The 142032-nt window shown below is 42.5% G+C and overlaps 1 protein-coding gene across 5 annotated transcripts; it reads left to right on the forward strand.

Moving 5' to 3' along the window:
* The first annotated feature begins 58344 nt into the window (after positions 1-58344).
* Positions 58345-121665, forward strand: FBXO25 (F-box protein 25). 5 transcript variants are annotated; one of them, XM_073336175.2, is made up of 12 exons: positions 58345-58470; positions 64228-64471; positions 67951-68094; positions 78185-78297; positions 79396-79445; positions 84022-84135; positions 99006-99099; positions 99908-100092; positions 102841-103023; positions 105423-105566; positions 114948-114974; positions 120379-121665. In XM_073336175.2, exons 3-12 carry the CDS (start codon positions 67958-67960, stop codon positions 120466-120468), a joined length of 1137 nt encoding a protein of 378 aa, XP_073192276.2. In that variant the 5' UTR covers positions 58345-58470; positions 64228-64471; positions 67951-67957; the 3' UTR covers positions 120469-121665. The 5 variants fall into 5 exon arrangements, with proteins under 5 accessions (XP_073192276.2, XP_073192275.2, XP_073192278.2 ...); XM_073336174.2 differs by lacking the exon at positions 64228-64471; XM_073336177.2 differs by lacking the exon at positions 64228-64471 and having other exon boundaries at positions 84043-84135.
* The last annotated feature ends 20367 nt before the right edge of the window (positions 121666-142032 follow it).

Below are 142032 nucleotides of genomic sequence, written 5' to 3' on the forward strand. Positions count from 1 at the left end.
GGGCTAAGAGCCATGTCTGTCACAGGGCCTCTGCCTGCTGTGAGCTTAATCGTCGTATCTGTTCCCAGAGGCACATTGTAGCAGCACTCCTGTGCTTTCACAGCTTCAAAGGCTGTGCTGGAATATATGTTAAGTGCCCTGTTCCTGCTTCCTCCTGTGTTTCCAGCAATGCTGGTCTGAGGGGGGGGGAGCGGCTGTCTGGCTACAACCTCCCACCATAAGGATGCTTGTGGAATTAGAAAAGGGTCTAAGAAGAACAATTAGATGTTTAGGTAGAGTAAAACAGATTGGGAGACTGCAAAAACTGGAATTATTTATTATTCCACAGTGGAAGAGTTACAAGGTCTTAACTGAAGCATTCCAAATCAGCAAGGTTGTACTGAAAACTAAGGAGCCCCTCCATTTCTTACCCCGTTCCATAACTTGAGAGTAAAGTGACACTTCATGGAACAAAAAGGTGGTTAGTTTTGGCATGTGCAGTTCTGTGGTTAGTTTCCTGTGGGTCAAGGCTATTTCTGCATTAGATGCATTTTATTGTTGTTGATCAACAAGTTTATTGTCCTGTACCATTCAGGTGTGAGACAATTCCTGAACATAATTCCAAGAATTAGTATATTTTGTCTGTTCATTTATATATTGTATTTTTTTATTCAGTATTATTCAGACATACTAAGCAGACATGATTGCCATTACTCTGAACACTGTGGGGCTGTCCCCGACACAATGGATCACTCCCCAGACCCATAAATAGGATTTCAGCATGATATCATCAGTTTCTGACATTGTGTCACAGCACAATCATGCTGTGATGCCATCCTGCCAAGGATTGCTTTTTGAACATTGTCACATTGCATAGTGATGTTATGACACTTCATCGCAACATCACAGGGAAGTGAATTTATCCTGCAGGACAAACTACCAAAAGGTGGTAACCTTGTCTATGCATAGTCTGTTTGTTACTGGCCTGCAAATTATTTATGGGTCAGACCAAAACCCAGAGACAGGTTTTAAAATACCATTCCATTGCTTATGAATCTTTCCAGGTGATGTCACAGTTAATTAAGCTACAGCCAACCTCCAACAATCTTCCTGTCAGCCTTCACAACTCTCATTAATCATGAGGTTCAGATAACTATGCTATCTACAATGGCTGCCCCACTGGGATGCTCATGAGAATGTGATACTTAACTACTGTTATGACCTTGGATTCAAAGAAGTTTGGACAAAGGCCCAAGAACACGTTAGCAGCATTTACTGTTTCTGCGAGATTTTTTCAAGCAACCCTGTGCTAGAGAGAAGAGCCACATAAACCAATTGCTGATCATTAGTTTAGACATTTATTCAGTCCCAAATTGACCAGATGGGCTCTGTCTTGAGTAGGACAGGGCTGTGAGTTAAAGGAGGGCTAAAGAGCAGAGAAAATCTCTCATATTTCCCAGAAAATCCAAACTCCATCAGAAAATCTTTGCCAGATGAGCTGTGAGCTATGCTTTAAGTCTTCTCCCCAACTGCGCTCACTGTTCACCTTATTTTTTATTACCATGTGAGATCTCTTCTCTTTTTATTCATGTTAGCTATGAGCATGTTAAAATAGTAAATAAAATAAATGCAGTTCTCTTGAATCCTATTTCTGCCCTGAGAAAATTCTATCATTCTGCTTGCAGTTTGGGCTGGTTTCTGTTTTCATCCTAGGTTCTAAAGCATGCCATAATACCTTAGGATGAAGACAAGAGCCTTTTCACACACTAAGCTTTTGTTGCACAGATCTTTTATAGCTTATGGCAAGGAACTGGGTAGAAGAAAAGACATGTCAGAGCTTCAAGCATTGATTGCCAGCTGTGTGATCTTAGACAAGTCACTAAACCATTCCGGGCTCAGTTTGCAAATCTGTACTGGGATATAATAAATTTATACATGGGCAGAACAATATTTCTGCCCTAACTGCTTCAGAGGATTAGCATAAAGCTTATCAATAAGGCCCCAGTCCTGCAAACACGACAATCTTTCACCATAGGCTATTCATATACTTAAAGATAACTACATGTGTTTGTAGGTTTGGGGCCTAACTACTGAGAAGTTCAGATCAATACAAACTCCCAGTGAAGGGCCAGAAACTTGGCCCTAGCTGCTGCCCTGTGTTGGGAGTTTACAGGCACTCAACATGTCTCAGGATCTGGCCCAGTGATGGCAGCAAAGTCCAGTGTCATGTGCATGTCTTCTCATATTTGTGGCTGACTGTTTCACACAATGGAATCGTTGTTCTCTGAAAGAGCAAGCTATCACCAAATGGATTTAGGTTTCACATGGATTTATGTGTCCTTTATTTATTAATTGGGATTTAAATAGACATACCAAAAAGAGAGCTTATCCCGTGCCATAAAAAAATACATGACAAAATCCATTATAGAACCAAAACAGCAACCCATTCCCCACACATCCTGTAGATGCAACAATCAAGCCGCAAAACACATTACAAACCAAAACAAAAAACTTCCCCCTCAAATTCCCAAAAGACTAGGGTGACCAGGTTTTATAGGGACAGCCCTGATATTCAGGGCTTTGTCTTATATAGGCACCTATTACTCCCCACCCCCCATCCCGATTTTTCACACTTGCTAACTATTCACCCTGCAAAAGATACTCCGTCCCCAGGTAGCTACTCAGACAGATGGGGTTGGCAGTGTGCCCCAGAGGCCAGGAAATCCAGACTATTTTGGACTAAGCAGTTTAAATGCTCCAAATGTCCTAAAACTCTTGACAAAACAATGACTCAGATGTTGCTATTAATATTGGCCAAATCCTGAATGGTGTCAAGTGTTGACAACTCCCATCAGGTGTTTGTCCATGTAAATGGACATTTAGAGTATGTCTATACTTCAATTAGAAACCCGCAGCTGGCTCCTGCCAGCTGACTCAGGCTAAGGGGCTTGGGCTAAGGGGCTGTTTAATTGTGATGTAGACATTCGGGCTCGGGTTGGAAACCAGGCTCTAGGACCCTGTGAGGTGGGAGAGTCCCAAAGCCTGGGGTCCAGCCTGAGCCCAAATGTACACCACAATTAAACAGCCCCTTAGCCTGTGAGCTCCTTAGCCAAAGTCAACTGGCACAGGCTAGCTAGAGATGTCTAAGTTTAGTGTAGAAATAACCTTAGAGCCTAACTGATCAGTCACATGTTCACTTCAGAGGTCCTATGTGGGATATCATTACTTTAGGGCCCTGATGTCAATAGAAATTTCATGAATTTCAGAGATGAAATCCAGCATGTGCTCAAGCGTAGGACTTTGTTTTTAATCAGACAGTCCTGCAGTTGTGGAGAATGTTGCAGATAAATACAGACCTGAATACAAGAGTTCTGTTTTGTTTTTAATTCTCAGTGATGGAAATTCCCCCAGTGCAGCAGTCTCACACAAGGCCCTACTCACCATTTGTGCCCCAGGTAAGCCCTAAATCAAGGGCACCACGTGTTAACTTGTGCATAAGAGCTCAAGTGAGCCTTCCACCCTGGGGTGAATTGTACCGCCTCAGTTTGCCAGCTCTGATACTCATACTTGCAAGTCTATTTTCCTCTGCATGTAAAATGGATTTCTATGTGGCACTTCCCATAGTAAAAATGGGAGTTCTCTGTGTTAAATCTTCCATGCATCAAGGAGAAAATAATATACTGCTTGAATGCAAGTGGATTTTTAGAGAAACAGCTACACTCCTCACTGGAGGCCAAAAAACTTCTTGGCAGAAACTTTCCGGTTTGTGGAGCCATTTTTCAGAGAACTAGTTAGGGTCCCATCTTAAAAGGTCATGGGCACCTAATTCAAGGTGCTAATGCCCCAAATATCAACTGAAATCAATAGGAGTTGAACTCTGCAAGTTCAGCCCCTTCATTAGAGCACTGGTGCTAACCAATCCACAAAGAAGCATTGGCCAAAGTGATCCTGGTGGTAACTCAAATCTCGGTAGTTACAGTAAGGAGGAATTTGTCCCACTGTTGTCCAAATAGCTTTGGAATAGACTTCCAGCCAGCCAGAAGTTCCCTGTTCTCAAAACAAAAACAAACGATATAGAGATTTTGCTTAAATATGAGTTCCCGATAATATTGTTCATGAACAAATCAAAGGAGAAGGTGTTAGCATGTTCTCCCCACCAGGTATACATCTATTGCCTTATACATTTGAGAAATACAAAAGCTCCAGACTTTCACGGTGGAAAAAATAGAAAAAGGAATCATGGGACAGATTCTCAGTCAGTGTAACTTGGCACTCCTCCATTACCTTCATTGAGTTATACAGATTTCAATCAGCTGTGGATCTGACCCCTGGTGTACAATTTGCCATTGAAATGCCTTTGAAGTAAAGGTCACATTTGGAATAAGTTATGACTTGTTAGATGCTAATTCTGAGTCAGTTGTAACTGTAATCTGAATGATTCCTGAGTTATTAAACAAAAAGTTTCAGGTAGCAGCAGCAGCAGCAGCCCTTAACATTAATTTAGACATGAGTGAAAAGAAAAATGGTCTACAAAATCCCTTCAGCCTTTAAGAACTGAAAAATTAACATATTAAATATATTCCTTGTCTAAAGACATGCGGGCAGCAGGCTGCAATTATCAAGATACGTTCAGAGAAGAGGAACATTTGGTGAATCTGAAGAGCATTTTCCACAATGCAACACAAGGTGATTTATATGCCTTTCTGAGGGAGGAAAGGAACTATGGTTCCTTTAACTATGGTTCAATTAAACTATGGTTCAATTAAATAAATTTTCTTTTCATTTAATAACCAACCGAACCCTAGCATTAAAGTTTGACAATATGTTTAAATTTCTTAGTGCTGTCCTCCACATGCTATAGTGGGGGTATGCAGCATAGACCTATCCACCGTAACCGCAATAATTGTTTGGCATCCTGACCCTTTTTTTCAGTACAGCTTGTGCATTGTGGTCACACTTCACACTTTCCAAGAGAAACTGAAAATGCTAGAATTACCTCAGTGGAGTTACACAAAGGATGAATTGGGCCAGCTGTCCCAGACTTCTCAACACCAGAGTCTACCCATGACAACAGGGTTATTTTGGGATAACTTCAACAGCATTAAATAGGCTTCCCTGGAAATTGTGAATGACTGCTGCATCAAATTTTCACAGTCAATACCATGAGAGAAATGCTGAGTACAGGGTATCACATTGGTTGGGAGTGTGGTCCTCTCTCCATATCCCCTATACATATGACATGAATGTGCCACACAATGCTAGTGTCAACCCCTAGTAATATGAGATTCTTCCTGCCCTTCCATATTAGGTCTGCATTTTCAATAACGTTGTGGTGCTAATGTTAAGAATTAGAAGATTGCTCTTTTAAGCTGCTCAGGACATTCACCTTCCATTGATTTCCACAAAAGTTGAGGGTGTTGTGCATCTCACAAAATCAGGTTCAGACCCAGATAGGGTAGAGGTGGTGTAGCCAGTTTCCACAATTTGCATTACAGCATTACAGTAACCCCTGGTTTACAGGATGTGTTGGGGGCAGGAGGGAGGGTGGCCAAAATACTACTGTGCTCCAGTGATCCCTGGCCAACAGACACACCTTTGGGAGCTGTTACAGTCTGGCACAATTTAAAAGCAGACCTGATATTGCTCTTAAGTACATGCAAAGCAGGCACAGAATTGTCCCCTGTCAGAGAGCTACAGCTGTCTCCTTTGCAATCCCCTTCCTCTGCTGCGCCTAGCCAATACTAGCCACAGCTCTGAATCCAGTCCCATGGCATTTCCATCATCAGTGTCAATGTCACCCTATTCATGAGATGGCACAATACAATTATCAGAATCACCAGACTTGTACCAGTGTCTGCCTTCTGCTGCTTTGACGGCTTGGCCCTTGTGTAGAATTTTCAGTTCAGTTATTATGTATTTAAGGGCAACAGATCTGTGCTATTTGTAAAAACTGTGTAATGATGGAAACAGTGTTTCCTACCCCAAGTCTAATACAACCCTTGAAACTGCTGCCTCTTTCTGAGAGCAATGCATTGTGGGGGCTTTGCATGAGACCATCTTTGCTACTGCTGCTGCCATTCTTCATTCCTTTTTGCAGGTAGTATAAAAATAATAATGTAAACAGTGTTCCTCCCCTAGGCATACTAAGAAATGAAAATGCCTTAGGCCTCTGATACTGTGTTTATATGTGGCCAAACATTCCAAGAATTCTAGCTATGAAAGTAAAGCAATACTTCCAACTTACATATGAAATTACTGCCAGGGAGTCAAATTCACAGTCACTGAGGAAGGAAAATCCTTAAGGCCTCTCCTGGTGTTTTAGCGTCATAGACATGAGGTAATCTAGTCCATCCCACTGTACTGAGGCAGGACCAAATATACCTAGGCAAGTGTTTTACCAATACTTCCCCTATGAATTTTTTTTAGCAATGCCCAAGAAGTGAACTAAATGTTCTTTATTCCCAGACTTTACTCGGCAAATAGGAAAACTATAAAACTTTCATTTACCACCTAGTTATTGGTCCTTTCTGCTGACTTATTATTATTACCGTTTTTTCTATGTTTCCAAAAGGACAGAAGCAATTGATAAAGTAAAAATCATGACTAATTGACAAACATAGCACCACAACTCATGTAATTCTCCTTGTAGTTATAGTTCCTCACAGTCTGATCCTCACAATATTTTGTATAAGACAATTAAACTGTTTGTGCATCCTTTCACTTTTCTGTAAGGTCTATTGCTTTTTTTTCTCTTCATTTTCACTTAACACAAAAATGTTCTGTGTTACATACTATTGGGCTTGATGGCTTCTCGATACTGCATCTATCTTAATTTACTTTCATAATTTCACTAGGTATTTCTGTCTTTTAATGCCACCACCTTCATCCCTATCATTCTGACTCATAATCTCGGGAGAGAGGGGGAGTTCACGCCTCCTATTTCCTCGTCTCACACATCCGGGCCATATCCAATTCCCAGTGCTTTGTCTTCCTCAACATCTCCAAGATCCATCCTTTTCTTTCCATCTCCCCAGCCCAAACACTCCCTATATTGCCCCCCACCATTCCAAACAAAATGGAGCCACTATAGTTATCTTCTTTGTCTATCGATTCAGCCATGTGATTTTCCTCTTTGAATCTCCCCACTGGCTCTCCATCAGGTATTGCATGATATTTAGGCTTCTACTATCAGCTTTAAAAGCTTTATATAATATTGCCCCTCTCTGCTTAGCCGCCCTTATAGAATTTTGTCTCCTCTCTGCTCCACTAGCGTTCCTAGCTTCATCCCTCTATTTTCCAGCTTCTCATATAACCACCTCTCTACCTTTCACCCACACAGTCCCTATGCATGGTATGACTTCCCTGAGCTCATCTGCAAGGCCCCTACCTAGTTCATATTTAAATCAACTTCTGCTGTGTTGCTTACAGTGACTGATTTGTCAAGTATTTACATTGCCTATTATTGTTCCTTTTCTCCATACCCTTTCTCTACTTGCCTCTTTGTCCTTAGACTGTGAGCTCTTAACAGCAGGGACCACCCCTTCCTGAATGTTTGGAAAGCACATGAATGCTACCAGAACCAAATAAATGTATTTTAATTATTATCTGGACATCTCTAGTTCATCTTAATTAGGTGTATTACATATGTATGTATTCATTTCCATGTGCATGCACATGTTGCAATAGCAATGGCCCAGTTCCCCCGTTGTTATTATTATTAGCAAATGCACAAGTGGTACAATAAAGATGAAAAAAACCTTCAAAATACAAAATCGAGAGTAGGGAAATAAAGCAGGGCTATATAAGTCAAAAAAGAAAAAAATGCGAACAGTGATTGGGTAGGCACGATGTGTGACTTCAGCGGGGCCACCTCTGTCAGAGACTGAGCATTACCAGTCTTCTGCAGAGTTCTTGGAAACTTCCCATATAGCCAATGCCACCGCATTCTTACTTGGATAGGAGTGATGATCCCCAGAATAATCCCTATTCCTAGACTGTGATGGAACCATACAAGAGCAGGCTGGAAAAAATACTCAGCACTCCAGTGGGTTTTCTTTAGTGAGCACTTCTTATCTTCAGTACTTTTTCTGAACACTCTATCATCTGAATGCCAAAAGAAAAACCACAGACTGAAGCCCGGAAAGGTCTACAGTAAAGATGACTTTAAAATAATATTGTCTACTAACATTTTTCTTAATACAATCTACAGAGGTCATTAAAAAACCTGCACTAAGGAACACAGCCAGGTATGATTTACAAAAATACTTCAAAAATGGCTCTGTCATTTAAAAACATTGATAAATATATTCTAAAGGGTATTCTCCTCTGGATACATAGGAAATTTATGCATATGAGACTAATTCTGTGATGTGCTAAACACCTTCAGTTCCCAATAAAATCTAATGGCCCAGCGCCTCACAGGATTGGGCCCTTAATTTCAATTAGTACTAAAGGGAGTTACCTTCATATATCACCCTTGTATTGCTGGGAAAGTAAGCCCTTAAAGTCCTGGTAAACCAAAAGACATGTTTCTAATGGACCTTCATAATCAACTGAGATGACACAAAGTTTGGCAGTAATTGAATGTAATTTGTAAAATTAATGTTACCAGAAGACAAGTTCTCTATTAGTTTTGCCAACTTTTCTAATTAAAAGAAGTGAGTCATGTTTCACATAAATGTGCTTCTTAGAACATAATTTTACTGACAGATGCAATGAAAAGTACCTGGATTTTAACTGAAAAGTTAAAATAATAATTTCCCACTGCAGTCTCAGGCCCAAATTTCGTACCACCTCTGTGGTCCTAAAACAAAGGAGCCAAGTCTGCAGAAAGCAGCCTATTGAGCTGCTAGTCAGGGGTGAAAGTGGACCAATATGGGCCAGTACGGCATACTGGTAAGAAGCCGGTACCGGCCCTTCCCCAGCCAATGTTAAAGCACTGCCACCGAAAAGGACCCTCCTTAATGTCGCTGCCCAGAGCCGGGCCCCCATACCGCTCAGAATTTAATATTACTTTCATCCCTACTGCTAGTCCACAAAGGCCTGAAATTCTTGAATTCCATAGCTAAGGAAGCTGTTCCCAGTTCTGGAAAGCAAACACCTCTCTTTTAGAATGCCTACTTTGGCGATCTCTGGCTATCTGTGGTTAGCCGTACCCAACTGTACTGATTTGCAGACTATGTGCCTGATCTAAAGGCCATTGAAGTCAATATAAAGACTCCCATTGAATTCAATGGAATTTGGTTCAGGCCCTAGGATGGGCACACTTTGTGAGAGCCCTGTATTCCAATATGTGGGAGGGAGGGAATGTTTTTGCACAGAGCACTGAATTAGGGATGAGTTTTTAAAAGACACTACTGCTTGCCCCTGGAAAACTACTCTGTATTGCAGGTCAGCTGGATACTAGAAAACCTGGGGCCGTGCAACCTGAAGATCATTTGAAGATCTTACATCTTCTCTTTCTCTTTCAAACGAATCATCTATAGGATGTAAATATGTGAATACAGCCTACACTTGCTCAGTGGGAGAAGAAAGAAGTTAAATCCTTTGAAATAAAAAAATAACATTGAATATTCTTAGTGACTAAAATTTGGAACTTGAAATTATTATTCCAACTGTAACTGAATTCTTCAGTTCAGCTTTTATTTTTAATAGGGACAGTTCATAATTTCTAAACTGATCAAGATGTGATCAGGAACACATTCTGTATATCTCTGTCTGTCCACAAATTTTATGAAATATCCAGCTTCTGTTGCTACTAAACAGTAGTTCACATCTATACAATGCATCTTCCCTTGGAAATTTCATACCTTTTTTCAGCAACTGTTCAGCTGCAGTGGTATTGCTAATATGTAAGCTCTATATCTGAGCATACATCCCTTGCCTATGTCCCTCTCATCATTTTACACTCCTCGGTAATGGCTGCTAAATGACTAACTTGGCTACACCAGAAATGGATAAGAGTACACGGTTTCCAAGAGTTTACAGCATCCAATTCTACATTGCTCTGCACCTTGTATAGTCATTTAGGTCAATCTGGAGTAACTCCATTGACTTCACTGGAGTCACACTGGTGTATGACATCAGAATCTGGCGTTTACACTTTTCAAAATGAATGCAAAATTCACAGAAATAATCTTGGCGAGTGGAGAATTCTTATTTGTGAGGGTGTTGCACTCACATTGCAGTTGCAAATGGCCACCAAAGGTGCAAAGCAAGGGAAAAGCAGATCATAAGTTATAACTGTTGTGTGAGGATAGTGGGCCACACCAACTGACTCATGTAAGTGAACTAGATGTACTAAGCTTCTTCCCTATTAAGCAGGCAGGTCTTTTATTGGGGGTGTTGAGTAAATAGTTTTTGTTATAGTATAAATATTCTGGGTTACTCACTTAAAAATGCTCAATAGCTGTTCAATTCAACTCTTGCTTAGACTAAAAATTTAGGATTTAGAAAGCATGTTTACTTGTTATTTTCTTAAGATACCTATCTCTGACCTTCATGCCTACCTCTTATAGTCACTTAAAATCTATCTTTCTGTAGTTCATAAATCTGTTTTATATGTTAGGTGTGTTTTGGTTGAAGTGCTTGGGAAATCAGGCTAACAAGGGCTGATGCACAGCCACTACCCTTTTGTCGGAGTGGTGAACTAGGTAATGAACTGACACTGGCCAGGCTTCTGACCAGTGCAAGATGGTACAGTTTTGGGGTGTAAGGCTGGAGAGCTGGGGGAATTGGCTGGAGCTTCTGTATTGATGGTTTATGAGTGGCTGGGAGATCATTCATGTAACACAGTTGGGTGTGTCCCTGCCTGTGGATATCGGTGGTAAGTACAGAGCCTGTCAGAGGTTTGTATCTTGACATCACAGTGTGAGAGGCAACCCAGGTTGGTGGGTTTGGAGGTCTCAGTGGTCCCACAGTCCAGTTTGCACCCTCAGGACTCCATCATAGATGGGATGGTATTCAAGGCAGCTAGCCAGTCCTGCCACTCACGCCGCCACAGCTACACTTCTATTTTTAGCATGCTAGCTAGATCAGAGGTAGTGCTGGTATGTCTACCTACACTTGGAATTACACCTCCTGCTCCAGTGTAGACTTATCCTAATTCAGAGGGAAGAGTTCCACCTTCAGAGCTTGCTTCTCCTCTTACACCTGTGTAAATAAGCCAGTGGAGTCACATCGATTTTTACAGCAGTGTAAGTAAGAGCAGAAACAGGGTCACTGAATCACCAGCATCTCTTTTTATAGCACCTGTGGCTTCTCCTCCAAATATTGACTAGATCCAAACCACTTGGCTGTTTAAATTTAATAAGATCACAGTTTCAGGTGATATGCAGTAGTTACAAAGCCACTGAAGAAGATACAATGATACCTTGTATTAGTCATAAAGTTTTGTTCTATTGTTTTATTCTGTTTTATTCTAAATTAGAAATGTAATCTCTATAGATACTGGCTAAAAGATGTCAAATACTTGGCATTTACAGTGTACTATACCAATACATTCACTTGAGCATCTTATGATGCTTAACAAATCTGAGAATTATACAACTAAGAGCATTTAAGCAACTTGACTAAGGTCAAACAGTGAGTCAGTAGCAGACTTAGGTCTAGAATCCATATCCTTGCACATCTAGTTCCCTGCCCTAATCACTAGGGGATATTGCCTAACACCAATTACTGTGGGCACATGTTTGCATTGGAAATATAATTTATCCTAGCATCTATACAAACAAAAATTGAATATGTAAGGAGCCTCAGGATATCTTTTCAAATGTCAAGAACACATGTTCATTATAAATACATATGTCAGTCATCGACTGGTGTTAGCTTCAACTGGACTAATTATATAGGTTGCTAGATATGTGTGTGCAGATCTCTGTTCAATAATGGTCAAGCGGTCATAGGGTGCACAATATAATTCTGATGAAATATTAAGGGTGCACATTGTGACTTTAAAAATTGGAATGATTATCTAAAGAGTTAAAGCTAATAAGTTCTAGTGTTTGTTTGTATGGAAACAGCCCTGTGCAGATTTTCTAGTTAAATGTTTGCATGAGCTCATGTCTGAAAGTCAAGTTATAACTTACTAACAATACAGAAAACCCTTTCTTGTTTCCAGACGAAAGATGGCAGTGCCGTACTTGTCAGACATAGAGGCCTCCAAAATGTCTAACACTCAAGTTATTGTATTCAATATAGAGCTTCTTGTTTTGCTTGAAGCTTAAATGTGAATGTGGTCATGTACAATGTGTTAAGCTGTTTAACTCTGCAGGTAGTTTGCTTTATATTATGCATGCAAATATTCTAAATAGACTATGATCGCTACAGTAGGACTGATTCTCCAGTGCTTTGCAGCTATGTAGTCATTTACATGTGAGCAAAGTGGTCCATAGACACAAGTTGGGGGTGGGGGGAAGGTGCAAGGGAGTAGATTATGGCTCCCTGATCCTGGAGTCAGTTCTATGCCAGCTCTGACCCCTGTCCTGATATCAAGCCAATCTATGTCATCTGACTATGGCCTCTAAGGGGCCATCTACCAGCTGGGGATTACCAGAGCACAGTATGCTCCAGCCACATCCCTGATAAGCTGCTCCATGACCCTGATATACCTCCGATGCTAGGGCTGGGACAGGAGTGATGTAGAACAGAGGGACATAAAAACTATCTATTTGGGGACTAAGTCAGTGTATCCCCTGAAGATCAGCGAACTAGGACTCTGTCAGTCCAGCTAGGAAAGTGAATTTGAGAGTCAAGGGATCTACCCTGGGAACATTTTGGACCTGACTCCCCTCTCACACAGTGGCTCCTGATTTACACAGGTGTAAGTCAGAAAAGAATCATGCTCTTTGACATCCACTCTCAGATGTTCAAATCCAGGGAAGTTAATCAAGGCAACCCATCTGGCCTCAACTCCAGTGGTGGGACATTGGGGAAAAGGTAATCAGAATTCAAACCATGCAGGGCTTTATGGGTCAGTCAACCCTTGCAAGCAGATAAGGAGCCAGTGCAGTCCTGTGCCAGCCACGTAGGGTGTGGGTCCAACCTGCAGATCGCAAGCCAAAGCTCCCTCAGTACTTTTAAAATCTCAAGAAGCAAAACTGGCTGAACTTCAATCCGAGACATTTGCTGAGATATTGCCAATATGTTCTCCTTTCCTTTCACCATAAACATTAGAGTCTAAATCATCAAAGCCCAGCCACAGCCCAGGTGAGTATGTTGTGCACTGGGGAAGTTTGCAGGGAGATGGAGTCCTCCCACATTGTTACTGTAGCCTAAGGTCCCGATTCAACAAAGCACTTAAGCACGTGCTTAAGTCCCATTGACATCAGTGGGACTTTGACATGCTTGAAGTTAAGCATGTGCATAAGTGCTTTACTGAATCAGGTCCTAAAGGCTGAAGTAGCCTCTGGTGCACCTTCCCCTCCATAGATGCCTGGAGATCCATTCCACCCTGTCCAGACTCCCCAAATTCTCCTTCCCTCTCCAAGCAGGGAAAGGTACCATTTCAGCCTTATCCTGAGCCTTCTGCTCCAATGGGTCAGCCAGCAGAGGGGGGCAAGTGGGCAGGATTCCTCCCATCCCCATCCTTCACCATCCAGAGAGAATCAAATTGTTCACATCTGGAGGAGCACTGAGAAAAGCTGCTATTATCAGTCAAGCAGAACCAAATAGAGACATGGACTGAAAAATGACAACCTGCATTAAGATTGCTTTTATTCTCTGTGCACTGCTGCCACTAAGAAGCTTACTGCATCTTGCAAATAAGTTTTAGGGAGGGGGCGGGGGAAGAGAGGAGGCTTCAGCATGCTGACATGCCTTCAGAGACAGTTATATAGCCTTGGGAAGCTACTTTTTGCAAAGCAACAATAGTAAGATTTTTTGGATAAAAGCAGACCCATGGACTGCTCTGAGGAAAATGGGGTTGTGAACACACATGTTCATTGGCAAGTTGGGGGCTAGTTGGATTTTAAAGAGCTTTGAATATGGGAAAATGCAATGCAAGTGCTAAGAATTGTTATTACTGTATATTCTTCAATAAGTCCCCTCACTGGTACCACTAGCATTTGCAATGGTGAGCCTCATAAAGCACTATTGTTGGCTTTTAAGATGGTTCATAGGCTTGTTACTCCAGACAGAGGTATTAAAGCACAGTACTAAGAGTCAGCAATTACTGCCTTCTAATCTGGGCTTTGTTACAAATGGTCTGTTGCCTTGAGCAGTTCACCTAACCTCTCTGCCTCAGAACCCTCGTCTGTACAATAAGGATAGAAATATTTATTTGCCCATAGCAAAGCCATGTTGTGAAGATTAATTACTTAAAGCCAGGGTCAGACACTCTTGCTCATCCTGACATGTCCTAGTTCAGTTTTAGTAATTATAATCTGCCTACCTAATACTTCCTTTGTTGTTTTAATTGGATACCGTGTCCTTCGCTTCCTGTCCTAATACTGTTGTTGTGTTTCACCCCAGATATGTTTGCATGTCCGTGGTGCTTGCAGTCTTCATGAGATCTCATGGTCTGAGCACAGTAACTGTAGCCAGGTGCTCCTGAGTTGTAATTCTGGCTCTGACACTTACCCTCTGTCAAATTGGGCAAGACACTTAACCTCATTGCCTCGGTTTCTTAGATGCAATTAAGATGACAATACTTTACCTGCTTTACAACAGGGAGGTGAGAATTAGACAAGCATTTTGAAGATGAAAAGTACTATATAAATGCTAAGTATTATTATTAGTACATACACTTTGGAATCCTTAGATACGAAAAACGCTCTCTCTCTCTCTCTCTCTCTATATATATATGTTTGTGTCTAAGCTTTTATAGACTAGACGTTTTTCCTTTTATAGAATTACTAAATAAGTATTGTGGCTATGCAGAATTATATACACAATGCATTCTACTGTATGATTTTTGCATCAAAAGAATTAAATGGTCCATTTAAATATGAAAAATTTGATCTCCCTATCTTGAAAATACAGTCTCTCATAAAAGCACAAGCACAGATGAGCCCCAAATAAGAATGTCTACTTTATGTTGATGTGTTCACTCATGAGTTGGTTTTTCAGCAAACTTGGCCATTTCCCATCACAATAACTTTCAAAATAAATGAGATTTATAGGAAATATTTTCTCTGTGTGTGGACTTGGAAGGTTACTCCCACACATTGGTTATCCTCAAGGGAGCCCAGCCTTGCATTCTTCACAGACCCAAATTTCCCAGTGAGTTAAGAAAACAAGCTTATACCAAAATAATATCATGAAACTACCTAGTGTCAACACTCGAGCAGAATTCAGTGCACTTGGCACAGGGCCAAACCTGAACAGTGCTGCAACCCCACAAGCCAGGTCACAATGCCACTCACTCAAACTTGGCTTGGCTGCCCCCAGTGATGGAGGGGTGACCAAGCCAAATTTGAGTGAGTGGCATTGTGATGTGCAGGATCACAGCACCACTCACGTTTGGCCTGGCCACCACTTCATCATGACGAGGGGCAACCAGGCCAAATTTGAGTCTGTGGTGTTACAATCTGGTAATGCCACTCATTCAGGTTTGGCCTATGCCATGTGAGTGTGGGACAGGCGATGGGAGTGAGCAGAGCCACTTGGTGGCTGAGATTGCGGGGATCAGGATCAGAACCAGATCAGGAGAAAAGTACTGAGCTAGGGGATGGAGACACCAGTGAGCAGCCAGGAAGGTCTCAGAGGTGTGAGGGCCTAGGGGAGAGTTGTTGGTGGACTATGGGATGAGTGGGAAGTGTTGTGGGAGGGGCGAGTGGGGGATGTTGCGGGGAGGTGGGTGAGTTGTGGGGGTTGTGGTGGGAATGGAGGCTTCTTGGGGGAATTGGGGACTGGGATGTTGGTGGTCAGTGGCAGAAGTTGGGGGCTAGTGGGAGCTGAGGTGTTAGGGACTGCTGTGAGTAGGACGTATGTCAGGGCTTCTGGGATGTGTGGGGCAGCTGTCAGGATAAGTGGGGACTGTTGGAGGGTTGTTGGGGTATATGTGGGGTGAGACGGGCATTCAGGGATCTGTATGGGGCAGGGAGTGGCAGCAGCCGGAGCAGAGCTAGAGCAAGGTTGCAGTGCCATTCAGGCTTGGCGCAGCCACCCCTCCATCATGATAGGGGAAGGATGACAGGGCCAAATTGGAGTGGAGGTGGGAGTCCCTCAATTTCCATAATGCACAGGGCCCCAGTCCAGCCCTGCACTTGAGTCTCCCATTGAAGTGGGAGTCATGCACATGCAAATGAGGGTACGCTTATACTCTTAAGGGCCAGATTTTGCCTTACACAGATGAACAGGAGGGAGGAGAAGTATGCAAGGATCCTCCTTCTCCCCACTATGCTCCAGCAACTGGGTAGGGGCCCAGAGATTTCCAGTCCCTCTCCCTGGGATTGCACAGTGCCCCGAATGAGTCAGGGAAGGGAAAGGAGCTGGCAGTGCCCATAGCTTCACTCCTCCTTATCCCTATGAACGGCAAGTGGGGGGGTGACTAGCTGTGAAGGAGGGTGTGAGCTGTACCCCCAAAGGGATGAGGCAATGAGTAAGGCTACGATTTTTTTCACAGAGATTGCGGAAGTCACAGAATCCATGACTTCCAGTGACCTTCGTGACTTCAGCCCACGGCAGCCGGGAACTGCAGGATCCCCTGCCACCTCCCACAGCTCCCAGCTACCGCAGGCAGCGGGGGTCCCTTGTAGCTCCAGGCCACCGCACACGGCGAGGGCACGCTGTAGCTTTGAGCTTCTGCAGGCAGTGGGAACCCCCAGAGCTCCGAGTAGCCCCCGCAGCTGCCTAGCCACAGTGGGGCGGTGTGGGGACCTTGCAGCTGAGCTCCTCATTTTGTCATGGATATTTTTAGTAAAAGTCAGGGGCAGGTCACGGGCTTGCATGAATTTTTCTTTACTAAAAATATCCGTGACAAAATCTTAGTCTTAGCAATGAGTGTACAGCCTCTATCTATCCTCCCTCACCAAAGACTCTTCCTGAATGGCACAATCCGGCCTGTTACCAAACTCTTCACAGATATTTTTAGTCCTGAATATCTTGATAAGTAGTTTTGTAAATGAAACGTACAATAGATATCTGCTATCCCCTGTTGTAGATTATTATCATTTGATTACTAAGCTGTAAAACATTATTTGCCATCATTCTATGCATTAACATGCTTTTAAGAGCCAGACACTGGTTCATCCACTGACTTCTATAGGAATTTTAGGTACACAGGCAACTGAGCATCAGACCCTATATCTGGTTCCATAATATTCCAACATTTAAGGGCTAAATTCTGCCTTTACTTGAACCAACAAAACCCCAATAAAGATTGTTTAATGGGAGTAAATGAGGGCATATTTTGACCTAAAGGAAGTATAAACAGCTCAAATATATGACTGGCAGGTCTCAGAATCTCTTTAGGATCTCTAAGCTGATTGCTGAAACATATGGTACTTAAGCCTTATTTTAATTTGTTCTAATTTCATGCAGAAACGATTTTGCAAAACTGGCTGATTTTCTACTCAGTTCACTTCTTTACAGCATGTTTATTTTTTCTGGTTTAGTAAATGATTATTTCCAGCGTATGCTGTTGCCATCTAGTGTCAAAACCAAGCAATGTACTTAAATAATATTTTCCATTTATTGTAAAACTAAGTACCCCTATGTATTCCTGTTTTTAGTGCCTCTATTTAATCTAGATCTGTTCTCTCTTGGCCTTGACAGAGGCTATGGATACCTCCCATTAATTCTAATGAGATTTTACAGTTCTGTGTGCACTAAAGGTGAAATCCTGGCCTCATTAAAGTTAATGGGAGTTTTGTCATTGAAGTCACCTTTTAGCAACATCAGCGCAAACATTTGTCTAAATCGCCTTCCAAAACATTTGTGCTGATGCCACTAAAAGATGACTTCATGAAAGGAGCAGGAGTCTCCAGACTCTCCAGTAGTGAATTGATGAATGAATGTTGCATTTCCCTAATGCTTTTTCATCCTCTGACTTCAGAGTTTTACAACTCCTGAATTGCTGCCACGTCTGGGATGGATTAGAGATGCAATTCTGCCATCACTCAGGCCTCCAGTTATTGTGACTCATTTCATCTTGCTGATGTTGGATATATTTTCTTAACAACCTTTCTGTGAAGGCTGTTTTAATTTATGCCACCTGCTGAAGTTATGGATGTACCAAATACAACTTTTAAAAAATCAGTTCAAAAGCCAGTAATGCTATAAATTAAACAATTGTCTGCAGGGAAATGTAAAAAATCTCAAATTGTTTTTAATTTAATAACTCTAGATAACATGAAAATAAAAACATTTACACTCATACTGATTAAGTCCTATTTAACAATTCTTGACTTCCCCTCTACGGAACTGTAATATATAGCCATAGATTGGAAAACCAGAATGGACTATTATGACCATCTGGTCTGACCTCCTGCGCACATCACAGCTTGCCCAAAATTACTTCTTGCCTGAACTACAGCAGTGGTTCTCAACCAGGGGTACACATACCCTTCAGAGTACACAGAGGTCTTCCAGGGGGTACATCAACTGATCTAGATAGTTGCCTAGTTTTACAACAGGCTACATAAAAAACACTAGTGAAGTCAGTAAAAACTAAAATGTCATACAGACAATGACTTGTTTATACTGCTCTATATACTATGCACTGAAATGTAAGTACAATATTGATATTCCAGTTGATTTATTTTATAATTATGTGGTAAAAATGAGAAAGTAAGCAATATTTAGTAATATTGTGTTGTGACAGTTTTGTATTTTTATCTGGTTTTGTAATCAAGTAGTTTTTAAGTGCCGTGAAACTTGGGGGTACACAAGATTAATCAGCCTCCTGAAAGGGGTACAGTAGTCCGGAAAGGTTCAGAGCCACTGAACTACAGCGTATCTTTTAGAAAAATATCCAGACTTGATTCTTAAAATGCCAATCATAGAGAATTCACCACAACACTCAATAAATTGTTCTAATGATTAATTATCCTCACTGTTAAAATTTACACTGTATTTACAGTTGGAATTTGTCTGGCTTCAACCATTAGATTGCATTATGCCTTTGACTATCAGACTGAAGAGCTCATTATCAAATTTTTGTTCCCCCTCTGTAGGTACTTAGAAATTGTGATCAAATCACACCTTAACTTTCTCTTTGGTAAACTAATCAGATTGATCTCTTTGAGTCTTTTGCTATAAGGAATGTTTTTTCAAGGCTTTACTCATACTTATGGCTCTTCTCTGGACCTTTTCCAATCTGATTCCAACATCTTTCTTGAATTGCGAACACACAGTATTCCAGTAGCCATTGCACCAGTGCCAAATATAGATATAAAAATAACCTTCTTACTCCTACTTAGATTTGCCTGTTTATACATCAGAGGATTGTATTAGTCCTTTTGGCAACAGCAACACATTAGAAGTTCAATCTCAGGTTCAGCTGATTATCGAATATGACCCCCCTTATCTTTTTCAGAGTCATTGCTTCCTAAACTAGAGTCCCCCCATCCTGTAAGTATGGCCTGCATTCTTTGTTCCTAGATGTACATATTTATATTTGGCTACATTGAAATGCACAGTGTGCTTGCATAGTAGTTTACAAATTTCAGAGTGGTAGCTGTGTTAGTCTGTATCAGCAAAAAGAACTAGGAGTACTTGTGGCACCTTAGAGACAAACAAATTTATCTGAGCATAAGCTTTCATGGACTAAAACACACTTCATTGGATGCATGCAGTGGAAAATACAGTAGAAAGATATATATATATATACACAGAGAACATGAAAAAATGGGTGTTGCTATACCCACTATAACGAGAGTGATCAGTTAAGGTGAGCTATTATCAGCAGGAGGAAAAACAAAAACCTTTTGTAGTGATAATCAGGATGGCCCATTTCCAAATTGTCAACTGTTGGAAATGGGCCATCCTGATTATCGCTACAAAAGGGTTTTTTTTGTCTCCTGCCGATAATTGTTCACCTTAACCGAACATTCTCGTTATAGTGGGTATGGACACATCCATTTTTTCATGTTCTGTGTGTATATATTGTGACAGGGTCGGGCCAGATGGCTACAAGACAGTGATAGAAGGCAGATATATTAGCCCCAGGTTAAGTAGGTCCCTTTTCCCTGGGTAAAGTAACAGGGAAGGTTCCAGAACAATCAGGAACTTTCTGGAAACAATTAAGGCAGACAGGCTGATTAGAACACCTTCACCCAATCAAGAAGCTGCTAGAATCAATTAAGACAGTCAGGCTAATCAGGGCACCTGGGTTTAAAAAGGAGCTCACTTCAGTTTGTGGTGTGTGTGCAAGGAGCTGGGAGCAAGAGGCACAAGAAGCTGAGAGTGAGAAGGCGTACTACTGGAAGACTGAGGCCATGTCTACACTACCCACTGGATCGGCGGGTAGTGATCGATCTATCAGGGATCAATTTATCACATCTAGTGTAGACGTGATAAATTGATCCCCGATTACCCTACCATCGACTCCGGAACTCCACCATGGCAAGAGGCGGAAGCGGAGTTGATGGGGCAGTGGCAGCCATCGATCCCATGCTGCGAGGACACGAAGTAAGTGATTCTAAGTCGATCTAACATACGTCGACTTCAGCTACACTGTTCTCGTAGCTGAAGTTGCGTATCTTAGATCGATCCCCCTGCCTAGTGTAGACCAGGCCTGAGAAGTACAATCATTATCAGACATCAGAAGGAAGGTCCTGTGGTGAGAATAAAGAAGGTGTTGGGAGGAGGCCATGGGGAAGTAGCCCAAGGAGTTGTAGCTGTCACGCAACTGTTACAGGAGTCATTGTAGACAGCTTCAATCCACAGGGCCCTGGGCTGTAAGCCAGAATAGAGGGCAGGCCCGGGTTTCCCCCATCCCTCCATCCTCCCAACTCCCTACCTGTTACCAGAGGAGTTGACCTGAACTACGGGTTCCACCAGAGGGGAAAGTCTCTGGCCACTAGGTGGATCAGCAGAGACTGTGGGGATTGTTCTTCTTCCTTTTCCCCATGCTGGCCAGTGATGAGGCTAACTGAGTGAACAGCAGATTTGAGCCACAAAAGTGGCCAAACTGAGGGCTGCCGTGAACCTCTGAGGCGAGCAAATCCGCCAATAAGCGCAGGACCCACCAAGGCAGAGAAGGAACTTTGTCACAATATATATTTTCCTACTGTATTTTCCACTCCATGCATCCGATGAACTGGGTTTTAGCTCATGTAAGCTTATGCTCAAATAAATTTGTTAGTCTCTAAGGTGCCACAAGTACTCCTCGTTCTTTTTGCAGTTTACAAAGTATCAGGACCTGTCCTCTTCATTATTTATCACACCCCCACTTTTTGTGTTGTCTGCAAACTTTGTCAGTGATGATTGTATGTTTCCTTCTAGATCACTGATAAAAACATTACATAGTATAGAACCAATCTCTAGAAACACACCCATTTCATTGATTATTCCCTATTTACAATTACATTATGAGGCCTATACTTTAGCCAGCTTTTAATCCATTTAATGTGTGCCATCTTAATTTTATATCATTGTAATTTCTTAATCAAAATGTTGTCATACCAAGTCAAATGCCTTACAGAAGTCTAAACATCTTATGTCAACACTATTACCTTTATCAACCAAACTGTTCATCTCATCAAAAAAAGATATCAAGTTTGACAGGATCTGTTTTCCATAAACCCATCTTGACTGGCATTAATTACATTACCCTCTTTTAATCCTTTATTGATCGAATCCCCTATTAGCCATTTCAATATTTTACCCAGGATCAATATCAGAATGACAAGCCTATAATTACCCAGGTCATCCGGTTTACCTTTTTTGAATATTGGCACAACAGTTTTCTTCCAGTTCTCTGAAACGTCCCCTGTTCCAAGAGTTATTAAAACTCAATATTAACAGTCCAGGGAGCTCTTTGGCCAGCTCTTTCAACAGTCTTGAATGCTAGTTATCTGGACATGCTGATTTCAAAATGTTTAACAGCAACTTCTAAGGTTAATGTCCTCCTGAGTTACTGTTGGAGCGATAAGTGTTTCATCATTATATCATATGCTTCCATCATCTGTTTTTCTTCCCAAATACAGAACAGAAATATTTATTGAACACTTCTGCCTTTTCTGCATTATTGACAATTCTACCTAGGGACTAACTAGCCACTCTTGGTTTTCCAATAATACTTATAAAAATCAAGGGTGTTACAGGAGGTGGAGATAAGAACACTTCCCCCCTGCCCCCAATAGATTCAGATTAGAAGAAGCACTGGAAGAACACAGTGTGTGCTCTCCTGCATCATTCTCCCTTTTTCACTGAGCCCAGAGAGCCCCTAGGTGTGTGCTCTGCAGGGATCTGGATTTGAAATAGGGGAGGATGTTGGGCCAGGGCAGGGCCCAGTGGATGGGGCCACGATCCATAGCACCATCATCCTAGCAAACCCACTGAGTTAGCGTTGACTTTCTCAGCGCGTATTTATCAGCTGATTCCCCTGTAATGGTTAATTCCCTGAGAGGGTTCATGGGCAGCAGTCAGTGGAAGTGCAGCTCCTGGAGGAGCCATGCTGTCATGGAGCCTGGAGACAGCAGGGAGGTGGGAACTATTGTGAAGGTACATAGTTTCCATGTGAATATGCCTCACCTCCACAGACTACAGGAGACACTGGTTTTGAGTGCAAAATTCTCAGTTATCTTGACACAAACCCTCCCCACTGCTGCAGAACAATGGGATAGAAATTTTACAGATGCAGACTCATTGTTCCCTGCCCTTTCCACAGCAATAGCCAGTGTAGGGAATGATATGACTTCTCCTCAGTACCCTTAACAAATTATTAAAGTCACTGGGACAATACCACCACTGGTGTAAGCTGGCAAAACAATTGCACCAAGTTACATCAGCAGTGGAATTGGCCCATTGACTGTCATGGGACTTTATGCTTGACTGAGAACTGCTGGATCAGGCCCAATGTTAATAGACGTCAGCACAGTTCTGCGAATAATGTTTGTTAATTAACTGCTGAGACAGCAGAAGCATCACAAACATTGTTTCTGTCTTGTTTTGGTTTGTTTTTTCGGGGAGTCACATAGGCAGTGCTTCCTCCTTTATAATTTCTTAGGAGTTAGTGCTTTCCTTTGCACTTCCGCAATCCATATGGCTGCTGGGGGTTGGTGTGGCTCCTACTATAACCAGGCAGCTGAGAATCCCCCTGCTCTGGGGAAGATCTGGGTGGGACAGAGCTGAACAGACAGAACCACAGTCTTGTTGTATCCTCCCGCATAGGGGACATGTCATACTGGGTGCATGCCAAAGGTTGCCCGGGAAGGGGCATATTCAAAGCTCTGTTGCTCTCCAGTGATCTCCACATGCATGCAACCCATCTGCCACCATAAACTAGAGTAGCTCTGAGGCTGCTCCGACTTATGGGAGGATTCAGACCAACCCCCAGCAGCCATATGGATTGAGAAAGCACAAAGATGGGCTAACCTTGTCTCCCATCCTCCAGGCACTCTGCTATGCACAGCTTGTCCAGATCCAAGGACTGCAATCAGAAGATCCAGTATGTAGGATCCAGATAACTTCCTTCTTCAGATTTTATTTAAGTTGGATCGAATATCTAAATATAAACATATTCCAAAGCATACAAAAATAGTACCTTGTGTATGCTGACATTTTAGAAACTCAGCATTTGTAACAGAAAATTATCTCTTTAATACAAACGAATACAGGAAAGCAACTACAGACTTTTTAAATTTAACATTGAGAAACTTCTCCTTTATTTTGCTTAAATGCATAGTATCTTTCAAGTTTGTAAATCAAGAAGATGTGATGAATCTAATTATCAATATGTAATTGCTGCATCTTTCCAAAGTTGAAGAATTAATATGATCGTTGAGGTTAATGGTGACAAGTTGTAGTGTAAATGTCAATATGTTCTGTTAAACATATTGATTTAAAAATAAGATGGATCACATACAGCAGAATCCAATTAGGGCCTGATCCTATAGCTGTTACTTAGGCAAAACTCCCGTTAACTTTAATATAGGTTTTCCTTGTTCCAGGACTGCAGAATTGGATCCTCAACCTTAAAGATAATAGCCAAATCAAGAGGATCAGATCTTGCCATCTTTTATCAAGTTGAGTGGTACCTTACTCTATGTGTAGTCTCATATTACTCAGCTCAAGTAAGGATGGCACATCCTGACCCAAAATACAACCCCCCCCCAGCCTTTTCAGAGTTGTACAAGAGATGCTATGGTGAGAGAAGGAGTGTGGGGGGAAGTTGGTCTGGGGTAGCTTGCCCTTTCTCTGGGTAGGCTGATGAAGAAGAGAATCCACCACGGAACCTAGAGCATGTCTACACTGCAGCTGGGAGCAAGCCTCCCAGGGTGGGTAGACAGACTCACACTAGCTTAGCTCAAGTTAGCATACTAAAAATAGCAGTGTGGACATTGCACCTCCAGCAGAGGCTCAGGCTCCCCACCCGAGCCCGAACCTGTCTGACCCCCTGGGTCCGAGCTCGGTGGCTTGCTCAACTCACCTTACCAGAGCCACAACATCCACACTGCTATTTTTCAGCACACTAGCTCAAGTGAGTCTGTCTGTCTGCACTGGGAGGCACACTCTCATTTGCAGTGTAGACATACTTCCAGAGGCCAACAGACAGCACAGAGGAGATGGGCCATCAACATGAAGTTCCTGAAGCTTCGGGGTTCAGCTGTCAGAGAGAAGCAGGGCAGGTAGACAAGAAGAGAATGGTAAGCCATTAAATGTGGCTTCTGTCCCTCACCTTAGACCGTAAAGATGTGTTTATGCATCCTTTGGGAGTTAAGAATTTAACCAGCACTTCGACAAATGGTATGCTCACTTAATTGGGATGGATACAAGACAAAAAATGTAATGTAATGTATTTCAGTGGCTCTAGACTGTGGGAGAACTGAATATCCAGCTGTGCTAAGTCAGTTTAAATGGCATGCCTGATGCTATCTGCATGCCTATTCACAGTTGTTTATTGGTGTTTGCTAGCATAAATTTCCTACTCTAAGGCAATTTGTTCACTTCATGCTGCTTCTCTGTTCTAATATGGCTGTGAGTCAGTTTTATCTTAATTTTAAAAAATAATTTAATGTTTTGCACATTGCTGTGTTTTAAAGGAATTAATGAAGTAAGAATGATTATCTCCTAACACTAGGAGCCTCTGACAATGGGATATACTTAACTGGCACATTTTCCTTTCTACCAAGATGTGCCAGGAAAAGGGATTACACTGTATAGGGCCAAGGCAACTGGACTGTCTCCCCTAAAAGTTTCTAAGCTTTCGTTTCCATTTAATAAGATAGTGATTGCATATTTAAAAGCTACATGTAAAAATCAAATTCTAAACGTACCAGTTGAGAGGGAGAGAGAACATATATTCAAGATCAACTGCTATGGACTCCTATTTAGGGCTAGAACGTGAGAATCTCGAGAGGTCATCTAGTCCAGTCCCCTGCACTCATGGGGAATGAGTGTGCCCTGAGCTAGGTGCAGACCAGGGGGCAGACTTGGAGTTACAATTTAGTCCTTGTTTCTGCCTTGCTCCCAGGGTGAAACAAGCTTTTTATCAATGAGTCTTGTCAACCCTACAGCTTCCACCACTGCTGGTCTAGTGTTGAATTACAGATACAAAGTTTACTAGTGTAGATGCAACCCTGGTGTATCTTAGGGCCAGGCACTCAGCAATGAACTGCAAAAATAACCCATCTGTGTGCAATTAAGTTTATTACATCATGAGCCTGATCTTGTTCTACTGAAATCAAGGGCAAGACTTCTACTGACCTCAGTGGGAATGGGGTAGTTCTTATGAGAGTACGAGATGCAAAGTGGTGATCATATTAACACAGTAAGCAGAGAATAAGCAACTAAAACCCAGGGAGTTACAGGTGACTTTTTTATTGGACTCACAATAATAATAAAGCCAGCTTTCTACGCTCTTCAGTAGGCAATGGGAATTTAGAGACTGTAATTAAATGGTGAATGAGTCTGGGAATAAAGACAATAAATGTATTTTGTATTCCAATTTTTAAATGTATATTACTTTAAATGCTTTCTCAATACAGCACTTCCAAAGGGAAACTCTATTACAGCTGCAAGAGTTTATAGGGTTGGTAACCATAAGCTATTACTGTATTTCTGCAGTGAGTTTTGGAGCAGTCTAATTAGCTTCACATACCATAACTCATATCTTATTTGACCTTCAGGTTTTAATTTCATTCTAATTAGAATCATTTATCTTCATGTCTTTCAAAGAGAGACTAAAATTATTCTGAGCTTCTTCACTTTAATACCTTCAAAGCTTATCAGCCACAGGGCTTGTAAGGAACTGCATCTATCAACTTGCTTGTTCTCTCTGTGCTTTCTCATCTCTGGTGAGATTGATATTCCACTAGCGCAACTCTCCTTCTGCAGCACTGCAAGTTACTCCTTAAAAAACAACTTGACAATGTTAATTATAACACATTTTATTTCTTTTAAAGACTAATAGGTGGGTTTATATGAGTGTAAGGCATGGCTTACCTTGCAGATGTAGAGTGCTTTGAGTTACACCAGCCTTCATAGAGCGCAGTAGGGAAAGCGCTGCAGTCTGTCCACAGTGACAGCTTCAAGCGCACTGGCATGGCCACATTTGCGGCACTTGCAGCAGCATTGGGAGCGGTGCATTATGGGCAGCTATCCAGCATGCAAGTGGCTGCAACGTGCTTTTCAAATGGGGGGGGGGGAATGGAGTGTGACAGGGAGTGTGTTGTGTGTATGTGGGGGGAGAGAGAGTGGGTTTTTGGGGTGCTCAGAGCATGTCAGCATGCTGTCTTGTAAGTTCAGACAGCATCAGACCCCCCTCCCCCCGGCCTCTCTCTCTCACACACAGCATTCACAGTAATGGTTGCTTTGTCTCGGAGGAGATAAGCAGCTGGCTGTTAGAAACGGAGCTTTCAATGGGCATTTCCGCATTCCTACAGCCGATTCCAAGCAGTGACAAGAGTGGCCACTTGATTTACGGGGATTATGGGATGTTTTCGGAGGCTGATCAGAGTGCAGTAAAGCAACACCTCATTCACACTGGTGCCATGGCGCTCCATCGGGGGTGAAGCAAACGTTATTCCACTCGCCGAGGTGGAATACCAGCAGTGCTGTAGCCGCGGAGTCAGAGCGTTCTATGTGCCTTGCCAGTGTGGACGGGTAGTGAGCTAGTGCACCTGGGGCTCCTTTATTGCTCTGTAACTCGCAAGTGTAGCCAAGCCCTTAGTCTCCCACAGCTGTCAGAGATTGTGAGGACAGTGCACTTAGCCCCCAGAGGGAATGAAAACCTCCTTATATTTGCAAGTGAATCCTCTGAGCAACGCCCCTAACAGTGTTGAAGGGCTCAGGACTGAGCTAATCTGCGTCTCATTGTTGGAGGGAATGCCGGCATAACTCCGCACCTCCTGAGAAAGGAGAGAGTAAAAATGGGAGGGAAAGAGGCTGTGTCATAAATATAAAGGGAAGGGTAAACCCCTTTGAAATCCCTCCTGGCCAGGGGAAAGCTCCTCTCACCTGTAAAGGGTTAAGAAGCTAAAGGTAACCTTGCTGGCACCTGACCAAAATGACCAATGAGGAGACAAGATACTTTCAAAAGCTGGGAGGAGGGAGAGAAACAAAGGGTCTGGGTCTGTCTGTATGCTGGTTTCTGCAGGGGATAGACCAGGAATGGAGTCTTAGAACTTTTAGTAAGTAATCTAGCTAGGTATGTGTTAGATTATGATTTCTTTAAATGGCTGAGAAAAGAATTGTGCTGAATAGAATAACTATTTCTGTCTGTGTATCTTTTTTGTAACTTAAGGTTTTGCCTAGAGGGGTTCTCTATGTTTTGGAATCTAATTACCCTGTAAGATATCTACCATCCTGATTTTACAGGGGGGATTTCTTTATTTCTATTTACTTCTATTTTTATTAAAAGTCTTCTTGTAAGAAAACTGAATGCTTTTTCATTGTTCTCAGATCCAAAGGTTTGGGTCTGTGGTCACCTATGCAAATTGGTGAGGCTTTTTATCCAACATTTCCCAGGAAAGGGGGGGTGCAAGTGTTGGGAGGATTGTTCATTGTTCTTAAGATCCAAGGGTCTGGGTCTGTAGTCACCTAGGCAAATTGGTGAGGCTTTTTACCAAACCTTGTCCAGGAAGTGGGGTGCAAGGTTTTGGGAAGTATTTTGGGGGGAAAGATGCGTCCAAACAGCTCTTCCCCAGTAACCAGTATTAGTTTGGTGGTGGTAGCGGCCAGTCCAAGGACAACGGGTGGAATATTTTGTACCTTGGGGAAGTTTTGAGCTAAGCTGGTAAAGATAAGCTTAGGAGGTTTTTCATGCAGGTCCCCACATCTGTACCCTAGAGTTCAGAGTGGGGGAGGAACCTTGACAGGCTGCAAAGTGGTTCAATTGACTCCTGAGTGGTGGGGGATGAAGACAAACTGTATCTGCCTGTCATTGCATACAACAGCAATAATGCATCCTGAAGAGCAGCAATGAAAACTAATCTGAAAGATAGTAAGATCCCTACAATGACAGCACCAGCACTCAGTGCTCCTTTTCCAATGAAATGTCAGTGGTATAAGGGGTTGTCACAAAGCCACTCAATCTGATTTTTTTTAAATTTTAAGGTGAGGTAATAAATATAACCAAGGGTATTTGTTACCTTTCCAATAAAATAAAAATGTTCAGCAGCACAAGTCCAATTTGTTGTCATAAACCTTAGGGATAAGCCATAGAACCTGATTCTATTCCCACCCATCTGATGTAAGACAGGAATAACTGAAGTCAATGGAGCTACATCAGTTGAAGTGAAAGCAGTAAAAGGTTCATAATCATGTATCCCTCCTGCTATGTAGCATTGGCAGCAACGGCCAAATTCAATATTTAGGGGTTCCTCTTAACATTACAAAACAAAACTGGCTCAGACCCCCACCCAGAAATCTTGAAAAACTAAACACCACCCCAGGGTGCCTCTAAGAGGTAATACCTCCCCACTTGCAAGCACTGAGTCCATGCATGACAAAAGAAAACTTCCTAAAAACAGAAGGAAACACGATGTTCATTTGGGAAAACACTGAACAATAACTCAAAAGTAAGTACCAATAATAAAGTAACAATAAGTAAAACACCTGCCCCACTTTATCTTGGGCAGTATCCTTTGCCTCAGTTTCCCATCATCTGTGTCAATGTCCCTTAACACACCACTTCCCTTTTCCTTCCGCAGCACCCCGGTCATGGTTTGTTGTCTAAGGTCAGCAAAATCCCAGAAGGTAAGAGTGCATTCACAGGGTGGGGGAGTGTCAAGCAATGCCTCTACTGCTGTTACCACTCACTGCTCATGCTGCCTCTGTTACAATGCCATGTTCTGAGGTTCCACCACTTAGCCTAGCTCTTCAGTGATTTCAGCTCTTAATGATTTCAGCAGGTAGTGGGGAACCGCATGGTCACTGCAGCCTCTGTGATGTCTTTCGCTGCAACACTGTCCCAACACCAAGTCTAAGGTTCAGCACCCTAGACCTGTCCATCAGTGATTTCACCTCTAGTTATACCTGAGCAGAAGCCAGAAGTCTAAATTGACTCTGATCAGCACAGTCTTTAAAGACTGGAAGGGGAGTGTAGGCAAATGGGCCAAGGATGGTACTCAAACCGAGTTTACGCTACCAGGTAGGAACACCCAGTGCTTAATTTATGCCAGAACTTGCCAGGGCTGAGCCCCGGCACCTCAAGGCTTAGCAGTTCATAGGCCCAGCGCCTCTGGGCTTGCTGCATCAGTTATGAATGTAAAAAAAAGTTGCTTGAGTCCCAGCATCTCTTTCATTACAAATTAAGCACTGGAAACACCTATCCCTCTGACTTTTGAGTGGTTTTGCAGAGGGAGGGATAGCTCAATGGTTTGAGCATTGGCCTGCTAAACCCAGGGTTGTGAGTTCAATCCTTGAGGGGGGGCCATTTAGGGATCTAGGGCAAAAATTGGGGATTGGTCCTGCTTTGAGCAGGGGGTTGGACTAGATCCTGAGGTCTCTTCCAACCCTGATATTCTATGACTACCATACACTAGTGAGAGAAGTTACATTTAAAGTGACCTCCTCAAGTAGAGCATACTAAATCTATTGCACTTAGTCATACAATAAGGATAACAACATTTCATTACCCCCACATCCACAACTAAATTGAATTTTAACCCAAAACAGCCAAAATTGATCACTTTAACAAAGCAGGTCTATCTGTTGATCGCCTAGGTAAAGTAGGTGTGTTTATGCAAATGTGGTCTGCTCCTGGGGTCTTTTCCCCCAGTTCACCAACAGATGACAGGGAAGAGCTCATTCAGCCCCTGATTACAGCTACAAATGTTTTTTTTTCATTGTTGTCATTTTGCTTCCTGTCTGATCCTGTTTATCCAAAGAATGATTCTACTGTAACAGATATGGTTACAACCTTTGAGACATTGATAGCAGCACTCGTAACAATACTTATCCAGTTTGGTTTTACGTTATTCTATTAAGCAATGGTTATTTTAGAAGAGAGATTGCTAGATAGGAAATAAACGTGATATGGCTAGATACTTTAATTATGGCTAGATATAGCAAGTAATACAGTATGAATGGAAATAAATTAAAAATAGTACCTCTTGCAGGGGCTGGAGAACAGGAATTAAAAGTGTATGACTGTAGGAAGTTGAAGTGATTCCAGGAAATCTTATTTATAGTGCACTGTCTTTGATACATACTTTTTTGTTTTTAATTGTCTCTTTAAAGACAGAGAGATATCAGATCGGAAAGGAGAGGGAGAGAAAGAAGATAAAAGATTATATTTTAAGCACAACCTGACACAATATAGGAACACTCACCACACCACTAAAATCTATTGTCCAGTGTAGACCCTGCTGCTGCCAAAACTGATATAATTTATTTCAGTAAAGACCCCTCAGGAAATCATAATATTTAAACAGGAAAATTACAGAAAGAAAAAGCTTTTAACCCTGCTTCCTCATTACCGTCATCTCCAAAAAGGAAGAAACAATTTCCTAGCCTCCCAAAGAGAAAATCTGTAGTTTCAGACCCTGCAACTCCCAAAAGTAATGGGGTAAAATTGAACACTGCGCTCATTCTCCCATCACAATCACATTCCCCTCTTCCCACTGCTGATAAATTGGCCTCTTATCATTCCACCCCTTCCATCTTGTAATCTAAAGCAACATTTGACACAATTTTACCAGCTGTTAATGCTTTAGAAACACATTTTAAGTCTTTGACCATAAGATAGATTTATTGGTTCAAAGGATGAATTTTTAGAATCAAATGTGTAAAAATCTGGAGGAAGTAGTCAAATCCAATCAAATACTGTGGCTCTAAGACTCTTTATTGGTATCTTGAGAGAAGATAATATTGTACTTTATGTAGGTCACAGGGGAAGCTCCTGCTATGCTTCATAAGCACCAAACCATGAATCTTAGTAACTTGACTCCCATTGATTTCTCCACTGAATCCAGCCACAGTCCCCCAGCATAGCAATTTTCTAGAAGAATGTATTGCTGCTCTTAAAACACAGTTATTTCAATACAGCATCAATCCAGACATTAATCTGGGAAGTTTAAAATTTCTGCTCTAAATCATTTCTCATGTCCCATTTTTTTTACTTTGAATTAACCAGTGTTACCATGCACCCTGCCTTTTATCAACCAGTGCGATTTCTGTTAATTTCCCAGTACTTACATTTTAATATGTCTTTCCAGATAAATACTCACTGTACTTAACATTTTCTCTCCAATGTTTTACTCTCAATATTCCTCTCAGCAGGGCTTAAATTCTCACAGAGTATTTTCCAGCGGGGTTGAAAATATTACTCCAGGCAGCTCTGGCTGAATTTAAGCCCTGCCTCTCAGGGAGGAACCAGGGTCCCTAATGCATTACTGACTCACTCTGCTTCACCTTTACTACTATTTCCCTTGCAAGTTGTTGACAATTTACTCTCAGAACAATCATAAGTTCTTTGCCCAATACTTACCTCTAATTTTTCCCACCAGTACAAGTCAACATCCAGCCATAGGTTATTTCTAATAAACCTCCTTTTATACTAAATCCTACCTACACTACTTTTGTTTATGCATCCTTACCAAAAATACTTGCATCTTTTGATAACTCTTAATGCCCCTCGGGACACAATGTTTATTAGGATTTAAAAACAAAAACAAACAAAAAAACCTACAAATCTCTAACTTTCTTTGGTATGTTTGCTGTTACTTATCTTCCTCTTAGACAGCAGTTTCTCTTTTCTTTAAGTAATTTTTTTACCCTAGAAATTTTTTTTGCAATATTTTTATATAAAGTTTAGAATTCCCAGGATACCACATTTCCCTTGCAGTTTATAACTCTTAGAATTGCAGCACAGATATTTTCAGAATTAGAAATTTATGGAAAACCCCTTTTTACAGCTTTGAAGGGTCCTATTTTGTTGCTGCTTCTTTCATAGAACTCTAATTGAATTCAATAGAAAATCTATGGGCAGAGTGGCGACAATATTGGACCAATGCATTACGAGTAAACTTGGATTTCTTGGGACATATTAGAAATGGGGACAAAGTTTAGACTAGGCAAAGTTTTATTTACGTGTGTGTGAATCCACAGAAAGTTTCAATTAGCAAAGAAAAACTTGACCATAAAATTTAGAAAGAGGAAAGTTGAAATTGACTAGGATAATCAACACAGTAGTATATTTTTTCTTTGTTCATTATTTAATTTTGAAATGTTAACATATGACTTTTCCACTGAATTATATAGAGAAAAGGTGTGTCAAGGGTCTTACCCAAGAAGGGATAGAGGGCATTGCTAACAATCCTGGCAGAGTATCATGGGGCAGCTCTGCCCTGAGCACCCTTCAGAGACAGAACAGGTGCATGCCTGCCTCAGTTTCCTCAGAAACTACACACAGGCTTTCTTGTCTTAATAATACCCCTCTTTTGAGCCAGTTTATTACCAAAATATAGTTCAAATAATCCATAACAAAAGTTCCAAACATAGTCCATTTCTCACACCCAGAGTATATAGTCCTTAAAACTCCACATCCTCTGGTCCAGTGGTGGGCAACCTGCGGTATGTGGGCTGCCAGACAGTTTGTTTACATTTGCACGGCTGCCCGCAGCTCCCAGTGGCCATGGTTTGCTATTCCCGGCCAATGGGAGCTGCAGGAAGTGGCGCGGGTTGCAGAGACGTGCTGGCCGCTGCTTCCCGCAGCTCCCATTGGCTGGGAACAGCGAACCGCAGCCACTGGGAGCTGCGGGTGGCTGTGCAAATGTAAACAAATTGCCTGGAGGCCCGCCAGTGGTTTACTCTGATGGGTTATAGGTTGCCCACCACTGCTGTAGTCCATGAACATAGCATATATCACACTCCTGCATCTTCCCCCACACCTAGGCTCTTCTTCAGTCCTCTCCTGTCCTTTTTAAAAGGACCCACCCCAGCCTTTCCAGCTGGACTGCAACCCCGCTCCTTCCAGCAGGTACCCCCACAGCCTCTCATCTGTGAGTTCATCCTCATCAGGGGAGCATGCCTCACTCCTGCTGGTCCTCAGACCTCTCTACCTCTCTAGCTCCAGCATGGAGCATCAGCAGGTAAGCCCCTCTGCTGATCCCCTGCCTTCAGCCCTCTCAATCTTAGAAATCAGCAGGGAACTCCCTTTGCTGCTCTCTGGTCTTCAGCCTCTCCCCAGAACCACCTACAGCTTCCTTCAGAGCCCTCCTACAGACTCCTTTTCATTTCAAGTTTGGGATATTAAAGGAATTAGATAAAGAAGCCAGCTGGACTGAAGACCTCAAGGACTTAAATGTGCAGGAAGTTCTGAATTTCTTCAAATCAGCTATACAAAAACTATATGAAATCTGCATCTCAAGCAAGGGAAAAAACTTGTAGGGAAAGGCTCCAGACCTAGCTGGATGAATAACCACCCCCAAAAGGTTATTATGAGTAGGCAGAGAGCCTGTTTGGAATTGAAAAAAGGGGTCAGTCAGCAAAGAAAGCCGCATTGTGGAGATTAGGAAATGTAGGAATAAAGTGAGAATTGCTAAAAGTCAAGGAGAATTAGCTCTTGCCAAGGAAATTAAAATAAATAATAAATTTTTTTTAATGATATAAATAAAAAGAGAAGACAGAAGGATGAGGTTGGGCAGCTATTGCAGTGGAGATAGAAAAGAGATTAAAGATAATCTAAGTATGTCCCCAAAACTAAATGAATACTTTGTCTCAGTTTTCAATAATGACGATGATATGGAATATGTGCATGAAGGCAGTCCAGCTGATGCAAAAGAGTGTCTAGAAGTGGAAATTATCACATCTATGGTGGAAGAAAATCTTAATGAGTTTAAAGACCTTCAACTGGGGAGACTGGATAATTTCCAATTCAGACTACTGAATGAACTGGCACATGGGATTGCTAGTCCAATAGCAAGGATTTTTAATGAATCTATCTTTTGGGGATAGTATGATATGAATGGAGAATGGCTAATGTTGTATCTACATGTAGGAAATGGCGGGGGGGGAAGTGATCCAGGCAGTGACAGACCTGTTAGTCCTGCAAGATTTTGCAGTAGTAATGCAAGGTTTTAGAACAAATTGCATGAGAAAGAATACTTAAATGCATAGGAGTAATTGGTAAAGAGAATGTAATGCAACATGGGTTTTCCAAATGTAGATCACACCAGACTAACCTGATCTCCTTCTTTGAGAAAAAAACTGATTTTTTAGATAAGGCAGGTGCAGCAGATCTAATATATTTGGACTTCAGTAAAGCATTTGACACAGTACCACATGGAGAATTATTAGTTAAATTAGTACAAGCAGTGTAAGATAGGCAAGGATTTGGATAAAGGGGAGAATGCAATGGGTTGTGCTGAAAGGTGAATTATTGGACTGGAGGGAGGTTAGTAGTGGAGTGCCTCAAGAATCCATCTTGAAACCAATCTAATTCAATATTTTTATTAAGACCTTGGTACAAAAAATAGGAGTGTGCTAAATAAATTTGCTGATGATACAAAATTGGGAGGCATCATCAAGACTGAGGAGGATCGGAATATTATACAGAAAGATTTGGATGACCTTGAAGACAGGAATGACCGAAATGGGTGAAATTCAATAGTACTAAGTGGAAGGTCATGCACTTAGGGCCTAATAATAAGAATTTCTGCAACAAGCTCATCAATAGGAAGCAACAGAGGAGGAGAGAGACCTATGTGTGTGGGTTGATCACAGGATGTCTATGAGCCACCAATGTGATATGTCTGTGAAAAAGGCATATGCGATCCTACGATGTATTAGGCGAGGCATTTCCAATAGATTAGTATTAATGCCATTGTACGAGGCACTGGTAAGACTTCATTTGGAATAGTGTGTACAATTCTGGTCACCCATATTCAAGAATGACTAATTTAAACTAGAACAGGTGCAGAAAAGAGCTACTAGAATGACATGGGGAATGGAGAGCCTATCTTATGAGAGGAGACTGTAAGACTTGGCTTGTTTAGTCTAAGAAAAAGAAAGAGAGGGGATATGACTCCTCTCTATAAATGCATTACAAGGCTAAATGCCAGGGAAGGTGAATTTAAGCTATTTAAGATAAAGGACAATGTTGGAGACGAGCAAATGGATATAAGATGGCCATGAACAAATTCAGGTGGGAAATTAGAAGGTTTCTAACCATCAGAGGGATGAGGTTCTGGAATAGCTTCCCAATAGGAATTGTGAGGGAAAACAATCTAATTAATTTTATGATAGAGCTGGACAAATTTATGAGTGCAGTTGTATGACAGGTTTGCTTGTGAAGGTAAGGCGAAGGGCTCAACAGCCCTGGGCTCACTTCCAGTTTGTCTTATGTTCCTAAAGCTCATGCTTCAGGGTTTCAGCCAGCCACCTACTGGGATCAGGAAGGGATTCTCTCCCAGCACCCATATATTCTGGGAGGGTTTTTTATCTCCTTCCTCTGAAGCATCAGGATGGCCACGGCTGGAAATGGGACAATGGGCAGGGTGGGCCAGGGCTCTGAGGTGGCACTGAGCATTTCTTCTCTCAGGTGCTTGGCTGGCTGGTTCTTGCTCACATGCTCAGGTTTTCGCTGATCACTGTAGGTGAGATTGGAAAGGATTTTTCCCCAATGTCAGACTGGCAGTGACCTTGTGAGTTTTTCACCTTCCTCTGAAATGTGTGAGTGCAGATTACTTACCAGGATTATCTGTATACATCTCACTTAATCATTTCCTTGCCATTATCAAGGACGCAAGCACCGCCTATTCTCTGCCTGTGGCACGTAACAGTGTGGTCTCCTGTGGGTTGTAATATTTTGGTCTCATTTTGGTGTCAGGTTTAGTGTGCGGGTGCTGGGTGGTGTTGGTAGCCTGTGAGAGGAGGTCAGACTGGATGATCTAGTGGTCCCTTCTGGCCTTAAACTCTATGACTCCTGATCTCTGGCAGTTCTCACCTGCCAATCTCTCCCCTCTAGGACCTAGGTGTCCTCTTTGAAGCCCAGTTGGCAGTCAGCTGACCAGTCACAAGTGCACTAGCCTCCCTCTATCTTAAAGGGCCATTGTCACCCTTATTGTTTTCTTAATCTGTGTGACCCAGAAATATTATGCTATCATAATTTTGGCAGATCGGTAATATAGCATGTTCTGACACGAAGAAACAGTGGCAAGATGACCCTGAGTAAATGGTGCTGATGGGAAGGGTTTGGAAAAGCTGATGCCAGCAGTGAAGAAAAGTTCTGAGGAGCTGGTGTGCTAAGTTGGAAAAAATACGACAAATAATCTTCGGGACAGTATGGCTTTTGTCCAAGCTTTATTCTTATACTAGTTTGAGATTTTTCCTGAAAAAAATAACTACCCATGCCAGCAAATCTCCAATTCCTTGGAATAGTGAAAATTTCCTGGATTAGCCACCCTTTTCCAGCTTTCCTAGGAAACCTTATGATATCTGTCTTTATTACTTTCAAGGACTTTGCTGCTGTTTCCTGTTTTCTTGCTGCTCTATCACTTCCTTGTTTCTCACCAACTATAAACATCTCACCTCTTTGTATTGTCTTCATCAATCCCCTGGAGACTGGATTTAGTCTAGGTGCTAAGTAACCAAATCAGCTCATGTTATTTTCTGCAATTTCTCCCCATATTTAAATATAAACATAGGTGAATCAACAGAATCCTTATAATATCAGAGGTGACTATGTCAAAAGCAGTGAGGCTCAGTTAGAAATGTCCCAGTAGACCTCATTCTCAGAAGCCTGGTCAGAAAAACAGGGTCACTATCCATCTCCATAAATCAGCAGTCAGCCTGATTTTAATGTAATCCTACAGTCTTATCCAAGTTTCAGTGGCAGTTCTGTTGGAGGAGAAGGTATTTGTATTTGGTTTTGTATTTGTATGTGTAGAGGCTTGTAGGGGCTTTGTGCTGGGAGAGAAGCTGAGCCCTGATTAGGGGGCGGGGTGTCTCTGAGTAGGAGTCCTATAAAGGTAGCCAGCCAGTCAGGCAGTGGCACAGGAGCCAGCAAACAGAGCTGTAAACAGGGGAGTTTCAGTGGGAGTTTGTATTGTGGTACTTGTTTGGGGTTGGTTTTTGCTGTGGGTGGTGGTGTTTTGGTGTGGTTTGCGTTTCCCAGATTAACAGGATTTAGGTGGGAAGGTTATGACAGATATAGAGGCAGCAGTGGGAGTGACCCATGTGGTAGAAGACACAATGAAGATGACTGGATGTGGAAGCTGCGGTATGTATACGTTCCTGGAGGGGCTACCTGGTAAGAGTTTTGTCTGCATGAAATGCCGTCTAATAGAGCTGATGGAGGAAAAGATCCGAGGATTGGAGATGCAGGTGGAAACTCTGGTTGAGTTTAGAAGGGGGATCAAGCGGATTATGGAGCAAAGGCATGAGGCAGCTGAAGGGAAAAGCTCAAACTTGTAGATAGAAGCAGGACTGAAGAATTCTGAGGGGAGACTGCTGGGTGAGGAAAGTGGAAGCATGTGACTAAGAGAACCAGGCAGAGGAAAAGACAGGCTAGTGAAGGACAAATAGAGCTCAAGAATAGGTTTGCAGAGTTGAAAAATGAAGAAGGGGCTCAGCAGGTGGTCACTGAAGGTGGAAGGACAAGGAAAAAGAGAAGAGCAGCTAGTCCTATAGGAAAAGGGGAAGAGTCAATGGAGACTACACCAAATATGAGTCCAGGAAGATACAGGATGGGTTGAAGAGGATTACAAAGGAGAATAGGAATAGAAAGAACTTGCAGCCTGAGGGAATAGGGGATAGATTGGAGAATAGCACCGTCATCAGGAAAAGGCAGGTCTACATGACTGGGACTCTTTACTGAGAAGAATAGACAGGCCTGTACCCACAGCTGATCCAGAGAATAGAAGGGTGTGCTGTCTTCCAGGTGCTAAGATTCGGGATGTAGACCTGAGGTTGAAAAGGATCCTAAAGGGAGTGGGAAAGAATCTCCTAATTATCCTTCATGTGGGAACAAATGATACCGGTAGCTTCTTACTAGAACGTATCAAGGGAGACTAGGCTGGGGAAGACGCTTAAGGAAATCGAGGCTCAGGTGATCTTTAGTGGGATTCTGCCTGTTCCTAGAGAAGGGCAACAAAGGTGTGACAAGATTATGACTATCAACAGATGGCTTAGGCAGTGGTGCTATAAGGAGGACTTTGGGATGTATGGCCACTGAGAGGTGTTCATGGACAGAGGACAGCTCTCTCGGGATGGACTTCATCTGAGTAGGGAAGGAAATACACATCTAAGATGGATGCTGGCACAACTGATTAAGAGAGCTTTAAACTAGGAATTTGGGAGAGATGGTTGAGAGATGTCCAGGTAATCTCCATGCCGGATTTTAGCATTGAGAGGGAAGAAAACAAAGTAAGAAAGGACACAGCTGTGGGTAGGAGAATGGACATAAGGAGGAAGGGCAGAGAATGGACATAAGGAGGAAGGGCAGTCTAAAAGGTCATACTGGCTGTAGAACGACTGTGCCTAATCGGGTACAGAATGTGAGCAAGGCCAAACATCAAAAATTAAGATGTTTGTACACCAATGCGAGGAGCCCAGGTAACAAAATGGAGGAACTAGAGCTACTGGTGCAGGAAGTGAAACCAGATATTACAGGGATAACAGAAACATGGTGGAATAGCAGTCACGACTGGAGTACAGGTATTGAAGGGTATGTGCTGTTTAGGAAAGACAGAAATAAAGGTAAAGGTGGTGGCGTAGCACTGTATATCAACGATGAGGTAGAATGTAAAGAAATAAGAAGCAATGGAATGGGCTGGATGGATGGAAAGTCCGTCTGGGCAAAAATTACATTGGGGAAGAAAACTACTACAGCCTCCCCTGGGATAGTGCTTGGGGTGTGCTATAGACCGCCGAGATCTAATTTGGATATGGATAGAGCCCTCTTTAATGTTTTTAATGAAGTAAATACTAATGGAAACTGCGTGATTATGGGAGACTTTAAGTTCCCAGGTATAGACTGGAGGACGAGTGCTAGTAATAATAATAGGGCTCAGATTTTCCTAGATGCGATAGCTGATGGATTCCTTCAGCAAGTATCAGGTTTCAGAGTAGCAGCCGTGTTAGTCTGTATTCGCAAAAAGAAAAGGAGTACTTGTGGCACCTTAAAGACTAACCAATTTATTTGAGCATGAGCTTTCGTGAGCTACAGCTCACTTCATCGGATGCATACCGTGGAAACTGCAGCAGACTTTATATACACACAGAGAATATGAAACAATACCTCCTCCCACCCCACTGTCCTGCTGGTAATAGCTTATCTAAAGTGATCATCAAGTTGGGCCATTTCCAGCACAAATCCAGGTTTTCTCGCCCTCCACCCCCCCACACACAAATTCACTCTCCTGCTGGTAATAGCCCATCCAAAGTGACAAGTAGTTGCTGAACCGACTAGAGGGGATGCCATTTTAGATTTGGTTTTGGTGAGTAGTGAGGACCTCATAGAAGAAATGGTTGTAGGGGACAACCTTGGTTCAAGTGATCATGAGCTAATTAAGTTCAAACTGAACGGAAGGATAAACAAAAATAAATCTGTGACTAGGGTTTTTGATTTCAAAAGGGCTGACTTTCAAAAATTAAGGAAATTAGTTACGGAAGTCGATTGGACTGAAGAACTTATGGATCTAAAGGCAGAGGAGGCCTGGGATTACTTTAAATCAAAGCTGCAGAAGCCATCGGAAGCCTGCATCCCAAGAAAGCGGAAAAAATTCATAGGCAGGAGTTGTAGACCAAGCTGGATGAGCAAGCATCTCAGAGAGGTGATTAAGAAAAAACAGAAAGCCTACAGGGAGTAGAAGATGGGAGGGATCAGCAAGGAAAGCTACCTTATTGAGGTCAGAACATGTAGGGATAAAGTGAGACAGGCTAAAAGTCAAGTAGAGTTGGACCTTGCAAAGGGAATTAAAACCAATAGTAAAAGGTTCTATAGCCATATAAATAAGAAGAAAACAAAGAAAGAAGAAGTGGGACCGCTAAACACTGAGGATGGAGTGGAGGTTAAGGATAATCTAGGCATGGCCCAATATCTAAACAAATACTTTGCCTCAGTCTTTAATAAGGCTAATGAGGATCTTAGGGATAATGGTAGCATGACAAATGGGAATGAGGATATGGACGTAGACATTACCATATCTGAGGTAGAAGAGAAACTCGAACAACTTAATGGTACTAAATCGGGGGGCCCAGATAATCTTCATCCAAGAATATTAAAGGAATTGGCGCATGAAATTACAACCCCATTAGCAAGAATTTTTAATGAATCTGTAAACTCACGGGTTGTACCGTATGACTGGAGAATTGCTAACATAGTTCCTATTTTTAAGAAAGGGAAAAAAAAGTGATCCGGGTAACTACAGGCCTGTTAGTTTGACATCTGTACTATACAAGGTCTTCGAAAAAATTTTGAAGGGGAAAGTAGTTAAGGACATTGAGGTCAATGGTAAATGGGACAAAATACAACATGGTTTTACAAAAGGTAGATCGTGCCAAACCAACCTAATCTCTTCTTTGAGAAAGCAGCAGATTTTGTAGACAAAGGAAACGCAGTGGATCTAATTTACCTAGATTTCAGTAAGCCGTTTGATACTGTGCCACATGGGGAATTATTAGTTAAATTGGAAAAGATGGGGATCAATATGAAAATTGAAAGGTGGATAAGGAATTGGTTACAGGGGAGACTACAGCGGGTGACACTGAAAGGTGAACTGTCAGGCTGGAGGGAGGTTACCAGTAGAGTTCTTCAGGGATCAGTTTTGGGATCAATCTTATTTAATCTTTTTACTACTGACCTTGGCACAAAAAGTGGGAGTGTGCTAATAAAGTTTGCGGATGATACAAAGCTGGGAGGTATTGCCAATTTAGAGAGAGACCGGGGTATCATACAGGAAGATCTGGATGACCTTGTAAACTGGAATAACAGTAATAGGATGAAATTTAATAGTGAGAACTGTAAGGTCATGCATTTAGGGATTAATAACAAAAATTTTAGTTATAAGCTGGGGACGCATCAATTAGAAGTAACAGAAGAGGAGAAGAACCTTGGAGTATTGGTCGATCACAGGATGACTATGAGCCGCCAATGTGATATGGCCGTGAAAAAAGCTAATGTGGTCTTGGGATGCATTAGGTGAGGTATTTCCAGTAGAGATAAGGAGGTTTAGTACCATTATACAAGGCACTGGTGAGACCTCACCTGGAATACTGTGTGTAGTTCTGGTCTCCCATGTTTAAGAAAGATGAATTCAAACTGGAACAGGTACAGAGAAGGGCTACTAGGATGATTCGAGGAACGGAAAACCTGTCTTATGAAAAAAGAAAAGAAGTACTTGTGGTACCTTAGAGACTAACACATTTGTTAGTCTCTAAGGTGCCACAAGTACTCCTTTTCTTTTTGTGAAATACAGACTAACATGGCTGCTACTCTGAAACCTGTCTTATGAAAGGAGACTCAAGGAGCTTGGCTTGTTTAGCCTAACCAAAAGAAGGTTGAGGGGAGATATGATTGCTCTCTATAAATATATTAGAGGGATAAATACCGGAGAGGGAGAGGAATTATTTAAACTCAGTACCAATGTGGACACAAGAACAAATGGATATAAACTGGTCATCGGGAAGTTTAGACTTGAAATTTGACGAAAGTTTCTAACCATCAGAGGAGTGAAGTTTTGGAATAGCCATCCAAGGGAAGCAGTGGGGACAAAAGACCTATCTGGCTGTAAGATTTAACTCGATAAGTTTATGGAGGAGATGGTATGATAGGATAACATGATTTTGGCAATTAATTGATCTTTAAATATTCATGGTAAATAGGCCCAATGGCCTGTGATGGGATGTTAGATGGGGTGGGATCTGAGTTACTACAGAGAATTCTTTCCTGGGTATCTGGCTGGTGAATCTTGCCCATATGCTCAGGGTTCAGCTGATCACCATATTTGGGGTCAGGAAGGAATTTTCCTCCAAGGCAGATTGGAAGAGGCCCTGGAGGTTTTTGGCCTTCCTCTGTAGCATAGGGCATGGGTCACTTGCTGGAGGATTCTCTGCTCCTTGAAGCCTTTAAACCATGATTTGAGGACTTCAATAGCTCAGCCAGAGATGAGAGGTTTATCGCAGGAATGGGTGGGTGAGATTCTGTGGCCTACATTGTGCAGGGGGTCAGACTAGATGATCATAATGGTCCCTTCTGACCTTAATATCTATGACCAAGCAAAACCAAAGGCTCTTGAACTAACAGATCTATTGATTCAGCGTTCCCCACTATAAGCAATGAGCACTCAGTGAAACTGTGGTCCCAAAATGCTTTAGGATTTGATCAAATGTGATGGGTACCAGGAGAAGCCACGAGAGTGGAGGGGTGAACAGTGGAAGTTGGCAATGTGAAGGCCATTCAGGGACTTGGAGAGTAGTAGCTGAAAGAGGGTCAGAGTCTTTCCATACCTTCTCCAATACTGTCTAATTCCTAAATTCCGTCAGCACACCTTAGGGGCGTCGTGCTGTTGTTAAGTGCTGAGGAATGTTGTTGCTGCTGCAGTACTGTTACTGTTCTTGGAGCACTGATGCCAGCTGCACTAGCGGACAGTGCAGCGTGTTAATTCAGCAGACCTCAATGTTATTCATCAGAAAGGTCACAGGATCAGTTCAATGGCTAAGGCACTTGGCCAGGTTTATTGTCAACAAAGCACAGTGTTCGTGCCCCATAGAAGCTACAGGTACACTAACACATGTATGCCTGCGACAATGGTACCAGCTCAGTCAGCACACCAGGATGCTGTCCCCTAGTACGCTGGCCAATACTGCCCCTTCTATGACGTCTCCTTTTGTACATTGATACAAACAAGTTACACTCCTTATGTGATTAGTTACCAACCCTACACCTTGCATCTGCTAGTTCAAACAGAACATTCTTATCCATTATCCTGTCATCCTATCCTCGTCTTACAAGGGGTCGGTGTGCTCCTGTCAGTACTGGTTTTACAATAGCACCACAGCGCTGGGCCCAGGCTCCAAAGGGGCCCTGGCCCGGCCCACTCTGCTTGGGCTGCAGTCCAAGGCCCTGTCAGCTCTTCCCTGCTCCCCACCTCCTCCCCCCAAGCATGCCATGTTCCCGCCCCTCCCCCTCCCAGAGCTTCCTCCACCACCAAACAGCTGTTTTCCAGTGCTCCTGGAAGGAGGGGGAGGAGGCGGAGAAGAGGCATGGGGGGCCCTTGGGGAAGGGGGTGGAATCAGGGCAGGGCTGAGCAAAGGCAGGGCCCCCTACACATACCTCCTCCAGCCCCCTGTCATGAGCCTCTCAGGGCAGGGGTTGGGGTGGTGCAGGGTGGGATTGGGAGCACGGAGCACCAAGCATCGCAAGACCCCAGCTCCCTGCCCTGACTCCTGCACCCCTCTCACACACACCCACAATCCCAGCCCTGACTCCTGCACTCCCCCCCACATCCCCACCCCCACCCTGAGCACCAAACAGGAGCTCCTACACCCCCCCACATCCCCACCTGCACCCCTTGCACCCAATGGAGCTGCCCCAGGTAAGCGCTCCACACCCCAACCTCCTACCCCAACCCCCTCCCAGACCCTGCACCCCCAGCCCTGAGCCCCCTCCCGCACCCAAAGTCCTGGCCAGACCCTGCACCCCAACGTTTTTTTATATTTTTTTTTTATAAAGCGCTCTTATCCCAAGCGCTTTACAAAAACTAGTTAGCTAATAGTTTAAACAATATTTGGAAAGACCATTAAGTGGCCTGCCGAGACCCTCTGCGATTTTCAAGTGGTCTGTGGAAAAATAAGTTAGAGTACAAAAACAACCAAGGTACCTCACTTTATTTTCATTTACTTGCTATTACTTATAGGAGGAGGATGAAGAAAAAAAGCATGAAAAACAGGGGTGGGGGGGAGATAAGAGAGAATGTTCTTTTTCTTGGCTGGGTCCCAAGGAGGGGCCCCAAAAATGAAGCTGGACACAGGGCCCCACTAACTCTAAATCTGCCACTGGGGCTGACCCATTCCCCACAGCTCCCCATGCTGCAGCCAGGGGCTGACGCCCCCCTCCCCGAGCTCCGCATGCCACTGCCAAGATGGGGCTGACCCCCTCCTTCGCTCCAGCTCCCCGCACCACTGCCAGGGGCTGGGGCTGATATCCCACACCACTGCCAGGGGCTGGGGCTGGCCCCTAACCCCGACAAGCTCCATTCTACCTGGGGCTGGGGCTTCCCCCAAGCCCTGCTGCCTGACACCTCATGTTGCCAGCCCCCACACACATGTTCTTCCACAACCCACTAGGGGGGTGCACCAGACTTTTTTGGTAAACTGGGCATTTGTTCAACGGGATAAATGCCCGTTTTTGTCAAAAAAGTCAGGATGGCCAGGACAGAGCTTAAAAAGGTAACTGTCCCAGCCAAACGGGGATGTATGGTCATCCTATCTCCAGGCAAGTGGGTCCTGAGGGAGTCCAGCAAGGGCTGGGGCAGACCCTGGCCTGGCTAATCGTGCCACTCCTGAGAGGCCAGAGTGATTCCCCCCCCCGGCACTGGACTGGTCCTGGCCGCGCTGCCAGCTCAGCCTGGCAGATGCCGTCACCTTCCAGCAGGGCCGGTGAGTATGGCCAGGGGGCAGGGTGTGAGGGAGTGGGTCTCTGGAGGTGTGTGGGGGGGAGCTGCTGGCCAGTGGGGAGGTTTCTTGAGGGGCGGTGGAGGAGGAGTGTGTGTTGGGATGCTGGGAAGAGGGGGGTCTGAGTGGGGAGCTCTGTAGTTGTGGTGGTGGGCTGTGGGGAAATGCATTGGGCAGTAGTGGTGTGGGTGTGGGAGAGGGTGCTGGGCAGCGGTGGTGGTGTGCAGGCCGCTGTGTGGTGGTGTGCATTTGTGGTGGAGGGTCTGTGTGGGGGGCTGCTGGGCATAGCAGTTCCAGGGGACGCTGGGCACAGGGAGTCGGGGGCTGTGGGACATGGCATGGGCCCACCCCCAAGGGGAAGGGGCATGCTGGCAGCACAGGGCTGCGTGGGCCAGTGGTCATCTGTGTCTACAGACATTATATCTAAGACAGAGTATTAGCAAATATTATAAGGAATCAGGCAAATTTTCTAATGCTGATTGGAGCCCTCTTAATTTCTCAAATACCAATAGACTATTCTTATGCTCCCAAACTGAAAATGAATGAGTTATTACATTTGCTTTTCTACATCTCAGGCATTGTGTTCTACATCTTGCCAACATCTTTCAAATACATTTTATTTGAAGACACTTAGACAAATTGTTTTGTAGCTAGGATTTGGCAAAAAAGTATTAGAATTTCAAACATGAACATGATCATCACTGATTTTTTTTCTATGTCCTATCTCTCAAAAATGACTTTTCTGAAGAATCTCAAATTTAGTCAAAATATTGTCAGATGGTCATAGAACACATATACCAAATTTGAAGCTGAAAGGACTTTTATTGGAATACAAAGATTGCCAAAATTATCTTTAAAATGGAAAGGATGTCTCAACACTAACTATGGTGTTGGCAACAGTCGTTCTATAATAAGAACATTTATTTGGTAAAAGTTTTTGATCCATTTGGATTAAAATCCTGGACACAGAAAAGGTTAAAGTTACTGTCCCAAATAACTAACATTCTTGTGCTAGAACAAATATAATTACCAAAAAAGGCATGTTGTTATAATTCCCACAAATTTATAACAAGGGTTAGAAGGCTGAAGACAAGGGAAAAATACTGTAATAGTTGGCACCAAGTCAAACCTCTTAATTATAGTCTACAATCAAGGAGGAAGGGAGTTGGCACAAATGTGTCACTCCAGCAAGCCAACAATTAGTAGCAGCCACAAACATATTCTTCCAACAACTGTGAAAGGAAAAAAGGAAAGCATAAAGCATATTATCCCATAAACAATACGAATTTGCCTGCTTATATTTAAATTTCAAACATATTATTCACTCGGGTCACTCACAGTTCTGCCAAGATTATAACAAAGATACAATTAAGTAATAGCCTGTTCCAGATAATTAAAAAGATAGCATACTATGTGTGCAAGAATATTATATTACTGCTTTCATCACAGTTATTAGATGAAGCATAAAACTATAAAGGGTGCAAACATCTACCTTTCACCTTACCAGTTATTTGGGGTATTTGTTTATTTGGTTATGACTGGGAAGTTTGACTAGAAAAGGTTTGATGTTAGCAGCTTCTCAAAGTTTTCATTTGCAAAAGATTTTTCTGGACATAAAAATTCTACTACAATCAATGGTAGCTTTCTGTGACACCTTGTACCCCATGTTCACCCCTGTTATATGGTTTTGATATATTTTGTGCAAAATTATGCCTTGTGAGGTATCATTTAAAAATACATAATCTGCTGAACATTGTCCTGTTAAAAAGTGTGTATCAACACTGTATGTGGAGCTATGCGATTTTATTTATGATTGTTACTGAAATATGCTGTAGTTCTGGGTGATGCCCTCAGAGCATTTTCTCAAAGACGAAGGCATATTGGCACATGAGCTAGGTGCTAAAAGGCCATTAACGGTTTAATCAGAGAGTTATAAACAAAGTATTTACAAATCACCTGAAGGACTGCTGGCAATGCACATATGCAATGGAACTGCTGACCCCATGACCCAGCAAAGACTTTTCCAGTACAAAGGGTCAGAAACAAGAAGGGAGGAAAAAAGGCCTCTGGCCACCTCTCCTCCCCCATCTCTACTCATGACAGCAAGATCACTTGAAAGACAATAGGAGCATCTTTGAACGGGAGGGGAGTGGTCTTAGCTGGAAGGCTTTCCAGTTAGTATGGACTGCTGAAGACTTTTTGGGTGAGAGAAACCTTCTTGCTTTCAAATCTTATTTAGCTTGGTAAAGTTTAGAAATTAAATTACAGTTTTATCTTTTTATTTCCTTTGTAACCAACTCTAAGTTTTATGCCTTAACACTTTAATCACTTAAAATCTATCTATCTCTAATTAATAAACTTGTTCTACTGCTTTATCTAAACCAGTGTGTTTGATTGAAGTGTTTGGGAAATCTCTACTCAGGTTAGCAAAGGTTGCATAATCGTTTCCTTTGATGAAATGATGGACTATTAATGAGCTTGCATTGTTCAGTAGTGTGCTGGACAGTACAAGATGTACATTTTTGGGCTGCATGGCTGGGAATAAGAATTTTCAGGGGTCATCTTATAGGTAGTTCATTAGAGGCTGGGACAGCATTCGTGTAACTTAGTAGGGACTGACTTTACATGATGGCTGTGAGTGATCAGAACCTGGAGAGGTCTGCTTTTCACTTGCAAAGCAATGTAAAAGGCACCCTGGGCTGGAGAGTTAAAGGGACACAGCAGTTCAGCAGTCCAGATTGTACCCTGGGGGATGTCACACTTACGTATGAGAGACCATGACTCGGTCACATTTATAATATGCAAGCAGAATAAAATCCAGACCAGTAATAAATATACTTGGTGCTTTAATAGGGCCAGCTGCACAAAGCTGAAAACAATTATGAGCCAAATCAGCTGGAAGGAAGAACTTAATCAGAAAAGTAAGAATGATAATTGGGAAATGTTTAAGAACACTTTACTAGAAGCCCAAAAATCCACAATCCCAGAATCAAGGAAGAAGGTTGTGCTAGTTAAAAAATTGACCTCATTTAGAGGGAAAGAGAAGACAGGTGTAAAAAAACAAAAAACATACATAATAAATGGAAGACAGGAGAAGCTGATAGTATATAAATCAGAAGTTATTAATTGTAGAAAATTGATAAGGGAAGTCAAGGAACACAAGGCGAAATCAATGCATTACGGAAAATAAGGAGGTTTTTAAATATATTAGGATCAAAAAGAATTCTGACAATGGTATTCATCCCTTACTAGATGGAGATAGTAGAATTATCAATAATAATGCAGAAACGGCAGAGGTGTTCAATACATTTCTGGTCTGCATTTGGGGAAAAAACAGATGATACCGTCTCATCATATAGTGATAATATTCTTTCCATTCCACTAATATCTCTGGAGGATCTTAAACAGAAGTAACTAAAGTTAGACCTTTTAAATCACCAGGTCCAGATAACTTTCATCCAAGAGTCTTAAAAGAGATGGCTGAGAAGCTCACTTGACCATTAATATTGCTTTTCAATAGCAACCGGAGCACTGGAAAGTTCCAGAAGACTGGAAGAAAGCTAAAGTTGTATGAATTTTTTAAAAAAGGTAAATGAGCTGACCCAGGTAATTATAGGCCTGTCAGCCTGACATCGATCCTGGGCAAGATAATGTAGTGACTGATATGACACTCAATTAATAAAGAACTAAATGAGGGTAATGTTATTTGATGTTAATTTACATTGTTTATGGAAAATAGATCCTGTCAAACTAACTTGATATATTTTTTATGAGATTACAAGCTTGGTTGTATGACAGGGTAAGGCCAGGTGGCTACAGGAGAGTGATAGAAGGCAGATATATTAGCCCCAGGTTAAGCAGGTCCCTTTTCCCTGGGTAAGGTAAAAGGGGCCGTTCCAGAACAATCAGGAACTTGCTGGAACCAATTAAGGCAAACTGGCTAATTAGGACACCTGGAGCCAATTAAGAAGCTGCTAGAATCAATTAAAACAGGCAGGCTAATCAGGGCACCTGGTTTAAAAAGGACCTCACTTCAGTCAGTGGGGGGTGCGCAAGGAGCTGAGAGTAAGAGGGTGTGCTGCTGGAGGACTGAGGAGTACAAACGCTGTCTGACTCAGGAGGAAGGTCCTGTGGTGAGGACACAGAAGGTGTTGGGAGGAGGCTATAGGGATGTAGCCCACGGAGTTGTAACTATCACACAGGGTTTACATGAAACACTGTGGACAGCTGTGACTGACAGGGACCTCGGCTGGAACCCGGAGTAGAGAGTGGGCCCGGGTTCCCCCCATCCTCCCAACTCCCTATTGGAAACCGGAGGAGTTGACCTGGACTGTGGGTCCCACAAGAGGGGAAGGTCCCTGGCCTGTCCCCCAACCCACTAGGTGGACCAGCAGAAACTGCGGGGATTGTTTTCCTTCCTTTTCCCCATGCTGGGCAGGGATGAGGTTAGCTGAGTGAACGTCAGGTTTGAGCCACTAGCAAAACTGGCCAAACTGAGCGCTGCCGTTAATCTCTGAGGAAAGCAAATCCTGCAATAAGCGCAGGACCCACCAAGGCAGAGGAGGAACTTTGTCACAGTTGATAAAGGTTACAGTACTGACATACTATATTTAGACTTCTCTAAGGCACTTGACTTGGTACCAAACCACATTTTGATTAAAAAACTATAATGATATAAAATTAACATGCCACATTTTACACGGATTAAAAACTGGCTAACTAATAGTTCTCAAACTATAACTGTAAACAAGGAATTGTCATTGAGCGGATCCGTTTCCAGTGGGATACCACAGGGATTGGTTCTTGGTGCTACGCTATTTAACATTTTTGGACAAAAACATAAAAATCATCACTGATAAAGTTTGCAGATGACACAAAAATTGGGGGAGTGGTAAATAATGGAGAGGACAGGTGACTGATTCAGAGCGATTTGGATTGCTTGGTATATGAGGTGCAAGCAAACAACATGCATTTCAATACGGCTAATGTAAATGCACACATCTAGGAACAAAGAATGTAGGCCATATGTACAGGATGGAGGACTCTATTCTGAGATGCAATGACTCTGAAAAAGATTTGGGGGTCGTGGTGCATAATCAGCTGAACATTAACTCCCAGAGCGACAGTGTGGGAATGTGATCCTGGGATGCATAAACAGGGGAATCTCAAGTAGGAGTAGAGAGATTATTTTACCTCTCTATGTGGCACTGGTCCAACCACTGCTGGCATATAATGTCCAGTTCTGGTGTCCACAATTCAAGAAAGATGTTGATAAATTGGAAAGGGTTCAGAAAAGAGTCACAAAAATGACTGAAGGATTGTAATTACTATAGTGATAGACTCAAGGAGCTCACGCTACTTCACTTAACAAAGAGAAGGTTAATGGGTGACTTGATTACAGTCTATAAGTACCTAGATAAGGAACAAATATTTAATAACGGGCTCATCAATCTAGCAGAGAAAGGTATAATAGAATCCAATAGATGGAAGTTGAAGCTGGACCAATTCGAACTGGTAATAAGGAGTAAGTTTTTAATGGTGAGAATAATTAACAATAGTTACCCATTTACAATTTTTAAATCAAAATAGGATGTTTTTTCTAAAAGCTATGCTCTAAGAATAATTTTGGGGAAGTTCTATGGACTGTGATATACAGGAGGTCAGACTAGATAATCATAATTGTACCTTCCGGCCCTAAAAATCTATAATTCTCTGAAATGGGACTGGTGCTAATTTCATTTACACCAGTGTGTAAGTCAGTGGAGTAAATCAGTTCTTTTACTTTCTGTAATAACAATACCCCCTGTAATAATAATATCATCTGGATCCCATCTCTTTCCCTTCACCTCCCATAATATCCAAGGGAATTATGGGTCTGAAGACTAAATATTAGTAATGGCCACTTAATCATTGGCTTCTCTGTTGAGGCATCCACCATTACATCAAATATGAGGGTGATGTTGATGCTAGTCCACCAGGAACTAAGAGTCAGATCATCAAACTATTTCACATCAGCCACCAAAGATCAACAGCTTTCTATCACTTTTGACATGGGTCACCCCTGGACTGGATTTAGAAAATTACTACTCTTAAAAATCACAGGATTTACAATTTTTACAAAATATTTCATTGATTTTATAAACAATTTAATATAATAATTACAACTTACATAACATTTACAAAGCAGGAAAGAATAATTCTTTCCACTGCAGCCATTATTGGCGGAGGTACTGTGGCCCATGTTATGCAGGAGGTCAGACTAGAATCAGTGGTGCTCAACCTGCAGCTCAATCAGCACACATCTGCAGCCCACATGACATCCTCAGGACCATACAGATAGTATTGGATGCGGCCTCCAGTGGTAAATAGGTTGAGAGCCACTGGTCACTAGATGATCATTACAGTTGCTTCTGATCTTAAAATCCATGAATTTATGATCAGACAAAAATGAACAAATACATACAAATTAAAAAGAAAAGGAGGACTTGTGGCATCTGCGAGACTAACCAATTTATTTGAGCATAAGCTTTCATGAGCTACAGCTCACTTCATTGGATGTATGTATTTTCCACGGCATGCATCCAATGAAGTGAGCTGTAGCTCACGAAAGCTTACGCTCAAATAAATTTGCTAGTCTCGCAGATGCCACAAGTCCTCCTTTTCTTTTTGCAGATACAGACTAACACGGCTGCTACTCTGATACAAATTAATGAATTCCTCCATTATGGTATGCGTAATCCACCTTGTGGAAAAATCCACAGCAAAACAGCACTAACATCTATCCTTTAAAAAATATTAGCATGCTATCTTTGTAACTTTTACTACTTTACTCAGTTGAACAGTATTTTCACAGATAGTTAAAGTATTCCATCAGACATTCAAGTACGTAATAAAACTGTCATGATGAGGAACAGATCCTGTAAATCCTGGCTTACAGAGACCTACTTACATGAGAGATTGCAAAACCAGGCCTGTACACAGTGAGGAGGACCTTATACGTTAAGGGTGCATACTCAAGGGGGCATACTCACACTAGCTCTGATTGAAATAGTGAGCTAAAAATATCATGTAGCTGTGGCAGCCTAGCCAGCAGGAGGGCCTAACCACCCTAAGGGAGTGCCTGTCAAAGACACTAAGTACATATTCAGGGTGGCGAGCCCCTTCTGTGGTGCCAGGGCTACATTCTATTTTTAGCATGTTAGCTTGATCAGAATTGACACAAATATGTCTTCTCAAGTTAGGAATAACACCCCATCTTCAAGTATAGATATACACTAAAGTCCTGATTCTGCAATGAGCTCTGTGCAGGCACACTTCTATACCCCTGTGGAGCTCATTGCAAGATTGTGAGCTATAGCTCTGTATTTCAATGGGACTTCATGAAAATTCAGAGATACTTCCTTTGAGAGTTAGTTGCAGGATTGGGGCCTACTATACTGGTAGATGGAGTAAAGCAGTATTGGCATCCCCAAGTATATGAATCAGACCCCACAGAAAATATAAGACTGGCTTAACAATGAAATTTTAAAAATATACATTTTGCATGATTTTTAATTACCTTCTGGTTTTTGAGTCTTTGGGCTTCATCTTTTCAATTTTTTCTCCACACCATAAGGGCTAGAAACTCATTTTTGAAATGAAAACTGAGATTCTCACATAATCACATGACTGCAAGAGCTGGGGCATTCAGAAAATCACCACATTCTGTAAAATTTACAACACAGTTGAGTGACTGGCAACACTGGATATATTTTCATATTTGTGTATTTGATTTATTCAATAAATCCAAACATGGTTAGGCATGGGAATGGTAACACAGAATACCCAAATAGGGCTTGGTAGTAAAATGCTAAATTTTACCTGAAAATATTCCATTTATATATCCCTTTCTTGCTTGCGTGTCTCCACTAGTTTGCTTATATAGCTCCAGTTACACATCCTTTTAGTCCTTGTTTTGGATTACACACATGCTTGTCAAGCATTCACTATACACAGTCAGTGTTCTGGTGTGCTGAACTGGGGATGGGTACCACAGTGAAAGGACAGCACATGTCAAAGTGCCTAAAGCTCTGGGATGAAGACTGTGGTTGACAACTATGCTCCTCTGTTGCAATGGCACTCTCCACAAGATGGGGTAAAGTTCGTTTGTGTGGTAGACAGAACTTTCTCAGAGCAATGGTTCTCAGCGAGGGGGATGCGTACTCTTGGGGGTACGCAAAGATCTTCCAGAGGGTACATCAACTCATCTAGATAAAAAGCACTACAGAAATCAATACAAACTAAAATTTCACACAATGACTTGTTTATATTGCTCTATACGCTATATACTGACATGTAAGTACAATATTTATATTCACATTGATTTATTTTATAATTATATGGTAAAAATGAGAAAGTAAGCAATTTTTTAATAATAATGCGCTGTGACCCTTTTGTATTTTTATGTGTGATTTTGTAAGCAAGTAGTTTTTAAGTGAGGTGAAACTTGGAGGTACACAAGACAAATCAGACACCTGAAAGGGGTAGTCTGGAAAGGGGTACAGTAGTCTGTCTTAGGGTATGTCTATACTGCAGCTAAGAACGTGTGGCTAGCCCATGCCAGCTGACTCAGGCTCACAGGGCTTGGGCTAAGATGCAAGCTAATTGCAGTGTAGACATTCAGCCTCAGGCTCCAGCCTGAGCTCTCAGACCCTCACAAGGTCCTACAGCCTGGTCTCCAGCCCAAGCTTGAATGTCTACACCGCAGTTAAACAGCCCCACAGCTAGAATTACCACCTTTGAAATGCAAAAAATCCGGCATGCCCCCACATAAGGCAAACCCACCACAACCCCAACCACAAGCCAACTCCACAAACCCCTCCTTCACAAGCCACTGATAGTGTCTAGAGAAACAAAATGTATAGATGAAGATTGATAACATCACACATCTCCTCACTCCCCCGTGACTCAAACCCTCTCACACACACACATGATCTACAACCCATCCTGGACAACGATCCCTCACTTTCACAGGCCTTGGGAGGCAGGCCAGTCCTCGCCCACAGACAACCTGCCAACCTGAAGCATATTCTCACCAGTAACTACACACCACACCATAGTAACTCTAACTCAGGAACCAATCCATGCAACAAACCTCGATGCCAACTCTGTGCACGTATCTACACCAGCGACACCATCACAGGACCTAACCAGATCAGCCACACCATCACCGGTTCATTCACCTGCAAGTCCACGAATGTAACCTATGCCATCATGTGCCAGCAATGCCCCTCTGCTATGTACATTGGCCAAACTGGACAGTCCCTACGTAAAAGGATAAATGGACACAAATCAGATATTGGGAAAGGCAATATACAAAAACCTGTAGGAGAACACTTCAACCTCCCTGGACACACACTAGCAGATTTAAAGGTAGCCATCCTGCAGCAAAAAAACTTCAGGACCAGGCTTCAAAGAGAAACTGTTGAGCTTCACTTCATTTGCAAATTTGACACCATCAGCTCAGGATTAAACAAAGACTGTGAATGGCTCACCAACTGCAAAAGCAGTTTCTCCTCCCTTGGTGTTCACACCACAACTGCTAGAAGAGGGCCTCATCCTCCCTGATTGAACAAACCTCATTATCCCTAGCCTGATTCTTGCTTGCATATTTGTACCTGTCTCTGGAAATTTCCACTACATACATCCGACGAAGTGGGTATTCACCCACAAAAGCTTATGCTCCAATACGTCTGTTAGTCTATAAGGTGCCACAGGACTCTTTGCCACTTTTACAGATCCAGACTAACACAGCTACCCCTCTGATACTAAACTTTTAACATTAGCTAAAACCCAGTGTATTGTAATGATAATGCAAATCTTTAGATCCATGGGAAAAGAAAAGGAAGCTTAAATTATTTTTCTGGCAACTCCATAAAAAACCAGCCAGCCCATTCAAATACCGACCAGGTGGTAACCCTACTCACAGCCCAAGCACCGGCAAGGGTGCCATTTAGATAGGGCAGAGGGGGACTACTGACCCACCTCCCCCGGAGTTTCATACAGGGGGTGTGCTTCCAGGCAGAGCTCTTAACTGCTCAAAAATAGTGCGGAATATGAGTTCTGCAGAGAGGTGCTTCTCCCAGCTTGTGTCCCTGGGGCAGGGAGTCAGTGTTTTGTTTACAAACAGAGGCAGGGTGATTAAGATAAGTCAAGGCTGATAATTAAATTAAGGATCTGGCAGTCCTTAAATGAACCTGTAAAACAGGAATCCCTTGGGGGGAAATGGAGTTGAAGAGAGATACAGCCAAGCCTTCTGAGCCAACGGGGTTACATTCAAAAAAGAGGAATACATGAGGGTCATAAGTGAAAAGAAGGGGCCAAAACCTAGGGAAGGGATAGCAGTGGTATAAAGAAGTTCCCACTCTACCTCTGGTACTTATATGGCCCTATCACTGTAGTATCTGAGCACCTCACATCACATCCCCTTGGTGAGGCAGAGCAGTATCCCCAGTGTACAGATGGGGCACTGAGGCACAGAGAGACTAACAGCCAGATTTTCAAAAGTCTTTAGGCACCTAATGGGATTTTCAAAAGTGCCTAAAAGGCTACATGCTTTGTAAACCCCACTAGATACCCTAGCTACATCTTTGAGTGCCTAAAAACATTTTAAACTCTGTCCCTAAGGCACTGACCTGAGGTCATGCAAGAAGTCCATGCGGGGTGGAGGGGAGAGTAGAACCCAGGTCTCTGAGGGCTAGCTCCCTATCCACTGGACTAGCCTTTCTCTTGGCTGCATGCTGCGTAAAAGAGGCCTCTGATGGATGGGAGAAAAAACAAGAAGGCCAGTTCTCTGGGACTCCAGCACATGGTTCCAGGTGATTGGGAACAATGTCATGGTTGCAGTATCAAAAGCAACAAAGAGGTCAGGAAAGATGAAGAAAGTAAGAGAATGAGAGTCAGATGAGAGAAGAGCACTTAACTGCCAATGGGTGGCAGGTTCTGCCCCAGGCTGAGTTGTACAGCAATGCCTGCTTTGCAATTTTAGATTTTAACTGAAAACCCTTTTGTTTTGTCCTTTTTTGTTCTGAGTTTGAGAAAAGGAAGGAATGAGAAAGTGTCGTCTGAGTATCAGATGTAATTATACATCAAATTCTTAGGGTTTCAGCTATATTCAGGCCAAAGAACAGAAATTTTATCCACAAAGTCCATAAAATTGACCATTATTGTCATGATTTGTGTTATTCACTGGGCACAATCTGTGCGCTCAGCACTGTTCAGAATATGCAAGAAAATGTAGTCCCTGAGCCAATGCATACAAGACGTGTAACTCTGGATAAGATGGCTCAGATATTTAAGTATGAAGTGTATAGTTATTGACCACACGTGGTCACTGTGATGTTTATATCTATGAATGCAGGCACTGAGGGCAACAGAAGTTTTACTTGATTAAGGACTAGAAGATTTGACCCTCCAACTTTCTTTCACAGAGGAGCTGCCTAGAGCTCCTGTGCCTGTTTATTTTCCTTTCCTGCCTGCAGTGGCCCTGATATACCTCAGAAGTCTCAATTTTTTTCCCCAACTTCAAAACATTGAATTTTCTTGGTGTTTGATTTAAAATATTCTCCTGTGAAAACTGCAACTCAATCACTGCAGTGTTGTGTTTAAGAGCCTTCTGAAAAGTAACTAGCCTTTAAACAGAAAGCAGTGTTGCTAACTCATGATTTTGTCATGAGTCTCATGATAACTGTTTTCCTTAAAGTCCCACCTGCTGGAGTCCAGTGATATGTAATGATTTCAGCCTTCATTCTTTAAAAAAAAATAATGAAGTTTCTAGCCCTTGTGGCTGTGGAGAAGCTTCAAAATGTGACACCAGTGCACCTTAAAGGCTCAAAAAGCAGAATGTAAATAAAAAGAACACCAAATCTATTATTTTTACATACTCTCATTATTTTAAAGCCAATCTCATGATTTTTGGTGAGCCTGATTCTTGATTTTTGAACATTTGGGGTTGGCAATACTATGAAAATGACTTGAGAGTGTCAGTTTCACTCCTGCTAAAGTCATTTTCTAGTCTATTATTTGTAGTGGGGTAACACCCCTAGAGCCCCAAGCTGGAGCAGTATAAACTCACAGGGCCTTGCCCCAATAGGATGTTTCCAAAAGTTAAATGATCTATTCCAAGCCTGATGAACTGCAAAAATGTGATAGAAAGTAATCTAGTCTTTTCTACAATTGTTTCAATTGTTCTATTCAAGAGTTAGTAACAAAGTAAAAATATACATTAATTTTTTTAAACTGAACCAGCATCCCTTAAGTGAATTGACACAAGATGTCAGAACATCTTCCTATTAGAGCTGAGTGGGTCTAATATTTATTTAATTTTCTTTCTTTATATAGGAATTGGAAATTATTATCTGACAGGAGCACTGTATCTAAGTTATTATCTTAAAAAAAAAAAAAGAAAGTTTTCAGGTGCCCAACTAGTGTTTGGAATCACAGTTAAAGTTGCCCCGCAATCTGAAATGGTGCCCCAGAGCGCTGGGAGGTCTGGTCAGCTGGCATGGGCCAGCCCTGGGTTTTTAATTGCAGTGCAGACACACCTTTCAGGGCAGGCTTGAGAGCGTGGATCTAGCCACCCCAGGAACTAAGGCCATTCACAAACCTCACCACCTCTTGCTCCAAGCGCATTGCTTTGTCCTGACTTTCTCTAACACAAGTACACAGACAGCAACCTGGATAGTTCAAACCCAACAAACCGCCCCTACCAAGAGCAACCCCTCCTCTGCGCGCCCAGCTCTCCCGAGCAGGAGCCCAGGCACCAAGCCACGTGCGGGCTGGAAACGAGCCCGAGCAGAAAGGCTCTGGCAACCGGGGTGGCCCGTTACCGCCCCAGCCTTACCGCTAGGGGGCTCAGGGGGAGCCGCTGCCCCACACCAGTCACCCTGGGGCGAGGCCGAGCCTCCAGCTCGCGACCCTAGGGAAGGGGGGTTGGTCTGGTGACGCCACAATGGACCCTTAGAGAACGGACTCCCGCGGTGCCGCGGCTCCGGCTGCCTCAGAACCCGGGACACGCCCCCTGTCCCGCCCAGCCCGCTCACAGAGCGGAGCCGGGCCTCTCCGCCGCCAACCAAAACATTGACATGTGCGTCTCGCGCTCCACAGTCACGTGACGCGGCCGGTTTGGCAAGCCCGTGACGTCACAAACGTCGTAACCAATCGAAAATCATACTTCCGGGTAGCAACAAGCGCCGCGGCAAGCGGCCAATCCGCGGGAGCGGGCGGCTGGGGACTTTAGCCTCGCTGTTAGTTCCATCATCAGCCCTGGAGCTGCTTGGGGTCCGTCAGGTGAGCGCTGCGCGCCGCGCTTCCCCGGGCCTGCCGCGGGGCCAGGGCAGCGGGAGCCAGGCCGGGGTTTGCGGGGTAGGGCTGCTGGGGGCGGGGCTGGCGCTGAATGGGGCGGGGGCCTGGGCGGGTTGGAACCAGAGCAGGAGGGGGCTGGGGCAAGAGGGGGGCTGGGCTGAGGTGGTGGGGGGGGGGGCTGGAGTAGGAGAGGGAAGGGATCGGGGGCTGGGGCAGGGATTGAGGGGCTGGGACAGGAGGGGCAGGGATTGGGGGGCTGGGCTGGGGCAGGGGTCGGGAGGGCTGGGACGGGCAGGAGGGGGCAACGGTGTTGTTTGGATGGGGCTGAACATGGAGAGAGGGTTGCTGGGATCAAGAGGCTGGGGCTGCGCTAGGCTGGGGATGTCTAGAGGAGCAAGGAATAGGATAGCAGTGGGCTGTGTGGTTGGGCAATGTGGGAAGTGAAGGCAGTTGGGGGAACAGATTTTTACCCTAGGTTGCTGGGGGCAGGAGTTGCTGGAGTTAGAAACCGGGTACATTTAGGAGCCTGCAGATTAGGGAAGAGGTGAATTTAGAGGCATAGGCCTAGTGGTCCAGGGTAGGGAGTGGCAGATGGGTTTCTGGGTTTGAGCGAGGCAGCTGTCTGTCATGGGGAGGCATGGGAGACTTGCGATGGGAGGCCATGAAAACTCTGGGGATTCAAGGGAGGATGCTGTATTCCTTGGTTGCTGAGAAGGAGCCAGGGAGTGAGCAGGGCTGGTGATAGAAAATGAGGAGATGGCTTTTCAGCAGGGAAGTCCTCATGGTGCAGAGTCCAGAGTGCTGAACGGGGAGGGATGGAGTAGTGTAGGATCACATCTTTCTAACTTTGTCTGATGAGGGATTTTCTGTTCTGAATGGGACTTTAAGTGCTGTCAGTTTCATGTGTGATGCTTTATCCACCCCACCACAAGCAAAACAATCTCAAAAATGCCTTGCAATTCTTTACTCTGTCAAGATTTCCCATTTCTTTTGAGGAAAGGGTGGAGACCCAAAAAAACCAAGAAACCAGCTCTTATTTGTGCTTTCAGTGCTTGGAAACCCAGAAGCTAAACAATATCTGTTTTTTTCTGTAGTGCCAATCACTGCAAATCAAATAACCAAGTTTATTGTAAATTATCTGTTGTGTGAAGTTGGAGGGTAAGTTTTTCAGGGAAAGAGATGTGAGGAAAACAAAAATATAATGGGTCCAACATTCAGAAGTCTAGAGAACTCTATTCTTGCTGTGGTGGTGCAAAGGAGTTTTCTCCGCATGAGGTAATGAGATCATGAAAATCTCATTCTATGTAAGAGGTATGTATAATTGTATAAAGTTCATATGGGCTGGCAGCTCTTAAAACTGGTGAGTTCAGGAATAGCGAAACTTTGTTCAGCTGAGGGCTATGTTAGTAGTTTTCCAGGAGATGAGGAGGATCAAAGCGAAGGCTCAATTCTGCAGCTGGACCATTTTCTAATGTAGGGCCCTGTTGGCTCTAATTTCCTTAAATGCAGCTTCTCTTGTTTTCTGGCATATCTGTAAGAGTTTTGAGCCTGAGATGCTCCAGGAGAGAACCCAAGTTCATAAAAGCAGATCACTGCATAGCGGGTTATAATCTCCATGGTCTATGTACAGTAATGCCCCACTTAACATCCTCTCACTTAACATTGTTTCAATCTTACATCCGTGGTCAATTACAGAACATGCTCCATTTAAAGTTGTGCAATGCTTCGCTATAACATTGTTTGGCTGCCTGCTTTGTCCACAGCTGGCAGTTCCCCTATCAGATCCCCTCCACGTCTCCTCCACCCCACAATGCCTCCCGCCCGCAGGCAGACCCTGTGGATCAGTGCCTTTCCCCTCCTCCTCCTCCTCCTGCCCGCAGCAATCAGCTGGCTTGCGGCATTCTGTAGGGAGGGGGGAGGAGCAAGGACTCAGCGTGCAGGCTCCCCCTCCCTCCCCTGCTGCCCAAACACCGCAAACCAGCTGATTGCTGCGGGGAGGGGGAGGAGTGAGGACGTGGTGCACCTCCCCTGCCTCCTGCCCTCGGCAATCAGCTGGCTTGCGGCATTTGAGAGGCAGGGGAGGGAGGGAGAGCCCGCATGCCAAGTCGTTGCTCCTGATCCCTCCCTACAGAATGCCGCAAACCAGCTGATTGCCGTGGGCAGAAGGCAGGGGAGGGAGCGGGGAGGAGCAAGGACGTGGCATGCAGAGTAAAAATGGGGGGAAAGAAGAGGCGGGTTAAGGGTGGGGGCTTGGGGGAAGGGGTGAAGTGCGTGGGCCGAGGGTTGAGCCCCCCCTCCCCCACCCTGGTGCTTGCAGAGGAGGGGAAGCTGCTGGCTGCGCAACGTGCTTCTCCTAGCCTACAGCACCTTCAGCCTCCTTGCCTGCCTCATTGTCTCCAGTGCCAGTGGGCTGTGCCTGTGTGGGGTAAGGCGGGGGTACCTCCCAACTTATAGTACTGTACTGTATGGCAAAAAAAAGTTTTCCTGGAACTAACCCTCCCCCCCCCCCCCCCCCCCCCGTTTACATTCATTCTTATGGGGAAACTGGATTCACTTAGCATCGTTTCACTTAGAATCATAGAATATCAGGGTTGGAAGGGACCTCAGGAGGTCATCTAGTTCAACCCCCTGCTCAAAGCAGGACCAATCCCCAACCAAATCATCCCAGTCAGGGTTTTGTCAAGCCTGACCTTAAAAACATCTAAGGAAGGAGGTTCCACCACCTCCCTAGGTAACGCATTCCAGTGTTTCACCACACTCCTAGTGAAAAAGTTTTTCCTAATATCCAACTTAAACCTCCCCCACTGCAACCTGAGACGATTACTCCTTGTTCTGTCATCAGCTGCCACTGAGAACAGTCTAGAGCCATCCTCTTTGGAACCCCCTTTCAGGTAGTTGAAAGCAGCTATAAATCCCCCCTCATTCTTCTCTTCTGCAGACTAAACAGTCCCAGTTCCCTCAGCCTCTCCTCATAAGTCATGTGTTCCAGTCCCCTAATCATTTTTGTTGCCCTCCGCTGGACTCTTTCCAATTTTTCCACATCCTTCTTGTAGTGTGGGGCCCAAAACTGGACACAGTACTCCAGATGAGACCTCACCAATGTCGAATAGAGGGGAATGATCACGTCCCTCGATCTGCTGGCAATGCCCCTACATATACATCCCAAAAAGCCATTGGCCTTCTTGGCAACAAGGGCACACTGTTGACTCATATCCAGCTTCTCGTCCACTGTAACCCCTAGATCCTTTTCTGCAGAACTGCTGCCTAGCCATTCGGTCCCTAGTCTGTAGCGGTACATGGGATTCTTCCGTCCTAAGTGCAGGACTTTGCACTTGTCCTTGTTGAACCTCATCAGATTTCTTTTGGCCCAATCCTCTAATTTATCTAGGGCCCTCTGTATCCTATCCCTACCCTCCAGCGTATCTACCTCTCCTCCCAGTTTAGTGTCATCTGCAAATTTGCTGAGGGTGCAATCCACACCATCCTCCAGATCATTTATGAAGATATTGAACAAAACCGGCCCGAGGACTGACCCTTGGGGCACTCCACTTGATACCGGCTGCCAACTAGACATGGAGCTATTGATCACTACCCGTTGAGCCTGACAATCTAGCCAACTTTCTATCCACCTTATAGTCCACTTAAAGTCACATTTTTCAAGAACATAACTACAACGTTAAGTGAGGAGTTACTGTTTCTCAAATAAAGATTGGTGAGAAGCATGTTGCAGCATTTTTAGCTAGAGCTAGACCAGAGGTGGACAAACTACAGCCCATGAGCCACATCTGCCCCGCAGGACCCTCCTGCCCGGCTCCTGGCCCGGGTGGCTAGTCCCTAGCCCCTCCCCGCTGTTCCCCCTCCCCCACAGCCTCAGCACGCCACGCCGCTGGCACAACGCTCTGGGCAGCCGGGCAGCGCAGTTGCAGAGCTGCGACCTGACCCGGTGCTCTGGGCGGCGTGGTAAGGGGGCAGGGAGCGGGGGGGTTGGATAGAGGGCAGGGGAATTGGGGGGTGGTGGTCAGGGATTGGGGGTGTGGATGGGATTGGGGCGGTCAGAGGGCGGAGAACGGGGGGTTGGATGGGGCAGGGTTTCCAGGGGGCAGTCAGGAAGCGGGGGGGTTGGATGGGGTGGCGGGGGGCAGTCAGGGGCAGAGGTTCTGGGGGCAGTCAGGGGACAGGGAACAGTGGGTTGTGGATGGGATAGGAGTCCCGAGGGAGCTGTCAGTGGGCGAGAAGCAGGGGGGTCGGATAGGAGGCACAGGCCAGGCCACGCCTGGCTGTCTGGGGAGACACAGCCTCCCCTAACCGGCCCTCCATAGAATTTTGGAAACCCGATGTGGCCTTCAGGCCAAAAAGTTTGCACGCCCCTGAGATAGACAGATATTTTCATCTTGTGCAATATTAAATGTTCTCTTTTTTTAATAGAAAAACAATATTTTTGTTCTTTTTTTTTTTTTAATAGAAAATTCAGGTCATCATGTGCTAATCTCACATGGAGTTATTGACTTTCTGTGGCTGTGTCTCACCATGGCTTTCTCCACAAGAGTTTTATTGCTAATTAAATTAGTTGTTTCCTAGTGATTTTTTGTTTTGTTTTGTTCCACCCGGGAAGTATAAATATGCTTACTTGCCCTAAACATGGGAGGTCATAAAAGTGTAAGAAAGAAAGACCTAAGTGATCCAGATTCTAGATACAAGTTTCTAAAGTTTATGTAGGAGCAGCAAAAGTATTGTCTGATGTGTGCATTTGGCTGCCACTTCCATTAGTATTTTTAAAACCTTCAATCCAGCTATCAGTTTTGTAGGGGTAGAGAAAACATTTACTGAATTTTTATTTCCTAATGAAGACTTTCATTTCAGTCCCATTGGTTTGCAGGTCATCTTTAAGGCTATAAAGTAATCAAGAGTTTATTGACCATGTATACAAAGGCATGTTGTTTTGAAGCAGACACAACTTTTATAGGAGTGTTTATGCATAATTGTACTGACTCACTCTGACTGACTCAGTCTCTCAAAGTTCAAGAGCTTAAAAAAAGAAAAATTAACTTTTTTTTAAAAGAATTGAATTTATTCGCTATTTTACTAGGGTTTCACTGATGATCAGTTGTTCCATTTTATATCCTTCCTGTTTGATGTAAAATTTGAATGACACAGTTTTAAGTTCGAGTCCTACCCATATACTTGCACACCTGCTTACCTTTATGGATGTGAGGAAGCCCATTGCTTGATATGGGAGGGAGGAGGGAACAAACCTTTACATTTATTTGTGGAGAAAACTATGGTAATCCCAGAAGCCAGTGCAGCCCTTTGTCATCTTTAGAGTCTTTAATATCAATACTTCTGCTGCCAATAAAGGAAATAAGTTAAACATTAAAAAGAGAGTTCAATTTCTTCTTTTTTAAAACAATGTGATGCTAGTAGTAACTAATCAAGCCCTATACAAGATCACAAAGCAATACTTGAATCTCTCTGTATTGAATTTCTTTGCTGCCTTAACATTCCCATTCATGTTCTTAAATGTCTTCATAACTTTAGTGGGACTATTCACATGCATTCCATCCAGTCTGTAATGACTTTTGATGCTCTGAACTCCTCCCATGTTGTCAGTATCTTTCTGGTAATGAGATGCCCAAAAACAAACATTAACTGGTGATTATTTTGTCTATGTTCCAGTTCTTTCTGTAGCACTTAACACATTGACTTAATGTAGCCGGATCTATTTTTTTTCCTTTGACACTCTAGTGGCATAGCTCAGATGGTGACTGTCACAAACACCTGAACGCCAGATATTTGATAAGAAGGATAAAACAGCCTTTTATAGGAACAACATTGCCTTCAGTGCAGCACAATGTATGCAGTTTAAAGAAATGACTGAAACACTCTGCCTTGGAGAGAGATGTACTCCTGCGGACAGATTTAAAAATTGAAGTTCACCTACTAGAAGCTGCAAGTGAAGAAACAGGAGAAATTAAAGGCAGAACTAAAAGTAGGAACATTAACATTAATACAAGATGGTTTGAACATGAGAAGCATCCTGATTAAGGCTTCTGATTGTCCTATTTAATGCTATTGATTTTAGGGTTTCCAGCCCTCCAGGATTGTCGTGGAGTCTCCAAGAATTAAAGAGTAATCTTTAATTGAAGATTATGTCATGTGATGAAATCTCCAGGAACCTCCAACCAAAATTGGCAGCCCTAATTGACTTTCTCTCTCTCCCTCTCTCCTAAAAAACAAAAAACAAACAAAAAAACCCTACAGAATATTGTGTCCAGATTGCCATTAAGGAATCTAGGAAAATATAATTGCAGCTTATGCCATTTGCACAACCTATACTATGAAGTTGTTCAGCACACTATTTAACACTCATGGAGGAAAATATGGGTAACGCCTCCCGCATAGAACAGTTTAATATTTTCAGCCAAAACATTTTCCCATTAGAAAAATGAAGGGTGTTTTATTAAACAAATTTGAGGTGTATGATCCCCTGCAAAAATTAGGAAACATCAAAATGGAAATTTTTCACTTGGAATTGAAATTTTTTGTTTGGTTTTCAGGTTTTGAAAATCAAATTTATTTTTTTTAGCATTTTGGACTTTGTCTTTTCCATTTCTCACCTTTCTTTTTGTTTTCTTTCCTACTGAAAACAATAAAATGAAATCTAGACTTTTTCTTTTTGCCATTCTATAAATTTTCAAACCTTTTCCAAAGTTGGAGAAATTAGTGGCAAAAGGAAAAATGAAACAGAGTAAATTTGCCACTCTGTCAAAGAAAGAGAGAAAAACAAATCCAATATTTAGAAAATTCATTTTTTTTTTCAAAAGTATTTTGTTTAAAATTTTGGAATAAAGAAATTGTTCCATGTCTCAAAACTCTTTTTCATTTTTTTACCAGATCTCTATAACAGATTGTAGAATTTCAAAAATATAAAATAAATATAACCCATCATCAGCCTCATGTTTAATTGACCGAATAAAGATATTAATGGCTCAATTTCCTTATGACACATTAGAACTCTCAGGATGATTGTGTCTCTGTACTAGTATCCGGCTATCATAAGTGTATTGCAATTTATATGAAGGGGCTTTGATCACAGCTCACATTAAACAGCAACGAGCTCTACAGAGAACTACTGCATTTAAAAACATAGCCAAAGGATGTTTTGGAGCACCTTACAATTTGCTAATGCTACTGTGGGACTCTCAATTGAAATCTGGCTTGATCTGGTTAACAATGAAGAACTGGAAGTATATATGACAACACTGAAAATATATTAGGAAAAGGCGTTGAACTTTTCTATTACTTAGCCAACATGACTGATCTCATAATAAGAGACTAAAATGTGGTGTCTGGAGCATAATCCTGAGTAGAACTGGCCAAAATTATTTGGTCAAAAGAAAAAAAAAAAAAAAAAAGAGAACTTTGGAAATGTGAAACCAAACATCAAAATGAAACATTTCAAATTTGGGGGCTAGATGTTTAAGAGCATATAGGCATCATTCATAAAACCCAACAAGGAGGAGATGGTGCTACCCTCTTAATACCCAGTAGCCCAGTGGTTAGGGAACTGATGTGGGAGACCCAGATTCAGGTCCACACTCTGGAGCAGGGACTTGAACCCAAACCCCCCACTTAGGGTGCATAGTTCCTTCAACCAATTTGGTGCAAAATTGTATAAGAAAATTCATGGAAGACAGGAGAGATGAATTATAATTGTCAGTTTTACAAAATCTGCACTTCTGTCCAGCCATTTAGGGCATGTTTACGCTCCCCCGCAGTGTGGACTAAGACAGGGATGGCCAACCTGAACCTGAGAAGGAGCCAGAATTTACCAATGTACATTGCCAAGGAGCCACAGTAATATGTCAACAGCTCCCCATCAGCTCCCCCACCCACCTTCCCCCAGTGCCTCCCACCTACCGGCAGCCCCCCCAATCAGCACCTACCCCTCCCTCCCCACACCTCCCAATCAGCTGTATCGGCGTGCAGGGGGCTCTGGGGGAAAGGAAGGAGAAGCGAGGGCACTGCAGGCTGAGGGGAGGGGGCGGGGCCTGTGGCAGAACCAGGGATTGAGCAGTGAGCACCTCGCGGCACATTGAAAAGTTGGCACCTGTAGTTCCAGCCCCAGTGCCTATTCAAGGAGCCACATATTAACTTCTGAAGGGCCGCATGTGGTTCCGGAGCCACAGGTTGGCCACCCCTGGACTAAGGGGATGTGAATAGCTGTGCACGCAAAAGTGCTGCACTCCCCTCTGGCACTGGAAGTGCAAACTTAAATGTCCCAAGGGGACCACACAGAGGAATTACAGTGCAGCTCTTTGGTGCGCACTGCTGTTCACACCTTCTTAGTCCAAACTGTGGGATAGTGTAGACATGATATTAGTATTTAATTAACTGGGAACTCCTGTGTTTCACTTAAAGTTCACAAACGTTTTATTTTGAATAGTATACCTTTCTTTGTATGTCTCAGGAATAAACATCCACTGAATCACATAGTGTCTTTTGTTCATAAATCTTTCATAGATTTTTCACTTTTTTTTTTAATATGGGGAGGTGGAAAATTCCCAAGATTTATTAGCATGTAGTTTTTCATTTTTTGTTTTTGTTTCTAATTTCTTTTTATTGTATTGTATCCTCACATGTAGTAACTCCAATTTACTATCTTTCATGAAGTTCTCTTACTTCCAGAACAATAATGATCTCTGACCTAACAATCTCCTGTTCATGCATTTTACACATGAAGGAAACACTTCATTTCTTACTGCAGGTATTTTGAAGGGAACCTGGGGTTGAGAGAGGTGGGATTTGGGTGTGTGCCCTCTTGCTGATTTATTAAATAACTGAGTTTAAAAAGTCCCCCACAATTTTCAAACATATGTGCTGCATTTGTGCCTTAGAAATACCATGAATGTCATGTTTAATCTTGCCTGTTTTCTGGAGAGAGAACTTGGAAAATCAAGAATTGTAGATTGGAAACTCACTAACTCCTTAACAGAAGGAGCTTTTGTATCTTTAACAAGTTTTTCTTTCATCTTTTTGACTTGTTTGCATTAAATACATGTTAACAAAACAGCTCTTAAATTATCTGAATAAAAATCATTTCCTTTCTCAATTTAATCAGCTTTCAGTTCTCTTGTATCTTTGTCAAACTTACTAGTTCTCCCTCTCTTTCAGAATTCTAGGGGGGGGAAGGTACATGACTCCTGAATTTCTAATGCAGTAAAAAGTTTATTTTATAAAATTGCAGGTCATCCTTTTATGCATCACAAAGGAGAAAAAGGAACAGCTTTTTCTTTGCCAGACACTGTTAACTGTAGAAACCTAATTTTTCCAAAACTTGATTGCCCTGTTTAAAATGGGGGAAGGTGGAGTAATGAATTAGGAAGTGTGAGGGAGTTTCTGAAACATTTCCAGGAATATTTAAATTTAAAATATACCTGTCATGAATAAACTACTTATTGCTTATAGGGAAACCATGCCATTTTTGGGCCAAGACTGGAGATCTCCAGGATGGAGATGGATTAAAACAGAAGATGGTTGGAAAAGATGTGACTCCTTCAGTCCAGAACTTGAGGATGAGAGCAGCCAGCTCAACAACATCAGTCACACTGTGTAAGTTTCAGAACAAAGATTAATAAAATTCAACCAGGAAGTAGGAGGGATTGTGTTCATCGTTTAAAGTTTGCTGTAACAGGGTGTGTCTTATTCAAACTGAAACTTTTTTTGTGTTCCGCACGTTCTTCTCATCTGCACTTATTAGCAATGCAGAGCTGTAATCACAAGCACCTTGGACAGGGAATGTCAATCAGCATTTTGATGAGAGGAAATTATTTGAAACTCCAACTTTGGTGGGGGGGGGCAGGGAAGAGGCTCACTTGATATGTGATTAATTCTTATATTCAAAATTTATAGTCTCCTAGAATAATGGGAAAACATTACCATAACTTTTAATCAATATTTTAAGGAAGATGATATGATTATCTAGAGTGTAGCAATAATACAAGGTAGTTGGTAAAATTTACTTTTTTTTTTTTTTAAGTAACATCTGTCCACCTTGCGGTGATGTTCACTTGCCAAATGGCTGCTCTAGATATCTTAGTAAACTTGGATAATTTATGTACTTAATAGTATATTACAACTAAAAGGTATACAACTTTTGCAAGACTTCTAGTATTTTCATGTGTCGGGACAAGGTGGAATAGGGTGTTAGTTTAGCATCTCTGGAAAACTGGGGTCAAATTTAGCCACTGTTACAAGTGAAAGTTGATGGCCTCATAATAGTCCTTATTGGAAAGTTGCCCAGATCAGAACTGCCAGGCAATATGTCATGAATGGCAATTTTCTCTTAGAGCAGTGGTTCTCAACTCTGGTCCACCGCTTGTTCAGGGAAAGCCCCTGGCACGCCGGGCTGGTTTGTTTACCTGCTGCGTCCACAGGTTCGGCCGATCGTGGCTCCCACTGGCCGCGTTTCGCCGCTCCAGGCCAATGGGGGCTGCAGAAAGCGGCGCAGGCCGAGGGATGTGCTGGCCACCCTTCCCGCAGCCCCCATTGGCCTAGAGCGGTTAACCGCGGCTAGTGGGAGCCGCGATCGGCCAAACCTGCAGATGCGGCAGGTGAACAAACTGGCCCGGCGCGCCAGGGGCTTTCCCTGAACAAGCGGTGGACCAGAGTTGAGAACCACTGTCTTAGAGAGACAATGTGGTTGAGATAATATCTTTTATTGGACCAACTTCTGTTGGTGAGAGAGACAAGCCTTTGAGCTACACAGAGTTCTTCCTCTGACCTGAAGCTTGTCTCTCTCACCAACAGAAGTTGATCCAATGAAAGATATTACCTCACCCAGCTTGTCTCTCTCTAATATCCTGGGACTGACATGGCTACAACTACAGTCTTCTCTTAGGACAGTAATTGAAATGTATTCTACGTAGGAGCACTACAGATTAAGATGCTTTAATAGTGCAGTGTGAAGCTTTCAGAACTCTTGCCCACATTCAGTCTGATTCTAGGTACCATTGTTTGTATCTGACTTACTTACCAAAGTCATCCTCAGACATCATTGATAGGGTTTTCAGGATTCAAATGTTAGGCATTAAAACCCTGGTCCACCAACTTCAGTGGTAGCCGGAAGACTTTCTGTTAACTTTAACTGGCATTTGATCAGACCCTAATTTAAAGCTGCCACCTTGTGCCTTTAACCCATACGCAAACATCATTGATATTACTGGAAATTCTCTGCAATGAGTCAAGCATGCATTTGGCTCTTGAGATCCATTGAGAAATAAACCTGTTTAATGTGTTAGTTAATTTGAGAGTGGAATAGTATATATTGCAAATTTTAGTAAACTTTTATGGAATAAATGATCTGTCTTTCTGTAGTTCTGTTCCTGCTGAATTTATATTCGTTCCTTTCCCCCAAAATTAGTCGGAGGACAGTGCTCTTGGTTAGGACCTGCAGTGTAACCAGTTTACCATCCTGAGGAAAGGGAGCATACAGTGTTCAAGTCGTTAGTTCATTGAAAACGGCAATTAATGTACGAATGAGCACAGTATGTTAATTGATTTGGGTGTGGAAAAAATAACTGAAAAGGTAATTTATTAGCAAATATGGAAAACCTTGTGTCGATGTGCACCCTGTGCTCTAAAAATGCTTCAACTGGTCATGTTTCAGACTAGCAGCCGTGTTAGTCTGTTTTCGCAAAAAGAAAAGGAGTACTTGTGGCACCTTAGAGACTAACCAATTTATTTGAGCATAAGCTTTCGTGAGCTACAGCTCACTTCATCGATGAAGTAGTGAGCTGTAGCTCATGAAAGCTTATGCTCTGATAAATTTGTTAGTCTCTAAGGTGCCACAAGTACTCCTTTTCTTTTTTCAATTGGTCATGTGCAAAATGCAATCCTAAATTGTTGAGTGACCAAAGAGTGAGTTCTGTGCCCATCTCTTTTAAACCCATCTTGAGACTTGCCTACATCTCAGACGTTGCTGCTTTCTACATACCATCCTTCTCTCTGTGCTTATCTATCACAGACCTTTCTGGTTTTTCAGACAATTTCCCTAGCATGAGTGTGAAAGGCTCCTTTTCTGTAACTGCTCTTGTTGTCTGGAACCGTATTCGGTTATCCTTTCATCTTATCAACTCTTGCCTTCAGATATCTTCTGAAACAGATCCTTGCTCCTTTGCCTGTATCCCTTAAATAATAGTTGCAGTTGAAAAATAAAAACAGGAGACTTAACTCTGTGGCATTTTGTGAAAGAGTATATGTAAAGTTATGTAATTGTTAAGACCTACTTGTAGAGATTTCTTTGTGTTAACTTAATGGAAGTTTCTTAGTACTATACATATGAATTATATGTTTCTGTTCTTGTAAGCAAACATTTAAATTGTCAAGGACTTTGTTCTGTTTGTATCTTCATATTTTATTTGATTCCAGTGTTGACTGGAAAAAAAAACCTTAATTTCTCTTTTTGTACTTAGTTTCCTCTTCACAGTTAGGAAATGGTCCAGCTTGAGCTCTTAGAAGTCTATTGATCTTGAAATTCTATAGCTTTCTTTTCAAAGGAACTAATCTGCTGCTATTTGAAACATTTTTTCTTAAGTATCTGTTAAACTTAACATGAAACTAGATATAGAAGAATAATTTTAAGTTTTTCAATTTCTAAACAGACGCTGTGGTGAATTAGGACACTTCCAAGTGATTGCATATGAAATACTTAGAGTTACTGTGGACTTTGCATCTGTTCTGTAATAATTTGTTGAATTCCCTTTAAACTTGAATGTCCATCTATAGAATTCCATTCTCACTGTTAAACACCGTATATGTAATTATTTGTGCAACATGAAACCATACATCCATTTTTGCTTACTGGTTCTACTATAGCACTCTAAGCTCCTTTGAAACAAAAAAAAAAATACAGAAATTGAATGACAACTAATCCCATCAACCCCTTTTTACTTTAGAAAATGGAATGTAGCACTGAATGAGGAAGAATAAAGCTTGATAAAATGTGGGACAATTAATTTCAGCTAATGGAAGTAGCATGTTGTAAGTGGTCCTTGAGTAGTATTATATTATACTGCATCCATGAATGTGCTGTGTGCTTTCTTTATAAAGGGACAACTGTGCTTAGCAGTCTAACTGTTCCTTTGCAGTCTGTGTAAGTGGGTAGGCAAGAGCTATACTTCTCATTTTAGACAGGTTTCTAACAAGTCTATTAAAAAAAAAAAGTCTATTCTCCAAAAGTGGATTTACCAAAAATTTTTTTAAAAAGTCTACAATAACACTAATTATAGTACTTGGAAGTTTGCTGGCTTTGGGGAACAGCAATTTCAAATAAGAACTTTTGTTGGTTTTTATCTATAAAATTCAAACATAGTCTTTCAAGGACAGTTACTATGTAATGGTAATGGACTATTTCCTTAGGCTTAAACTGCAGTAAAAGGTAATTGTGATGCTATTTCCCTCTCTCTAAAATCCATCACTGGGAGAGGAATGGAAGTGTGTGCGGGTGAGTGAAGTTGTTTAACTTGCTTTGTGAGTCTGTTTCTGTGACTTGAATTTCTGCAGGGCAAAAGCTAAACATAGTTTTTGCTGTGTAGGACAATATTTCTGGTGTTAAAAAGATCTTCATCTAAAAGCTTCCAGTGTCCTGTGTTAGGTCACTTTGATAAAAGACAGTTTAACACTCAATGCTGGATTTAACTAGTATCAACAAATAGCTATGGATTGATGTAATTTAATGTTTGCCTTTTAATGCCTAGGCATGGGTTGTTTTCAAATGCACTTTTACTTGCCCTGGTGACTTGCAACATCTAGGCTATTGCTGATGCTTCTTACATCTAAACTTACAATGAAAAATAGATTCATATGGCAAACTCAGCTGTTTTAATATAAATGAATACTCATGAGTGGTATAAGGCTTGTATACACTTTTTCTGTCAAAGAGTGATGCTGGGGAAATAAAAGCAATTTTACTCATTGTTGAGCTTCAGTGCCCTATAGCAGTGGTTCTCAAACTAGGGCCGCCGCTTGTTCAGGGAAAGCCCCTGGTGGGCCGGGCCAGTTTGTTTACCTGCCGCATCCGCAGGTTCGGCCGATCGCGGCTCCCGCTGGCTGCGGTTTGCTGCTCCAGGCCAGTGGGGGCTGTGGGAAGCGACGTGGGCCAAGGGATGTGCTGGTTGCCCTTCCCGCAGCCCCCATTAGCCTGTAGCGGCGAACCGCAGCCAGTGGGAGCCGCGATCAGCCGAACCTGTGGATGCAGCAGGTAAACAAACTGGCCCGGCCCATCAGGGGCTTTCCCTGAACAAGCGGCAGGCCTAATTTGAGAACCACTGACCTATAGCTTTAGCGATTCTGTTTATCTACACAAGGTTGGCTGCCTTCACAGTGAAAACAATCTTAGTTATCAGTGTTTTGTAAAAGTAAGCACTCTTGCTTATCTTTATGTCTTTGTATGGTTAGCGTTGCTGTTTCCTCTAGTTATCTGCTGACCTGGAAAGAAAAGCCTTACTTTAAGAAACTGCTTTGACTTTATGCTGGGCTCTGGAGTTTTTTTCTTAGCTTAAAAAAAAAAGATTTTTTAATGTACAGGTGAGTAGTTTTTTTCTTTGGTTCATTGGCTTTTTTAAAAAAAAAATATATAAATGTGATAAAAAGAGGAACGGGAGCTGGAGGGACTCTTAATTTTTTGCTTCTTGAGAGTATATTAAGTATGTAAAACCATTGCAAAACAGCATGATCAGAGCTTCTAATATAGTTCTTCAGATAATCTTCTTGGGTCACCCTCTTATCACTGGACTATATATGCATCATTTAAGGTTGTGACAATTTGGGGAATCTGTTTATGTAGGACTTACGAATTGTGGTGGTAATTGTACTATTAAATGCCTCGATGCAGATGTGAAATCCACCATTTGGTGACACCTGTAGCATGTCTCTCCCAGACTACGTACAGTGGTGGATTGTTAGTCTGTAATGGTCACCTATTTAGGTGGAAGCACTTTGGTACAATGGGTTGGCTGAAGCCTAGGAGAACCAGTTCAGCCATTTTTCTCTGCAGGAGGGTGGAGAAGTGGAGAGAAGAAAATTCCCAGCAGTTACAACAAAGGAACCAGGCGCTAGTGGTGAGACGTATAACACTAAACTCAAGAGATTCACTGAGACGGGAAGCGTTGTGCAGGAGATGGGAAGAAATTGGTATGCTTTTGTGGGAGGGTTGTGCGCGTTTGCGGAACCAGTCAAGGTAGATAAAGCTAGCTGACCTAGGAACGCTCCATGATTTTGGAGAGACCCATGAGCTGCAGGAAAAGGATCCCAAACACTGCAGAAAGCTCTGGCCAGGCCCAAAGAACTCTCTAGAGTGGTAAGGAACCTGAAGCAGGGAAAAACACACGGGTGTGTTCATTTTTTTTTTTTATAGATCTGTATATTTGTTATGCCACATAAGTGAAGAGTAATGATATTTGATGATCTTGTACAATGTCTGTCTGTTTGCTTTCACTATTTTGTACCGCTGAAGAGGTAAACTGCAAACCAGAAGAGGAGATTCTGAGAAACACTCAAAAACTGCTGGGGAAGGCAATGGGAAGACAACACTAGTTGCAGGGCCTTAGGCAATTGGACTGCAGGATTTCCACTATAAAGAGTGGTGTCAGACATGAGGTCTGCACCTGGAGTGCAGGCCTAGAGGCTCAAAGCCTGGGACAGTGCCTAAGACAGGGGTTCTCAAACTGGGCGTTGTGACCCCTTAGGGGGTTGCAAGGTTATTACATGGCGGGGGGTAGCGAGCTGTCAACATCCACCTGCAAACCCCGGTTCACCTCTAGCATTTATAATAGTGTTAAATATAAAAAATATGTTTTAATTTATAAGGGGGTATATAATATATAATCAGAGGCTTACTGTGTGAAAGGGATCACCAATACAAAAATTTGAGAACAACTGGTCAAAGCTCTGCCTAACAGCATCAAGCTAGGGGCAGGTGGGATTCAGGGTTGGATCTCCTCACAGCAGTCTGGCAAGTGTCCAGGTGGGGGAGCTCAACGAAATCGGTGGCAGGTATTCAAATGTCTATCAATAAGGTAGATATTTTATTGGATCTATTTATTTGTAAATGCCTTTACTCTCTTGTGTAACTTAAACAAAGAGATTTTTTATTTGTGTTTTGACATTAATGTATAATATTACATTTCCAGTTTCTTGACTGGCTGAAGCAGTCTGATATGATTTACTATTCAACATTATTGGCTGTAAAATAAGTGAGTAATTAAATAAATCAGGCAATAAATTCTGCACTTGATCAGAATTCCTCCTTTTAAAGTTGAAAGTTATCTGATATGTATTGTGTCTCTCATTTGATCACGCTCCAAGAAGGATTTACTACCTTAAAAGTAAATACAACTACTGGTTTTTCTTAAGCCGTAGTTATATAAAAACTAGCCTTCAGTCAGAAATTTCCCTTCTGCAAAATAACTCTCTAAGTCTTTGTTTTGGGGGAATTGTATCACCGTCTTGCTAAGTTTTCTGTGCCTTAGACATAATTGTAACACCTTTGCTTTAAAATAAATCACAATTTAGCACAATACATATGTGCTGTAATTCGTGTTAACATGTATTCAAATAGTGGATGAAACACTTAGATCAAGGCATAAAAATGTGCATTGTGTTACAAAGTAAAGAGGTTTGTATTAGCATTTTGTTCTTTGCATTTAGCAGAGCAGATAAAACTTTTTTTGTAAAAATTTATTTGAAAAATCAAAATTTGGAAAAATTCAGCTCTAGGGTCTACAGTGTTTTTTCTCCGAACACCCTATTGACAGTTCTTTCATTAATTGTAGAGAAGATAAAAATAATCCAGGATTTGGGGGGATATAAAACTTGCTTTAGTTGTTAACCAAACACTTCAACTGTTTTTTTGGCAGGGAAGCTTAACTGTGTAGTGAATTACTGTTCAAGAATAGACTTTAAGGTCCATTATGGTACATGTTTCTATATTACTGTTATACTCTCGCTACCTGGTGTGTGTGTGTGTGTGTGTATATATATATATACACACACGTGCGCACGCGCACACACACAAAGTTAGTATGTGAAAGTCAAAATACATCACTAAAATTAATTTCCCACCTCAACAAAAGCATGGTGATTTTTAAAAAAATGATTTTCCTGTTTTGGTTACTTCATAGGGACGTATTGGTGCAGACATACATTGTTGAGGATAATGATAGCATTTTGCAATTAGATTGCTATCCCTTCAAACCCACCCCACCCCCGAAAATCTCTAGTACAATAGCACTTTCCTCAATATTGTAGAGAGAGCCTAAAATAACTAATGTTGTGATCCTAGTCAGATAATCTCTGCTACAACGATCACTTCACTGAAAGCTTTGCTAAATTGTAGCAGTGGCGTTTCAGTTGTATACTGTGTTTCTGTGACATTTAGTAAATGGAAAAAACGTATTCTCATCAGTTTTTGCTGCAAGAGATCATGTTCCCTTAGAGTGCCAAAGCTTGTTACTGGCCTTCCTCAAAATAATATATGTGAATGGAAGAAAAGGGAAGTTGATAGTAATGAGAAACTAAGAATTCTAAAAAATGTATAAAGGAAGCAAATGGACACAAAGATATCTATGGTTGGTAGAATTAAAAACAAATAAGGAAGTCAAGTATATTAGAAATAAAAAGAATCCTAACAATGGTATTGGTCTATTACTATATGGAAATCATAGAATTATCAATAATAATGCAGAAAAGTCTGAAAGGGTCAATAAATATTTCTCTTTATTTGGTGGGGGGTGGGGGGGTATGTAGTCATATCTGATATATATCTGATATCACTCTTTCCATTCCACTAGTATCTCAGCAGGATGTTAAACAGCAGCTACCAAAGTTAGACATTTTTAAAATCAGCAGGTCTGGTAACTTGTGTCCAAGAGTTTTAAAAGAGCAGGCTGAGGAGCTTACTGGACCTTAATGTTGCTTTCACTAAGTCTTGGAACACCAGGGAAGTTCCAGAAGATTGGAAGAAATCTAATGTTGTGCTAATGTTTAAAAAAGGTAAACAGGATGACCCAGGTAATTATAGGCCTGTCAGTATGACATTGATCCCAATCAAGATAATGGAGCAGCTGATATGAGATTTGATTAAGAAATAAAGGAGAATATATAATTAATGCCAGTCTGCATGGGTTTATGAAAAAACAGATCCTGTCAAACTAACTTGTTACCTTTTTTTTATGATAAAGGAAACAGTGTGTTAATTTTAATATACTTAGATTTCTGTAAGGCATTTGATTCGGTACTGCATGACATTATGGTTAAAAAAGCTAGAATGATATAAAATTAACTTGGCACACATTAAATGGATTAAAAACTGGCTAATTCATAGATCTCAAAATGTAGTTGTAAAAGGGGAATCATCTTTAAATGGTGTGGTATTAAGGATGTTGAGATTGGTTCTTGGCCATACACTGCTTAACATTTTTACTAATGACCTGGGAGGAAACATAAAATCATCATTGATAAAGTTTGCAAATGACTCAAAAATTGGGGGAGTGGCAAATAATGAAGATGACAGGTATCTTACACAGAGCAATCTGGATCACTAGGTAAGCTGGGTGCAATAAAACAATGTGTTTTAGTATGACTAAAAATAAATGCCTACATCTAGGGACAAAGAATGTAGGCCGTGCTTTCAGGACAAGATACTCTGTCCTGGGAAGCAGTGACTCTGAAAAAGATTTGGAGGTCATGGTGGATAATCAGCTGAACATGAACTTCCAATGCAGTGCTGTGGATAATGCAATCCTTGGATCCATAAATGGGTATCTCAAGTTGGAGTAGAGAAGTTATTTTACCTCAGTATTTAGCACCGGTGCAACCACCGCTCGAATACTGTGTCCCGTTCAGGTATCCACAATTTAAGAAAGATGTTGATAAATTGGAGAGGTTTCAGAGAAAAGTCACAAAAAAGTTTAAAGGATTAGAAAACATGCTTTATAGCGATAGATTGAGCTTCTTCCATCTATGTAGCTTAACAAGGAGAACAAGAAGAAGTGACTTGATTACAGTTTATAAGTACCTACATGGGGAACAAATATTTAATAATGGGCTCTTCAGTCTAACAGAGAAAGATATAACCTCATTCCAATGGCTGGAAGTTGAAACTAGACAAATTCAGACTGGATATAAGCTATGCATTTTTAACAGTGAGGGTAATTAATCATTGAAACAATTTTCCCAAGAGTCATATGCTCCAGGAACACAGCGGTTCTTTCTGGTCTTGGAATCTGAGAACCTTGATATACTGCAGTGGTTTCCAGACTGTAGTCCATCAGCCAGTGGTGATCTATGCGCACACAATAGCGGTTTGAAGAAAGGTGCTTGATCATATGATGCTGGCTCCTCATTAGTTTCTCCTCCTAAATTACACTTTTAAAAGTTTTAAATATGTTCTTAATATTAATTTCCTATGGAAGTTATTACTGTATTTGAAACAAGAATACTACACAATCATGAAAATGAGAGAGGAGGTGCTGAACATGACAATTTCTCTGCTAAGATCCCTGCTGTGGTAATATTTGGGGACCACCTGACGTTATGTTCTCTTTAAATTGTGAATTTCCAATTGACAGAGTGAGGTGCAAGCCCTCTATAGTTAAATATTTATCATTAGATGGTTCTTTAATTAAATGTATGTTTATTTCAGCATCTTAGCTGATGATGATGATGATGATGAAGAAATATACAGAACTGAAGATTGTGAATTTGCAGCCAAGAAAAGGAAAAAAGACCATTTTCGGAATAAATCAAAATCACAATGTAAGACTAGATTGCTTTTAGTTCTAGTTTGGAGGATGTTTCATAACTTTAAAGTATTTAAATATTTCTATAAAGCTTACTCATAAGGGCATAATTCACTAATCCTTATTAGTACTGCTTCTACAAACACTCAGTATTAATAATGCATACATAAACGATACAGCTTTTCAAAACTACTCTATCATTAATCAGCGAGCATGAGATCTTGATGATCCTAATGAAAATACATTTGTGAATTGTGATACCATTCTAATAATCAGAGTCTACTGATGCTGCTTTTACTTTCTTTTTCTGTTTTTTTTCTTTAAACTGAGGTTCTTCTGAATATGTAAACTTACTTTTTAGTTACTGTCTTTATAAGTTTAAGCTAATCTTATATGTAATTTTAATTCAACTTGTCGGTAGTGAAACAGCTCTTGGAAAAATGAATTTTTATTGAATTTTTTTTTCTTTACTTTTAATCACAGCATCTAGAGTACTTAGTGATTTAAAAAAAAACTGTGGGGGGGATACAGTTATTCACAATCCTTGAAGACACAGATCATGGAGAGACAGAAAGGGGCATACAGAACACTGAGGGTGGAGGTAGGAGGCACAAATTGCTCAGGGTTGAGGGGACAACACGGGGGAACCCCAGGGCACAGAATATTCAGGGGAGACAGCAGAATATGTGCACAGATTGAGGGTGGGGTCCTGTAAAACATGCAATCATGTAATTAAAACTGTATCCTAATGTATACTCACAAGAGGACAGAACATAGGTTGCTGGTGCAGCCTAAAATCTGGAGTTTCCTTACTTTGAATGCTTGGCTTTGCAACCTAAATAGTTTTCTTTTTGCTTAGTTTTTTGTATGTGTAATTTACGACATAGGATAAAATTTTATCCAAGTGCCTAAGTCACTTAGGTACTTTTGGAACAGTTTATCCATCAGCTGTTTCAAACTTTTGTAAGTAGCCTTCATTAAAACTATCTTAAAAACCCCCTCTCATTTGCAAAGAGTTTTATTAAGAATGATACATTTGTGTAACTTTTTATTTAATAAATATTACCCAATGTGCTGAAAGTTAAAATTGTTACATTAATTTATTTGTTTTTAGGTTTTTATCGTGAAAAATGGATCTATGTTCACAAAGAAAGCACCAGAGAAGTAAGTGTCCTGTGCTGTCTTGCAGTCCTTATTTGCTGCCTGATTACATGTGGTGTTTAAGTACACATCTTAAACCGTATCTTCACTGCATGCTAACCTCATACTCAGCTCTGGGTGCCCCCCCCACCCCCAAACACATTCAGACAATCTTACAGTGGGGCAGCCATCACACTCTGAACAATAGGGCAGACCACAAGGTAGTGTTTAGCACATGTTTCTACCACAAGGTCAATGTAGTTAAAACGAGGGTCTCTGTAGCTGCTCAACAATTGAGATATCCTAGTCCTTCAATTAATTCCCATAAGCCCATTGGGTACCTGATCATGTGTTCTACCTTTCCATCTCTCTGTGCCCTGAGCCCTGACCAGAGATGGTCTCCCTTCACTTCCCTCTGCTCAGGAAAGTGCATAGTCCCACCCTGCTTGCAGTTTCCCCAGCTATTCTATCCCCAGTGTTTGAAACAGCAGAACAATGGCCCCTAAGAAGCATGCGTATTGGCATGCAGCCTCCTGGCCTTATGAACACACCAGAATCTTGCTGCAGCTTTGGGCTGAAGTAAACCAAACCCCCATCTTTAACTGTACAAAGAGGAATGTCAAACAGTACAAAAGGTATGTCTGAGGAGCTGCTGGCTGATCACGGGATTGAGCAGACCAAACAGCAGTGCAGAGAGAGAATACAGGGGCTCGAGGTGAACTCCTGGAAGACCAGGAAAAAGAATAAGAAGTGTGGTAATGTCCCAGCAACATATTCATTTTACAGTGAAATGGGCTGTGTTCTGAGCAGCCCTGTGAGCGCGGAGACCTGTTTCAGCACAGACTCATATGTGGAGCTAGGAGGGGTGAGGGTTCAGAATTTGGATGTCCATGGAGATATGACCTAGCCCAGCCAGCAAGGAGAGGGAGAGGCAGAGATGTGGATGGCTATAGTCTCATCCACAAGCTTGTGTCCGATTCACAAGAGATGTTCCCTTAAACATCCCTAGAAGAGCACAGTGTGGTAGAGAGTATCCACACTGAAGAAGTAGGGGAGAACTCAGCATCTTATCTGATTACCAACAGATCTGCAACAGTCTGAAGTTGGCAGTTTATAAAGGGCAATAGAAACGCTCTTCTAAACCACTATTCGTTCTCACATCTGGGTGCTCTGTCTCTTAAACGCCAGGGAAGCACCTTACTCAGTTCCATGAATGTGTGGTTCTTCATGTGAAAGTTCTGGGCTCATGGCTAGTCATCCCATGTTTCCGTCATAATGTGCTTGTGTTCCTACTGTGACAGACTCAGACCAGAAAGATATAAGAGAATAGTGGAAGGCCAGTATATCAGCCTCAGAATGAGCAGGTCCCTGTTCCTAGGATAGCCAAACAAAGGCTACTCCAGGCCAATCAAGACACCTGACGCCAATTTAAACTAGTTAAGGTCATTAGGCTAATGCCGGCACCTGACCTCAATTAACTGGCAAAGAGGCAGTTAGGCTAATGGAGACAGCTGGAACCAATTAAGGTCCCACTCATACTGCTTAAAAGCTCTCCTTTCCAGTTTTCTCGGGAGAAGCCCAGGTGAAAGGGGCTGGAGGAGAGGAAGCATTGTTGAGTCCTGAGGTAAGGGTGAAACTTGGAAAAGGGGACCATGGGGAAGTGGTCCAGGGAATCAAAGCAGCATCAGTGGTGAAGGGAAAGCCGCCAACAGCTGCTACCATTAGGGTACCTGCACTGGAACCCGAAGTAGAGGGCGGGCCCGGGTTCTCCCCTCCCCATGATCTACAGAGATCCCCTTGAGAGGGGAAGCAGACTTTGGTCCAGGAGGGAGGACAAACTGCACCTACTGACCTCTAAGGAGCAACAGAGACTGTGGGTATTCCACCTTCCCACCTCCCATACTGGCCTGTGATGAAAGTAGCTCAATAAGCTGTGACCTTTGCTGCTATACAGGGAAAGGGAGATCATATTGAGGGCCTTAGCGCACTTCTGAGGCCACTGAATCCGCCTGGAGGCATGGGACCCACCAATACAGGCTCGGAGCTTTGTCATACTACCCAGAAGTAGTGGTCTGTGTAAAGTTCTGGCCTCATGGCTAAGGCTACATTTTCATCACGGGTATTTTTAGTAAAAGTCATGGACAGGTCATGGGCAGTAAACAGAAATTCATGGTCCATGTCCTGTTCATGACTTTTACTATATACCCCTAACTAAAACTTCGGTGGGACGGAGGGGGCCTGCGGGTGCTCTGGGGGGAGGGTGTGTTCCTGGGGTCCCACGAGTCCTCTGGGGAGATGGTCAGGGGGGCTGTGTGTGCTCTGGGGGGGAAGGATCCAGGCCGTGTGATGCTGGGAGGGGAGGGTTGGCAGGGCTAGCAGGCTCCCTACCTGTCTCCACATGTCCCTGCAGCTCCTAGGCAGCGGAGGGGCCAGGGGGATCAACACACTGCTCCCAACACAAGCGCCATCTGCGCAACTCCCATTGGCTGGGAACTGCAGCCAATGGGAGCTGTGGGGGTGGGGCTTGTTGGCAAGGGCAGCACGTGGGGCCCCCTGGTCTCTCCACTTAGGAGCTGCAGGGCCATGACTATGGGAGCTGGGGAGCCCTGCACCCCCCCCACCCATAGCCCCCTCCCACACACCCAAACTGTTACTGCTGCAGAAGTCATGGAGGTCACAGAAAGTCATGGAATCCGTGACCTCTGTGACAGCCTCGCAGCCTTACTCATGGCTAGTCATCCCATGTTTCCATCATCATGTGCTCCCACCAGTGTGTGGGTGTGTTCCTACACAGAAGTTGGGATTATCTGCCATTTAAAAACAACATCGTCTCAGTCCATGTCCACTTGGCCATGTCCAATTGCTTGTATGCTACTTCTGACTGCATGTTGCTACCTCAATTTCCTCTAGCCCCAAAACAGCCTCTGAAATCCCTGCCCACATCTCCTAGCAGCTAGTGCAGAGGCACAAAAACAAAACATTGCATCCATAAAAAACAGTAGTTCTTGGCCGTGGTGATTAGGGAGCCAAACGGCACACCACTACATCAGCTTGATTACTGCTTGGTTACTGCCAGTAAATGAATTTTGTGGGCCTAGACCATTTCCTCCCACAGTCCCAAGAGTGAACAGACAAGTTGTCCTACAGCACCCTGCACAGAGTGACACAATCTCAAGATACGGGCCAAGATAATTGTATTGCTTGTTACTGCTACATACAATGACAGTACAGACACGGGACATGACAGCAATGTACTGATGTCCACAATGATTGTGTAGTAGTGAGGTAGGCTACCAGGCACTTACAAGCACATGTTTACTTATCCCATGGCTTGCACATATTCCTGCTGAAATTATGCGCCACTGCAAAATGCAGATTTTGTGCAGAATTAATGTTCCTCATAGAATTTTATTTTTCATGCAGAATTTGTGAGTTCCACCAAATTGTTTCCATTTTCCAGTTTTGCATGTTTCAGATGTATTAGTTATGTATACACGTAACGTCTGTGCGCACATGAGCCTGAACCATGTATACGGCCAGGTCCATACAAACACACTTATGTGCACACTTGCCCCAACACATACACACTACCCGAGTTCTCCATTTCCCCATGCTAACTACCACTATCCTACAACTAAACTACTGCTAACTCACCAACCCCCCTTCCTGCCTCAGTAGCTTGGCCCTAAAACCTTACAATACACACAGAAGTTTGAACTTGAACAGGACATGACAGACAGACACAAAACAGTCCGTAAGGATGCTAGCACCCCCTTAGGCCAGGACGTTACAGTACATTTGTGTAATGACTTTGTTTAAATGAAATATTTAATTTCACTGAAATAGATAACAGTCAACAAAGATACATCAATTTCTGTAATAATATGCCTTGTAAGGAATCTATTTGTCAAAAAAACATTTCCTGAATCTCTTTTGTTGTCTCTGTTGTTACAGACATACTTGCTAACAGGTATTTTGAAATAATTTACCAAAATTGAAACTGGTGTGATTAAATTGTGTTATTTTGACAAATAAAATATGCAGAATTTTAAAGTATTGTGCACAGAATTTTTTATTTTTGCCTCAGAATTCTCCCCGGAGTATTCACATGGAATGAAGATAAGGCCTTACTAATGTGTGGCATTTTAGTTTTTAGTTCAAAACGGAGCGGTTGTAATTTCCTCATCTTTTCTCTCGAAGACAGGGATCGGCAACCTTTGGCACGTGGCCCGCCAGGGTAAGGCAGGCTGGGCCAGTTTGTTTACCTGCCATGTTCGCAGGTTCAGTTGATCGCAGCTCCCAGTGGCCGCAGTTCGCTGTTCTAGGCCAATGGGGGCTGCGGGAAGCGGCACAGACCAATGAATGTGCAGGCCACCGCTTTCTGCAGCCCTCATTGGCCCTGTCAGGCCGCGGGCCAAAGGTTGCCGATTCCTGCTCTAAGAAATCAAATGAATGCTTGGCCTAGATTCAGGAAAGTATCCCTGTTCCATAAGGGTGCTTAGGCATAAGTTTAACTCTAAGTACATGCTTAAGAGCTTTCTTGATTCAGAACATTAGTGATGATTAACTGAACCATTTTTTTCTTTGTTTGCTCTTAAAGTATGTTTTCTTCTTTTTCAAGAGACATGGCTATTGCACATTGGGAGAAGCTTTTAATCGCTTAGATTTTTCAAGTGCAATTCAGGACATCAGAAGGTTCAATTATGTGGTCAAAGTAAGCTGTTTATATTATATATTTCATAAATGTTTTGCTGGTTTGTCTAGTATAATTATACATTGGCAATATGCAACTACATAAATAAGCTGTTTGCATAAAAATATGCATTTAAAAATATATATAAAAATACCCAAGTTCTGAAGTAAACTTTTATTTTTGTGTGTTGAAAACTGATTTATTATACTGTGAAACGCCTCAGACTGCAGAAAGAAGAAAATAGGCCAATAACTCTTTTCTGATGGCTTTTCAGAGAAACATTGATGGTAACTTCAGTAGTTACTTTTTTGCATTATAAAAAATTCATAAAACAGCAAATTAAGACCCCACTATTAATATTCTGCAAAATAAACTATAATACATGTTTGTTTAACTTATTTTCACAACTGCAATTTTAATAATTTTTGATAATGCATTATGAATTAGAAAATTTTCTGTAGCGTATTGTTTTTTTAAAACAACGAAGTGTGAGTGCTATGAGTAGGGTTGCCAGGTGTCTGGTTTTCGACGGGAACGTCTGTCCGAAAAGGGAACCTAGCAGCGTCTGGTCAGCACAGCTGACCGGGCACTAAAAGTCCACTTGGCCGCAGTAACTGGTCTCTGCTGCTAGGGGGTGGGAAGAGGAGCTGTCGTGGCTGGAGCCACATAGAAGAGCTTGCTCTCTGCTCAGTTGCTGATGCCTGACAGAGTGGTGGCTTGTTTCCAGACTAGGTTCCAAGAGGTAGGTCCCGCCACCCAGGGGGAGGAGGGATCCTGTCCACCCCCATTCTGTCCCAGCATGCCCAGATTGCCCGAGCCCTAACCCCTTGCTACAGGAACCGACCCCCCCCCAGCTCCTTGCTCTAAGGATCGCCCACCACTATGCCCCGATTTTGCAGGTGGGCAGGTTCCATGTCAGCTCCTCCCAGCCTGACTCTGCAGGCAGCAGGTGCATCCCATGAGAGTGGGGGAGTGAGCAAAACGTGGGGGTGGAGAGTGAGCAACTGAGGGAGGGGGGTGAGGGTGAGCAGAGGGCAGGGCCTTGGGGGAAGAAACAGGGTAGGGGTGGAGCAAAGGGGTTCAGTTTTCTGTACTTAGAAAGTTGACAACCCTAGCTATGAGGTGTCATTACACCACTCTGTCAATCTTTGCTGCAGCACATGCTTTATAAGTGGCAGGCATTTAGTGAGATAAGTGGTATTCCCTTTCTACTATTATTATTTCCTCTAAAACTTTGGGAACAGCACCCAGATTTTTAAAAATCTTCTAGCCTGTCCATCTTCCAAAAATGATTTTAATGAGATGCTGTTCTTGCCATGTTTATCTTTGTCTATTTCACAAATGACAGAACAGGGCAAAGTTTTAGAGAAGCAAACCTTTTAGTGATTGCTTCTTGGAACAATTTGTTCTAGAGCATCTAACAAGAGAGGCTAGCCTTAACTTAGTTTTAAGTAATACACTGTTATCTAGATTCAAAAGCCAAGGGGCAGATAGTGTACTATAAAGTGACAGTGACATTAAACTTGAAAAAGTGAGGTTTCAGTCAAATGAGAAGGTTAGTCAAAAAGGCCCTGAAGTAAAAATAAAGAAATTTAAATCCTTGGTGAATGCAGGGATGGTACTCAAAAACAGTAACAATCTCAGAAAATGTTTACTGCGAGAAAGCGAAGAGTATTTAAACGAATATGGCTAAATGACAGTGCTCAAGAGGCTACTTGAGCAAACAGAAATACTTCAAAACTTGGAAATCTGACCGTAGTAAAGCTAATAAACAGGCGCATAAATTACAGCAGCCAATAAGAGATGGAACTAGAAGGCCCAAAATGGATTTCAAAGAACAAACAGCTAAAGATAAAAACGAAGAGACACTTTAAAAAAAAATATCAAAAGCAGGAAGCCTGCAGAAGAATCAGTGCGTCAATAGTTGAAGGGGACAATTAAGGATGATAAGGACATTTCTTTGCCTCAGTCTTCACCACCGAGAATGCTGGAGAACTTCTTAGTCAGGACCTGTTCTTTACTTGTAATAAAGGTGATCTATTCAGACGTGTCAGAATAGATGTTGGAGCAAATTGTTGATTTAAAAAAGAGTAAGTTACCAGGCCCAAATGGTAAACCAAGAGTTCTGAAGAAGTCTAAGTAGAAGTAGCTGAGCTGTTAACAAAAACATGCAATAATTAAAAATAGGCACTGTTCAGAGGATTGTAGGGTATCAAGCTTTTAAAAAAAAAAAAAAAAAAAAAAGCAGAAGCTCCAGAGGTTGATCCAGTGAATTTACAGTCTAGTAAGCCTTACATATGTACCTGTCAGATTGGTTGAAACAATAATTTAGCAAAAGATTAACAAAGTACATGGAAGATCATGATATAATAAAGTCTAAGCAGCTGGGTCTCTGCACACAACTAATCAAAGACCATGTCAAAAGTAGTAAATAAAGGAGAACTGGTTGGCATTATAAGCAGTGCAACCAGATCTGCCTTAGTTAAGGTTACATAATTCTTCCCATTTATAGAACCTGTTTTCAGTGGCTTATAGCTTTTCCAAAATTTAACTGTATGCTGAAGGGGAGAGACAAGACTGGGACTGATTCAGGAGGGTTCGGGTTTGGTGGGTGGAACAGTGGCACAATGATCTGTGCCCATTCCCCTCCATAACCTGGAATAGAACCCAAGATTCCTTAGTATTATCATTCCTCTGTCAACAAATCTCTCTAAAAGCCTCTGGAAAAGTGTGTGTCCCAATTCTTCTCCACTACTGGACTACTTTAACGGGGCCAGCACCCGCCTCTCATGCATGCCCCCTTTTTTGTCTGGCTGATAGTGCCTGCAAACACAGTTCTTTTCATGTCTTCTTGTGGATGGCCCCCTTTCTCTCGGTTAGGTGTGAGCCTGCTTTTCTTTTTTGGTCTTACATCAGGCTGGCACCTGCTTCTCGCGAGCATCACCCCCAGCTGCTAGTTCTCTCGGCAGGCCTTCGGCTGCTCAGTCCTCTGGCTGAGCCAGACCCTGTCCCCCGCTTCCAATTTATAAAGTCCAAGTTCTTTCTCGGCCCTGGTATGGAGCCATAGCTCTAAGTCTTCTTCCCAGAGGCACTGCCTTCTTCAACCACCCAGTCAGGGCCCATCTCAGCTGGTGTCCTTTGCAGCAGCGCTCCCTGGGCTCTGTCTGAAACCAGACCAGCAGGGCCCATCTCAGTGCTGCCTGGTCTGGCTGGGTCCTGGGCTCAGCCTGCCTCATCAAGCTCCAGCAACTGAAGGCTCTGCTGTGCTGCTTGCCTTTTAATGGTCCCTTCTGGCCCCTTATTGGTCGCTCCAGCAGCCCCTCTGATTGGCCGCTTTTCTGCAGCCACTCTAGACTCCCTGGAGGACTTCTTGCTGTTCTATTCTGGGACAGGGTGACGCAGAGTCTTTTCTCATGTCCCCCTTAGTCAGGTTGTACTCCGCTTGGGCTACCTCTACCTCTGGCTCACTTTGGCCTCTGCTCAATAAATAATTAAAATCTTGCCTGTTTTCCATGGCTGCATCTGCCTCTGGTCCTCCTTTGACCTCTGCCTCTGGCCTCACACAATAAAACAGTTAAAAGCTTGCCCCAGTAAAACAGTTGTATCTGACCTGACCCCTTTTGGAGAAGTTCGGTCTGAAGATCCCACTTTGCTACCATAATGTAACGGAGTCAGCACCTGCCTCTCATGTGTGCCCCCTTTTTTTGGCCGATAGTGCCTGCAAACACAATTCTAGGCTGCCTGGAGAACTTTCCGCTGCTCTGTTCTGGGACAGGGTGATGCAGGGCCGTGAGTCCTTGAGCAGGGGGCCTCTGGACCTAGTCCACCCTGCCATAACTACACAGGAGGACAGCCTACTACTATCGATTTACTCCATTAGCTCAAGTGTTAGAGGTCTGTGCTGTGGATCTAAAGGTTCCAGCCCTGCTACTGACCCATTTCGGTATGAGTATGATGCAATGTGATATTTGTTTTTTCAATTTTCTTTGTTAAAAATCTAGGAAACTATATTCAAAAGTATTACGTTAAAAGTTGGCACAGTCAACCTTAATTGCAGCGTTTCTTAATCTGAGTGCTTGAATTGTAATCTTAATATTTCTGATGTAGTTTTTGTGTATAACCATTTCTTCAGATTTCCAAAAAGCGATTGACAAGGTCACAAACAAGAGGCTACTAAGGAAGTGAAGTAGTCACAGGGTGACAGGCAACATATTGTCATGGATTAAAAACTAGCTGGGAGACAGAAAGCAAAAAGAGTAAAATTAAATGGTCAATTTTCATCATGGCAGAAGGTTCCCAGCACGGTATCTCAAGATTCCATTCTAGGTTCTGTGATTAATGCATTTATTAATGATCTGGAAATGGCAGCAAGTAATGAAATAGTAACATTTGCAAATGTTACTAATAGGACTGTCAAGCGATTAATCGCATGATTAAAAAAAGTAATTGCCCAATTAATTGCAATGTTAAACAGTAACAGAATACCATTTATTTAAATATTTATGGATGTTTTCTACATTTTCAAATATATTCATTTCAATTACAACACATAATGCAAAGTGACAGTGCTCACTTTATATTTGTTTTTGTTTACAAATATTTGCACTGTAAAAAAACAAAAGAAATCGTATTTTTCAATTCACCTAATACAAGTACTGTAGTGCAATCTCATTATTATGAAAGTTGAACTTACAAATGTAGACTTATGTACAAAAAATAACTGCATTCAAAAAATAAAGGAATGTAAAACTTTAGAGCCTAGAAGTCCACTCAGTTCTATTTCTTGTTCAGCCAATCACACAGACAAACACGTTTGTTTACATTTGGAGGAGATAATGCTCCCTGCTTCTTGTTCACAGTGTCACCCGAAAGGTGAGAACAGGTGTTCTCATGGCACTGTTGTAGCCAGCGACGCAAGATATTTACATGCCAGATGTGCTAAAGATTCATATGACCCTCATGCTTCAACCACCATTCTAGAGGACATTCGTGCATGCAGATGACAGGCTCTGCTCAATAACGATCCAAAGCAGTGCAGACTGACGCATGTTCATTTTCATCATCTGAGTCAGATGCCACCAGCAGAAAGTTGATTTTCTCTTTTGGTGGTTTGGGTTCTGTAGTTCCCACATCGGAGTGTTGCTCTTTTAAAACTTCTGAAAGAATGCTCCACACCTGTCAAGGTTCTTTCCCCACTCTGAACTCTAGGGTACAGATGTGGGGACCTGCATGAAAGACCCCGTAAGCTTATTCTTACCAGCTTAGGTTAAAAGCTGCCACCACCAAAGTGTTACACAAAGAATAACAGGGGAAGTGCCCACTTGGAAATGTCTCCCCCCCCCAATACTCCCCAAAGCACTACACCCCCTTTCCTGGGGAAGGCTTGATAAAAATCCTCACCAGTTTGCATAGGTGAACACAGACCCAAACCCTTGGATCTTAAGAACAATGAAAAAGCAATGAGGTTCTTAAAAGAAGAATTTTAATTGAAGAAAAAGTAAAAGAATCACCTCTTTAAAATCAGGATGGTAAATACCTTACAGGGTAATCAGATTCAAAACATAGAGAATCTCTCTAGGCAAAACCTTATGTTACAAAAAGACACAAAAACAGGAATATACATTCCATTCAGCACAACTTATTTTATCAGCCATTTAAACAAAACAGAATCTAACACATATCTAACTAGATTGCTTACTAACTCTTAACAGGAGTTCTGACCTGCATTCTTGCTCTGGTCCCAGCAAAAGCATCACACAGACAGACAGGACCCTTTGTCCCCGCCCTCCCCACTAGCTTTGAAAGTATCTTGTCTCCTCATTGGTCATTTTGGTCAGGTGCCTGCGAGGTTATCTTAGCTTCTTAACCCTTTACAGGTGAAAGGGTTTTTCCTCTGGCCAGGAGGAATTTAAAGGTGTTTACCCTTCCCTTTATATTTATGACAACACCTCATCCCTCTCAGATTTTGGAAGGCACTTCAGATTCTGAAACCTGGGGTCGAGCGATGTAGCTATCTTTAGAAATCTCACGTTAGTACCTTCTTTGCATATTGTCAAATCTGGAGCGAAAGTGTTCTTAAAATGAACATGTGCTGAGTCATCATCCGAGACTACTATAATATGAACTATATGACAGAATGCAGGTAAAATAGAGCCGGAGACAGACAATTCTCCTCCAAGGAGTTCAGTCACAAATTTAATCAACACGTTATTTTTTTTAATGAGCGTCATCAGCATGAAAGCATGTCCTCTAGAATGGTGGCCAAAGCATGAAGGGGCATATGAATATTTAGCATATCTGGCACATAAATACTTGCAGTGCCGGCTACAAGAGTGCCATGCGAACGCCTGATTTCACTTTCTGGTGACATTGTAAATAAGAAGTGGGTAACATTATCTCCTGTAAACGTAAACAAACTTGTTTGTCTTAGCGATTGGCTGAATGAGAAGTAGGACTGAGTGGACTTGAAAGCTCTAAAGTTTCTCTGTGTGTTTCAGGGCAGATGGTTGTGGGGAAATTGGGACAGGGGGTGCATTGGAATCACCCTGCAAGTTGTAATGAAGACTGGTGAAGACCAGGGGCAGCTGTTTTGTTATAAGTAGGCTGCTGTGGTCAGTCTTGCATCAGGGCTGTACAGCACATAGACTCAGGGAACTACGTACATGCTTGTCAGCTGGCTATTGGTGTCCGGGATGTGAGCCGTAGCAGAAGACCACAGCAGGCAGTTATATAACCTCTCACTGGTCTGGACTGTGTCCAGCCCTCTCCTGGAACACACAGAGAAATAATAATGTTTGATGCTTTTTTAAAGAGACCAAAGTACAGCTTATCACTTTAACTGGAGTTAACAATCACTTAAATTCAAATACAGCACTAGGTTGGTTTAGATTAAAAGTAAAACAAGTTCATTAACAAAAGGACATGGGTTAAGTGATACAAAGTAGAAAATATTGGAGGTAGAACAGGTTACAAACAAACCAAAGTTAAAATATGCTTTCTAATGGCTAAGACCATCCTTAAAAAGCTACAGACTTTGCTCAAGGTAGTTTTCTCACTAGTCATTCTTTGAGCAGGCACTCTGGCCAGGACCCAACAAATGGAACACAGACTGCTTGGTTTCTTTTTCTCCTGCGAGGTAAGATAAAGATGGAGTCTCTATCTGTCCCTTACATTCCCAACAGAACTTTTTTTGTCTTGAAAGTCAGGAAGGTCTCCTAGGAATTCGTCCTATGTCTCTCTGTGGTGCAGGAGCCATGCTAATTCTCCATCTCCCGAGGTCAGTCTCAGGATGTTCCCTGCTGGTTTAGCTTGATGGCTTTGTTTATTGCTAATATGTAAATTGAGGTAAACCCACATTTCTTTGTCTAGGACAAACCTGTTTATTGCCTCTTCCCAGGCTAGACCGCCTGGTTTTAAACACATTCTAGTAACATCACACAGAGAGAATTCATAACTTTGCATTCAATGTTACATATATTTTTACAATGATGATATTGACCACTGTGATATTAATTTTCAAATGATACCCCACAACACATATTTTGTACAAATATCATTGCAGTAGTGTGTAGCAGGTGAATACAGAGATATCCTGTCCTTTTGTGACCCAAGGTAAAAGTATATAAAATAAATAATATAGAGATGGTAATTAGAAACCTAGGCTTTTGCTGTCTCATAACACAAGAACAAAGGAATATTGGATTAAGGTAAGAGTTGGGGAAGTAAAAAAACAATAAAAAGAAATACTTTTTCACATAACCTGTAATTAAGTTGTGGAACTCTCAGCCACAGGAAGTTGTTGAGGCCAAGAACTTATCAAGGCTCAGATGGGATTGGATATTTATATGGATATCAAGAATATCCAAAATAGTGATATTTTATGATAAATTTTGGAAGGGGTATTATACCTCATGCTTCAGTGCTTAGGCCTATCTTTTAACTATTGGAAATCAAAAAAAGACCTAATGCAGGGGGGCAGATTACCCCACATCTTCCTGTTGCAGATTTCTTACATCTTCTACTGAAGCTTCTGGTGTTGGCCTCTCTTGGAGACAGAATAGTGGACTAGATGAACCTCAGTTCTGATTCAGTATGACAGTTCCTATGTTGCAGTCTTCTGTTGTCCAAGAGTAACATTTAGTTGTTAATAGACCTAATGCTGACTATGTTTATACAGTGTGTTTGTAACATACTTCTGTTTGCTGTGTCAAGTTAAAGCAGTATGATATAATTCAAGAATTTCTTCCATTGCCATGTGGAACGAAGTAACTCTTCTGAGGCCCCAGTTCAGCTCTGTGCGGGTGCCTGTATTATGGCTAAGTGTAAACAAACACAGAACAGTCATCTGGCTTTTTTGTTGCAAAATCAGTAATAAAATCAGAAAAGATGACTGTGAGAAACAGCATTTTCCAGCCAGAGCTGCAACTCTCTCAATTAAGACTTTATTTCCAAAATAATTAATATGGGCAAAGTTCTTGTCCTGACATGAGGATGGTGAGCAGAATGTGCAGGAAAGCTTTTTTGGCCAGAAGGGGAAGACACCATTCTTTATGGTTAGGGTTGCCAACCCTCCTGGTTTCGCCAGGAGTCTCCCGGAATCAGGCTCTATATCCCGGAGGCTACTGAAGCCAAACCGGGAGATTTTAGGCTGCTAAAAGTCTGGCAGTGCAGCAGGGCTAAGGCAGGCTCCCTGGCTGCCCTGGCTCCATGCTGCTCCCGGAAGCGGCTGGCACATCCCTGCGGCCCCTGGGAGGCACAGGGGACTCCACATATTTCCCGCACCCGCAAGTGTCGCTGCCACAGATCCCGATGCCACTGTTCCTGGCCAAGGGGAGCTACGGAGTCAGCGCTCAGGGCTGGGGCAGCGCACAGAGACCCCCTGGCCCCACCTCCACCTAGGAGCCACTGCTAGATGTGCCAGGTGCTTCCAGGAGCAGCGTGGAGCCAGGGCAGGCTGTACCACTGACCAGGAGCTGCCTGAGGTAAGTGCCACACGGCCGGGGCCTGGACTCCTCATCCCCTTCCACACTCCAGACCCCACCTCGGAGGCCCCTCCTGCACCCAAACTCCCTTCCAGAGCCCGCATCCCCTCCTGAACCCCTACCCCAGCCTGGAGCCTTCTCCTGCGCCCAAACTCTGTCCCAGAACCCACACCGCTCACCTCCTCCATCCCAATCCCCTGCCCCAGTCCTGAGCCCCCTCCTGCACCCAAACTCCCTCCCAGAGTTTGCACCCCCTGCCCCAGGCTTAGCCCAGAGCCCCCTTCCATACTCCAAACCCCTCGGCCGCAGCCCAGAGTCCACACCCCAACCGCCTGCCTCAGCCCGGTGAAAGTGAGCGAGGGTGTGGGAAAGCGAGCAACAGAGGGAGGGGGGATGGAATGAGCAGAGCGGGGCCTCAGAAAAGGGGCAGGACACGAGTGGGGCCTCAAGGAAGGGGTGGGGCAGGCAAGAGAGTTTGAGTTTGTGTGATTAGACGGTTGGCAAACCTATTTATGGTGTGGGGAATGACACTTGTTTTGTTGAAAAATTGTAAAAGCCCCTTTCTGGATGTCTCCGGGCTCTCAATAAAAACAAAATCACAGTGCAAGTTCTACTCCATTCCTTTCTTAGGTCTATTGTAACAACATTGGAATCCCCCAACAGTCAGTGATGTCTGCAAATCGCTGCAATGTTTGTAAAAGGGTCAACCAATTATGAAGCTCATACTGTGTAGGAAAGCTTAGAGTTTCATTTTCCTTCACGTATATGCACCATTCTGCAGTGGAATTTATAGGAGTGTCTGAAAAATGTTTTAAAATCTCATCCTAAATACATCTTTTAAGTTCTTGTGCTCTGTGCTTCTGGATTCCTAAAAAACTGCCACATCTTGTGGATTTGCATTCAGTGGTGTTGAAGGAAGGAGAGAAGAAGCAGTCAGCTGTTAGCTCAGCAGATAGTGGTTGTTCTGGTCTAGGATTTGCTGACTCTCTTATCTCCATAGCTGGTCACCACAAATTGCCTGCACATTTGCTGCAGCAAGGTCCAAAGGCTTCATGTGGATTTGCTTGAAATAAAATAATTCCCAATTATCAGTTGCTCACAGTTTCAATTTTATCTAAATTGAGTTAGTGTTTCATGAAGTGGCATTAGATCTCCTTTTTCTTAGGTGCCAGAAGGGTATTCTCTATCTCTGTTGTTTTTTTAACTCCTACTTAATGACCTAATGCATCTCCCCTTTGGTAGGATCTTATCTTCTCTGAGAAGGAGCTGGAGATTAATATTTTAGGAGCATAAATGTAAGCCCCATTTAAAAAACTACAGTCCTAATCTGTACTAAAAATCCCCAGCAAACCTAGCAGTCTATTCCCCCTACTTCTCAAGCAAGTATTTAGTAGAGTTTTGTAGTGAGGTTTTATAATAAAGTCTTATGACATCACTTATATTTGTAAAATATGCTTTAATACATTATGCAGTAACAAAACAACCACCATAGTCCAGAACAATAAAATGTATTTTTATATGTACTTTAAAAGCTTTAATGCATTTTATTTGTTCACCTTCAAAATGGCAATGGGCTTCCCATTTATTAGCACCAATTAGGAAGGTACTATAGTATAGAATAAAACGTACGGCTTTTCAAGGGATTGGGAATACCACCTTTGAAGTGTGAGATCCTGGAAAATGATTGATTGAGCTTTGCTGAAATTGTCCAGGCCCAAGTTCAAAAAGTTCTCTTTCATAACGTGACTTAACTACAGTGTAGTCAGAAAGAATTGACCTTGGATCTCCTTTTTAAAGTAATGAAATTAAAATGGCTGAGCACACTTAGTGCACATTAGTTAAACGTCAGCTTGTGAGTGCTGGAAATTGCAACCTCTACTTTTTTCCTTTAGGAAAAAGTCTATCTAAACAAGCTCTTTATATGCATATTCTATGCATATGCATATTCTCTTCTATTATGAATACCGAAAACTGATGAGAAATTAAGAGAATCAGTAGAGTGAGTAGCAAACTACCTAGTTTTCCCATTGTAGTATTGGTAGGAGATGAGTGTGAATTCAATCAACTCATCTAGAAAGCTGATCTGTAAAAGCATTTTAATATAGTGATTGCAGCTGTGAATAAGTCTTTTGTTTTTGTTCTGATGTCTCACTATGCAAATAAGTTATTTGTGCCAGTATCAAAATTCTGTACTGTCTCATTTCCATCTCCAACTTCTGATTTATCATTAATGTAGGCCCCAACATCTAACTTCTTATTTTCTACGTTACCTTTAATGCAATTTGATATTCATTGTGACAAAATGCATTTTTTTTCTTAGACGTGCCTTCTGTTCTTTGTAACAGAACTGCCTAAGAGCTCAGTGGAAATGGGTTTTAATGGTGTCACTTGCACCAGGATTTCCTTTGCATGCATTCAAATTGAAGCTCCTTTATACTGCTTAAGGGCTCAGAGCAGCCTATCTCTTTGTCCAGGAGATAGCACACTCTTCAGCTTCAAAACGAGGGAAGGCTACAACTTTAAAGAAAGAAGAAGAAAAAAAACACAGAGGGGAAAAATCGCTCCTGACTTTTTAAAAGCTGGGACATTCATGTGCAGAAGGACTTTGATCATCTCTGGCTGCATCCCCTTTCAGGCCAACTCCAACCCTTCTTCTCACCACCCACCTATCATTGAGAGTTTCTTAGAGGGAATTCTGTGGGCTGCCATGCAACTGCATTCTGGCCGTTCCGACAACAGTTTTCCCTAGCCTGAGGGGTGGAGACCGTTTGAGCTGAAATAGGAGGAAAATAACAGCAAGTCTCATCATTTGTAGAAGTGAGAAAATCAATCAGTAGCTATGATTGTTATCTTCAAATACTAACTGTGCACTAAGGTCAAAAGCAAAGTTCTCCATCTGCATTTCAGTGTGCTCTAGATCAGCACCAGACTCACCTGTGTTTCAAGAGATGGGGTTTAATTCTTAGAATATTATTGCAAATTTCTCAAATTAATATTTATTTATGAATATTCATATCCATTTTGGCTTCTATTCAAGTACTGTATAACTTGTGATAATATGATTATATGCACACCATTCATCATCAGATTACTGCAGTTATCTTTTCCTGGGGCTGAAGGTGGAAGCAATGCTGGGGCCTCCAGTTCATGAGGAATGTGGCAGCTTCCCTCTTGAGCAGGATGCACCATGATGAGCGCATCATGCCCGTGCTCCAGTCAGTATACTGACTACCATTTTGCATTCAAAACCTGATCCTCAAATCTTTCAATGAGCCAGGACCCATACATATCAGAGTCCACATCTCCATCCATGAACCTCCAAGACAGCGGCCTTTACTGTCTCCCTGTAGCTTACAAAGACTGTGATGGAATATGTGAGAGCAGAGATGAAGTATTCTCTGTGAAGTGGCTAGCTGTGAAACAAGCTTCCAGAGGAGACTGGACATCAGCCTGGCCACATTTGTGCATGCTACAAGACCCTTTGAAAGAGCTTTCTCACATTATCAGTATGGTTTGGTCTGGGAAGGTAAAAGAGCAGTAGATTCTGTACTAATTGAGCCTACAGGTTTATTCTAAGTGTGAGTTCAACTGTAAAAAGTGAGGTATAAGTTCATAAGATGTCACAACAGCCGATTACAAATGTTGATGGGAAAAGATATGAAAGGGAGACAGACTGAATTAGTACAAACAAAAGGCCTGCTGACAGAACCAAGGACTGCTAAAATCATGCATGGTGAATAAAAGAACTGTGGAACCAGAAAGCATCAAAACTAGTGTGTCAGAGCCTTAAATGGTGGACAAAATAATTAGGGGATGGGCTATTCCACCCACCATTCCCTTTTAGGATCCTTAAAGAAAAGGACTTTGGGAGAAAAATTGGCTACTGGAATGAGCTTCACCATCATGGCTGCTACCTCCACTGCCACCTGGGACCTCAGGCCTTCATCTTCCTGAGAGATGTCCTATCCAGACCAGGCTAGAGAGAGACACCCATATGACACTGCCACCTCTGCCTGAATCTCAGTCACCACCTGGGATGTAAGACTTTGTCTCCCCCAGCCCACATGTATCCTTTTTCTCCCCCCGCTTATTTTTTCTCTTTCCTACCTTCCCTCCTTTTTCCTTCTGTCTAATAAGAGTCTGGTTTATCTGGCCAAGACTGTATATTATATATAATACTGCTGTAAGCCTGTGACCAGGAATGAGCAACTAAGAGCAATACTCTAAAGAGCCTGATGCTGGTTTATGTTTTGCATGTCTCGCAATGGTGATAAGACTGAGCCCTGGTCTACACTGGGGGGGTGGAATCGATCTAAGTTACGCAACTTCAGCTACGTGAATAACGTAGCTGAAGTCGACGTACTTAGATGGACTTACCGTGGTGTCTTCACCGCGGTGAGTCGACTGCTGCCGCTCCCCAGTCAACTCTGCCTGCGCCTCTCACAGCACTGGAGTACAGGAGTCGACGGGAGAGTGCTTGGGGGGGTCGATTTATCGCATCTAGACTAGACGCGATAAATCGATCCCTCACAGAGTGAAGACATACTCTGTGAGCTCTACGTGTGTTTCTCCAGCAGTGAGGTTGCAAATGAGAATCATTTCAGAGGCAGAAGCTGCATCTTCTGTCCTTGCTGTTCCTTTCTCTAGACTTTAACAGCAACAATGACAGCTTCAGCCCATCTCAGGTAACTTCTTTTCCCAAAAACTACAGCTTTGCAAATCTGCAGATATCCACTTATATTCACAGATCTCCACATCCGGGGATGTGGATATCCACAGATCGGATGCAGATACAAATTACATATCCGTGCAGGGCTCTATCAGAAAGGATTGTTATTGCCATCTTTGATACCATCTAAAAAAGACAGTCAAACACAGGGTATATTATTCTTCTGAAAGCTTTCTGCAGCTATAGAGAAAGGGAAGTTGTTAAAATGAAAGCCTTATGTAATACTCTACATTTCAAAAGCTTTAACTGTTTTTCCTTCTTTTCTATAACTTTAGTAAAAAGTTTAAAGGATATTTATTTTTTTTTTATTTTTTTTTTTGCTACGGTACTATGCAGGCTGAGGTCTCTGCGTACCAAATCCTGAACCTTGTTTAAACTATTATGAATGTTGGATAATGACTGAGTTATGTTAATGCCTTTGGCCTATGTATCCCATCTAAAGTAATACAACTCCATGATGTTCAGTGGACCTCACTAGGCAAATGTAATTTATCTCATGAGCAATTGAATACTGCCATGATGGAGCTGCAGAAAGCTCTTAAATGCACAGCTACCCTTTCTGAGAATTCTCAGCAGTAGCGCCTTTCAGACAGCTACATGGCTTCTGTTAACTTTGTTTAGAGTCAGTCCTTCAATCTGATCGCTGTGGAATTTTCAGTTTGGCACGGCAATTTAAAACAAAATCAGAATGTGAAGATTAAAAAGGGAAAAAATTATAACCATCAGTGTACATGCTCTGTCAGAAAACTTAACGCTTAAAGCAAGTTTTGAATTATGCGCCCTTTGCATTTGTACATGGTAGCTTTTCTAAGAACTGAGGTGAAGAGAGGAATTACCCCAGGAGCAGCAAGAAATGTAACTATATTTTACTAATCTTACTGTGGATTTTTTTTGAAGTCTATTTGGTAGTAACCTCAGAAATATAATTAATATTTGTACAGTACACTGAAAATGTATGTCTCAATATGAGTTACTAATGGAAGGTTATTTAAATAATGGAACCTTATGTACACTTTCAGTTTTCTTTAATTTATATCCTTTTTTCTCTCCCTAGAACTGTAGCTACTAATGTTTTCATAAGCCAAAACTGTGATGCTACAGTCTTTCATAGAAGAATATCTATTTAAAGCATGCGTGATTTTTATAGTCCTTCATTCTAATGTTAATTTTTTCTGATTTAGTTGTTGCAGTTAATTGCAAAATCTCAGCTAACCTCACTGAGTGGTGCAGCACAGAAGAACTACTTCAATATTTTGGACAAAATTGTACGAAAGGGTATGTTCGTGGTTCATTAGCATTGACTGAGTTACTTTTTCTGACCTTTCAGTTAGTTTCATTATTTTTATATGTACTGCTTTATGTCACAAAACAAAGGTAATGGCATATTTAATTAGTGGAAATCTAATATACTTTTTAACCAGTTTCTTAACATTGAAGAATATCATTCAAAACAAATGTATAAAGTGAAATCAGAGATTATCCTTCACAGTCAGAAGTTCATGGTTTCTCTTTTACTATTCTGTACTCTTTGTCAAATCTAAAATTTCTTAGTTCTGAACAAAATTATTCCTGTTTTTATTAACATGAATACCTGTGTATGTCTTTTTTTAAAAATTCCTTTACATGATGAACTAAAACATTTTAGTCCAAATTTGCCAAGTTACCCAACAGAGGTATGCAAGAAACTGCAATTATTCCCGGTGTGTATAATGAGAAAACTGGGCTCTTGCATATTAATGTTGGAAAATGTTGGGTTTTTTTAAAGGTGACCATTGTATTTGGAAGACATTTAATACTATCTACTGAAAATAGGAAATCCACTTGAAAAACTAAGATGCAGCATTAATTTTATTAACGCATGGCACAAAGTGTTGCACTGATGCCTTGATAGCAGTATTGTCTTAAGCATCAATCCTGCATCTGTGGGACCTGCCAGGGCAAATTCCATTGTGGGATCAGGACATTTAGTTTGGAAGTGAAACCACTGCTCAGCTGCAGTTTGAGTTAGTTCAGATAGGGAAATGTCAATAACTTGGGTTAATGGTAACAAATCAAAAGAGTACCTCTTATTTTTCTTTTCCAGTTTTGGAAGACCAACACAATCCACGCTTAATCAAAGATCTTCTTCAGGATCTGAGTTCTACTCTCTGTATACTGATTAGGGGAGTAGGGAAATCTGTGTTGGTGGGGAACATCAATATTTGGATTTGCCGGTTAGAAACTATCCTTACATGGGAACAACAGCTAAAAAATCTTCAGATGAACAAGGTATATTAAATTTGTTAAATCAGAAATATGAGGTAAAGAGGGAGAAGGTGCTTTGAATACTGGCTTTTAATCTGTGTACAAGCAAAGTTTTAAATATGTCTAAAGCCACTTTTACTTGACTTCATTAGTTATTCAGCACAAATGATGACATAAAGATATAAAATTAAAGTTAATTTTTTTCACACTCACTAAGTATTTTAATATCCTTTTTTTGTGAAAAGCACAACAGTAATTTTAGCAACATGCATTAACTGACTCCTGACGGATGTTCACAGACTTGATTTTCTGATAGCCCAACCATAAGTTTCAAAACGGATAGCTCGCTGTCGACCTTAATCTGACTAGTTAGAGATAATTATTCACTGGTCAGAGACATACGATAACTCTACCTTACTAAGGAGAGACAGACCTGAAATCCAAGATTAGAGAGGGACCAAAAAAACATGACTAAAGCATTGAAGTAGCGATTCCAAAGCTTTGCAATCCAACAGGGTTTTTTTCTATGAAACTAGGTAACTTATGGACTTCTGGAAGCTCTAAAAGTTTGGACCTGTGTCACAGCTTTTTTTTTTTTAGCATACTGTAGGGGGCGACAGAGGGTTAGGAGAGGAAGCGAAGGGAGGTACTGAGACTTGGTGAGGGGAGTAGGAGGAAGGGCAGTCAGCTGCAGGCTAGGAAGGAGAGTCCCAGGTGTTTCTCTCTGCTTCCGGGCTCTTGCCTCCGCCAGTCCGCTCCTCCCTCAGGTGTGTGCAAGCTTACTTAGGGGTGGAGTACTAGCCCCCCATTTCACCCAGTTCCACTACCCACCCCAATGCTGTGTCCATCACTTTAAGCATTTACAATGGCAATTTTTGAAAATAAGATGTCTGAAGTTTCTAAGGGTCTATGTGATAATCATGGGGGATACACATTTATTTAAAAAATCTTTTTTTTTAACTTAAATCACATTGTTTTGGTTTAAATGGGCTTTAAATTGAATACATTTTTCTTTTTAAAAATAAACCTGTTTAAAACTAAATTTGAAAGAGACTACATATGTTAAGATCTACATTTATTATAATCTCTTTAAATCATTTAAATAAATAATATTTAACAGCACACATTTGCTAGTGAAGTTTTAAAGAAAGTAACCACCAAACTGGTAGAAGTCACTGGCTAAGCACCTAGAACAGGGATCAGCAATCTTTGGTATGCGGCCTATCAGGGAAATCCGCTGGCGGGCCAGGACGGTTTGTGTACCTGCAATGTCCGCAGGTTCGGCTGATTGCAGCTCCCACTGGCCACGGTTCGCTGTTCCAGGCCAATGGGGGCTGCAGGAAGCAGCAGCCAACACATCCCTCTGTCTTGTTACTTTATCATTCTGCCCTGAATAAATCACAACAAATTTTGAAATAGAAGATAGATCACAAAAAAAAAAAAAAAAGGAAATTCAGCCTTGAAGATATTTGTCACGTGGCCAACAAACTAAAACACCATCCTTGCTTGACGGATAACAGGTGCTTGACTTGTTGTTTCCTTTATTTTATGTCAGTAACTTCCACTGAGTGATTTTTCTTTAGTTATGTATTACAAATGCAAGATTGGAGTTATTATGTTCACAGGTGCCTGAGCATGATGATCTCTCAAAAACTATACACAAGATGTCACTACAGAAAGTATATTCTATAAGCAAGACTAATGAGTGTAATGAACTAAATTGTGGCATTAAGCTAGAGCTGTCTATTGGACCCAGCTACCCTAGGGGGTGCAGCTGTTGTAATAAGATTGCATATGTTCCCTTTGCATCTGGTCAGGCCCACTAGGTGGGGTCACTGTCATCCCTTGCACAAAACACTGACAGCAGTGCTAGCTCTATATAGTCCCTAACCATGTCTCTTGTTGTGCCCAGCCCCCTTTCATTAGGTTCAAGTAGAGGAAAGGGAGAGGTACTTTTTACATCTCCCATGCCCCTGCTGCAAGGAAGAGAACCTCTCTAATCCCCACCCTAGGTGCTGCTGCACAGAGACCCCATAGAAGAGGACTCTGGTCAGGTATACATACTCCCTTGGGTCACCCACTCTATATTTGCTCTCCTATCAGTGTGGCAGAATCACTATTTCATCTGTTGGGAGGCTCTGCAGAGGTGGGATTTGTCCTACTCTCTTCCCTCTGACTTTTACATTCCATAGCTATGTATTGCACATCTGTTGAGTAATTGACATAAACTTCAGTGCTTAATTTTAACAGTGGTTTCTCTGACTCTTTAACTAAAGTTTTTAGAGTGTGCATTTTTCTGAAAGTTGGTGTTGTATGCAACTTTTAACTAATTTTCAGACTGCATATTTTGGTTTTTTTATTTTTATTTTTATTTTTTTGCTTTTAATTTCCAAAGCTTTTTCATCCAAAGCATAACTTTACGTTCTAAGAATTTTCATTCACTTAACACCAGAAAAACTAAGAGCTGCAAAACCACTTTATTCAACTTCTGTTCCTTGAGATATTTAATTTTCAATAACAAACTTGCAGAATAATCTAACAAACGTTGAAAACCAAATGATCAAAATATCAAACTGGCAAAAAAAACCAAAACAGGTCCATATTTTTTCAGGGAAACACACGTACATACATATAATTATAAAATATATAAAATTTTAAAAAGTGAAATAAAAATAACTGAGGTAGCTATATTGGTTTAAACCTAAAATTGAAAACCCTTCTTATGTTATACTAACAACTCCATGCAGTTAAAAGTTAACTCTTTTTTTTCAGCAAGTCAACAATGGTCTCACGCTCAGCGATCTTCCTCTGCATATGCTGAATAACATTTTATACAGGTTCTCAGATGGCTGGGACATTATTACCCTAGGTCAAGTGACCCCAACACTGTACATGCTCAGCGAAGACAGGCAGTTATGGAAAAAACTTTGCCAGTACCATTTTGCAGAAAAACAGGTAACGAGAGAGAGTTGTGTGTGTTAAATCTGATACTGATGATCTCAGTATGAATTCCTGAGTGACTTTGCCCTTGCTTTCACATTGAACCATAGCAATGTGGGTAACGGGAAAGTGATGTTTTTTTAGAGGCGGTGTCTACCCTCAGTTCCCATTGATTTCTGTGAGAAATGTGCTCTGTACATCAACCCAAGAGACTCTATCCGGATGTTTCCCGTGCAGTGGAGGGGAGGGCAGTGGAGGCAATGTCTACACTAAGCTTTTTTTCCTCCATATTTCCCATAATTCCTGCCAACTGTGGCAGATTGGACTTTTAAAGCTTTAGTATATGCATTTTAGATTCCAAGGTAGTAGGTGTTTCAAGCAAAGATTTTTCATAAATTATACAAGTCTGAACAGTCAGTCATGATCTTCTAGATTATATTTCTCTACCTAGACTATTATGAGCAGATTTTCTTGCATACAAGTAACTTTTACCACGCATTTATTAGTCTCAGAGTTTACCTGATAACATTGATATTCATGACCATCTGGACTTCAACCTACCCATTCTTTAAACTCCCACTAGCGGGGTGTGTGTGTATATGTGTACACATATACCATTGCCCTTTAACACACAAGGCTAAGAGTCTGAGCTGCTTTCCAAACAACTGTCAAAGAAAATCCAGTACTGGTTGGAAGTGAGTCAGAATAGCCTCTTCCTGTTACATTGTATGAACTCTAAGGCCTTAGACTAAACTTAGAAAAATTGACCCTCCTTCCACTCCTAATAGTCAAAGAGGAGAATAGTGTAGAACAGGGATCGGTAACCTTTGGCACCGGGCCCCTCAGGGAAATCTGCTGACAGGCTGGGATGATTTGTTTACTTCCCGTGTACACAGGTTCAGCCAATCGCAGCTCCCACTGACCACGGTTTGCTGTTCTGGGCTAATGGGAGCTGCAGGAAGCAGCGGCCAGCACATCCCTTGGCCCACGCCGCTTCCCGCAGCCCCCATTGGCCTGGAACAGCGAACCGCAGCTAGTGGGAGCTGCGATTGACTGTATACCACTGAGCTCAAAATGGATCTTAACTAATAAATAAATGGTGATTGTTTCACAAGAGAGGGATGGAAGGAGTCTCAAACTGACATGGCACCTTGGCAAAAGATGCAAAGGCAGGGGAACAGAAGTAGTACTCCAAAGGAGAGCTCAGGAGGGGTAAATGTAGGCCATGGGAGCAGGCATAGGAAGAAGTAGGCAGGGTGGGGTTGAGCATTTTGAATTTGATGTACAAAGACAGGGAATTTTGAGGAGGGGAAGAGGAGAAGGATTTTGAACAATGATCACAATGGCTGGAGAGGAATCTGTTATCTTAAGATTATATAAGAAATAAAAATCACTCCAGCACATCAGTGTAGCATGTCAGATACAGGATCTCTAAATACTCGTGTAAAAATACTTCTGTAAAAAAAAGTCTCTCTGAACTCTAACATGTAGTTTCCAAGCAGCTTTTAAGTGGACTAATAACCTAACTGAATCTGTAGGGGTTTTGGGCAGCTATTTAACTGTAATTTGCCTCATGTTAAAAATGTGTCACTTTACAAGCAGCAGTAAGACCTTAACCTTCACCAGTAGCAACCACATTGATCTGAAGGATTCTTGCACTGTTGCTTGGAAAAATTAGGCAGTACATCTATCCATGTGCTTCAATGTCCCATGCTTCCAAAAAAGATATACAAAGCATGTGCAAGTAAGACTAACATGCATTTATTTAAAATTAAAAGAAAAGAATTATTTAAGTTTCTAATAATTGTGTAAAAGGCCTTAATTGTGAAAAATATGTAGCCTAAGACTACATTTATAAAGTCTAAAGCCTTGGTTGCTTTGCCTGTACTTTACAGGGGAGTATTTTACAGCTACAGTCCTTACAATAAGCCACTAGTTGTAATACATGATCATCTTTCATCAGTTTATAAGTGAAGAAAATATTCAGTGCAATTTTTTTCTATATAACTCTTAAAATAGTACTCATATGCAACAAGAGAATTATTAACTTGGCTCTTTCAAGTCAATGGAGTTGCCCCAATGATGAGTATGGCCCAGCATAGCTTAACAAATCTGTAGTTTCTGTTTTGTATTGATCTACCTAACTTAGTTGGCTTGGGAAGGCCTCAAATATTTAGAGGGGTACAGGCTAGAATATGGTATAAATCACCTTTATATGGATGGGTCTCTAAAACTGTGCTTCAGAGTTTCAAGTTGACACTCCATGAAGTTGTGTATATGAGTCAGAATATTAGTCTGAGAGAGCCCCATTTATAAAATAATTTATCTTGAACTATTCTTTTATACTTCAGCCTTTGATTGGCTTGATTACTTTCTGCTAACAATTTAAATTAAAATATTAATTTTATGTTCAGTTCTGTAGGCATTTGATCCTGTCGGAAAAAGGTCACATTGACTGGAAGCTGATGTACTTTGCACTTCAGAAATGTTATCCAATAAAGGAACAATATGGGGACACATTACATTTTTGTCGACATTGTAGTATTCTGTTTTGGAAGGTAAGAACTGGAAATGTATAATTTAATATTAGAAAATACTTTGAGAGTTAGCTACTGAAAAAAATATCGTTGACTGGGGAAATGTTAGTGTTGTATAATTGTGTGCCATCTCAGGTGAAAAGTAATTGGGCCGTAAATCAAACTAAGTAAAGTGGTCACACCTACATAGGTTGGTGTGTTGTTCCAAAAGAGGTTTCCAGCCAAAATGAGAAATCAAAAGTTCAATTCTGTGCTATTTATAGTTTTAAAATCTGTACCAGAAATTGATACTCTGTGTTTTTAGAAAGAAAGATGATTAGAGTGTTACTCCCTACCTTCTAGCGGCCTTTTTGTTACACAGCTGTAATGCACTAATGCGCAGGGATGTGGGGGAAGCAGGCAGAGGACTAGCTTCAACATTATGGCAGCCAATAAAAAGGATCAATAGAAAAAACATTTTACCACAGTATTTCCACAGCAGTGATGTAATATTTTACATGATTTAGTAACCAGCTGTGTCTTGTGAAAAGCATTGAAGAACTTGTTAGAAATGATCTTTCTAAACATACATTTTGCTTTTCCCTTATCTTGCTGTTTGGTAGTAAGTATATTTGGCCTTGAAGGAGGATCTTGGGTAATCTGTTTCTTAACTCTCACCTGAAGTCATAATAATCCCATTTTGGTTTAACATTTGATGGCTGGAAAAGTGGATTAGATGCCTCTTTCTGACTAACTTCAATTTGCAGCCCAAAGACTACAGTAGATTATGATTTTAAATGGAAAATAAGAAGCAAGAGTTGCTTGGAAACCTTGAAAAATCTTCTCCTGAGAAATCATTTTGCTTTTATACATTATATTTTGTTGTTTTTCCATTATTCTGAAATTCTAAAGACATTTACATGAAAGCAAGACTGTGTAAGATTTATTTTCTGCTCTTTCCTCCCTCTCCTCCCAAAGAAGATAATTCTTCCTGTGTGACTATGGGTCCTCTGCATGACTTTGTAATTTGTCCAGTGGGGAGTAATAGCATCTATGCCAATAGTAATGTATGAATCATGTCATTCTGACTGAATGTGAATATCCTTGTTATCTTGTCTGTACCTGCAGACCTTAATAATTACATCAGCAGTACAAAAACATGCAGTCAGTATAGGCGTCTGCTTTAAAAAAGTCTGGACAAACTATTGATGTATAGTTCTTTCACTTCTGATAAAGGTTTGCTAGGGAATAAAAGTTGTCCATTGCAGTAGAGACTGACCTTTAACTTGCTACCTAGTCAGTAGGAGACAGTTTTCCCTTGATAAAATGTCGATGGTTACATGACTATGCAGTTATGAGAGAGTTGGGTTTTTCAATTCTTGTGTATACTAGTTCTCTTTCTAATTTCTAAAGGCTTTTGTTGCTGGGGTATTCCTGTGTAAGGGGATAACTGGATACTGTTTGACATTTTGCCTCCGTTCAGATGTTTGCTACTGTTGTGCTTCACAGTGTAGTGCATTTAATGCTGGGAAAGTCCAAATTCGTGGTATTCCTAAGAGTCTGGAGCCACATCAAGAAATTTGAAGCAGTGGATGAAAACCTTGAATCCAAGGGGAGCAAGAGCAGGAGGCAGAGCACTGAGCAACCATTGTGGCTGAGCACAGAGGTTAAGGTGTTCTGAACCAGTAGTAGCTTTTTTATTTGATGGGTTTTGGACTTGGGTGCAGAGGATTACAATAGTCAAGCTTCGAGGTGATGAACATGCCAATCATGGGTAGGATCCCCTGGGGGACTAACATGAAGGGGAAAGGAGTCCAGGAGAGCTGGCTGTATTTCAAGGAATCCCTTTTGAGGTTACAGGGACAAACCATCCCGATGAGTCGAAAGAATAGTAAATATGGCAGGCGACCAGCTTGGCTTAACGGTGAAATCCTAGCGCATCTTAAGCATAAAAAAGAAGCTTACAAGAAGTGGAAGGTTGGACATATGACCAGGGAAGAGTATAAAAATATTGCTCGGGCATGTAGGAATGAAATCAGGAGGGCCAAATCGCACCTGGAGCTGCAGCTAGCAAGAGATGTCAAGAGTAACAAGAAGGGTTTCTTTAGGTATGTTGGCAACAAGAAGAAAGCCAAGGAAAGTGTGGGCCCCTTACTGAATGAGGGAGGCAACCTAGTGACAGAGGATGTGGAAAAAGCTAATGTGCTCAATGCTTTCTTTGCCTCTGTCTTCACTAACAAGGACAGCTCCCAGACTGCTGCGCTGGGCATCACAACATGGGGAGTAGATGGCCAGCCCTCTGTGGAGAAAAAGGTGGTTAGGGACTATTTAGAAAAGCTGGACATGCACAAGTCCATGGGGCCGGACGAGTTGCATCCGAGAGTGCTAAAGGAATTGGCGGCTGTGATTGCGAGCCATTGGCCATTATCTTTGAAAACTTGTGGCAAACGGGGGAAGTCCCAGATGACTGGAAAAAGGCTAATGTAGTGCCAATCTTTAAAAAAGGGAAGAAGGAGGATCCTGGGAACTACAGGCCAGTCAGCCTCACCTCAGTCCCTGGAAAAATCATGGAGCAGGTCCTCAAGGAATCAATCCTGAAGCACTTACATGAGAGGAAAGTGATCAGGAACAGTCAGCATGGATTCACCAAGGGAAGGTCATGCCTGACTAATCTAATCGCCTTCTATGATGAGATTACTGGTTCTGTGGATGAAGGGAAAGCAGTGGATGTATTGTTTCTTGACTTTAGCAAAGCTTTTGACACGGTCTCCCACAGTATTCTTGTCAGCAAGTTAAAGAAGTATGGGCTGGATGAATGCATTATAAGGTGGGTAGAAAGTTGGCTAGATTGTCGGGCTCAACGGGTAGTGATCAATGGCTCCATGTCTAATTGGCAGCCGGTGTCAAGTGGAGTGCCCCAGGGGTCGGTCCTGGGACCGGTTTTGTTCAATATCTCCATAAATGATCTGGAGGGTGGTGTGGATTGCACTCTCAGCAAATTTGCGGATGATACTAAACTGGGAGGAGTGGTAGATACGCTGGAGGGCAGGGATACGATACAGAGGGACCTAGACAAATTGGAGGATTGGGCCAAAAGAAATCTGATGAGGTTCAATAAGGATAAGTGCAGGGTCCTGCACTTAGGACGGAAGAACCCAATGCACAGCTACAGACTAGGGACCGAATGGCTAGGCAGCAATTCTGCGGAAAAGGACCTAGGGGTGACAGTGGACGAGAAGCTGGATATGAGTCAGCAGTGTGCCCTTGCTGCCAAGAAGGCCAATGGCATTTTGGGATGTATAAGTAGGGGCATAGCGAGCAGATTGAGGGACGTGATCGTCCCCCTCTATTTGACATTGGTGAGGCCTCATCTGGAGTACTGTGTCCAGTTTTGGGCCCCACACTTCAAGAAGGATGTGGATAAATTGGAGAGAGTCCAGTGAAGGGCAACAAAAATGATTAGGGGTCTGGAACACATGACTTATGAGGAGAGGCTGAGGGAACTGGGATTGTTTAGTCTGCAGAAGAGAAGAATGAGGGGGGATTTGATAGCTGCTTTCAACTACCTGAGAGGTGGTTCCAGAGAGGATGGTTCTAGACTATTCTCAGTGGTAGAAGAGGACAGGACAAGGAGTAATGGTCTCAAGTTGCAGTGGGGGAGGTTTAGGTTGGATATTAGGAAAAACTTTTTCACTAGGAGGGTGATGAAACACTGGAATGCATTACCTAGGGAGGTGGTAGAACCTCCTTCCTTTGAAGTTTTTAAGGTCAGGCTTGACTAAGCCCTGGCTGGGATGATTTAATTGGGGATTGGTCCTGCTTTGAGCAGGGGGTTGGACTAGATGACCTCCTGAGGTCCCTTCCAACCCTGATACTCTGTGATTCTATGATTGGACACCGTGGCTAAATCTGAATAGGTTTCCCACCAGCTATGAATGAAGAAGGATGTTTTTGCAGCAGTGGCAGTTTTGGCCTCCACAGGCCCAGTGGCCACTGAGGCTATGAACTACAACTATCTGAAAGCAAATGCCCTCAAAGGAAGATGGTGATATAAAAATAGTGAATTTTTTGGAGTGTTTCTGTCATTCCACCAGCATCATTTCAGTATTTTCAGGATTCCGCTTCAGCCAGCTGCATTTCCTCCAGTTGCTGATGTCAGCTGAGCTCTTGGGACACTGGGAAAATGTGCTGTTTGTCTCTGATATGAAGGTGCTGTAAAGTTGAGTGTCTTCTGTGTATTGTGCACCTTTTTAATAACTCCTCCAACCAAGCTAATACTTTTTTCTTGTAGGAAGTGTAGTATGACTGTTAGTGACTCAGAATCTCTGGTTTAAATCATCCAAAAGATGGTAGCTGTAGCAGAACACACACACACAAACCTTCAAAACTTTGTTGTGCGTTATTGGTTCAGCACTAAACCTGAGAGAAGAGGGCAACTTACTGAATTACCAGGGAGCATGGATCAGCATTCATGTCACACTCCCGGTCAGAATCAGAGGGGTAGCTGTGTTAGTCTGGATCTGTAAAAGTGGCAAAGAGTCCTGTGGCACCTTATAGACTAACAGACGTATTGGAGCATAAGCTTTCGTGGGTGAATACTCATTTCGTCGGATGCATATAGTGGAAATTTCCAGAGGCAGCTATAAATATGCAAGCAAGAATCAGGCTAGGGATAACGAGGGAGGATGAGGCCAGCTTCTAGCAGTTGAGGTGAAGAGAAGGAGGGAGGAAGGAGAAACTGCTTTTGTAGTTGGTTAGCCATTCACAGTCTCTGTTTAATCCTGAGCTGATGATGTCAAATTTGCAAATGAACTGAAGCTCAGCAGTTTCTCTTTGAAGTCTGGTCCTGAAGGTTTTTTGCTGCAGGATGGCTACCTTTAAATCTGCTACTGTGTGTCCAGGGAGGTTGAAGTGTTCTCCTACAGGTTTTTGTATATTGCCATTCCTAATATCTGATTTGTGTCCATTTATCCTTTTACGTAGGGACTGTCCAGTTTGGTCGATGTACATAGCAGAGGGGCATTGCTGGCACATGATGGCATAGATTACATTGGTGGACATGCAGGTGAATGAATCAGTGATGGTGTGGCTGATCTGGCTAGGTCCTGTGATGGTGTCGCTGGTGTAGATACGTGGACAAAGTTGGCATCGAGGTTTGTTGCATGGATTGGTTCCTGAGTTAGAGTTACTATGGTGCGGTGTGTAGTTGCTGGTGAGAATATGCTTCAGGTTGGCGGGTTGTCTGTGGGCCAGGACTGGCCTGCCTCCCAAGGCCTGTGAAACTGAGGGATCGTTGTCCAGGATGGGTTGTAGATCACTGATGATGCGTTGGAGAGGTTTTAGATGAGGACTGTACGTGATGGCCAGGGGAGTTCTGTTGGTTTCTTTCTTGGGCTTGTCTTGCAGCAGGAGGCTACTGGGTACACATCTGGCTCTGTTGATCTGTTTCCTTATTTCCTCATATGGGTATCGTAGTTTTGAGAATGCTTAGTGAAGATCTTGTAAGTGTTGGTCTCTGTCTGAGGGGTTGGAGCAAATGCGGTTGTACCTCAGCACCTGGCTGTAGACAATGGATCGTGTGGTGTGTCCAGGATGGAAGCTGGAGGCATGAAGGTAGGCATAGCAGTCGGTGGGTTTTCGGTATAGGGTGGTGGTACGTGACAGTCACTTATTTGCACCGTGGACCTTCCGTGTAGATTGGTCCAGGCTGAGGTTGATGGTGGGGTGGAACCTATTGAAATCATGGGGGAATTCTTCCAGGGTTTCCTTCCCCTGGGTCTAGATGATGAAGATGTCAGCAATGTAGCATAGGTAGAGAAGGGGCGTGAGTGGACGAGAGCTGAGGAAGCGTTGTTCCAGGTCAGCCATAAAAGTATTGGCATGTTGTGGGGCTATGCGGGTGCCCATAATGGTGCCACTGGTCTGGAGGTATATTTTGTCACCAAATTTGAAATCATTGTGTGTGAGGATAAAGTTACAGAGCTCAGCAACCAGTTGTGCTGTGGCATCATAAGGGATACTGTTCTTGGCAGCTTGTATTCCATCTGTGTGTGGTATGTTTGTGTAGAGAGCTTTTACATCCATGGTGGCTAGGATGGTGTTTTCTGGAAGATCACCAATGCATTGTAAAAAGAAAAGGAGTACTTAGAGACTAACTACAAATGCATTGTCGTTTTCTCAGGAAATCAGTGGTGTCACGGAGATAGCTGGGAGTGCTGGTGGCGTAGGGTTTGAGTAGACAGTCCACATATCCGGACAGTCCTTCAGTGAGAGTGCCAATGTCTGAGATGACGGGGTGTCCAGGATTTCCGGGTTTGTGGATCTTGGGTAGTAGATAGAATAACCCTGGTTGGGGATCTAAGGGTATGTTGATTTGTTCCTGTGTTAGTGTAGGGAGTGTCCTGAGTAGATGGTGTGGTTTCTTAGTGTATTCCTCCATGGGATCTGAGGAAAGCGGCCTGTAGAATTTGGTATTGGAGAGTTGTCTGGCAGCCTCCTTTTGGTAGTCAGACCTGTTCATGATAACAATAGCACCTCCTTTATCAGCCTCTGATTATAATGTCAGGGTTGTTTCTGAGGCTGTGGATGGCATTGCGTTCTGCACGACTTAAGTTATGAGGCAAGCGATGTTGTTTTTTCCACAACTTCTGCCTGTGCACGTCAGCAGAAGCATCCTATGTATAGGTCCAGACTGTCATTTCGACCCTCAGGAGGAGTCCATGTGGAGTTCTTTTTGTGCTGTTGATGGGAGGGTATCTGTATATCAGTGTGCTGTTCAGTGTTACCTTGAAAGTATTCTTTGAGTCGGAGATGGCGAAAGTAGGCTTCCAGATCACCGCAGAACTATATCATGTTTGTGGGGGTGGCGGGGCAGAAAGAGAGTCCCGAGATAGGACAGACTCTTCTTCTGGGCTGAGTGTGTAGCTGGGTAGATTGACGATATTGCTGGGTGAGTTGGGGTACCACTGTTGTGGCCCCATCTGGCAGGTAGGATTTTAGACAGCTTACAGTCCTTTTTCCTTTGTAGAGAGGTGAAGCATGTAATGTAGATCTCCTGTCTTATTTTAGTAAAGTCCGTTCGTATGGAAGGTTGGAGAGCTCTTTTTTGACGTTTTCCTGTTTGCTGTATAGGATGCTGATCAGGTGCTTCCTCAGTTTCTTTGATAGTGTGTGGCATAATCTCTCACTGTGATCTGTGCAATATGTAGATAGCAATGGATTTTTCACCTTCAGTCCATTTGGTATGACCAGGTGGACCCGGTCAGTATGCAGCCCAAGCAGGGGAAGCTAATGATCCAACCAGAGGACCAAATTCGGTGGTGCCTCAGGTGACACGTGACCAAGATTCATGTTGCACATACACTAAGAAGACTGAATTACCATTCCAGTACTCAGAACAAATTTGTTAAAATAAATTTGTTAGTCTCTAAGATGCCACAGTTCCTCCTTTTCTCATTCCAGTACTGTGACCATGCCTGATCCTGCTGACTTGAGGGATCTAGTAGAAGTGGTATGGCTGCAGAGTTAATAAACACATTTCTCCAAATGCAAATTTAGTAATCTTTGTGACACCATAATCACCTCCATAGCAACTGATCATGATATCAGATAGGATTATGATTTCTGGTGTGGAATAAGCATGGATGTCTTTTGGGATTAGTGATAAGATATGGAGGTTTATCTCCTCTACAGCATTGGAATGTGAACCACATCAATACCATCTGACAAATGTTTGATAGTGCTGAAATAATTAGTGGTGTTACTTCATATTAAATGGATGATTTCTACACTATAAGTGGCACCCTTGTTGGCAGAGATGCCTGCCAAAGGCTTGATCAGCATGGAGCCTGAATTGCCTTCTTGCTCAGACCCTTTCACAAGCTTTTTAAGCAAAAAAAGAGAAATCAACCAAGGGAAATGAAACTTTTGGTCTTGTCATCTCTGATGAGACTTTGTGCTCTTTGGAAACAGCTATCTTAACTGGAAAAAGAGGTATACCAGTTTAAATATATTAATGGTAGTAACCCAAGTTGTGACAAACTCTCTGTTAGGGGTCAGTGTGGTACATGGTTTTAACTTGGTGTCAATAAATTGCATACAGTACAGTGGTTGGCTAATATCATTATAGTATCTGTAATTAACACCTATTTTTTCCAAACTGAAAATTGATCCTTTACAATGCTTTTGGACACGTTTTCTAAATGTTTGATTTATTCTGGAACTTTAAAATTTCCATGTGTTTTATTTTTTTAAAGGAAAAATACTAGCTAGTTACTTTAAATTTTGTGGGGGCAGAGGGGAACTGATAAGAGTTTGTTAAATTATGTATTATCAGTACATACTATGAAGAAAATAAAGGAAGATGTTTTCTTAATTGGATACCAATAATTCAAAATCTGGTCATTTTTTTAAAAGTTCAAAGTAATTTTGGACCCTTTGCTCTTTTTTTGTTTTTGTTTTACAGTTGTTTTCCTATCGTAAAACAAAAAAGTTGTTTTATCTCCTGTTATGTGAAAAACTCACACAAAAAGGAGAATAGCTGACTATACATGGAAACAGTGACACACACACAGACAGTAAAGAAAATTCTCACTTTTCAGTTTTTCAGTCATTCAGTTCTAGTAATCATAGCTGTTATTTGTAACAATAGTTTTAAAAAACCTTCAGACAGCAATGTATAGGGTTTTTTTATTGATAGCATTCCTTTAAAACAAATGATCGTAGAAAACTTAAATACAGAAGTGAAATCATTACTAACTACTTCATAGGAGGTGTGGTAATATATAAAAGAACATCTTGTACTCTTTAATATTAAAAGAGGAAATGAATATAGCGCACACTCAACACCTCAAATGACACTTTGAGAAGTGATTTTTCAAAAAAAGACTGATCATTTTTAATATAGACTAACTATGTAATTACTCAGTGGAGTAAAAGTGCTGGCATCTAGTACTATTAAGTGATGCATCTTTGTGAGCGCTTTTTGTTTATATCATAACTCTTCCATACTATTATGTGGTGTCACCAATGTGGGTAAATTTCTTCCATTGCTAACTGGATAATACATTTCAGCAGGTCTAGAGCTGGACATGACTGATGGAATATTTGTCCTTCTTTAATGGAAATTTTTTCAACGGTAAACAGATCATTGAAGCACTATGCAGTGACTAAAAGCTATTTCAAGCAGATGATGCGCTCTAACACCTGTTCTTACTCCTCTGAGTTTTCGCAGTAGTTTGTTATGTGGGCTTTGTTTGCCAACGGATTAAAATAATCTAGTGCAGAATATTCCTATGGCAAATAATAATCAAAATCATATACTAAGCTTCTTATTCCAAATGACTGCCAGTCCAATAAATCTTAATGTTTCCTCTCTTTTACTTTATTGCACTCCTTCCTGCTTCTTCCTTCATGATCCCAAAGGACTACCACCTTGCTTTGTTATTCAAGGTATTTCATATGTGTTTCATCCCTGCTTTTATCGATGCTGATTCTGTAATGTTGAAGTGAACAAGATGTTCAATTGTAATTGATGTTTCGGTTTGTCATGATGGGCTAAGAACAAGCTATTTCTGCAGCTGTTGACACTATTTAGATACTGTAATCTTCCAAGCTCAGCTTTGCACTTTTTGCTGTTGTTGCTATTTTTATTGCAGTGTTCCTCACTGTACTGTTTCAACTCAAGGCACTAAATTCAGCCTCTGATGTAAGCAGGTGCAGCTGTCACTGAACTCAGAAATTTATGCCCTCTTACACGAAGGATGAATTTTGCACAAAGTAGGCATTAATGGCTGTTTCCACATTCTAATGGATTTAGTTCAGCACTGAAATCTGAGAACAGTAAAGGCAACATCACAGAATTCTGTCTCTGCAGTATGAAACAAAGGTACTGGAATTGCTTTTACCCCACTGAATAATTTAATGACACTTTAACCTGTTTTACTCGAAGACCTTCTACAAATAGTAGTTTTTTAAAAAAGACCTCTTGTGATTGGAGGAAAAGGAAATGATGACATTGCTTTCTGAATGAGACATTTACAGAAAAGAATTACACATTAGAGCACTGGAGGCCTATGGTTGTCATGGGAACTTCATAATTTGCAATGAAGCTGAAATTTTGAGAAGAAAACAATAATATTTATCATTCGGTGCTCCTTGTAGGCAGTGCACATTTTCTTTCAACTTACATTTATTTTGATCTAGTTAAATAGATTTCTTGAAATTCAATTGGAAGTGAATCATTATGCATGAGCAAGATTTTAAATCAAAATAACTCTCAGAAGCAAGAGCATTCAGATTCACCAGCGGATATGCAATGCCTTACCTCTGATAAAAACATGCATATAGCTCTTCAAATCCATAAGGCTCTTCCATAGTAATATTGCTATCTGGGTTTAAAAAACAAAAATGGATTTTAGTTGATTGTTCTTCAGACTTCTCTTCCTGACTGAAAGGAGGAGCTTGGGAAGGTGTTTTTCATGCTGTTGTGACGAACAAAACAGACAACACCTGACAGGCTGTGGCTTAGAATTACATTTAGAAGGACTGTGGAGGGCAACAAAACTAACTCTTCTCCAGGAATCTAGCTCTGGTAGGCAGAGGTCCCAGAAGCTGGGAAATGAGTTCTGGTGGCAATGGGGAGAAGGTGGGTGCTAGCTAGCTAGTTACAGTATCTGATTTCCAGGGAGAAAGACTCCTCTGCCATTGCAGTTTGTAGAAGAGCCCTTCTCAAGAGAATAAGTGAGGTTCAGCTTTCATCCGTTCCAAGCCCTTGGCATCTTTCTGGGCTGACTGCAGCATCTCCTATCCTCCCTGTCTCTGAAGGCAGTTCAGTTAGGGACCTTATTGTGAGATGTTCACTTTTTTATCAGCTTTTCTCCCTGCTTCCCATGTCATTAAAAGAGCACCCTGCTCTCAGACTCTGTCCTTAGACAGTAAGCAAAAGAAGGGACATAAATAATCTTCATTTTAAAATCTCATTTAACACTTTTTTTCTTTAAACCTAGACTAAGGTATTTATTTTTAGAGAATGAGACTCTCCCTTTCAAAAGTTCCATGGCATCTAGACCGCCATTTAAAATGGATGCTTCATCCTTAGCTTGCACTATTGTGCCTACATATGTGTGCTTCCATCCCTAGATTTTAAGGACTTGAATTCAGAGCTCCCATTTTTAAGTTCTTGCTTTCTGTGAAATACAGTTCCGTTTTTTCCTCATTGAAATGTCAGTGGAATACTTCCATTGACAGCAGTGGTGTGTAACGTTAATGGTAGAGGCTGTATGATTTCTTTACTGTGTTTTTACCTTCTTTGAGCCTTTCTGCTCAACACACTGGATTTATGGTTATACGTAGCAAGTACACTAAAAAGCAGGTGTTTATGAGCTTTATGAACATTGTCTTTTAAGATATTTACTCACCTCACTTTCCAGACTTGTTCAGGACTTTGTGCTTACTGCAGCTATAGCATTTCCTTCTGATAATGGTTGTTACAGGTTACAAAAGGCATGTGAGCATTTAATCATAAAATTAATTCAAATCCTAAATGTTTTTCAGCAATACAAGAGCCTCGTGCTGAGGCTAGGCTCTCAATAACATTAGTTTTAAAGCAAAACCAGATGGCTCAGTGGGATAGCATTGACGGAGCCTTTCAACTTGAGGTCACAATTTAAACCCTGACCAGTCCAGTATAGATCAAAAGTCAGTGACTGAAAATGCCATATGCAAAACAAACTGGAGATCTGTCAGCCATTCCTCCAGTGTCACAACTGGCTGTATCTGTGGAGAAACTGAGAATTGGGTGCGAATTACACTCTCCTCACCCCTGCTACAAATATTCTGCCTAGAACAAGGACCACAGCAGTGCAGGAAGCTTGCTCTGCTGCTGCCCTTCTTTTGTGTGTGTGTGGGGGGGGGGGCATATGGGAAATGGGACATCAACCTTGTATCTTCCCAAATAATTAAATACAGTACAGTGGGGGGGGGGTGAGGAGGAGTGATCCAATTTCTATGATTTTTCCACTGTTATGAAAGCTTGCATTTTAAAGTGTCAAATTTAGCAAGCCTTTGCTAGGATATTTTAGACTTGTTGAATCTAATCACCGAAAATAAGTATGCATGATAAAATACTGAAGGTATGATTGGCATTTTATGCATGCTTAGTATATGTTTGAGTATTTGCAAGAGATATTAACCAAAATGCACATAACTTTAAAACACACTCTGTCTCTCATTCCTTCTGAATGCTGTTGGCATTTTATGTTGGTACAGTGAAATATAAGAAAATAGTAAAATAACCATGGCAGGGAAGGAGTTCTTTAAAACTACCCAGAAGTGTGCATGTTGGTCTCCTTACAGCTCAAAGCATGGAAATTAGGACATGGCCCAGTTTAATTACAACTAATACATTTTGACAGTTTTTGTTTTCAGTTTCCTATCATCCTTCTTCTGAAAGTAATTTTTCAGAAGATAAAGGAAATGTTGAAATGGAAAAACTAAAAGAGCACAGCTTGTTGGCTGTGAGTTAGAAGCAGCGTGGGGATCCGCAATAAAAATAGCTGCTTTCACCTCTGTCTCCTGTTCCAGTTTATGCTGCCACACAAGGCTTTTTGTCCACAGTTTACCACTTAAGCATTAAGAGTGTTAAGTCTTTAAAACTCAAAAGTAATGCTATTGAAATGATAAATGACAAGCACTGCGTACTCCTTGAGAGGTTTCAGAGTAGCAGCTGTGTTAGTCTGTATTCACAAAAAGAAAAGGAGTACTTGTGACACCTTAGAGACTAACACATTTATTTGAGCAGAAGCTTTCGTGGGCTACAGCTTACTTCATCTTATGCTCAGATAAATTTGTTAGTCTCTAAGGTGCCACAAGTACTCCTTTTCTTTTTACTCCTTGAGAGTTTCTCCTAAATGGATATATGTGGCAATCCCCACGGCCTTTTAAGCCTCTTGGCAGGCACACGAAAGGGCCTTTTCCCCACTACAAATACAGCTCGCTCCAACACAAGAACTATGTTGTAACTGGTTCCTTCAAATCCATGGTATTTGTAGAGGGGAAGAGCCCTGAGTTTCCTGCCCTAGCTTCCCAACAGATCTGAGGAACAATTTGAAGTAGCCTTCAATGACTTGACCACTTCCTCCCTTGCAGAAGAGGACAGTAAGTAGCACTGAAAATCTTTAGAACTGGAGTCCATTGCAGGAGAATCTGATTCTGCAGCATTTTCCACTTGCAAAGTTCCACATTGCTCCTGCTCTTACTTCTTTAAAAATAAAATGTTACAACCCCACCCCTCCCCCCCAATAGTTAATACTAGAAGGGGAAAGTGGGAGGGGGAAACAGCTAGGAAAAAAGTAAAACAAGAAACAGATGTCTCCTGTATTTCTGTTTCTTCACGTGTAACCATGTTTGTTGTAGGGATTGTCTTGTTGAGCACACAGCTAGCACTAAAGTGAGAAAAGATGGGGAGTGGAGGGGATAATTATTTAGGGAGGAAGAATTAAAAAGAAACAGAAGAAGTGCTACTGTACAGTTCTCCAAGAATAATATTGCTCCAAAACGTATTGGTCCACCAGCCATGTCAGATAAACAATTGGGCATTCGGATTGATAAAATGTAAATGCTGCTACTTTTATTTAGCTGTCCCTACAGTTTTCTCTCCATTTCCTTTCCCCAGTCATTTTGCCTTAAGAATGTTAACCATACTGCCTGTGGGTTTATGTTACTGTTTGCATGTGTGTGTGTAAAGCCAATATTGTAATGTATGGTATCCAATCCCGAAGCTCTAATTAAAGTTCTTCTCCCATTTATTTGTGTACTCTCTCCTCTCTATAATGATCTGCCCAAAAGTGAGTTAAGGCATATCACCTAAAATACTAATCCATACCCACGCCAGCTCTGGCCATTAGTGCAACTCCCACCACCACTGCCTTAGCACTTCTCTCTTTCCCTTCCAAGCCATTCAAAGTGTCACCTCCAAAATTATACTCCTTGCTGGTTGATCAGACCATATCATTTCCCTTTCTGAATCACTTCACTGGCTTTGTCTTGGCCCTCACGTCAAGATTAAACCTCTCAACCTTGCTTTCGGAGTCCCACACAACTGTCTGCCTATAGATCTAATCACTTATTGTATTCCCCATTCTCTCTTCCAGTGCCACCAGCCTTGCAAACCCCTACTTTCCATGCTGCAACCCCCTACTTTCATGGTGGGTCATCCCTATTCCAGTGTGCAATCCCGCCCCCTTCCCACCCCCCTTTCATATCCATCGTAAAGGTCCACATTTTCCTTAAGGCCTAAAGCCAGGCAACATTAAAGAGTAAGGATCTAAGGTAACTATTTCCTCCTCACCACCCAGTGCATCTTTTCTGCTTTCAAGTTTGCTGGAGTACAGGCTGTCTCTGTCTGTTTTATACAGGTCCAAAAGCCCTTGGGACAAAGGGAGAGGGAATGTGGAGAAGCTTGTTCTATGATTTCTTGTTTGTATCACAGCAGTGCCTAGAAACCCCAATCATTGCTTGGAGCCCCATTGTGTTGCTGTATAGGCACGGTGTACACATAACAAAAGAGATAGTCATTGTCCCAAGGAGCTTCCAATCTAAGTAACTATATGTTCTTGGCAATTTTTTCTTGGGAAGGGCCTTGTAGGCTTTGAACCAGAGTTCCAGAAGGCCAGTGACTTAAAAAACTGGTCTAGTCAGTTGTCCAGCTACTTAATTTGTCTTTTTAAAATGTAAAACTGAGGTGTGAATTCTTGCGGTTCTTTTCTTTTAAAATCAATACTCAGCAGCTTTTTGTTTTTGTGAGTATTTTTTTAAAGGAGAAAATAACTTTTTTCCCTCCTCTTAATTTTGCTAGGATACAGGGCATCCCTGCACAGCCAATGATCCAGACACCTGTTTCATGCCAGTTTCTCCACAGCACTTCATTGATCTCTTCAAATTTTAAGAGGTGCAATGGCCTTGTTTTCGTTCTTATTTTTGGTCATCTTTGTGAAGAATCATGCAGTATGTATTATGCTTTGTGTGCAGTATCTTTTTAAATGTACTTCATAGTAAAAAGGGATGTCTAGGAGGGAGGGGGGAAATTGGAGAGGTGTATTCCAAATGCTGTTGTGTGCAGAAATGAACTGAAGAGGAATAAATATCTCCAATGAAGACACATTCTGTAGGCATGTCTACAAAAGGCTCTTTTGAATCCAAGAAAGAGTACATTTTTAGTCCTGCCTTTAAGTCCATTTTGTACTGATTTAACATTTCATTAAGCCTGTTGAGACTTGGGGGAGAGAGTTGTTGGAAGGGCTATTCTTGGAGTGACCAAAAGCAATTTGTCTTAATCCTTCACTCTTTTTATGCCACCATTTTCCAAGTACTTACATACACTTTGCACATTTATAAATATTCATCTGATACCTTTTTGGACTCCTTCATAAATATCAAGTCAGTTACCAAGTTGGCATTAATCATTGTGAGTTTGTGTGTGAATAAAATATAGAGTTGTGATTATCTGTTGTTGAACCTGTTATGAAGGAAACCAACCTCTGTACATACATTATGCAAAATATTTATTTTCTTAAAAGGTATTTTATTAACTACATCAAACCTGTTTAAAGACATCCTAAATAGTATGGGAGGCTGTTCAGTGGCTGCTGAAGAATGATGGATTTTTCCAATGGTAGCCGCTGTCTTTTATTTTTATTTAATTTTTATTTTACATTTGGTGTTAAACTATTGCAGAAGGACTTTTAGACATCCTCAAGAAAGGACACATTACTGAGCAGAAAATTAATACAGCATGTTGCTAGGCCTCTGGTACAGTGGTGGTATTATATTGTTCTAGTAACTGAGGCTCTGAGCTGGAAATTCTTTGCACTAAAAGGTCGCTTGTTGATCTGGAGCACCTCCTGCTGACTAACCCCATAGAGATGTGAATTCTGCAGGAAGCTACCTTCTTATGCCTTGTAAATTACAGAGGAGGGGAGGGGCGCTGTCCAGAGACAGGAAGAAATAACAATGTTATTCACAAAGTTTTTTGGAGAGATCATTTACCAACTGTGTAATGTAAAGACAAAACATATTATATATCACACTGCTTGTTTTGAATCTAGTTTTGTACACAATGTAATAAATCATGTTTTACCTATTATTCTCTAGCAATTTCTTTTGCATTTAGAAATGAGTCTGTTTGAATTTATAGCACTGGCTTCTGTGTCCATCACCAATACAGGTTAGCATTTGTTAACCGAACAAGAAAAATGTAGATATCTACTGTTCTCCTATCATTTTTAATTTATATTAACAGAGCCAGACCTTTAGCACGGGTGGGAAAGAGAATATTTAAGTGCTTGAAAAGAAAAGTTAGCTCTTTACAGTAAGGGAACTGTTCTTCCCTGGGTTTCATACTGCTGCCATGTCCTTATCGATGCCCATGTGAAAGGTAACAAACCTTTTTGCCCTAAAGCTGAAATAAATAAAAATCAGATGTTGAGCTCATAAGACTCCCTCCTCGATGCAGTTGGTTTTGGGGTTGTGTTGGTGTTTGTTTTGAGTCTAACATTTAACTTGGGATGCTTGGGAGGACGGTAAGGAAGCAGGGTTTACTGTTCGTGCAGAATGCAGCTGCCACCTCCTCTACAGGACAGACCACCCTCCACACACAACCTCCGGGCTCCAATTACGCCACTGCACTAGTGTGCTTCTGTTGCCAGTTCTAGTAACCCTCTCTCCATGCACACGCTGTCAAGCCAGTTGTGTTCTCTGAGACAGTGCAGTTTAGTAAGACCAGGGTAAAGCATATAAGAAGCAGAGCTTAAGGGCTTAAATGTTGGGCCCATTAAAATCAATGGGAGTTTTGCCATTGACTTCATAGGCTACAGGATTTTTCACAAAATCATCTCATTAAGGGATTTGACTATGAATCAGGTCCCCAAGAAAGTCAGATCCTCTGACCACTTTTAGGACATAAGACAAGGGTCTCCTTTTTCAGAAAGCTTTCACACCATAGCTGGCATGATTTAACTAAAGCAGCCCTTCGTGTAACAAAAGAAGGGACAAGAGGAGGGGACGGTCATAGAGGGATGCGCTAAACCAATCTGCATTAAGGTAGAGACTACAGCGTTGGGAGATACAGCAAAACCCTAAGAGCTATTATATGGTCCAGGTATTCAAGCTGATTCATTCACTTTACTCGTTCTGCAGTACTTTATTCTCTGCCCCTTCTAATATTGGTGAATTTTTAGCCCTTGATCCTTGAAGCTCCTTTGTTCAAATACTTTTGACTTAGTCTAAGGTAAGGGAGATTTTTTTTCTAGAGTTGGTCACCCTAACTTTAGATGGCTTGGGTTTGTTTTTGTTTTTTTTTTTTTGGGGGGGGGGCTCAATTCACATTTCAAAGGCAAAAGTAGAGACCCTGTCATTCGATTAGAGCATTAGCACAAATTATAACAAACGTGTGCTCTGGCCTCTGGCGCATTGCATAGTAAATATTTATTTATTAAATGTTTCACCATACTTGACATGCTACAGTACTGCACAGATTATCTGACCTCACACTAGCTGCCTGCTTACTTTGCACAGCGCTTTCAGCTGAGGTGCCCAATGCGTTACAAAAGTTGAGTAAATCTCACCCTTATAGGTTACAACATCACTAGTGCCTGTACACATGTCCATGCATGTGATCATGCCAGAAGCCCCCTACTTTCCACCGCTAAACCCTGGAAACATGTAGCTGAATGTAAGTACAGGGTAAGTTAGCATGCTTGAGGGGGTGTATGTAAGGACCCATCTTGGATTGTGGCATGGCCCTATACATGTGCCAGGGGGCTGGGTGGATAGAGGCAATGGGCATGTACCTGGTTCTGCATTTCCATAGTCCTCCAATACCCACAGGGCACTGAAATCTTTTCTGTCTGTCCTTTACCCTATCTATAAAGATCCCTGTCTGTTGCCCCATTTTCACCAGTAGTAGCAAGCTGTGCTGACCACACCAGAGCAGTTCTCCACTGCACTTTTTTTTTTTTAACCAGTACACATGAACATGGAGCCTGTTCTGAGAGCAGCCACCTGGCCCACTGACCACACCCAGGCCCCATCAGTGTGTGGCTGGGGTACAGCATCCTCTACAACTTTCCCCGGAGCAACAGGAACATACACTTGTACCTGGAGATTTCATGCAGGCTGCTGCAGGTGGGCATACAGTGGACTCTGGCCCAATGATGGGAACATATCAAGCACATGAGGCTCTTATACAGGACAGTAAAGACTCCAAAAGTCACTCCGGGAAGGCTCCTTGTTCATACCCCTTCTATGATGAGCTGGACCAGGTGCCATCCAGGGCTGCCAGGGCAGTGCCTAAAGTTGCTCACACACACACACACACCCCAACACTGCCAGCCTCATTGCTGGGATGCCAATGGAGGCCAGGGTGAGGTGGCAACAGGGACCATGAAGGAAGTTGTGGAAGACTTGCAGGACATGGAGCCCGTGACTCTGCCCCCTCTACCCAAAGAAGCTGGTTGACAAAATCCACACACACCCTGCCCCCGCCAAACCTGAACCACAGCAAGACCCAAGGCTGGTGAGTTAGAATGGACTGCCCCACCCTCCCTGCCAATATCCCCTCTTACTCTGGTGCTATAGTCCTGATTTTAAGCCCAGCTCCCTACTCCACTTCCATCTTTACAGGTTCCCTGAGCAAAACACAGCTATAAATCAATCATTTTATTGATTGCCAGTTAGCCATTATGCATTTTGCAGAAGCAATAAAGCCGATCAACAAACAATCTTTGTTCATTTCTCACCCAACATGCAGGCACTGATGGTTCTGGTGCTGTGTGGATCAGAGGAAGAGGGAGTGGGTTTAGAAAGATTCCCAGTTGGGGATGGTTCATTATAGAAAACTTATGGTTGTTTATCTAAAGTTAGCAACAGCTCTCTTTTGTCCCTTGGAAGATTATACAGTTTCAGTTCTCTCAGCCAACCCCAAATATACTGTCCCCTTACATCAGAAACCACAGAGAATGGAGGTGAAGTTGAGGTGGCAGATGCAGATTAAACGCAGGAAAGCGAAGGGAAAACTTTTTGGTTGTCTGAGGAAAAGTTAGTCACAGCGATCCTTTCTCACTTGGAAGACAACAGAATTTTTACCATTCCTGAGTATGTCATTGCCCCACCCTGAGACATGCTACAGGAAATGGGGCTCAGGGCAGGACCCTGCCTGGCAGCTGCATAAACCCAAGAGGATGTCCCTTTGCAGAGGAGAGGCAAGAGTGATCTGGTGCTGACCTGAAACATCAGGTACAAAAATAAAGTTGTACTGTGTCTTTTTCTTTCTCTGTTTAATTCATCATTGTTAGGCAGGCACAGGGCAAGGTTTTGTGGTGATGCCAGGGTGGAGGAGGGTGTGTGTGCGCATTGTTCATGGTTCATATTTCCCTTTCCATCAAAGCTCCGTATGCTAGCTGAGAATATAGTCAAGTTCCAGTTGACTTGCCTCCCAGTTCCGGAAGTATATACAACAAACTTTTGTTGTAGCAGAAACTCCAGCTGCATTCTGAGCTTCAATGGAAGTGCAAATCATTTTGGTCCATTGTTATAGGTGACCAAACCCCTCCATTCAGTAATAGGTAGAGGGGTGCTTTGTAGTATATAGGTCTGTTTGTTTGCCTGGGATAGAATTTTGATACTCTTCTACTGATATGTGTAGACAAAGACACTGTGATGTTGCTTCTGCCTAGTCAGATGGATTTGTTAATACAGTGGGAATAGATAAGAGCAGTTAAAGTGTTACTCAGAGCACACTTTAAGATTGCCTCAACACCTATCAAAGCAAAAGCAAGCAACCAGTTGGGAGGGGCAAAGGGACTTGTAGGGGAGGTATAAAACACTAAAAGACCAAAGAAATGCCTGTCCCCGACCTGGAGCACAAACTCACTCCTTACCCCTCCCACTGGGTACAAAAGAGGTGGGATGAAGACCCCAGACCCAAAATGGAACATGACCCTAAGTTGTAAGGGGTGGGACCGGGAGCATGCCTCCTTGGGGGTGGGGGGGGACGAGACACTGGGAAACAAGGCTCTGCAGAGTCAAGAGTTATGGAACACATTTGCTGGAAACTAACCTCAATAAACATTGCATTGTCTACACTTCAGACTTCTGGTTTTCTGCTTTCTGTCTGCGTGACAAGAAGCAGGGGAGAGTGTGAAAGGAAAGCCCTCTAACATTGTCCCTTAGTAGAAACATCTCTCTGGCATAGGTTTCCTCCACAGAAGTGGAATGCCACTTCTCTTTTCAGCCTGGGTACCTTGAAAACATGCTATGTTCTCCAAAGGTTGCCCAGCCTAAAAAAAAAATAAGAAATTGCAAACTGGTAACTTAGCCCCTGGAAGGAACTGTCACCCACACCCCACCCCACCCCTTGACACACTATGGAAATTCATAAAACATTAGTATATGTATCTTACCCTTTGTAGCCACTGCTCTTTCCTCATGGGCTGCAAAAGTCTGAAAATCCAGAGTAGTCTAACAGTTGCAGCTCTGGAATGCTGAAAAGTATCAATATTGTGGCCTTTCACAGCAAACTTATGTGGGGGAATTTCTTGGCTTCTTCCAAAGGACAAAAAATAATGCTTCCCTTGTCTTTGGATTGGCAGGATGTCTGGCTCCCACGAGGAAAACCATTCCACCAGGTGGGCAGGAGCAGCACCGTAGAGGGAGGAGTATCTTGAAGGACCTGTTAATTGGCATGGACAGGAGAAACCAGGACCAGTCTAGGTGCCATAGGGCATGGGAGGTTCAGGCTTTTCAGCAGAAAGAGACACTGATGCATCAGTTTATAGGGCAGGTGTTACACCATAGGAAACAGGAGCATGCTATAATGGAAAGACTGATAGAACTGGGGCCCTAATGCGTTGGGGGTCCACCTGCTACCATAGCCACGGCATCTTCCTTAAATTACCACCACCACCACCTCCTCCTCCCCCCAGTCCACCCCCTGAGCAACCTGGAGGAGCCTGCAGGATTTCCAGGACCACACCCTCCACTGGCACCCTAAACCAGGAGGAGAACAATGAGCCAAGAGGACTCCCTGAACCCCACCAAGTGCCCAAACCCAATCCCCAGACAGGAGATGTCTCTGTTTGTCCCCAATCATTCCCCCCTTGTCGGGCGAGAGCAAAGAGATAGGTACAGAGACATCAAAATTCGGCTGTTGCTCAAGGAGTCAGTTCCCGTTATGTTTTGCTGGTTTACATTGCCTTTTAAAAATATTTCAGTTACACATTCTGTACAGTACTTTTAATAGATGTTATACTTTCCTTAACCTGTTTGTGGAGCCTCCTTCACTGTGATGAATGTAAGATGTTTTCAGGTTCAGGATTGGGTCACAGGAATCACAACACATGAACTGGAATAGTGCAACTGTCTGGTACCATCACAGTGCAAGCATGATTTTGCCCATCCCACACTGACAACTCCCACCCGCTCCTCCCCTAGGTTAGGAAATAGCCACAGTACCAAGGATTCAAGGGAGGAATGGTGAAAGTGTGGTTAGTGTTATGTGCTTACAGAGAGCACTGCTAGCTTTAAATCAACAGAACTCACAGCACTAAAAATAGGTAGAGAAATGTCTTTATGGCTTGATTCACATGCAGGAAACGAAGCACAGTCCAAGTAACAATACAGGCCTCTGCCATTACCCTGTGATAAATAGCCCCTCTTCCCCCCTCCCCTCAAACTCTAAGCAGTTTCAATTCTGGGATGAGTGCTCCATAACATCTGCTAAGTGCAGGTAGCACGGCTGTAAAGAATGGTTTAAAAAACAGATCTCCATAAAGCAAATGTTGATAAGGTCCTTGGGAGAGATTGAGTGCGCCCGATACCAGAGGTTTGGAAACAAGTGTGAAAAGCTAAGATGAAAGCTCTGCACAATGACTGCAGTACAACTCACCCACCACCCTGCACAGCACTAACCCAACACTAAGATGATAACACAGTGGAGAGTCCCTGTTATAATGGTCTGTGATTTGTGAACTGTCACAGGTACGAAGGGCTAATGATCTCCAGCTACAAGTGAACAAAACCATGTAGCCCCACAAGTACGTGCAATGTTCCATCAGGTGCTTTTCCAGCAGCTGCGTAGTGGGTGACACTTTGCCTCAGCACAGGTAGATGTCATCCTCTGCCTCCCTGCTGTGCCAAGATATGTGCATATATGGCATCTCTGATTTCCCTTGCCTTCTGGGACCCAGGACCAGCATGCGTGTAGGTGAGATCTAGCTGCCTGTACAGGGTTTGTAAACCCGACTTGTCCTGTGCCCACACAGGAGGCAAGCACTTCCTTTTAGCTTCACAAACATTATGGGGAGTGCACCAGGCAACAGTTATATGAATGTCACTGGCCACGCTGGCATCCAGACATGTGGACAGCACCACTGAGATTTCAGCCTACAAAACTCACATTCCACAATCATTCTGCAGCTATTGCATTTGTAACTAAATTCTCTTTTCCCAGATTCAGTCATGTTGGGGTTTCACAAGCCAAGTTAGGAACAGGTATGTAGGATTCCAAAATAACAGTTGGCACAGATATGCCGTAGAGAACCAAATCACTTCTGAGACAAAGTTCCTTCTTAAAGTAAAAGCGGCAAAGAGTCCTGTGGCACCTTATAGACTAACAGATGTATTGGAGCATAAACTTTCACGGGTGAATACCCACTTCATTAGATGCGTATAGTGGAAATTTCCAGAGGCAGCTATAAATATGCAAGCAAGAATCAGGCTAAGGATAATGAGGGAGGATGAGGCCGGCTTCTAGCAGTTGAGGTGAAGAGAAGGAGGGAGGAAGGAGAAACTGCTTTTGCAGTTGGTTAGCCATTCACAGTCTCTGTTTAATCCTGAGCTGATGATGTCAAATTTGCAAATGAACTGAAGCTCAGCAGTTTCTCTTTGAAGTCTGGTCCTGAAGGTTTTTTGCTGCAGGATGGCTACCTTTAAATCTGCTACTGTGTGTCCAGGGAGGTTGAAGTGTTCTCCTACAGGTTTTTGTATATTGCCATTCCTAATATCTGATTTGTGTCCATTTATCCTTTTACGTAGGGACTATCCAGTTTGGCCAATGTACATAGAGGGGCATTGCTAGCACATGATGGCGTAGATTACATTGGTGGACATGCAGGTGAATGAACCGGTGATGGTGTGGCTGATCTGGTTAGGTCTGTGATGGTGTCGCTGGTGTAGATATGTGGACAGAGTTGGCATCGAGGTTTGTTGCATGGTTTGGTTCCTGAGTTAGAGTTACTATGGTGCGGTGTGTAGTTGCTGGTGAGAATATGCTTCAGGGACTGGCCTGCCTCCCAAGGCCTGTGAAACTGAGGGATCGTTGTCCAGGATGGATTGTAGATCACTGATGATGCGTTGGAGAGGTTTTAGATGAGGACTGTACGTGATGGCCAGGGAAGTTCTGTTGGTTTCTTTCTTGGGCTTGTCTTGCAGCAGGAGGCTTCTGGGGACACGTCTGGCTCTGTTGATCTGTTTCCTTATTTCCTCATGTGGGTATCGTAGTTTTGAGAATGCTTGGTGAAGATCTTGTAGGTGTTGGTCTCTGTCTGAGGGGTTGGAGCAAATGCGGTTGTACCTCAGCACCTGGCTGTAGCTTATGCTCAAATAAATTGGTTAGTCTCTAAGGTGCCACAAGTACTCCTTTTCTTTTGGCTTTAGACAATGGATCATGTGGTGTGTCCGGGATGGAAGCTGAAGGCATGAAGGTTGGCATAGCGGTTGTTGGGTTTTTGGTATAGGGTGGTGTTAACGTGACCGTCACTTATTTGCACCGTGGTGTCTAGGAAGTGAACCTTCCGTGTAGATTGGTCCAGGCTGAGGTTGATGGTGGGGTGGAAGCTATTGAAATCGTGGTGGAATTCTTCCAGGGTTTCTTTCCCACTGCTCTAGCTGATGAAGATGTCATCAGTGTAGCGTAGGTAGAGAAGGGGCGTGAGTGGACGAGAGCTGAGGAAGCATTGTTCCATGTCAGCCATAAAAATGTTGGCATATTGTGGGGCTATGCGGGTGCCCATAGCGGTGCCACTGGTCTGGAGGTATATTTTGTTACCAATTTTGAAATAATTGTGCGTGAGGATAAAGTCATAGAGCTCAGCAACCAGTTTTGCTGTGGCATCATCAGGGATACTGTTCCTGACAGCTTGTATTCCATCTGTGTGTGGGATGTTTGTGTAGAGAACCTCTTCATCAATGATGGCTAGGGTTGTGTTTTCTGGAAGATCATCAATGCATTGTAGTTTTCTCAGGAAATCAGTGGGGTCACAGAGATAGCTGGGAGTGCTGATGATGTTGGGTCTCAGTAGAGAGTCCACATATCCAGATGGTCCTTCAGTGAGAGTGCCAATGTCAGAGATGATGGGGCGTCCAGGATTTCCGGGTTTGTGGATCTTGGGTAGTAGATAGATCCCCAACCGGGGTCATTCTAAGGGAATGTTGATTTGTTCCTGTGTTAGTGTAGGGAGTGTCCTGAGTAGATGGTGCGGTTTTTTAGTGTATTCCTCAGTGGGATCTGAGGAAAGTGGCCTGAAGAATTTGGCATTAGACAGTTGTCTGGCAGCCTCCTTTTGGTAGTCAGACCTGTTCATGATGACAACAGCACCTCCTTTATCAGCCTCTGATTATAATGTCAGGGTTGTTTCTGAGGCTGTGGATGGCATTGCATTCTGCACGACTTAAGTTATGAGGCAAGCGATGTTGTTTTTTCCACAATTTCTGCCTGTGCACGTCAGCGAAAGCATCCTACGTATAGGTCCAGACTGTCATTTCAACCCTCAGGAGAAGTCCATGTGGAGTTGTTCTTCTTGTGCTGTTGGTTGGAGGGTATCAGTGTTCTGTTCAGTGATACCTTGAAAGTATTTTTGAGTTGGAGATGGCGAAAGTAGGCTGCAGATCACAGCAGAACTGTATCATGTTTGTGGGGGTAGCGGGCAGAAAGAGAGTCCCCAAGATTGGACAGACTTCTTCCGGGCTGAGTGTGTAGCTGGTTAGATTGACAATATTGCTGGGTGAGTTAGGGGTTGTGGCCCCATGTGACAGGTAGGATTTATGCTCCAATATGTCTGTTAGTCTATAAGGTACCACAGGACTCTTTGCTGCTTTTACAGATCCAGACTAACACAGCTACCCCTGTGATACTTCTTGAAGTACAATCCCGATCTCCTCAGCACCCTGGCATCATTAAACTCTCCAGTGTTTCCCACGTAGGAACTGATGAATCTGCCTCTGTGGTCCATTAACCCTTGCCGAGCAAGTGAATGGTAATCATTTAGGTTCACATACTCACTCGCCCCTTTTGGCGGGCACAGTATTGGGATGTGGGCGCTATCAATGGCAGAGTTTGGAAACCTGATCCTCTGTAATTGAGCTATTAGTTCTGGAACTCTGCTTATGGCAACCACCCATGGGTAGATCAGTGTTAATTGTCTTGCAAACCTGCACAATCCTGACCCTGATAATGGAATTTCCAACCCTGAAGTGGTTTGCAATGGACTGGCAGTTGTATGGTGTTGCCAGCTTCCATGCAGCAATAGCTACCCACTTCTGAACCGGTATGGCTTCTCTGAATCGAGATCTCTTGCACTAGAGTCGTGGTGCGAGCTCCTCACACAACTCCATGAAGGTCTGGTTTCTCATTCAGAAGTTCTGAAGCCACTGCTGGTCATTCCAGGCGTCAGGGACGGTGCTCTGGAACAGCTCTGGAACAGTCCCTGGGAGGACCCCTTCAGTGTGACAGACCCCCTTAGGATCTCACTCTTTCACTAGGGTAAGCCTATTGGCTTCATCACCTCCTTGGATTGAACCTCCACACCTTCGTCACCCCTGCTTCACACAGGGAGCTCCCATCAGTGAGTCCACCTCAGATGGACACCTGAGAGATACTTCTACATTCAAAGGCAGCAATGCCCCACACCTTCGGCATCTGCAGTGACTCTCAGCCAGCATTGTAAAAGCAGTACGGTTTATTAGATGTCTGGAACACAACCTAGAAAGTCCTTGGTTAGCATAGAGAAAAAAGTCACAGTATGGTCCATTCTGATTACCAAAAGTCTCAGCCAAGTGGTGTCCATCCTTGGCTCCCTCTCTGTCCTCTTTGTTCAAATTCCCAGGCCAGTCCCCACATCAGTTCTTTGTTCCCAGCAGGTCAAACACAGCAGGCTTTCCGCAGAGGGGTGGACCATCCATGGTCTTTAATTGTGAGGTAGCAAATGTCCTGGAGGTTGGCTTTGCCACTGTCTTCATGGACTCTCCAATGACATGGGCCCCAAACTTGAGACAGCCGGACATCAGCTACATCTGTGTAGTAGCCTGCCTGAGAGTAAACAGCCTTTTTCCACTCCTTCGGGTGGAAAATGCAGGATATAGCGAAACTGAGGTACACAATACTCATACAAAATATTTACAAAAAAATTCCCACTGTGTGACAGCAGGGTTCCAAAATGACGTGATCCCACTACACCGTGCTCGTTCTCCTGCACCAGAAACAACAGTCCACCCTGGGCAGTACCAGTATTCACCAGCTCATCTTGGGAGCCAGATGAATGGTCATTCACCCTCGAAGTCAGCCACCTTGGATGTGTCAGAAATTCCAATCAGCATGTTGCTGATCACCTACGCTGCTGCATAAACATTGTCTCACAACAAGAAGCAGGAGCAAAACCAGATCATTATCCAATTGCTATGTCTTCCACCCAGTTTGGCAGGAGGGACATGTGAGCAGGAACTCTCATAAGCAAATGTGTGATGGTCGAAGGGAGGGGGGGCGGGGGGGGATAGTACCAACACCACAAAGCAATTAAATTTGATGCACTAAACCTTGGGATACCATCCCTAAAATGGTAGTGCTGATGTCACATAATAATAGTGGCAGTATGGACGCAGGTATACATATAAATATAGTGTTATACCCATTTCTAGCACAGCATATGTGGACAAACTGCAGGGGGAAGGGAACATGAGCGAGGATGCATACGATCAAGTAACCAAACATATGTGCCAATGTAGGCATAGCCATAGGGAGGTATGATAGTATCATACTTTCCTATGGCCTATTTTAAAGATGGGTAAACTGAGCCAGTTAGTAGCAGAGTAAACTAGAGCTCCCAGCTCTCAGTCTAACTATTGGGCCATGCTGTATCTCCTACACAGGCTATATATGGCCTCTCTCATGTGAAGCACATATACTTGTCTAATTGTCTTTCAGTCACTCTGCTAATAACACTTAGCTAACAAATGGCTTTGAATGTTTTTCTCAGTTTTCTTTCTGTATAAGTTCTGTTTAAAATATGATTAAAACTTGCTCAGGCATCCATTTGTGGGTAATTTTAACTTTCAGCTCTAAACCTATGTAAAAATCCCTGAGGCATGCACAAACTGTTATTGCTTAATTATGAGCTTACTTAAAGTTGGATGTATTTAATATTTATATAGTCTCTTTCCACTTGAATGGTCACTTTTTCTATATTATTCAAAACTAAGTAGTAATGGAGGAAATGTAATTAATTTGCCACAGTCATACTTCTCTGTTTCCATACAATGATCAGATTGTGGATCAAAATTCCTCATTCTCAAAGCATTTTCTTCCACTTTGCTTTAATACCCTTTATCCTGACAAGCATGGGGCAGTGGCTGTGGTTCTCAGACTTTTTCCTCCTGGGATCCACTAATACCACAGACACTTTTGCGTACACTCCCCTCCTAAAGTGGATTACACAACTGCCCTGCAACAACTATAATACAGTAGTGGACTAGATGAAAAAGTAATATAGGGGCAGTAGCATGGAAAAAGAAGGAAAACAAATTTGTTTTAATACGATGCTTGCTGCTGTTTAGGTATATCCTCCCATTTTGTACCTTGGCTGGGGTTTTTCCTCATGTTAAATGTATGGTATTAGGACTGATCTTCTCTCCTTTCCAGGGAGACCATAGCAGGCTTCCCCCTTGATGGAAGCCACCGAGACACTAACAGTAGCAGCTACCAATACTGACTGGTGTAATAGACCCTTCCTGGGCTCCAGAGTCAACAGACTGTACCCAGGGGTGCCTCTTCTTCAAATGCCCTTCAGCATCCAGTCAAGGCACCGAGTTACATCAAGAAGGCTTCAATGGTCCCGGCCTGGAATCCTCTGAAGACTTACCTGTCAAGGTTCCTCCCCCACTCTGAACTCTAGGGTACAGATGTGGGGACCTGCATGAAAAACCTCCTAAGCTTATCTTTACCAGCTTAGGTCAAAACTTCCCCAAGGTACAAAATATTACACCCGTTATCCTTGGACTGGCCGCTACCACCACCAAACTAATACTGGTTACTGGGGAAGAGCTGTTTGGACGCGTCCTTCCCCCCAAAATACTTCCCAAAACCTTGCACCCCACTTCCTGGACAAGGTTTGGTAAAAAGCCTCACCAATTTGCCTAGGTGACTACAGACCCAGACCCTTGGATCTTAAGAACAATGAACAATCCTCCCAACACTTGCACCCCCCCTTTCCTGGGAAATGTTGGATAAAAAGCCTCACCAATTTGCATAGGTGACCACAGACCCAAACCCTTGGATCTGAGAACAATGAAAAAGCATTCAGTGTTTTACAAGAAGACTTTTAATAAAAAATAGAAGTAAATAGAAATAAAGAAATCCCCCCTGTAAAATCAGGATGGTAGATATCTTACAGGGTAATTAGATTCAAAAACATAGAGAACCCCTCTAGGCAAAACCTTAAGTTACAAAAAAGATACACAGACAGAAATAGTTATTCTATTCAGCACAATTCTTTTCTCAGCCATTTAAAGAAATCATAATCTAACACATACCTAGCTAGATTACTTACTAAAAGTTCTAAGACTCCATTCCTGTTCTGTCCCTGGCAAGAGCAGCATATAGACAGACACAGACCCTTTGTTTCTCTCCCTCCTCCCAGCTTTTGAAAGTATCTTGTCTCCTCATTGGTCATTTTGGTCAGGTGCCAGCGAGGTTACCTTTAGCTTCTTAACCCTTTACAGGTGAGAGGAGCTTTCCCCTGGCCAGGAGGGATTTCAAAGGGGTTTACCCTTCCCTTTATATTTATGACATTACCAAATCTCTTCTTCACTACCAGTGCCTAAAGGCTCAGCTATACTAGGCGGAGCACTCCTGCCAGAGCTGGACGTGCTTGGTACCCGTTCTGAGCAGGAATGTTCCAATAGAGAGCAGAGCACAGGCTCCATGAGTAAGTATTTGAGCCTGGCAGCCCTAGGCTTTTTGGGACAAAGGTTTCAACCCTCTACCAATGTAACATTTGTCACCTATATGTGCCTCCCCCAGACACTTAAGGCAGCTGGGGCAAGGGTCACTCACTGGCATAGGTTTGTCAAAGGAGTGACAGGCCTGGAAGCCAGAAGAAAGCAGCACTAGTCTTAGACCCAGTACCCAAAGAGGCACTGGAGACCGAGCTTAATTAAGAAATAAACTAAACTTACTCTAGTCACTAAACATATACAAAAAACACTACTCTAGGCAAAACTAACATGACAGGTACTGTATAGACACAAGAAGGGAAGGAAAACGTGCAAATGCAAAGACCATGGGTCCAATAAACGTCACTGGCAGTAGGAAAGAACTGAGGGAGGCATGGGCAGCGTGGCCCTTTATACCTGTGTACAGTGGGGTGAGGAAACCCTAAGACGCTCACACTGCTGAAGGAAAAAAACTCTTACAACGGTGCACGAGGTGCACACACACCTACAGTGGAATACACATGCAAATACTCGAAGAAGGTGTCAGAGTAACAGCCGTGTTAGTCTGTATTCGCAAAAAGAAAAGGGGTCCTTGTGGCACTGTCTCTAAGGTGCCACGAGTACTCCTTTTCTTTTTTCGAAGAAGGTGGTAAACTACTCTTAAATGATTTCACTTGACATGTAACAGAGAGCCTGTTTGGATATGCGTTTGAGCCTGTATTATAGCTCTGTCTGACGTATAGAAAAATGGAATATAATTAATATGACATTGTAACAATAAAAAAAAAAGAGCAGTCTCCAATTTTACATTCCGTCTTGCTCCTGTTTCCTTACTCCTCACCATACCTTCCTTCGTTCCTTATGCCAGCACATCCACTCCGTCACTTGTCCTTAACATTCCTTTTTTCCTCCATACCTAGCTTCCACAGTACTACACAGGTGATGAGTTCAGGGCCTCCACCTCAGTCTTCATATCATTTCTCCAGTTTGTCCAGATCATTTTGAATTTTAATCCCATCTTCCAAAGCACTTGCAACCTCTCCCATCTTGGTATTGTCTGCAAACATATTTATAAGTGTACTCTTTATGCCACTATCTAAATCACTAATGAAGATACTGAACAGAACCAGACCCAGAACTGATCCCTGTAGGAACCCACTAGATATGCCCTTCCAGCTTGACTGTGAACCACTAATAACTACTCTCTGGAAATGGTTTTCTAACCAGTTATGCACCCACCTTATAGTAGCGCGATCCAGATTGTATTTCCCCAGTTGGTGTATGGGAAAGTCATGCGAGACAGTATCAAAAGTCAAGATATACTACATGTATCACTGCCCCTGTATCCACAAGGTTTGTTACCCTATCAAACAAACCTATTAGGCTGATTTGACATGGTTTGTTCTTGACAAATCCATGTTTTCTGTTACTTATCACCTTATTATATTTAGGTGTTTGCAAACTGATTGCTTCATTATCTTTCCAGGTACTGAATTTAAGCTGACTGGTCTGTAATTCTCCAAGTTGTCTCATTTCCCTTTTTATAGGTTGGCACTATAGTTGCCCTTTTCCAGTGCTCTATAACCTCTCCCTTCTTCCATGACTTTTCAAAGATAATTGCTAATGGCTCATATCTCCTCAGTCAGAAATTTACACTTAAATTTCAAGCAAATTACATCTATTTTGGTACATGCTGCAATTTTGTATAACAATCCTATTTATTTTGCAGTTAAGTTTTACTGATCTGTAGTATGAGTTTTATAATCCTTTTAAGAATTTAGGGAAATGAAGGTCCTCATCCTATGAAACAATAGTTTACTTCCTAATGGGAAATGATACTTGATTTGTTTTCTTTTGTTTGCCTCTCTCATATGCTGAAATTACAAGATATTGTCTGAATGTTTAAAAGGTAAAGCATTTACCTTTTACAGGAGTCAACCTGAATGTAAGCCCATCTGCAGGAAGGGGAGATTACTTATCTGTAACTGGAGGTTCTTCTAGATGTGTGATCCTTCTCTATATTCCACTGAGAGTTATGTGCATGCGCCATGATCCCAGAGCCAGAGCTTTTGAAAATAGTATCGTTTGGTGGTCCATGCATGCACCCTTGTGTTTCCTCATGGTTTCTCGAGGCAATAAAGGGCAGGGCAAACCACTAGCATCTTCAGTTCCTTCTACACCACAGACTTATCAGATCCGCAGCAGAGGAGGAGGAGGGTGGGATAGGAATACACACTGGGACCACACATCTTGAAGAATCGCCAGTTACAGGTAAGTAACCTCCCCTTCTTTTTCAAGTGATGGTCTCTATTGTAATTCCACACAGGGTGATTGACAAGCAGTACCTAGATACGAGACGGATGCGAGGAAGATGATGGAATCACAGAACAGGGGACCACTGCGCTGAACGAAGCATCTGTCGGGGAATCACATACTAGAGCATACTGGGAGGGAAAGGTCTGTGCCAAACTCCATGTGGCCATCTTGCATATGTCCACAAGTGGCATGTTGCGGAGCATGGCAATAGTTGATGCTTGCACTCTTGTGGAATCAGCTCATATCCCATCTGGTGGGGAACACCCTGACAATTGATAGCAGCGTGTAATGCAGCCTAAGACCCCCTTAGAGAGTCTCTGGGTGGAAAGGGCATGTCCTTTAATTCTCTCTGCTATGGTGATAAATAGCTTGGGAAACTTATAGAATGGCTTTGTCCTTTGTAGATAAAAGGGCCCTATGCACATCAAGGGAATGAAGCCGCCATTCCTCATTCAAGGCATGTGGTTTTGGAAAGAAGGTTGGCAGATGTACGGGTTGGTTCAGATGGAATTGGGAAACCACCTTTAACAGAAACTTGGGATTCAGTCATAAAGACCTTGTCCACATGAAACGTGGTGGAAGGGTGCGAGGGTTGTCACCATGGCTCCCAGCTCACCAACCTTCCTCGCTGAGGTAACGGCAATAAGAAAGGGACCTTCATGGAGAGGCGAGAGAGGGCAGGAGGCCAGGGTTCAAAGGGAGAGTTCATTAAACAGGTAAGGACTAGGTTGAGATCCCATTGGGGAGCACTGGGCTGAATGGATGGATATTTATGTAAAAGGCCCTTCCAGAACCAAGTTGTCAAGGGGTGGTTAAAAATCAAAAGCCCTTCCACTGGAGGATGGAAAGTGCTGACAGAGCTGAGAGAATGTCCCAGAGTTTTCAGATGGAGGAAATAGTCGAAGAGCATGAGGATGCCCAGGAGGCAAACCATGTTCATTTGGCTTGATACGATCACCTCGTGCAGTCCTTTCAGCTACTGGAGAGGATGTCTTGCACCACCAATGAGCATTCTCATGCTAATGGAAGTGTCCATTCAAAAACCATCCTGTCCAGTGTAGCATCCATGGATCTGGATGACTGAGTCTGCCGTTGTGTTGCATCAGCAACACCGGAAATGGCTAAAGCAGGAGTGGAGGTTGTTTCAATATGTGGAGAAGAGGAGGGAATCAGAATTGGGAAAAACAGAACCAGAATAACTGTCATTTTGTCCTGCTGGAGTTCGTGGAGGGCACAGGGTAGGAGTGGGGGGGGGTATTGTTTGTCCAGTCTGACTAAGTCAGCAACCAGAGTGTTGCCCAATGAGTGGGCACCGAGTCCTCCCCTGGAGCAATACTGGGTGCACTTGGTGTTGGTGTGAGATGCAAAGAGATTTCTGACTGGCGTACCCCAGGGACCAAAGATCTCCATGATTGTAGTGTTGTGCAACTTCCATTTGTGGTCAGTTGCAAAGTTCCTGCTGAAAGAATCTGCAATCACATTCTGGGTGCCTGAAAGGTAGGCTGTTGACAAAAGGATATATTGTTTGATGCACCATACTCAAAGGTGAATCACCTCCATATACAGCACTGGGGGCCTTGTGCCCCCTTGTTTGTTTATGTAGTATACTGTGGTGGTGGTGGTGGTATTTGACATGACGAGGATGTGGTGATAGAGGATAGTTGGTAAGAACACGTGACATGCTTTGTGTACTGCCCAAAGTTCAAGAATGTTTATGTGCATCCTGGCCTCTGGCGTGGTCCAGGTGCCTTGTGTCATGTCATCTCCAATGTGAGAGCCCCAGCCTGAGAGTGACGCATCCATTATGACTGTCATGGTCAGCGAGGATGAGAGGAAGGGCATCCCAGACCAGACTTGATCTACCAACAGAGAGAAGAGATGACCTCCAGTGAACATTGAATATGATGTTCATTGACTGGTACATAGGAGAATAGAGTCTTTGCAGCCATAGCTGTAGGCAGCAAAGGAATATGCAGGCAAAAGGCATGACATATATGTTCACTGCCATGTGACCTAGGATGGAGAGTCAGGTCCTGGCTGAGACCGAAGGGTTGGAGATTATCAGGGCTATTTGGTCCAGTAATCAGTTCTTTGGTAGACAAGCTTGTTCAGAGGTCAAATAAATGCAAGCTCATATATATTCCAGGGACCGAGTAAAGTTGATTTTTCACATTGATGCTCACTCCTATATGAAGGAGAGGAGTAGAAGAAGCTGGGAGGTTGATGCACGAGTTTCCTATCTGGGACATGCTGCCAGTCTCTAGGTATGGGAAGACAAGCATTCCCTGATGTCACAGATGCGTCCCTACCACAGAGAAAACCTTTGTAAAAACTTGTGGGACAGTGGTAAGTCTGAATGGGAGAACTCTGTATTGGAAGTGTCAATGCCCCACTTTGAATCTCAGGAACCTTCTGTGGGTCGGATGTATGTCAGTATGGAAGTAGGCATCTTGCATGTTGAGAGCCGTAAACTACATGCCTTTTTCTAGTGAGGGAATGATGGCCGCAAGCATGACCATTCAGAATTTCAGCTTCCTAATTGAACAGTTGAGGTGTCAGAGATCCAAGATTGGTCTGCTCCCCCTTTCTTTTTGGGTACCAGGAAAGAGTTGGAATAGAACCCTATGCCCCAAAAGGCTTCAGGGACTGGCTCCACTGCTCCTCTCTGTAGAAAGGAGTCTACCTCTAGGTTAAGAATACTGTCATGAGAGGAATCGCTGAGGAGGGTTGGAATGGGAGTTGTGGAGGTGTCACCATAAACCTCTAGTGTAGCCACATCAAACGACATCTAAGACCCACTTGTCCATTGTTATAGCGCTCCAAGCTGGTACAAAGTTTGAGATGACCCCCAAAAGGTGTGGAGGGTAGAAGCATTGGTATACAGAGTGGCTGACAGCTCTCTAGGCATCATTTTTGCAATGACTGAGTGTGTTCTGCAGAGGTCAACATTGCCAGAACAGGCGGATGGGCTCTGTGAACCTTAGGGTGCTTCTGAGGAGGTTCATAGGCCCATTGGCGGTAGAAGTGAGGAGCTCTATAGCATTGGACTGGTGGTGGGTGATCAAATTTTCTCTTTGGTGCCGGTATATATATATGCCTAAGGTAGCTGTACAGTCTTTTAGAAAGTGTAAGGAACCATCAGTTTTCTTGTCAAAGAGATGTGTTTCGTCAAAGAGAAGGTCCTCAGTTGTGTTCTACACATCTCTAGGGAAACCTGAGGCATGTAACCAGGATTCCCTCCTCATAACAATTCCAGTCACCAATACACGCGAGGACATGTCTGCAGAATCAACTGCAGCCTCAAGTATAGACCTGGCAACCAATTTGCCCTCTTGTAAAGTCATTTGGAATCTAGTATAATCCTGCAGAGATAGCTTATCTGCAAATTCTTCCATCCAGCCATAGTTTATAAAGTCATACTTGGCCATTAGTATCAAGTAGTTAGAGATCTGGAACTGTAGTCCAGCCAAGGAGAAGACCTTTCAAATCATAAGGTGCAGTCTCTTATCCTACCTGCCTGCCGAGGTAAAAGGGTGGGTGGTGGTGTTTGGATTGCGCTGACACAGCCTGTATCACCAAGGAGTTAGGTGGAGGATGTGAGAATATAGAAAATAGAAATTCAGATCTCTTATGGGGGGACATAGTATCTTTCTCGACTCCCTTTGAGGTTGGCATGCACATGGCTGGGGTATGCCACAGAGTGTGCAATGATTGAATGGCCTCATTGATTGAGGGAGTCACCCTTGTGGGTACCGATGCGTGCAGGATATCTAGTGACTGATGCTGACTGTCCATCACCTTTTCTAGTGGCTCTCAAGAGCTCTGGCTATCATCCGTAGCAGCTCTTGAAACTGTCAGTAGTCATCTGGTGGAGAGGAAGGTGTCAATGACACAGCAGCATCTGAAGACAACAAAGGGAATCTCTCCGGATCTGCTGGTACCATGAGTTGGGGCTACAGGATGGACCGATTAGCCCATTTCCAAAAGACAAAGGTTGTGGGGGCAAAATGGAGGAGTCCTCCCGAGTTGAACGGGACCACTCTGAAAGCGAATACTGAGGCCATGAGCTCCACTATGACCAACCCACAAAAACAACGAGGAGTCTGGTGGCACCTTAAAGACTAACAGATTTATTTACGCATAAGCTTTCGTGGGTTGAGGCCATAAGCTTAAATCATTTTTTACCCACGAAAGCTTATGCGCAAATAAATCTGTTAGTCTTTAAGGTGCCACCAGACTCCTTGTTGTTTTTGTGGATACAGACTAACATGGCTACCCCTCTGATACTAATGACTAACCCAGGTTTCAGAGTAACAGCCTTGTTAGTCTGTATCCACAGAAAGAAAAGGAGTACTTGTGGCACCTTAGAGACTAACCAATTTATTTGAGCATAAGCTTTCGTGAGCTACAGCTCACTTCATTGGATGCATACTGTGGAAAGTGTAGATGATCTTTTTATACACACAAAGCATGAAAAAATACCTCCCCCCCCCCACACTCTCCTGCTGGTAATAGCTTATCTAAAGTGATCACTCTCCTTACAATGTGTATGATAATCAAGTTGGGCCACTTCCAGCACAAATTCAGGTTCTCTTCTCCCCCCCCCCCACACCCACTCTCCTGTTGGTAATAGCTTATCTAAAGTGACCACTCTCCTTACAATGTGTATGATAATCAAGGTGGGCCATTTCCAGCACAAATCCAGGGTTTAACAAGAATGTCTGGGGGGGCGGGTTAGGAAAAGACAAGGGGAAATAGGTTACCTTGCATAATGACTTAGCTACTCCCAGTCTCTATTCAAGCCTAAGTTAATTGTATCCAATTTGCAAATGAATTCCAATTCAACAGTCTCTCGCTGGAGTCTGGATTTGAAGTTTTTTTGTTGTAATATTGCAACTTTCATGTCTGTAATCGCGTGACCAGAGAGATTGAAGTG

The sequence above is a fragment of the Lepidochelys kempii genome, chromosome 3, assembly GCF_965140285.1.
Source record: "Lepidochelys kempii isolate rLepKem1 chromosome 3, rLepKem1.hap1, whole genome shotgun sequence".
NCBI lineage: Eukaryota > Metazoa > Chordata > Testudines > Cheloniidae > Lepidochelys > Lepidochelys kempii.

What these genes read in the sequence shown, in the direction of transcription:
- FBXO25 (XM_073336175.2), top strand. Translation starts at nt 67,958, where the DNA reads ATGCCATTTTTGGGCCAAGACTGGAGATCTCCAGGATGGAGATGGATT. An exon ending in ACCATTTTGCAGAAAAACAG is followed by an intron (nt 103,024 to 105,422) that starts GTAACGAGAGAG and finishes TTTTATGTTCAG; the next exon opens with TTCTGTAGGCATTTGATCCT. An exon ending in ACCTTGCTTTGTTATTCAAG is followed by an intron (nt 114,975 to 120,378) that starts GTATTTCATATG and finishes TAATTTTGCTAG; the next exon opens with GATACAGGGCATCCCTGCAC.